Here is a 144,179-nt window from a genome sequence, read left to right on the forward strand (position 1 = left end):
GCCAGAATCTGGATACAAACACATTATTTTTTATTAATTAATTCTTTTCTTACATAATGTTTACATTATTACACACACAGAGACACACATATAATAAACTACATATAGCAAGAAGAACCATGAAACAATTAGGAATGATATAAATGTTACATTCATAGTGATTTGGCTATTTGTATTTGGCAAACTTGAAGAAAACATCTTTTCTATCTTACTGAGTTTAAAATTCTGAAGGTAGATCAACATCTATCATATCTCATCTCTATCTACTTAAAACATCTATTTAGACCTAAAAACATCTTAACCCCTAAACAATTAAGCTTAATTGTAAAACTAAACTATCTGGCCTTCAAGCCCATCAAAAACTTGAGAAGTAACAAAATTAATTAACTGAGTAAATAGGAAGTGCAGGGTAGCAGCTTCCAAAGTGGAAAAAAAAATAACAAAGACAGTTTACTGCCTGAGCACTCACATAAAACTTTCTATAATGTTGGAGCATCATCTTCAGCCTTCTGGCCCAGTATATCTAGCAGACATATTTGTGAAGCAGGAACTATTGAGGTAAACACATTCTTTTGTTTTATTTTGTTTTTCAAGAGAGGGTTTCTTTGTGTAGCCTTGGCTATACTAGACTCACTTTGTAGACCAGGCTGGCCTCGAATTCAGTGATCTGCCTGCCTTTGTCTCTTGAGTGCTGGGATTAAGGGCGTGCATCACCATGCCCGGCTAACACATTCTTACAATATGACAGAAAACTTCATGTCTATTATAATCCTTATTTCTGCAATGGGTCATGTGGCCTTAGCTGGTATTTACAGCTACTATTTTCTTCTTTTCCATTCTGTATGTCTTGAATCTTCAGCAAGCACCTCAGCAGGTCTTGGCACTTTTCCTGAAGACACCCATAGTACATTCCTGAAGGTTGTTATAGTTTTACATTGAATTTAAACATAGAACAGGTATCATGAAGATACATCTATAGGATCTGCACTCCAGACATAAACATTTTTTTGTATTCTTCTCTCAGATATTGCATGTAAATGACAGGTTCCTCTTCCCCCACTGTCTTCTTGTATTACCCTCTCTCCCAGATCCACCTCCCTCTGCCTTCCCTCAGCAGGCCTCCCGGGCACACTTACTGAACACAGCATAACTAGCTATAATAAGACCAGGCACATACCATTACATCAAGGCTGGACAAGGCAACCCAGTAGGAGGAAAAGGTCTCACAAGAAGGCAAAAAAGTCAGAGAGTGCGTCGGCTCCCACTGTTGGGAATCCCACAAGAGCACCAAACTACGTAGCCATATCATATACACAGAAGGCCTGGGTCAGATCCCCTACAGGATCCCTACCCCTTCTGAGCTCCAGTGTGTCCCAGTCAGTTGATTCTGTGGGCCATGCTTTTGTAGTGTCCTCAACTCATCTGGGTCTTCTAATCCTTCCTTCCCCTCCTCATAGGACTCCATGAGAGATGCCTAATATTTGGCTGTGGGATTCTGCATCTGCTTCCATTACTTGCTGGATGAAGTCTTTTTGGTTTCTCTGAAGATGATTACGGTAGTCTTCAGTCCCAGAACACTCTGTAGGCAGGACAAAATGTAGATCGAAGTTTTTGTAGAGGAGTTGTTTTCCCAATATCTCTATTTGAGGTCTTGCCTGACAACAGCAGATTGACAGTGCAGGGTCTGTGTCCCATATTACTACAAGTCTTAGCTAGAGCTACTCTTGGAATTTAATGAGTTTCCATTGCACTAGGTTTCTATCTTGACTCTGAAATGCTCTCCAAGTCCAGCTGTTTCTCCCAGTATTTTCTCCCCCACTCCCCCACCAGCTAATCCTGCCCTTGATTCACTTGTGAAATCTGTTGTATTTCCCTTCCCCAGGAAGATCTGTGCACAGCCCTGCTTAAGCCCTCCTTGTTACTTACCTTCTCTGGGTCTATGGATTGTAGCATGATTATCTTTTACATTAAAGCTAATATCCATTTATAAGTGAGTACATACCATGTTTGTGTTTCTGGGTCTGGGTTTCCTTACTCAGGATAATTTTTTTCTAGTTTCATCAATTTGTCTGTGAATTTCATGATGTCATTGAGTTTAACAGCTGAGTTATAATATGTTGTATAAATGTAATTCATTTTCATTTTCTTTATCCATTCTTCAATTGAAGAGCATCTAGGTTGTTTCCAGTTTCTAGTTATAGGGGGGAAAAAGCTTCTATGAACATAGTTGAATACGTGTTCTTGTAGGATGAAGCATCCTTTGAGTATATCCACAGAAGTGGTGTATCTGGGTCTTGAGGCAGATTGATTCCCAGTTTTCTGAAAAACCGCCATATTGATTTCCAAAAGTAGTTGAACAAGTTTATACTCCCAATAGCAGTGGAGGAGTGTTCCCCTTTCTCCACTTCCTCACCAGTATGTGCTGTCACTTGTGCTTTTGATCTTAGCCATTCTGACAGCTGTAAAGATTTTGGAATCTCAGAGTCATTTTGATTTGCATTTCCCTTATGGCTATGGATAGTGTTTCTGGGCCACTTGAGATTCCTCTGTTGAGAATTCTGTTTAGATTATACTCAATTTTAAAAACTGAATTATTAGTTTGTTGTTGTGTAGTTTCTTGAGGTCTTTATATATTTTGGATATTAGCCCCCACTCAGATATAAAGTTGGTGAAGATACTTTTCCATTCTGTGGGCTGCTGTTTAGTCCTTTTCAGTTTCATAAGGTACCATTTATTAATTGTTGAACTTAGTGTCTGACCTATTGGTGTCCTGTTCAGAAAGTTGTCTACTGTGCCTATGTGCTCAAGACTATTCTGCACTTTCTCTTTTATCAGGCTTAGGGTATATTGATGTTTGTTGAGGTCTTCTGCCCACTTGGACTTGAATTTCTGCAGGGTAATAAATAATGGTCTATTTGAACTCTTCTACATGCTAACATCCAGTTAGACCAGCATGATTTGTTGAGGAAACTTTCTTTTTTCCCTTGTATATTTCTGGCTTCTTTATAAAAAATCAGGAGTCGAGAGGTGTGTGAATGTACAATCTCATTTTTTACTTGATCCATTGATCAACCTATGTGTTTTTATGCTAATACCATGTTTTTTTGTTTCTGTTTTTGTTGCTGTTGTTTTCATTACTACAGCTCTGTAGCACAGCTTGAAATCAGGAGTGGGGATACATAAAGCAATTCTTTTATTTACAGGATTGTTTTAGGTATCCAGTTTTTGTTTTGCTTTGTTTTTCCATATGATGTTGGGGATTGCTCTTCAAGGTCCATAAAGAATTGTATTATAATTTTGATGGAGATTATGTTGAATCCATAATTCTTTTGGTAGAATGGGCCTTTTTACTACTGATCCATAAGAACGGGAGATCTTTCCATCTTCTGGTATCTTCTTCAAAGACTTGAAGTTCTTATTACACAAGTCTTTCACTTCCTTGGTTAGACTTACCCCAAGATATTTTATATTATTTGTAGTTGTTTGAAGGGTGTTGTTTCCCTGATTTCTTTCTCAACCTGTTTGTTGTTGTGGAAGGTATTTATCTGCTCTAAAAAGTTCCCTGGCAGAATTTTTGGGGTCTCTTATGTATATTCATATCATCTGGTGATAGTAATACTTTGACTTCTTCCCTTCCAATTTGTACTCCCTTAATCCTTTGGTTGTCTTATTGTCCTAGCTAGAACCTCAAGTACTATACTGAATTGATATGGAGAGACTAAATATCCTTATCTTGTTCCTGATTTTAGCGGAATTGCTTTGAATTTCTCTCCATTTAAAATTGATGCTGACTATGAGCTTGCTGTAAATTGCCTTTATTATGTTTAGTTAAGTCCCTAATCTCTCCAAGACTTTTAACATGAAGTGGAGGCATGGATTTTATCAAGGGGCTTTTCACCATCTAAGGAGATGATCACATAAGCTTCTTTTTTTTCTTTTCAGTTTGTTTACATGGTGTATTACATTGACAGATCTCTCTCTCTCTCTCTCTCTCTCTCTCTCTCTCTCTCTCTCTCTCTCTCTCTCTCTCTCTCTCTCTCTCTCTCTAACATTGACAGATATTTGTATTTTGAACCATCCCTGCATGTCTCAGATGAAGCCTACTTGATCATGGTCAATGATGATTTTGATGTGTTCTTGGATTTGGTTAGTAAGTATTTTATTAGTTTGCATTAATGTTCATGAGGGAGATGGGTCTGTAATTACCTTTCTTTGTTAACACTTTGTGTGATCTGGGTATCAGGATGACTATGGCTGCATAAAATGAATTTGACAATGTTTCTATTTGGGGCAATAATTTGAAAAGTATTGTTATTAGCTCTTCATTGAAAGTCTGGTAGAATTCTGCACTAAAATCATCTGTTCCTCCGCTTCTTTTGGTTGGGAGACTTTTAAGGACTGATTCTATTCCTTTAGGGGTCATAGATCTCTTTACATTGTTTATCTAATCTTGATTTAACTTTGGTAAGTGGTATATATCAAGAAAATTGTCCATTTCTTTTAGATTTTCCAATTTTGTGGAGTATAGGGTTTTGAAGTATGACTAGTGCTTTTTTAAAAATTACCTCATGTTTGTTATGTTCCTCTTTTTGTTTCAGACTTTTTTTTTTTTTTTTTTAATTTATTATGTACCCCTGCAGGCCAGAAGAGGGCATCATATCACATTACAGATGGTTGTGAGCCACCGTATGGTGGCTGGGACTTGAACTCATGACCTCTAGAAGAGCAGACAGTGCTCTTAACCTCTGAGCCATCTCTCCAGCCCCGTTTCAGACTTTCTTAATTTGTATACTGTTTTTTAATTAGTTTAGATAAGGGTTTGTCTGTCTTATTCTTTTTCTCAAAGAATCAACTCTTCATTTATTGATTTTTTTTATTTTGTTTCTATTTTATTGATTTCAGCCTTGAGTTTGATTATTTCCTACCATCCACTCCTCTTAGGTATGTTTGATTCCTTTTGTTCTAAAGATTTCAAGTGTGCTGTTATGTTGCTAGTATGAAATCTCATTAATTTCTTTATGAAGGAACTTAGTGATATGAACTTTCCTCTTAGCACTGCTTTCACTGTGCCCCATAAGTTTGGGTATGTTGTACCCTCCTTTTCATAGAATTCTAGGAAGACTTTAATTTCTTTCTTTATTTCTGCCTTGACCCAGCAGTCATTCAGGAGAGAGTTGCTTAGGTTCTATGAGTTTGTATGCTGGTTTTGTTGTTGTTCTTTGTTTTCTGTTGTTGAATTCTAGCTTTAATCCATGGTGGTTTGATAGGATACAAGGGGTTATTTCAATTTTCTTATATTTGTTGCGAATTGCTTTATGACTGAGTATGTAATCATTTTTGAAGAATGTTCTATAAGGTGCTGAGAAAAAACTGTATTTTTCTATGTTTGAGTAAAATGTTCTATAGTTCCATTTGACTCTGAATATCTGTTATGTCTCTTTTTAGTTTTTTTCTGGATGATCTGGCCATTGGTGAGAGCTGAGTACTGAAGTCTCCCACTATTGATATGAGAGGTTCAAAGTATGATTTAAGTGTTAGTAATACTTCTTTTACCAATGTGTTTACCCTTTTACCCTTGAGTTTGGAGAATAGATGAATTGAAATGTCATCTTGGTCTTTGCAGAGAGTCCCAGATTTCCTAAATGTTTTGTGTCAAGAACTATTTAGACATAACATTTTCCTTGACCACCGTATCAATTTCTGATTCTCTCTTCCATCTCTTATATTCTGTTGGCAGTGTTTGTATCTTTAGCTCCTGTTCACTTACCCAGATGTTCCATTTCCAGAATTTCTTGTTTGTGTTCCTTTATTGCTTCTATTTCCATTTTTTTGATCTTCAACAGCTTCCTTCACCTGTTCCCCCGACCCTTGGTTTCTTGCCATTTATAAGACTGTTTTCTTGTACTTCAGCTGTGTTTGACTCTTCAGGTTTTGCTATGGTAGGATAGCTAGGCTCCAGTGATACATTCTTGGCATGGTTGTTGTTGATTGTGCTCTTACACTAGCATCCAGGCATCTGGGTTTGGGATGATTATATGTCTAGGTGCTGATTTTTGAGTTTATCTTTGTTGTATGGGTTTTTTGTTCCTTGGTTTCTGTTTCCTCTGGTCTTCTAGTCTTTGAGGCCTGAATTTCTGGCAGCCAGTGTGACCTATGATCCAGTGTGGAGTCTCTGTCCAAGCTGTGGGCTAGTTTTCAGGTAGCTAGCTTGGTCTTTGGTGCAGCATGAGGTCTCTGCCCAATTATGATGATAAGGCAGGGATGTGTATTGGGGCCACTGAGTTAGTAAAGGGAGTCTACTGGTGGGTTGTCTATCTGTGTTTCTGAAGTCCAGTGTGCTCACTGGTCCAGCTGCAGAGTCAAGTTCCCCTTTGTTTTTCTGGCTTGCTTGTCCTGTCCCTGTTCTTCAAACAGTTGTGGCCTGCACCAGAAAAGCTGTTCTTCTGACTGGCACAGACTGCACCTGTGTAGCAGAAGTCAGCTAAAGTTATGGCTAACAGCACAACAGTGGGGCTGGCAGTTGGGCAGGAAGCGGGACAATGGAATCTAATGTAGGATCTGGGGAGTGGGGAAGTTCACGGGCAAGCAGGTTAGTCACCTGTTCTTCTGACTGGCACAGGCCACACTTGGTACATTAAACCTCTCTTAAGGCAGCCTGCTGTTCCAGGTTGGTGCGAGCAGTACCCAATAGCCAGGTTTCCCTTCACTTCTCTTGATTTTGTGCGACATTATCTTTCTTACTACCATTTTGGACAAGCAACCCCCTTAGTGATCTGGGTCAATCACTATGAACATTGCCATCCCTTTCTTTGTTGGCTTAAGGACATCAGAAGCCCAAAGTGGACAATGGGGGAAGTCTAAGCTCCCATTTCAGTGAAATGTTTGTTGTGGCTATAGGCAGGGGCACTCCCAGCTCCGGAAGCAAAATTTCTAGGCCAGAAGAATATAAGGTCTCAGGAAGAGGGAACAAACATTTTCTTAGTGTGTGACTAAGGGAAATAGCGAGTAAAGTGATTCCCTTTTTAATCTTTATTCCTGGACCCATGGATTGTGCCTCTGGGAAAAACAGTACTATATAACAGAGACTGACTCAATCTAGTACCAGCCCTACAAGCTGTTACCATCTAATTGGCACTGTAACTGTGTATTCAAAAGGCTAGCCCTGGGCTGGAGAGATGGCTCAGTGGTTAAGAGCACCACCACCTGTCCTTCCAAAGGTCCTGAGTTCAATTCCCGGCAACCACATGGTGGCTCACAACCATCAATAATGTAACCTGATGCCCTCTTCTGGCCTGCAGGTGTACAAGCAGACAACACTGTATGCATAATAATAAATAAATCTTAAAAAAAAAAAAAAAGGCTAGTCCCAAGGAAGCCCTATTTCCAGTTTTCTGAGCTGCCTCTGTCATAGACCTAGGGGAGGGGAATAGGGTGAAAGCAGGAGGGAGGGAGGAATGGAAGGATACAAGTGATGGGATAACAACTGAGTTGTAAACCGAATAAATTAATTAAATAACAAAAAGATTAAAAACAACAACAAAAGACTAGACCCTCTTTCTACTAGCCCAGCTGCTTCAGGATGGTGAGGAACATGGTAAGACCAGTGAATTCCATAATCCTGGGCCTATTGTCTGGCTCTGAAATGAGTTTCTTGGTTTGAATACCATGACAGTGGTTAAGGCATTCTGTAAGCCCATAGATGGCTGTTTTGGCAGAAGCATGACATACATACAGGAAAGGCAAATCCATAGCCAGAATAAGTATTTCCTCCAACAAGAACAAAGTGTTAACCATTCCATGAAGGAAGTGGTGCAGTGTAGCCAACCTGCAACCAGTTCACTGGCTAATCACCCTGGGTATTGTTGCCATATCTGGGACTTAGTGTTCTCTTTTGTTGGCAAATCTGGCACTCAGCAGCAACTATATTCATGTTAGCATTGCTGTTTGGCAGTATATGTTGCCAAGCCCACGAATAGCACCATTTCTGCCACTTTGTCCATGGGCCCACTGGGCAAAGACAGGGATTACTAGGGAAAAGAATCTGACTGTCCATATCTACTTGTTTACCGAACTCCTTCCTCCTCAGCTGAAGTCACCCTTTGAGCATTTACATGGGACACAAGTATCTTAACATCCTTTGCCCATCTGCAGAGATCTATCCACATACTTCTTTCCTAGATGTTTTTTTTTCATCAATTATCCAATTATGCTCTTCCCAAGTCTCTGACTATCCAGCAAATCTATTGACTATGGATATGAATTAATCAACAATCCCACACCTGGCCTTTTCTTCTTCCAAAAATAAAAACAAACAAAAATACCCATGTATGACCATGTGTACTTCCTGAGATTCTGTCCATTGTGAAGATATCCTTTTGAAAGTGTCCTTCAGGATTGTCCCAGAAAAGGTTTGTAATGATGCAGCTTTCCACTTTTGGGTGGTGCCTCTATAACATGCAGAACTATCAGCAAATTATTCCCAGTATTCTCTTCCTCAGTCAACCATCATAGGGTACACACCGTGAAGCTATAGATACATGCTCGGCAGCAGAAGGCGTTGTAATGGTAGAAAACATAGGCATCTGGTTGTGCCTTCAGGACCTGCTCAGGTCCAATCATGGATATATCATTTCCGTTTGATAATGGATTGCTGTAGTGCATGTCCTACTTTTTGACTTAGTGGGTCAGATAATATTTAGCCTCTGATGGGAAACTCAGGTTGCATGGTAACTTTGTGGCTCATTGTCAAACGATCAGTTTCCACTGAGGTCCAATAGTAGGCAACAGCTGTCTCTCAAGGGGAGAATGGTTGTCTGCAAATGATGGTAGAGCCTTGCTCCAAAATCGCAAAGGTCTCTTCTATGATTCACATATAGAGGCTTGCCAAAGGCTCCAAACAACATCCACATCTGCCCCTGACTCAAGTACCATTGGATTTGCTGGATCATATCCAAGTCATAGAGCTCAGTACACAGCAGCCTGGACTTGTTGAAGAAACTTCTCCTGTTCCAGTCTCCACTCAAAGCTAGCAGCTTTCCAAGTTATTTGATAGATGGGTTGGAAAAACACAATCAAGCGAGGAATGTGCTATCGATAGAATCTAAATGAATGCTGTGCTTCTTTCTTGGTGGTGGGAAGGTTCAGGTCCAATAATTTAACCTTCACCTTAGAAGGAATATCTCTACATGTCCCATTTTACTGGACTCCTAAAAATCTCACTGAGGTAGAAGGACCTTAAATTTTGGTTGGATTTATTTCCCATCCTCTGATGTGAATATGTATTAACAAGTCTAAAGGTTTTGCAACCTCCTGCTTATTTAATCAAATCAGCAAAATGAAATCAATATAGTGAACCAATGTAACATTTTGTGGAAGAGACAGATAATCAAGATCCCTTTGAACTAAGCAATGACACAGGGTTGGCTAGTTAATATATCCTTGAGGAAAAACTGTTGGCATACTGCTGCCCTTGCCAATTGAAAGCAAATTGTTTCTGATAGTCTTTATGTACATGTAACAAAAAAGGTATTTGCTAGATCAATAGTTCTACATTATGTGCCAAGAGATGTAAATTTGCTCAAATAAGGACACCACATCTGGTACAGAATGTGCAATTAGTCACTGTCATTCTCCACAAGCCATCTGTCTTCTGGACTAGCCAAATAGGAGAGATAAGGGAGATGTGGTGGGAACTACCTCTCAAGTATCTTCCAAGCCCTCGATGGTGGCACTAATTACTCCAGAGATGTGATACTGCTTTTGACTCTCTATATTCCCTAGCAGAGGCAGCTCTAAAGGCTCCCATTTAACATTTCCAACTATAATAACCCTCATTCCACAGGTCATGGAGCCATTGTGAGAACTTTGCAAATGTCTGAGTATATCTACCCCAATTTTACATGCAGGACTGGGAAAATAACCAGAAGTTGAGGTCAGAGACTCTCAGGATTTTCTGTGTGTTGTACTTTCAACAAAACTCCATGAATCACCTGACTTTCATAAGCACTACTTTAACTGTAGGGACACAATGTTTCTTGGGGTCTCATGGAATCAGTGCAATGCAAAACCAGTAATCTAATAGATCCTGGAAAGTTTGGTTGTTTCCTTTCTCCTGGCATACAGTAACCTTTGTAAAACGCCATAGGTCCCGCTGGGGAAGGACAGAAGAAAGGTAAAGTCCTTTGGAGAACCTGGCTGTCTCTTCATTCAAGGGTTCTTGATCAGCAAACTGGTTCACAGGCCAAAATTCCCTTTTGCCGTGATCCAATGAGACTTTCATTTGTTTGAGAATTTTTCTCCTTATAGGATCAAACAAATTTTTAATGGCCTTCATATGCATTTTCATGCCTGGAAACAGTGCAATTGATTAGACAGTATTAAATAAAGGCCAATATGAGTCACACCATATAAAATTCACTTTGCGTGTGCTACCTCAAAAGGTCTGGATTAAAGGTGTATCACAGTTATGTTCTCTATTAAAGCGATAAAACACCATAAGCAAAAAGTAAGCTGGGGTTAAGCCAAGCAAAAGGGTTTATTTGGCTTATACTTCTACATTGTAGTCCATCACTGAAGAAAGGTAGGAGAGGAACTCAAAAGATGGCAGAAACCTGGAGATAATAACTGACACAGGCCATGGAAGGGTACTGCTTACGTTTTTGATCTCTGTGGCTTGCTCAGCCTGTTTTCTTTTCTTTTTTCTTTTTTGGTTTTTCGAGACAGGGTTTCTCTGTGTAGCCTTGGCTGTCCTGGACTCTCTTTGTAGACCAGGCTGGCCTCGAACTCACAGCGATCCGCCTGCCTCTGCCTCCCAAGTGCTGGGATTAAAGGCGTGCATTTTCTTAAAGACTCCAGGACCACCAGTCCAGGGGTGGCCCCATCTACACTGAGACGCATCCTCCCATATCAAGCAGTAATTAGTAAAATCCTCGACAGGCTTGCCTACCGACCAATCTTAGGAGGCCCTTTTCTCAATTGGAGTTCCCTTTTCTCAGGGGACTCTACCCTGAGTCAAACTGACATACAACTAACTGGCCAGCACAAGTTGTATTTTCCCACCTTAAAAATCTCGATTAATAGTGGGTCTTCCTAGCCTGGTAGTGGCATGCACCTTTAATCCCAGGCAGAGGCAGGCAGATCTCTGATCTGGAGGCCAGTATGGTGTATAGAGCGAGTTCTAGGACATCCAGGATTACACAAAGAAACCCTTTTTTGAAAAGCAAAACAAACAAACAAAAACAAAACAAAAAACAAAAAACCTACCCATTCATCCTAAAAAAGATAAAACCAAAAGGTCTTCCCAGTTCAAATGACGTAGTAATTAAGAAAAAAGTCTCTCGCATGAGTACCCAACTACTTGCCTTTTAGTTAATTCCACATTTAGTCAAGTTGACAATGAAAAATAGCCATCAAAAGTTTTTTAAAAATACATAACGTTTCCTTTATTCTAAGACTTAATGATTCAAGTAAAACACCTAACTAGATAGTAAAGTCTGAGAAAGACTTTAGAAACTGTGACCTGGTGACAACAGAGCTCTTTCCTATGGCTCTGACCAAACTGCTCATAGTTTTTTTTTTCTTTTAAAATTCTCCATGACCACTTTTCTTACATGGGAAAAACAAAGAGAGAAGCTGCAAACATGTCTCACTAGGCCACATTCTCCCACGAGTCAGTGTTTCTTCACACTAATAGACTTGTTTTCCAAAGAACTAGTTGTTTTTAAAAAGACTTTTACTGCACACTACACTAAATAATCTAGTGGCATGAAAATGGCTATCTGCTTTATATATGTACATATGTATGTATGTGTATATATATATTTTATATATATACACATATGTATGTATGTATGTATGTATGAATAGTGGGAGAGATGATTGAGAGCGTTCCTCTGAGATAAACTATTAAAAATGGCCTTACCATTGGGCAGTAGTGGTGCATGCCTTTAATTCCAGCATTCAGGAGGCAGAGGCAAGCAGATTGCTGTGAGTTCGAGGCCAGCCTGGTCTACAAAGAGAGTTCCAGGACATCCAGGGCTACACAGAGAAACCCTGCCTCAATCAAAAACCAAGACCCTAAACCAAACCAAACAAACAAAAAACCAAAAACCAAAATCCAAAAAGAATGGCCTCATTTCACACTGCAGAAGTGCAGTTATGTGTCAGGCTTTTACACTTGCTGAGCACTGCACTTGTAACCAACAGAACAGACATGCAAGTCGAAAAGCAAGCTCTGGAAACCACAAAAAGAGTCTGCTTGCTCCCATGTGGGAAAACAGTAGGCAGTTAGTCACTCACCTAAAGAATAAGAGCTTTGTTTTTCTGGTTAATGTTCTTTTGCAGAGTAGGACGTGGATGACTTCACATACTTCCAAAAACCTCATATACAGGCTCTGCATTGTCCTAGCTGGAGTGCTCCCAGTCCGTATTATGGAAAAAGTTAATTGGATCCTTTAATTCTTCTATATAAAAGGCTCTTTGTGAAAGGTGTTACTCCTAAAGTGCTTGGTAAAAGGAAAGCCCGAGATACTTGTTTCGGTCGGTCACTGAAAGAAAGCCAACTATCAAAACGAAGTGCGCTGCATGCAGTTGTACTCACGTAATGCTGGCACCCCAAAAGCTGGTGCAGGAGGACTGTTGAGTTCAAAGCCAGTGTGGCTCAAGAAGAAAGAATGGTAGTAAACTTAGATGGGACTTCATTGCAAAGCTGTCTTCCAAACACAGCGCCCACTGGGCTGCTGCTTGATGACATTCTCATCACAACTGCAGGGTTACTGATCCAGCTACAGAGCTGTTCACAGTAGTTCAGGGCAGGCTACAGATGTCTGCTCTTCAGGCTTCTCTACCATTTAAAGCCTCTGGCTATTCTGGATCTGGAACATCTCACAAACGCTCCCATGTTAAAGGCTTAGTGCCCAGCTAAGTGTGTTGCAAAAGTAGTTGTGGCTGTATCCTTAAAGGGAATAGTGAGACCCTGGAGTAGTCTGAATGGAAGTGGGTCCCATGAAGGTATGTATGTCCTTGTTGGAGGAAGTGTATCACTGGGGTGGGCTCTGCTCTGATGTTTTAGAAGCTCAAGCCAGGCCCACTGTAACTCTCTTCCTGAGGATCTGGATGTAGAAGTCTAAGCTACCTCTTCAGCACCATGTCTGCCTGTGTACGACCATGTTTCCCATTGTGATAATGAGCAAAACCTCTGAACTATAAGCCAACCCTAATTAAATGCTTTCCTTTATAAGAGTTGCTGTAGGTCATGGTGTCTTTTCACGACAATAAAAGCCCTAAAACAGACTGAGTGCCACTTCAAAACCCCCTTCTAGTGAGCCATTGCTATTTGTACCACACACACTCATACCATGATATTCAAATACAGCACTAGCAATCTTAAAAGCAGCAGATCTACTTGATCAAGGACTAGAACCCCATAGCCACTAGCAAAAATAAAGATTTCCACTTCTTTTTTAATGGCACTAGGAAAACACTATTATCACTGAACTACATCCCAGAGCCAACATTTCCAATTTTTAAATTGAGTCCATCAGGTATTTTGTTGAAGAACTGAAAAGGAGATTCACACATTCAATTACCCCTTTGAGGTAACCAAAAGATCATTAACAAGCTTAATTTTCACAAATTACTGGCCTTTAATACTTAGAATACAAGTCTATATAAAACAAACAGGAGAGAGTAGAGGGAGCCAGCGACAGATACACAGAGGCACAGTGACTGATTATAAAAGCAGTTCTGTAGAAACTAAGCCAAACCATAAGTTGACTTAAGAATCATTTAAAAGAATGTCAAAAATAATAAGAATAATTAATGTCAACTGTATACTTCCAAGTGCAACCATAGAGTAATACACATAGGATGATACTGAATGCTGTTAAAAACTCAAAACAAAGGCTGGACTGATGGCTCTGAGGTTAGGAGCACTCACTCCTCTTCCAAAGGTCCTGAGTTCAATTCCCAGCAACCACATGGTGGCTTACAACCATCTATAGACCTGGTACTCTCTTCTGGCCTGCTGGCGTACATGCAGATAGAACACTATACATAATAAATACATCTTTGGGGGAAAAAACAAAAAACAAACACTCAAAGCAAACCTCTGTAAGTGTCTCATGACAGAGTATGCTCATTTGAAATTGAGAGCTTCACAAGGCCAAGAATCACTCTCATCTGCCAAAAGTTTAGAGCCAAGAGTCCTGGGGAGAAAGTTCTTGGACCCTTTCCTCAGGTAACCAGCTAAACTGCAAGAAGGGGCTGGAACAGTACAAGAGCTGACCTCAACTTAGAAGACCCCCCCAAAAAATGGTTCCAGGATCCATCCCCACAACTCTACATAGAGCCTAAGAAACGCTAAATGGGGTGTTGCCCTGCTTATGATTCTACCCCGACACAGAGCCTGCAGACCCATAGAGGTGCAAAACAGGAAAAAGTCCAGCCCTAGAGACACAGCCTAGGGAAAAGGCAGTGTGGTAAGAAAGTTTACAAGGGGGATCCTCAGCACCCTGTGTCCTGGAAGTTGGGAGGAGCCCAAGAGGGTATGTGAGAGGGTGCTGCGTGCTGATGGACAGATTAAGGTAAACACACAAGTAGGCTCTCCTCAACCAGATCTTTCTGGGTGAGCACTGACTGAGAAAACAATGAGTACTTTAGTCTACTGTGTTTCATATATTTTAATTCCTAATTTTTATTTTATATATAGATAATATAATATAATATAAAATGCTTATAATATCATACATAGAAGCATATGTAGAAGCATATCATAAAAGATTAACTTTTTCCTTTGTTTTTTTCTTTTGTCTTACTAGGCACAATTTTTTATTTTAAGCATTCAATTGATATGTTGTCATTTGTCTCTTAGAAAAAAAAATTCTTCTGTCCATCCTTCTTGTCTCCAAACCTAACATACAGTATTGTCTTGGCTTTTCATACTTCAGTTTAAATACATTCCTCTTACTCATTCTTTATCCCTTCTCATTCCATACTTATTTATGTATAAGAGTATTTCGTTTTCCCCAACCCCAGTACTCTTGTCTTTAGACTTTATAGAAACACTGGGACTGCTGTAAAGCATCGTATTTGTAAGTGCTATCAGCTTTACCTAAATGAAAGCAACACACCAAGACTCACCAAATAAAATGAGCATAGTTTCACTCCAAGGACACACTGAGGCTATGTTGGGTCCACACCCTTTTCAAGTCCTGACATTAAAAGGTTATAACACTGCACAGGTCTGGAAACAGCACCTCACTTTCACATTAGATGTGTCCTCCAAATAAAGTTCAGCAAAGGCTGGGCAATTGTGGCACTTGGGAGGTAGAGGCAGGTAGATCTCTGTGAGTTCCAGGATAGGCAAAGTTACATAGAGAAACTGTATCAAACAAACAAAAGCAAACAACCCCCCCCCAATTCAGCAAAGAAAGCTCAGAGATAAACCATACCATAGATCAACTGAACTTAACGTGTAGATCTAAAAAAGATCCAATAGATAAGAATTACAGTCTTATTAGTAGCACATGACACTTTTTGTAAAACTGAGCACACTGTAGAGCACAGCAAGACAAACGAAAGGAAGGAAAGGAGGGAGGGAAAGAAAAAAAGAAAAGCAAATAATTTTTGCATCTCAGACTATGGTACAACCAGCCTGCACATCAATGACAAAGCTAAGCTCATACAGTATGGAAATACTGAAGACTGAAAAACATACTTTTAGACAGACAGTAAGTCACTAAAGAATCCTGAGAGGAGATTCTAACACACTGAAACAAATGAAAATGAAAACAAAACGTCCCAGATTATCTGGAACACAGCCAGACCGTCTTTAGAGGATAAGTTATAGCTGGAAGTGCTCATATTAATAAATAACTCAATGATGCATCTCAAAGCTCTACAAAAGTAAAAAGACAAGATAATATTGAGCATGAACCAAAAATAATATACATTAGGGTAGAAAGTGATGAAACAGACACTAAAAGAATACAGAGAGTTAACTAAAACAATCAGAAGACCAAACTTTAAAAAAAAATGAGGAAAGAAAAAAGAAAGAAAACTCAACCACCTGAATTAAGGGCATCAAAAGGAGTGAAAACATGCTACAGCAAATGCATAGAGTCTGTTCAGTAAATCCATACAAGACGATTTCCCAAACCTAAAGATAAGCCCATTGAAGTACATAAAAGGAATATAAAACACCAGATTGGTAAATCCAGAGGAAAAAAATTCATGTTTTATAGTTAAAATATTAAAAACAAAGGCTGAAGGGTATTGAAAGCTGTATGAGAGAGTTCAATCAAGTCACTTATAAAGCCAGGAGCATTAGAATGGAACATTTTAAAGCTAGAAGAGCCTGGAAAGATGTGTTCCAAGTCCTGAAAAATCCCGTCTGTCAAACCAGATTAGTATACCCAATAAAACTATCCATTAAATATAGAGGACAAAGAGGCCTTTATACTTACAGATATGCATTAGGGGAACCTTGACCATTAAGCACAAAGGATTGTTCCTTCAAAGGAAGGAACACAAAACCTGTTTTGCACCTGGATGGTTGGAGCAGAGGTACTTTCTAGCCTGGTGATCTCTAATCAGATATAATCTGTATCAAAAGAATAATTTCTCATCAGTCTATGAAACGTTCTCCAAAATTGACTATATATTATGACATAAAACAGGCCTAAAATATATACCAAGCTTCAAATAACATCCTGCTTCCTATTCTGCCACAATGCAGTAGAGCTAGGTATCAATGATAGAAACAACAGACAGTGTACAAGCTTGTGAGCAATAAATAAAATCCCACTGAGTGATAATAGAGTCAAGAAGGAAAGAATGTGCTCATAGGGTATCAAGTCTCTTCTATGAGCATATACAGGGGGAGGAGGTCCCCCTCAGTCACAGTCATAGGGGAGGGGAGTAAGGGGAAACGGGAGGGAGGGAGGAATGGGAGGATACAAGAGATGGGATAACAATTGAGATGTAATATGAATAAATTAATAAAATGTATTAGAAAAAGGAAAGAATAAATTTTAACAAATCCTAAACCTGAATGAGTACATAACATCCCCAAATCTATGGATATAATGAAGACAGTCCTAAGAGGACAGTCCATAGCACTAACTGCCTATAAAAAGAAAGGAAGGAAGGGAGGAAGGAAGGAAGGAAGGAAAGAAGGAAGGAAGGAAGAAAAGGAAGGAAAGAAGGAAGAAAAGAAAGAAAAAAACTAAAAGATCTGAAATAAATAAGTTCTGAATCACATGAAGGCCAGGGAAAAGCAATAAACAGCTTGTAGTAGATAGGAAGTAGATAGGAAGAGACCATCAAATTCAGCCCTGAAAATTAATAAAATAGAAAGGAATAAAACAAAACAAGGAATCAACTTAATAAAGAACTGGTTCTTTGAAAAAGCTGACAAGCCTTTAGCCAATTCAACCAAAAGAAAGAAAAAAGAATCCAAATTAATAAAAAGAGACATTATAATAGATATCAAGAAAATTCAGAGAATCATAAGAAAAAATTTTAAACCTTTATTCCACCATACTGGAAAGCCTTAAGGAAACTGATGATTTTCTAGATATACATCACTCATTAAAGCTAAATCAAAACGAAACAAATAACTTAAATGGAACTATAATATCCAATGAGATAAAAAAAATCCTCCAACTCAAAACAGCGTAATACCAGATGGATGGATTCAACACAAAACTGTAACAGACCTTCAAATGAATTCATACAAATACTCCTCAAATTATTCCACAAAATATAAAATTAAAAAACATCTCTTAATTTATTTTTACAAAGCTAATATCACCCTCATACCAAAAACAAATACCCCATCCCATTTGATAAATATGAATGCGCAATTTCTCATTAAACCACTGCAAACTGAATAAAGAACACATCACAAAGATTACCCACCACGATCAAGTCAGCTTCATCCCAAAGATATAGGGATGGTTCAATGTACATACATAAATAAATGTAGTCTACCACATAAATAGGAAGAAATGTAATCTACTACATAAATATACCGATGAACAAAAAACTAGTGATTTTTGACAAAATCCAACATACTTTAATGAGAAAAGTCGTAGAGAATCTAGGACTACAGGGGACATATCTTAACCTTAGAAAGGCAATATACAGCAAACCCACAGGCAACATCATCTCGAATGGAGGCAACAAAAACAACAATATAAAGCTCACATCCACGCCCACACTCCTCCATCCTATTCAATATAATACAGGTAGTCTTAGGAATATAAAACAAGTGAAGGAGATAAAGGGGCTGTAAATATGAAAATAGTCTGATAGAGGAGAAAGTAGGGAAGGTGCTTGTGCTTTTAGGCACAGGAAAAGACTTTCTGAATAGGATCCTGGTAGAACATTAACACTAATAAGTAAGTGGAACCTCATGAAGCTAAAACACTTCTGCACCACAAAGCACACCATCATTTGAGGGAAGACAGACTAGAGAATGGGGAAAAACAAACTTTACAAGCTTTACATCAGATGTTTGTACTTAGACTATACAAAGAACTCAAAACAGTAAACGTCAAGAACAAAACTCAACAACATATGTGGCATGAACCTGAACAGAATGTTCTAAAAAATGAACTACAAATGGCTGAGCAACATCATTTTTAATACTCAATATTCTTAGGCATCAGGGAAATGCAAATTAAAACTACTTTGAGATTTCACTTAGAGTGGAAGCAGAATGGCTATGATGGGGGAAAAAAGGCAACGAAATACTGATGTAGATATGGAGAAAGAGGAGTGCTAATTTACTGCTGGTGGGCTGCTGGGAGTACAAATTGGTATACCATTAGGGAAATCAGAGTGGAGAACATGCAAATACTAGAAACAGATATCCACAGGATACAGCTCTTCCACTCTTGGGACACAAACCCAAAGTACTCTGTAGCCAACCATAGACATGTCTGCTCATCAATGTTCATAGCTGCTTTTCTCACAATAGCCAGGAAATGGAAATAACCTACATGCTCATCACCTGATGGATACAAACAAGGAAGTCTGTTTACACAGAGGAATTTTATTCAGTGGGTTTTTTTAAAAAAAACCACAAAGTTATGAAATTTGCAGGTAAATTTATAAAAGGTGGAAACAGTCATTCTGAGTAAGGTAACCCAGACCCAGAAAGACAAACACTTCATGTTTTTTTTCTTATTTGTGGATGTTAACTTTGACTCTTCAGATGTGTGTATTTATTTGGAGCACCTATAGATGTTAAGAAATTAGTAGGGGGCAGGCCTTTTAAGGGAAAGTATCTAGAATATGGTTGTATAAAGTGTTGAACTGGAAAAATGAAACATGAATAATTCAATTCACATGGAGGATGGGAGGGCAGGACAGAAGGAAAACAGAAGGATAAATAACACTAAAGACCTTTTGAAAAAATTATGTAAGAACCTACAAAGGTTCTATATGTATGTCCTATATGTATGTAAACACACAACACAGTTAACATGAGTTACACTACAATGGGAAAGACAATGGGCCTATCCTTGCTCCATTTGTGAGACACTAGATCCTGCTATGCACCATCTTGAGCAATAGCTGCAACAGTTTTATCATTTATATTATACAAATGAGAACAAATAACCTGGGTAGTTTTTCAAATTCAGTTCCCAAGCATTTCCCTTTAGGCTGGACACACCGTATTTGTTCCAGTTAATAGACTGGTGAATGGAAGAGATGTAACAGATTCTATTCACTAGATTGGTTCGCTGAAATTCCATCCTTCCCTACTTATAGCTGAAGTGAATTTGTAAACCCATAGCAATACTGCTGGCCTGTGCCTGATTCTGAGCTAGGAGCGAAACAAATACCTGTGTTCTTTCTCCACTATATGGTTGAGTGTCTGGGTGGAAGGAGAGGAAAGGCCCACATATCTACCTTCAATATAGGGAAGGGAGACAGAAACCAGCCTTCACCATAAGGGATTGCTATCTGCTTAATTAGAAGTATTTTATAAACTTTGGAAAAATACTTTTTTTGGTGAAAATTGTTTTAAAGCTATAAAAAGTTCTCGATGACAAATGAAAAGCATAAAGAACAACTGCCAGTGCACAGAATCTAAGAGAACAAGGGCACAGAAACTCCTCAGCTACTGGTAGCTGGCCACTGGCCAGCCATGATCCTCTAGGACATAGTAAAAAACAGCAAGCAGACAAAGCATGAGTTGTGTAGCCTCTTAAAAAGAAAAAAATGCTTGGTACCTTAGTAAGAACCCAGAGTTACAGATGTCACCTAATCAAATTAGTAAAAGCTGGTCCATAAAAATAAGGACAAAAGATTAATGACAGACTGCAATGGCCAGAGCTGCAGGGACAGTCTTAATAAGATGAATAGGGCAAAGCTTGCTGGACTAAGTAAATTAGCATAATAGATCAAGTAAGTACTAATGAGACATAACCATCTGACTTTCCACTTCACTTTTCCAGGGACATGAACTCCAGAGCTTTCCAAACAGCACACATCATAAAACAAAACATAAATCAACAATACATTTCTTGGAATACAAGAGAAAGAATGGAGGTAAGAAAAGGCTGGCCCTTCCTAGGAAAAAGTGATTCTGCTTGTCAGTGAGATACCAGGAAAAGTCAGAACTTTAATTTGTTACCATGAAGAAAAGACATATTTTCTCTCATACACACAATCTAGATTTAACCACATACACAAGCTCACAGTTATGTGATATGAAAGCAGAAGGTTTCTTTGGGGGAAGAAAAAAGGGGAAGAAGACAAGAGGGAAAAATATGTGTGAAAAAAGGATCACTGTTTGGTACATTATCTAAATTTAAAAGAAAAAAAAATGCTAGGAAAGGTGGCACACACTTGTAATCCCAGCCAAGGCAAAAGGATTGCTACCAGCTCAAGATGAGCCTGTGATATAGTGTGACTCATACTAGAAGCAAAATAAAAATCATGACATTTGTTTGTGAGGTTTAATCACAACAGTTTCAGAGAATGAGTATTAAAGTAATTTCAATTTCTTCTATTAAAGTTGTCATTAACTGACAGTTCTAGTTCTGATCCCGAGTCTCTGGTGATCCACAAAGACTTGATGGGATCAGTCCCAACAGAGCAGATGTCCACAGTCAAACATATTTGTGCAAGACTAGTGTACTGATAACTTACCTATGTGTGAACAGACTTTACTCACAAAACCCACATCCATGACACCAAAGTGTGGATTAAACAGAATAAAGGAGGAAGACCACTTACTGGTACTAAAGGCTTTACTGTAATAAACCAAATATATTTACAATTTATACAAATGTTGAATCAACAAAAATACAAAAAGAAAAAAAAAATCACAAGATGCAAACCCAAAAAACAGGTCCATTGGAGACACCTCTGCTCTACAAAGGACTCAATGTGAAGTGAACTGCAAAGAACAGAAAGTTAAGCTCACAGTTGGGCAAGTCAGAATGGACAGGTAGCAGCTTGATCCTCTATCCCACATCCATGGTTTCTGTGTGGTTGTGGTACTTAAAGGTAGACAAGATACTGTCTATTGATAGATTTGTTGCCTCTTCTTTGTAGACTCAAAGCAGTTCTGTGTCAAGGTTTGGAAACAGGTTTCTTCTGTTGGCTTTTGTTGTTGTTGCTTTAAATTATAACTTTTCTATTTCTACAAATTCCAAACATTTGGCCCAATTCAACTGTAAATATGAAGCCATAGTGTTTTCAGTAGATGACCTCATAAACTGTAGCCTTTTTGTCCCCTGAGCCAGTGACTATGTATTTATCATCCACAGAGATGTCACAGCTAAGCACTGATGAAGATTCTTTGGACTGTAAGAAAAAAAAAAAAAAAAGCAGAAAATATGTAATGTGTTCCATTCCTGAGATAACCTCACTATTGTTTCAAAGGCCTCATGGTAGGTACTTCCATACCTGGAATATGCTGGCTCCATACGGTGTCCGCCAGGCATTGAGGAGGTTGTCTTTCCCAGTACTCACAAACCACTTGCCTAGAATTAACAAAGGCAGATGTAATTTATACAATTGGAAATTCCTCTGATGGAACTAATTAAACAAAGCACTGTTCTCTGTATGTGTGTGTGTCTCACACACACACACATGCGCGCACACGCGGACACACACACACACACTCTCTCCAGGAAGCACGTGTGAAGGCCAAAGGGCAGCTTTGTGGAGTTGGCTCTATATTTCCCCCTTGTTGAGACAGAATCTCTATTACTGTTTCTATTGCTCCCCATGAACTTCCAAGGCCAGTCTCCTGTCTCCACCTCTCTGACACTGTAGGAGCACTAGCATTACCAATGTTCCCTATCTCAGCTAGCTTTTAACATGGGCTTGAGTAATAATTAAGTACTTCCCTCCATAGAATGACGTATGTATCCACCAAAGAGAACACTTCTAACACATCAAGTACCATGTCCAAAGTGTTGGTCTATGATCCAAGCAAGTTTTAAATCTAGGCTCCTTGGTATGATCCTGTTTGTTATGAAAGAAGTTGATGGGAAGATTACTGAGAAGATAAACATGTACAAGCCTGTCAACCAGTTCATATCTCTACCATGTGGACTTTTGTACTGGGAATCCAAGCCCCAAGGGCAAGTGGGGGAAGGGCACAGAACAGATAGTCCCTGGGTATTTGCTGGCCATCTTGTATAGCCAAAAGACAAGCAAGAAATCTAGCATCAAAACCAAGATGGTGAGAGGCAGGAGGACACATGAAGAGGACCACTGGTTTCCACACCCACCTGCACTTGTTTGGAATTGTGCATGTCTGTTAGGACAATGAGTTATTCAATACATGGCTCAGCATCATAACCATTTTCAGTCTTATGGAAACAGAGAGCAAAAGAACTAGAAATTGAACTAATGTGAAATGCTCGTGTTATCAGGTGTATATAGCATTTCCAGTTAGTGTCAGCCACATATGCACCCTTATAGCCAATGAATATGAGATCATACAAAGGACAAATACAATCTCCACATAGACTTTCTCTTCTGTTCTCCTTCAAAGAAAAAAAAAATCTTAATGCAGCTAGACTTCCTGACCCTGGTTGCTCTTCACAGTCAATACCTAGTGATTTCCACTGTTGTACCATTCTAAACATCATTACCTTCCACACTTCAGAGCACTAACAATTATTCCCGACCCTACTGCAGAGCAAGTGTGTGCCCAAAGCTTATTTCAGTGCCTGCTGACTTTTCTCAAATTAACAAAGCAGGCTGAGAAAGAGAGTACTCTGCTCTGAGGGGCAATAGAATTACTGCATCCAGCTGCATGGAGAGGTACCCCCCCCCCCTTTGCCCCATACCATCTCTAGCCATATATTTTTTTAAAAGTATTTTCCCATTTAGGCCATTGACAGACTTGCAGGCAAACTCACCACAATAAGCAAATTTTAGGGACAGCACACAGCTCTCATGGAGGTGTAGCTGGTACTTATCCGGCTTGTTCACGTGCAGAACTTCCACATTACTGCTTTCCATGCCCACGGCAAGCCACTCCCCAGTTGGGCAGTATCCCAAGGAGAAGATCTGTTATAAACAGGACAAGATCACTGATGATTTGACTCAATTAAATTAAGGAAATAAAAAGGCTGCAAGGGGGGGGGTAGCAAAATGGGTTTAATAAGCCAGGCTGGGAAGGGGCATGAGAAGCAGCCCTGCCCAGAATCCTCCATTGAACAAAATGGGAGACTAAATGGTTTCAGACATGCTGTGAAATAAGAAATTAAGAATAGCATTGAAAACCGTGGCTAAGAGACACTAACTGAAATATTTATGCAAGAAATACAATGTCAGATGTTATCAAAGGATGTCACCAGTCACGCATTTTGGAAGAGGAGTCTAGCAACAACTAGCTCCATCTAGACCTTCACGGACAACTGAAAGCTCATGGAAAGGGGTGAGCAGGACTCTCAGGGAGAAACCATGAAATATTTTCAAGAAAACTATCTTCCAGGACAATCTACAAGCGTTCCCTGACCACCCCAGGAAATGAGGAGGGAGGCCAGAAGGGAGGTTCTTCTTGAAGATAAAAGCTATAGGACTATATCCCAGCCTATCTGGACTGACTGATGGACTAACTGTCCTCCTTCCCCAAAACAGAAACTTCATCATGCCAGCATAGGAAGACAGCACTTCCTCTTGACCCACAGGTGGTACTCTACCTAACTCCCAGCCCATTTGCCCTTTTTCATTGTACACTCAATAAAATAAAGTAAATAAATGGATGAATGAAAAAAAAAAAAAAGAAGAAGGAAAGAAATACAATGTCTAGGATCTGAAATCCAGAGTTTGGAGTGAGGGTGATAGAGCAACGACTGGCCAGGTGCTGGTGATGGCTTAGGCTAAGCAACGTAACTCTCTGTATTTGATGTGGGCCTGCATAAGTTTGACATTTATGGGCATTTGAAATTTTCTTAAGTTTAAAACTGGTGACCAGTTCTACAGAAGAGTACAACAGGAAATATTAGAAACATAAAACCAACTGCCACCTAACATAAGTGTATGTGACAGTTGAGACAATCTACAATTGTCTGTGAAGAGTTTCAGCAAAGAATTGCTTGGATTTGGTTAGCCTGTAGGCATGCCTGTGAAGCAATGAGGTGGAAAACACACCCCATGTAAGTGTCACCAATCCACAAGATGACCCATGGACTGAATAAAAATGACACAGAGAGTACACAAACATGTGTGTGTGGTACTCCCTTCCTCTCTGCTGTCTGACTATGGATGTAATATGAATAACTGCCCTAAGTTTCTGCCACTATGACTTTCTGACAATGGACTATAACCTGGAATGTTTATCTAAAATAAACCTTTTTCTTCTAAGCTGTTTTATCATGGCATTTTATGGGAGCAACAGAAATGAAATTCAAATAGTATATATAGTCGTTTTCTATGTTTATCCCTTTTATTATTATTACCTGTGAAGGAAGGAAGGAAGGAAGGAAAGAAAGAAAGAAAGAAAAAGAAAGAAAGAAAGAAAGAAAGAAAGAAAGAAAGAAAGAAAGGCCGGCGGGCTGAGTAATAAACAAAAGAACTCTAGCATGAGGAAGACACTAGAAAAGGGCAAACGCTATCATCTTTGCCAAGTAAGTTTAGATCCAGACATGGAGCATCTGACTCCTCCAAAAGTCGCTGGTTTTACATTATTTGAAAGCTCCAGCTAGTGAGGTGGCACACTCCTGTAATATGAATATTCTGTGGTTTTAAACCTGTTATTTAAAATTCGACAATGATCCATAGAACCCTCCTGACTCCACAGCAGGCCAGAGCCAAGTACACACCTGTGAAGTGAAGTCATGCTGCTGCAGCTGCCGCCCTTCTCTCAGGTCCCAGGACCTCACAGTGTTATCCAAACCGCCTGTCCAAAGCTTGGTGCCATCATTAGAAATGTCAATACAGCTGGCTCCATCTGTGTGGCCCTGGAATTGCCTGATAAAACAAACCAGACTGAATAATGATTTCCTGCCAGAGCTCAGGGTAAACACTGTTGTGTTGTTAGTTTTGGACTCACTGTGTGTCATCTCAGTGTCTGTTGGTGTGCAATATCAAACTAACCTTCCCCTGAGGAGCACAGGAAACAGCCCCTGCAGGTTCTGTTTCTTTTTTCAAGATCCAAGGCCTAGAAATGGAATGGCTTTGCAGGCTGCTGCCAGAAGTCAGGTATGCTATGGCCTCTGATAAATAGACCCAGTGAAACTCTTCCCACGTCTGGAAAAGAGTTTAAGTACTAAGAGACAATAAAGATAAACACGTCAAACCCAATTTCCTTAAGGAAAGATAAAGACCATAAAGACCCATCCTTCAGTGACCAAGGCTTGAACCCACAGAAGGAAAAGGCTCATTCCCAGAACACAGTCATTAAGAGGAGAAATGACCAGCAGTGCCCTTCCTGCTAGCACAGCATGAGCTCTCCTGTGTACTCAGCTTTGCCCTTCTGAATCAGAAAGGGCCTTGCATTAGGAAATGTGGACTTCCAAAGACCAAGGGTCGAGCAGGTCTCTTGACCTCAGAGGTTTACACAGAGACAATGAAAGGGGTTGAGGAGGACAGACAATTGCCAGACCCCATCCCCAATGCAAGGCTTTCTTTTTAGGGGACCTTCATGCAGCAGTCAAATGGCATGCAAAATCAACCAGGTGGCAGGGATTTCTAATGCCTGGAAAGGCATGAGGCAACAAGTCAAACCAGCAATGGAGACAGCAACAAGGAAATAGAGGGGCCTGGGTTAGCAGGTAGGGCAAGTACATGCAGGGGTTCTTTCAAACTTGACTCTACATGCTAAGCATGCACTGGCCAGGGCAGATCAGAGAGGTCAGAACCCCTCTTCAGAACCAGGGAAGACCCAGCTTAGGAATTTCAATGCCAAGAAGATCCTTTCTTTCTCCAGGCTCCCCATACCTTATTGCCACAAAGCGCCAAGCTTAGCATTCAAAAGTCCAAGGGAAGGAAAAATCACCATTGCCGCCCTGAATTCTTAGCCAAGATATGAGCCAGAAATCTTTCCCTCAAAACACAATCCCCACTTTAGAGCCTGTCCTTACTAGCCCATTCCTCCCACATGCCTAGTATTCCTGGTGGTTACCCAGTAAAAAACTTCAGCAGTACTAACTAGACTCTCCATGACCCCTCCAAAATGGAGGAGTCCTTGAGGTACCTTTCTTCCTTTTGTCTCTTCAAACAATTGTCACAACCTTTTTCCTTCATCCTGACTTCTTATCACCTTTTAACTCTATGAGTAGTAGTTCTTCATTCCGAACATCTTTCCTTGTACTTTTAGCACTGGATGGGTGTTCCTCGGCCTCCCCCTCCATACACACACATCCTAGAGTGACTGCTAAGGTGTTGACTGTTAAGAATATGCTGTGTCATAGGAGATGCTGGATTCCATGACACAGAGCTACACATGGTCAGTTCAAGCTAGAAGACATATAAAGCATCCCCACACAAATACACACATATACAACTAGGGCTTACTCCAGGGAGACAGCACACAGAAGAATGCCAGTACTGATTACAGGACTGTCTACGCCTGGGGTTCCTCATCTATAAAGTAAAGGACAGAGGCACAGACAGCCTTGATTTAAAATCTCCAAAGCTGAGGTTACAAGTCTCTATCACTACACTTGACTTAAGTGCTTACTCTTGAAAACAGTTTCTGGAACACCTCTAGTTTGTGCACTAAATGGAACCAGGCTAGCTGGGGAGGAGGAGGAAGGATCCAGAATCCAAGCAGAAGCCCATGTGCTCTCAAGTGGAATGACCTTAGTCAGCTATGGAGAAATACAGATATTTTAAAGCTATTTTATGTTTTCAATTAATGGAAGCTCATTTATCTTGAGTCAGTAGATTTCCATTTACACAAACAAGACTCGGGCCAAACTCAAAAATGTTTAGACCGAAGGCCCTTGTATTATCATTTATTCCAAATTATGTTGTCCCTTAACAAAGCGACAATCTCAAAGTATGGGAACATGAAGAAAATAAGGTCTTGGTGACACTCTGGATATGGCAGACAGCATTTCTCACCCACAGCTGTATTGACACTCAACAAACAGCAGCTTCTTAATTGAGGCTTCCCTTAGGAAGGCTCCTGTACTCACCTTACCAGGGTCTGATTATGCAGGTCCCACACTGCGATGTTGCCGTCACTGCAGCAGGAGAAGCAGACCTTGGAGTCTGGGCTGATGGCCAGAGCATAGCAGGCAGGGGCAGAGGATGTCAGCTCCGCCTTGATGCGGGGAGTTGGAGCTGCCAGGTCCCAGATAGACAGAGTACTGGCTTCCCCTCCCACTATGAGAGTACAGCCATCAGGTAGCAATTTACAGGAACGGATGTAGTTATCTCTATTCTGTGAAATAACACAATGTAATCACTGTAGAGCATTGCCAACTGATAATACTGTGTATTACTAAATGCTGTTCTGGTTTTTAACTTCAAGAGAGACATTTCATGGACACTTTGTTCTACAGGAAAGACCAGGGTTCAATTGCCATTGTTTTCTTCCAAAGAGTAAACACACTCATAGGGCTACTCGGCTGTGTTCCTGATTCCCAGCTACATAGACACACCTGGAAACATCTCAGTGGAAGGCAGGTGTGAGTGCACCTCCCTGTGGGAACATCTCAGTGGAGGGCAGGTGTGAGTGCACTTCCCTGTGGGAGCACCACCCCTCACCATCATTTTACTGTGGGATGGTATGCTTTTGTTTTCCTTTTTCCTGACACTGCCCAATGACTACTGAGTACTTCTCTAAGAATTTATTATATTAGCTTTATCAGTATTAACATAGCTATTGCCCTGTGGAACCCTCTTGATCAACAGGCCAAAAGAAACAGATAAAAGAAGGTGACTCCAAAAAAAAAAAAAAAAAAAAAAAAAGGGAGAGAGAGAGAAAGTGACTCCATCAAAGTCAACACAGAGGGGAAAGGGGTGTTATCAGTACAAGTGGGCACTACCACAGCAAAACCACCACACACACACACACACACACACACACACACACACACACACACACACACACACACACACACACCCCTGCAGATGCAAGAGAGAAAGAGAAAGAGAGACAGAGACAAAGACAGAGACCAAGACAGAGGTGGAGGGGGCAGGCAGCTAGGTCTTTATCTGTAAAAGATTTGCCCTTCTGGTTTGAGAATAACATCTTCCAGATGTGTAGGCAGTGCAGCCCAGTTCATAGTCAGCTGAAGAGCAACATTACAGGTCTGCCAATCATAAGGCAATCAGGTATCTTTAGGCTCTAGATGGAGTGCCCTAGTGTTTTAGGAGACAATTCTTTCTGTTCTGGTATTACTGAAGCTATGCTAGAAAGGCAAAACCATCTCTCCCACCTCCTCGACAATACCAAACCTGTTTGAAAAGGTTTTCATGTCACATTAGCAAACATTGATAGTTTAATATTCATCTGAAGTTTACAGGGAAATTTAAAGATGAGTAGATTGTAGGGATCAGAGTTCACATTAACTGCCTTTTTTCTACCTCATGGGAAATCATGTCTACAATGCATGTCTGCGGCACAGAAATCATGTCTAAAATGTAAGCTCCAAACCACTGCAGAACATCTCGCAAAAGAAATTTATCAGTACTGGGATTTAACCAGTTTAGTAGCAGGAATTGAATCCTGCCCAATTTGGGAAGGGGGCAGGGGCTTGAGCAGCTAAAATAGAAAACAGAGGGGCTTCTATCCCCTCCTAAGGGAAGTGAAGCTCAGGCCACCCATGCTCGCTCACCAGACAATCCAGCTGAGAGACGGGGCTCTTGTTGCCAGGGTGGCTGATGTCCCAGACCTTAACGCAGCCCTTGCCACCTGTGTACACGTGCCTTGTGGGGTTGCTGATCGTCACTGCACACACCACCTCCCCATGGTTCAGGGTGTTGATCTGCCGTGCATGTCGGGGGATCCCAGGTCCAATGAGGGCATCAGGGGGAAAGGGGACAGGCTGCATCTGGCCATCAGCAGTAACATGGAAGGAGTATGCTCTACATGAAAAAGAAAAAAAAAAAAAAAACATACTTATCACAGAGAGCCACAGCCTAGAGATAGGGAGAGATGGGGCCTACTTGCCATGGTTTCTCCTTCTGAAATCAAAACAAGTTGAAGTATTTTCTGGTGGAAAACATATAAAGTCTATAGTAAAGCTACTATTTTAAAACGATCTATGACACAAAAAAACTCTAGTTGAAAACAAAAATTGTTTATATAACTTTTACAAAACATTCTCTCATATCTAACCATAAAATGCGCTTCTAAGCTAACATAGCTTTCCACATTCACTATACATGATTTTTTTTTAGTATAATTTAAAACACTTAAGATAAAGCCTTTAAGAACTCTAATCATGGGGCTGGAGAGATGGCTCAGCAGTTACAAGCACTGTCTTCTCTTGCAGAGGTCCTGAGTTCAGTTCCCTGAAACCACACTGTGGCTCACAACCATCTATAATGTAATCTGATGCCCACTTCTGAAATGAAGATGTACATGCAGATAGAGAACTCATACATAAAATAAACCAATCTTTAAAAAAGAGAACTCTAATCACATAGCAAATAATCTTAAAATCAAACAAACAAACAACAGCTTTGGGGAAAGATGTCCAGTTGTTAAGGGTACTGGCTATTCCTGCAGAGAACTTGGGTTCTATTCCCAGCACCCACATGGTGGCTCACAAACATTAGGAACTCTAGTTCTAGGGGACCCAATACCTTCTTTTTGCCTCCATGAATAGACACATATGGTATATTAACATATATGCATAAAATACACATAAACAAAATAAAATTTTAAAACTTTTAAAACATTATTTTAAGCTTTTAGCTCAAACTCCTTTTGCATAACTAAGAAAAATAGAAGAGATTCTTATATCAGCTGACAGTTTTCCTACCCATATTTACTTCACATGCACCACAACCCCAATTTTATCTGATAAAGGCAAAGCAACCAGCTAAAAGAGCATCTTCGCAGATACACATTCGCCAGGGCACCATAAGCTGGACAAGGAGAGGCAGGTACAATTTGCTGAGCACACTTTTAATTTAGGCCTTTACTTGAAAGATGGGTAGGAGAGAGGGGTATCTGAGAGCTTTCGGAAAAATTTTTCTGAGAACCTAAAACTTATCTAAAAATTAAAGTTTCTAATATTTTCAAAAGTAAAGCAAAGGAACTGGGGCAGCTCAGGGTTGAGTCCTACCTAAGATGTGCAAGGGATAAGGCTCAACCACAAGGACAAAAGACGCCTTTCCTTCTCAGTGCCTAAGGAAGCACTCGGACTGGACTCAGGAAGCCCCTCAGACTACAAGCTGACTTTGAAGATGGGAAGAAACTGCAGACAGAGGTAGAAGATGCTGCTGGGCAGACATCTGCCCTGGGTTTACTGACTTTCATAAAAAGCAAGTGGAACTTCCATGTCATTTGTCTGCTGTTTTCTTCCCCAATTTGGTACAAGTGAGCCTGATCTAGTCATGCGTTTTTATCTCTGGCAACAAAATTCAACACTTTCTTTTTTCCTCAAACATATTAAATTATCACTTGACTCCCAAGAGCTGGCACAAAATGGGCATCACAAAACACACAGCAAAGATAATTTAGAGACTGAAAGACATGCAACGTTTCGGCTCCCATCCCAGGCTGGAGAGCCCTGTCTCTCTCCTATCTCAAACCTCAATAGACCTAGGAGTTTAAGTCACTGAGCATAAACAAAGCTTGCAGGATTTTTCCATTGCTGCAACTTCCTTGGGTAAGAATGAATCCTTTCTGGGACCTGTCCTTGACATTTTGACATATGTATACACCATGAATACTAACATAGCTCTTGAACTTTTATTCTGCTAATAACTCAATTTGCGTACAGTAACTTGGCACGAAACTGAAAACTGATACTCAATATCAAGTCTCTATGAGACTGCACTTAAAATGAACATTTATCAGCATGGAAAAAAGAATTTACTATTTCCCTCTATAGACGCATATATCAACATATCTTCCTAAACATTTATTTATGAAGACTTTTGAAGGTTTCTTCCCTTCATCTAAAGGAAAAATCTCACATGTCCATTATCTCCTGAAAAACTGGCTCCAATGTCCATTGGAAAGTGGTTGTTTATCACAAACCATCAACAATTTTTTTTTTTAAATCATAACTCCCACAGTGATGAAGAAGGAACAATGAAGCTTACTCTGGTGTTTTGGTTTTGCTTCTTTCCCCGAATTGTGGAGGACTGAATCCAGGGCCCTGTATTACACATTCTAAGCAATCTCTCTACTCCTGAACTATATTACACATCTCTAGGCCACGCTTTAAAATATTTTAAAAAATATTTTGAGACAGAGTCCTCCTAAGTCATCCATGATAGTATTGAACTTTCCCACTTCATGTTGTGTTTTGTCAATTAGCAAGGGAGGCAGGCATGTGTCATCAGGCCTAATGATCAGGTACTGTACCTCAGTCTGAGCCACAGACTGGGAACCACACCAAATTATTACACACACACACATCCATTTTTTTGTACACACACACACCACACGCACACATTCACATGCCTCAGCCCTTAATTCTTCAATGCTCTAAATCATGCGGGGATTTTTTTTTTTTAATCTTGAAAGACAGTCTGTGTTCTTAGCAGTATATAAATATATGTACATATTACAGTTATTTGGATAGAGGCCCCCCTACTTATTATAGGATAGCTGCAGTTCCAGTCTCATAGTGTGCTTTTGTTGCACTTGGAGACAAAATTACCAAATACAGAGGTTTGAATCTATTATTCCTGTCCTACAAGAATTCTGGACTTCAAGTAACTGGTAAGACAAAATCCAGTACCAAGTTATGTAATGGGTCTGTTCAATTTCTGTTGCTGTGGGGGTGGGGGGAGTCTCTGACTACAAGCAACTCAGGAAAAGAAGGGTTTACTTGGCTTGTAACTTTACATGTTACAACCTGCTACTATGGGGAAGTCAAATGAGGAACCTGAACCATCAAATACACTTAAGAGCAGAGAGAATAATCACATGGATGCAACCTTATTCGCTCACTCTCAGCTAGTTATCTCCTCTTAATACAGTTGAGGATGATCTCCTGCCTAAGGAATGGTGCTCCTCATAATGGCTTGGTGTTCACTCATCAATTAATAATCAAGATAATCTGCCACAGACATGATTACAGGACAACCAGGTCTAGATAATTCCTTATTAAGGCTCTCTTTCCAGGTGATTCAAAGTATCATGAGATCTAGTACACTGAGTTCACTTACCAACACAGTGACCCAAGTACCAGATACAGTAACCAGGGTCCTAATGTGACAAATGAGTATTCAAATGATGCTGAAGAAATGATAAGCAAGTTCACATAAAGTAACACAACCAGATTGCACTATTTTGTAAGAATGGTGGTTCAGGTGGAGAGAATGTACCCATCAAACTCTCTGGCTGCAAGTGCAATGGAAGGCATAGGTAGAGGATGGATTCCCATTATGTGATCAATCAAGATGGGGACCTAGTGCCCTTCTGGCAATCCCATATTTTCAGTGAGAGGCTATTTTATCTTCAATTAGAATCCTGCTGATTGCAGAGTTAAATGTTTTAGGTAAATAAAATATCTGTCCCAAGTGCAGATGGGAGAGCTGTCTGTCTACTAGTCTTTGGGAGACCCATATCCCAGCTGTGTTCTTCTTGCAACAACACAGGAGCCTGTATGCATCACATTGAGGCAATTTAAAATGGATTCAGCACAATGAGAGCTGTGAACACCTACCTGTCCCATGGGAAACCCATATGGCTGCTAATATATCAATTCTAGGGGCCTGAGAGGAAGCAGGAGAGCCCAGTGAGTGGCAGAGCTCAACAAATGAACAAACCAGAACAACACACAGGCAGTGATCTCTCCTCCAGGGCTCCATAGGAAGAAAAACAAGCGGGGGAACAGAGATGGCTGGAATTAGTTATTCAATCACAAAAAAATAACAGGAATTTCCAATACCCCACATCACGACAATGTCAGAGACCCCAGAGGAGACTATCTTCTCTCCTGGCTTAGGAATTTGGAGTAACAATACCAATTAGGATAGTGAATTTGCAAACAGTAAGTGAGTACAATCATTCTTCCTTATCCTCAGAGATACATTTCTGGGCCCCAGGAGGATGCCTAAAACAAAAAATCCTGCCATACTATAGCTGGCTTCCCAACATACAATTTTTGGTGAAGTTAAACTTACGAATCATGAAAAGTAACACAGTAATAATGACACGCAACAAGTATCATTCTAATCATACCACCACCCTTACATTTTGAAGCCATTATTACTAAGACACAAGCACCACATCACACAGACCACAATGTATGATCTTGCCAAGAATGACATCATTTAGGGAGCAGAGGCAGGGGAACCCTGAATTTTAGGATAGGCTACGCAGTACAGTGAGACCATGCCTCCATGTGTAGACCTTCAGTGTACATAGAGCAAAACCAAAAATCAAGAGAGCAATTGACTTCCCATGTGACATGAAGCAAATATATTCAGAATATAGTAAAATATATTCAGAATGCTAGAATCAATATACATACAGTGTACATACAAACAAACCTTCCCCATACAAATAATACCTGTTTATTTATGGCATTGGCCTGAAACTATAGATGTGTGAGGAAGACGTGCTGTTCAAAGATGTAGGTAACGGCAGTGAAAAGCAGTCGAGCTGTATACATGTGAGAAATACACTGCTCTGCACCTGTATTATACCTTTAAAATGGATTAATGTATTTATTCAAGAAAAAGTAGAGGGAAGGTCTCCAAACCAATTCAATCACTCCATTAAGTTCACAACCAGGTTGGGAGCCTAGACTTTTATATTTAATGGACCTGGCAGGGGGCAGTAGCTTGCTAGCTGCATCAAGCATGTATGATCTCACTGACTATCTGGTCTGCAGCCTATGGTGTATCTGTTTCCTGACCCACGGGGCAGAAACAAACAATACAAAGTACACACACAGTCTGGTTCTATTGGTTGGTTGTGAGGATTAAGACAGTACTAGAAGCTACACTGGGTCTCCAGAAAAACAGAGGTGTTGTTAAGCCACCAGAGATACAAAGAGGCTCTACTGAGTATCTACTAGTGGGCAAGTGCAGGCAAGTATCAAGGGATCCAAGAACGGAGGAAAACATAGGAGCAATCAAGCAAGCAAGAGATGACTGAGGAGGTAAGGTCACGAGAGCAAACACAGTCTATAGGTAAACACTTGTACAAATGTCCCTACGCAAGAAGGACACTAGCAGCACACTGTGAGTCAGACACTGACAGATCTGGGATCACTGTAGTACACTAAGCCCATCCCATCAAGAGGCTCCTCTTCACACAGCCTTTTGGCCAAACTCCTACTGATTCATTCACTTCTAATTCTGAAATCAGGAGGTAGAACTGAAGAAGTGAAAAGAAAGCCATTGGATTGAAATCAGGACCTGTTGAGAGCAAAGGGCTTTCATTTATTAGGCACGTGGTGGAGGTGAAGTACTAAAAGGAAAGGTCCTTTCCTCAGGTTCTTCCCAGGGACAGTAAGCTGAATAAGGAAGAATGCACTCTGAGCAAACAGCTGGCTACTGTTGACAAAGTTATGCTGTGTTCTGCAACCAAAGGAAAACTGGTGTTTGCAGCCTTGTCACTGACCTAGAAATAGATCGAACAGCACAGGCAGAACCCAGTAAACAGCAAAGAAGCAGAGACTCTGGAAATGAAGGCCAAGCCACTATTGCCCAAGGATATGGCACTGCTGATGTGAACGTCCTTGTTGTAGTAACAGGTACCAATAGCCTGAGTAGTTCAAAACCTTGCCTAGCTCTCCAACTTCTTTCCAGCTTCTGATGTCCTTCAAGATTTTAAAGCCAACTAGTTTTGTTTCATAGGACACTAAGCTCCTAGCCACTTGAAAGTGCCAGCTGGTCCACAAACCTGTTGGACATCTTTAAGATATTCCACGTTACTTGGAATGCTTCCCTTCTGTTAGAAGAGCACCCCCCAGCCCAAATCAGGTACATATCACCAGGGCCCCATCTACCCTCTCTGCATGCTGGTGGTTCTTCCTCTAAATCTTTCTCTAAATCTTTGCTATAGCATTTATCACACGGGATATCTCTGCCCTTATCTTCCACAGTTCTTTGATGACAACGAAATGCCTTCACCAGTCCATAGGAGAACTGGTGCTTCACCACTGAGTAAGACCAAGTCATCTGCTGCTGCCTGATCACTTACAGAAAAAATAAAAATTAGATGTTGCTAAAAGGAATGTTTCCCAGCCAGACTCAGCATGAGAAGTCCAAGTACCAACATGTTAACCATTTCCAGACATTTAAGTATGCTGGGGCATGACAACACAGCAAGGTTCCCACAAAACATGCCCTAAGGTCTCTGGGAGAAACGTGGCTACTTTAAACTTTATTTCAAAATCCTAGCAAAAGAACCATCTGCTAGAGACAAATGTGAACAAGAAATACATAGGCTATATTTCTATCTCTTAAACTCAAAGTCATTTCTGAAGAGGTGAAGAAGGAGAAGAAAGGGTTTCAAGAAGCATTAACTGTAACTACACAACAAAGAGAAGCTTGGCTTCTCGATAACTGAAGAAACCAGATGACCTGGGAGTTGAAAAGAAGTTGAACTAAAGCCCACAGAGCAAAATCAAAACACAGAATAGACATTGTTTATAGTAGGCAACAGACTTCAAAAGCCAAATATCACTGTGGTGGTTAATATTATGTGTCAACCTGCCCAGGCTAGGAAGCGGCCAGATGGCTGAAAACATTCTAGCTGTGATTGGGAGGTGTGTCTGAAGAAATTAGCATCACACTGGTAGACAGAATAAAATGATCCACCCTCACCAATGTAGCAGGCAACACTGGGTATTGTCCAGCCCACTAAGGGGCCAAAACAGAACAACAACAACAACAAAAAAAAAAACCAAAAAACTGAGAAAGGGTTAATTCCCTCTCTGCTTAGGCTGGCCTGTCACCTGCTACTTACTGCAACATCAGTACCCTTCGTTCTGAGGCCATCAGACTTGGACTAGGACTTCAGCTAAAACTGTTGCATCTTCCACATTCCTCGTGTTTCCTGCCTTCAGACTCAGAACTGCACAGTCAGATTTCCCAGGGTTCCAGCTTTAGGTTTTCAAATCTAAACAAGCTAATATGGAATCCAGGCTAATCATCAGAGAAGGTGGAGGTACTGAACTCCCTCTTGGCTGAAAGCTACTGTAAAACTCAGTTCCTTCCTTAAAGGTAATTTGTCTCCAGTGGCCCTCTTTACTTTTTCCTTTAGGCTCTACACACCAAAAAGAACCTTAAAAGCCTAATAAGCTCTAACAGAATTACGTGCCTAGCTTTCACACACAGAGTAAAAGAACTTGAATTACCCTACAATCTGAAGCCAAACCATAATTAGTCTGAGTTATGACTACCCCAAAGGTAACCATGGGGGTGGGAGCATGGATTTATTTATAGGTAGAGAAGAAGTGCTCTAAGGAAAGACAAACTGCACTTTTAAGTTCTCTATCAAGGATTCTCACAGATTGCTAGAACATTAAACTGGCTGAATATCTATTACATCTTGTCTTAGAGGTTCAAAAATAAACTAAACTTCTAGGATTTTCCCCCCTTACAGACCAACTCTAACTGTGAAGTGCAAAACCCATCTATCTCCCTTCAAAAAGGATGGATCAAAGGAGATATTACAGCATCCTAGGCTCATTCTAGCCTTATTAAATGCAATAAACATGTATACTTATCTCTGTTTGAGGGAAAAGGAAATGTTGGGAACTTTAATTCTACTAGGAGGAAGAGGATAGATTAGAATCCAAGGTGTGTCACAGATCTTACTAAGGGCTACCAAAATGAGAAAGTCTGTGGAAACTTATCTGCAAAGACTCCATGAGCATGGCACTTGAGGACCCATTTGATGGGTGAAAACACTTCCTAGCACTGCTTAATGCCATGCATTGCCAAATTCATACCATCCTGAGGAGGTGGTCTCTGGAGGTGTTAAGAAAGCAAGCTGAACATAAGCCTGAGGAGCAAGCCAGTAAGCAGCATCCCTCGATGATTTCTCCTTCTATACCTGCTCCAGGTTCTTGCCTTGACTTTCCTCAGTGATAAGCTATTGGAAGTGTAAGTCCAATTAAACCCTTCCTTCTTTCCTCCCCAAGCTACTTTTGGCCACAGTGTTCACTACAGCAATGGAAAGCAAACTGGGACACCACCTAAATTACACTTCACCAGCATCTTAGTTTGAGGGATTTTTTCTATCCCATTTCGCAAAAAACCAAGTGCTAACCTTACCACTCTGTACCTGATCACCAAAGTCTAGGAACCAATGCTGAAACAGTTCCAAACAAATCTCCTCTTCCATTCACTTCCCAACAATTCACAGCCACTCAACTCCCTGCCTTGAATCTGAACTTTTTCTCTGGCCATCACTGTATTCTGCACAAAGCCTATGCTTTATTTTCTTGTGAGGAATTTCAACAACATGTAAAAACTTAATACAGTTTATGTGCATTCTGTCAATCTGTCTTGTCAGTTTAGTCCCTAAGATAGTGGTTCTCAACATATGGGTTGCAATCCCTTTTGGGAGTTCAATGACTCTTGCACAGGGTTTGTCTAAGACCATCAGAAAACACAGATATTTACATTATGATTTGTAACAACAGCAAAATTACAGTTATGAAGTAGCAACAAATATAATTTTATAGTTGGGAGTCAACACAGCATGAGGAACTGTATTTAGTGGTGACAGCATTGGGAAGCTTGAGAGCCACTGCCCTAAGACAATGGGGAGACTCTGAAAGGGTAGAGGACAAATGCCTCTTCTCCACCACACATTTCCTAGGCTGTGAGCCTCCATTCAGGTCCCAGTGAAAACTGTGCAAGAGGCACAGGAAGGAAGGACGTGACAGTGCCTGGAAACTGGATGGGCAGATGTGAGAATCTCAAACTGTATACTTTAAGAAAAGACTGAAACAGTGAGTAAAAAGAGGATGACAAGTTAGTAGCATAGTGTGACCTCTGGGGGTAGGAATAAAGAGATAAATTGAAGCTCAAGGGCCTGAAGTTTCATGGTCACAAGTTTCCAATCCTTGGACATATCTGTTCAGAGGTATGATGTTACATGGAGAGATTACCATAACCAACTTGATACAGACATAAACATTCGTACCGCATATATGAATGTCCCTCCAGCCCAAATGAACCTGGAGGTCATTCTCTGCAGGCACTCCTCCATGTGCACATGAGCCTTTAGCTGTCCCTATCCCTGGGTCCCAGTTGACCCATTCCTTCCCACAAAACTTTAGCTTTGTGTATGTGCCTTCCTTAGGAGATTTTTCCCATCTCAATTTTGTTCACGTGTGTTTGCCTGTCATCTACTGCTCTGCATCTACATAACGTAGCACAAGTGGAATTGTGGTTGGCAGTTGTTCTTTTAATGGCCACACTACCAGGATCTCAAGGTAGGCAACACAGGGAGAGCCCTCTTTCTGGAGAGTCCTTTGCAAATACAGGGTATACTGTGAGGCTATGGATAGCTCTCCTACCTCCAGCAGGCCTACACAAACCCTCCTTCAGCTGCTCTTTCTCAGACTTATTTGCATAACCTTTACTCTTTGTTCACTCTATCCAAGACACATTGATTTGTCTCTATTTCTCTTAAGAGGCTCAGATCAGTTCTCGTCAAAGTGTGGTCTGTAAACATTTGCCACTGTCACAAATGAGCCCAGTTGCTAAGAGCTTTACACAGCTAACAGTCATTTCAAGACTACTGACTCTTATAGCAAATAGTACTTAGATTTTGTGTCTTGTCTCCAAATTACTTTTATCCTGTCTCAAATATATCACTCTGTGACTAACTCATCACTATAAATCTGAGCAACCTTGAGGTAATGAATGGTATGTAATAACAGTAATACATTCTCTCATGTAAACTAATGGATTAATATTAGCAATAAGACTATATAACCAGAACTTAGAAATGGGGAAGTTCTGACACTACATTATTAATTAATCCTGTGTTCTTCACAGGCAGCTCACCAAATACATGCTAGTTTTGGCAGCTTAGATCCAGGTATCAATGGACACCTAAGTCTTAATAATTTGCTACTATAGCCTTTGTTTCTATGCACATTATATTCTAAATTATAGGGTTTTTTTCTTGTAGTTGAGACAGGGTTGTGTAATATTGCCCAGGCCTACCTCAAAGTTGCAATCCTCCTGTCTCTGTCTCCTGAGTGCTGGGTCTACAGCATGCACCATTAGGACTGGTGTTAGTACAGCTTCGAACACAAAGAAATACAAGGTACTCACAGGCTAAGGAAGGACTTAGCAATGCCAATTAGAATATTACTAACTTTTGCTTCAAATCATGCATGTGTAGGCCACTTGTAACCATGTGCACATAAACACATGCACTTACAAATTTAAGACATATGGTCTACATTAGGCACACCCTGAGCACCAGCCTTCTATGCCAGTATTGTTGCTCATGTCTCTTCCTACCAGATAGCTACTTGTCCTTCATATTACCCCCAAAATGCACAGATAAAAGGTAAAGACAAGCCATGAGGGTAAGAGGTGGGATAAAGACTAAATAGAAGCCTGAGGCTTATCCTTCAGAACCTCCCATTTGGAAAGTCAATAGTTCCTAATGCCCCCAGACCCATCTCTCTCTCTCTCTCTCTCTCTCTCTCTCTCTCTCTCTCTCTCTCTCTCTCTCTCTCTCTCTCTCTCTCACACACACACACACACACACACACACACACACACAAGGATGGGGCAACACCAACCTGTCACATTCCTCAATTCTGCTTTGTATAAAATTCAAGAAAATCAGTAATTCCTTGAAATTATGCTTCTAATAAGTAACATTGAAAGGGGGTGGGGATTTTGGTTTTTGTTTGTTTGTTTTGTTTTGTTGTTGTTGTTGTTTTGTGAGTCAGAATAAGCAATAGAGTGTTTCAACATTCTGGATGCTTTTACATCCTTTAACTTAAGTCCTTTGCCCATAAGGAAGCTGTGCTTTTGCTAAGTGCTATATGACAAAGTAAAGCACCCATCAAAACTGGGACACTGGTGTCCCATAGGACTGACTGAGCAAATAATTATTCTACCAAAGAAAAAGGTTGTACTGTCCTGGGTGAAGAGATGGCAGTCCAAGCCTCTAAGATTTCAAGGATTCCTGACAGTTCCCCTGTGAACAGCAGGAGTGAAAACTGCCAGCTGTCTTCCAACCACACACCAAGGCAGCAGCTTCCTGCAAAAGGGTCAGGCAGGAGGGTCTAACACCTCCAGCTCTTTCCTCCTCGTGTCATCATCTTCTATAGTTTCTCTTCAAAAGTAAGTAATGCATGAGCTCTCATGCACAGGGAGAAGCCAGAGGCATGACAACTACAAGTTGCCTATTTATAGAAAAGTGTTAATACTCCTTGAAAGTCTCCTTGGAAACATCCAAGCCTATCTTCCCTTGGAAATTCCAGACTGCTGACACTCCCACCTCTGAAACAAACTAAAATCAAGAAACAAAGGTACTTACGGTTTCCCGCCAGGTATTCCTGCCAGGTTGGGGGGAATGGAAGGTACTCTCATATGGGGAGGAGGATCAAAACCGACCTAGAAATAAAAGTAAAGCGTGGAAGACTCAGCTTATGGAAAGTGGACACTGTGGACAATGAGTGCATATAAGAAGTCTATATGCCCCCTAAACAGAGTAATTGGGCACAGCAACAAAAAGAAAAGGCACAATATGGTAACGCAACCACCTCTAAACACCACAAAACACATTTTCTTTTGTGGAAAGCATTTTGTGGAAATGAGGAGTGATCAATTTGTACCCTCCGGGTACCAGCTTCTCAGGATAAACATTTTCCAAGATACTGGCTGTCCTGCCTCACCAAGCAAGTGCAGGGAGGATACTGACAAGTCTAGCACTAATCCCATCGGCTACTTCATTTTTTTTTCTTTTTTTACTTCCTTGGGGGCAGGTCACAGCACTGTGGGATGCTGAATAGCATAAGCTGCTAGCCTCAAGTAGTAATAAGAACACACTCCCTTCCCCACTGTGGTAACCAAAATTGCTACATGCCATTCATCAAGGTCAGCATTTATAGCTTCACATGCCATCCTGTTTGTGCACTATAAAACTAATTAGCCACTTACCACACTAGATTACAAGGGGGCAATCTAGTTAAAGAGATAAAGAAAAAAAAAAAAACCCTGCCCAGAATATATTTCAAGTAACTTATACAAAAGACTGCTGGGAGTTATATTTTACTCTCCTTCCTTGAGTAATTTTACCTTTCAAATGTAGTTCTTTATCTTCTAGGTAAAAAACAGGGACATTTGAGTGACAGAAGATAGTACAACACAAACCACTTCTTTCACATAAGCCAGGGTATTCATTTTAAAGAACATACATGCATGGAAAGAAAAAGCTATGAATTCTCAAATGTTTTTCTTAAGGTGTAGAAAAAGGAAATCCACTCAAAAATTGAAATTATCATTTCAATATTTTCAGATTAAAAAATTTACTTTGGTGAAAGAAAGCTCTATCTGTCCTGGAACCATGCGTTCAAGGACCCTCTAAAGACTGCCATTTTCATCCACAGACACAATGAAACAAAAAGCATTTGCCCTAGTTTATTAATAGTATACTGACCAAGGCTGACAAGAGGAAGGTAAATATGTGGCTTGAACAGTGAGAATCATCTTTGGTGTTTGTTTCCAAGCATGGAGCTGGCTATATCCCCTTCAGGGCAATGATGGCATATATCTTAGACCCAACCACCCAAAATGCAAGCCATTGCCTTTCATCCCAGTCTGTGTACCCAGAAGCCTACTGCCACAGCCCTATACCTTAGGCCCTATACCCTTTAGGTTGCCTACTCCTTGGGGCACACGCAAGCACATGACTTACCATTGGGGAGCGCCCATAGGCCACCACTGCTGCAGCAGCTGCAGCAGCTGCAGCACTCATCTGTGGAGACATGCTGTGGAGACCTGCATAGGCAGCACCGGGGCTGGTCAATTCTCCATTCATGCCTGCATGGGGTACCATGCCAAAGGGAGCAGGGTATGGGCCAGGCACTGCCAGCGGTGTCCTCAGGCCACCTGCTGCAAGAAAACATGCCATGTGTGATGAGACTGATCATTATGTCAAACCTGATCAGTGGCTTCCACTCATTATTTATGATGGGCAGGGCTTCCAGGGAATGGAGATCATCAGCCTCAATATATACACAAGATCCATTTCTTCCCAGAGCTAAATTGTCCTCTAGGACAGAAAGCACAGTCCCCATATTTTCTCATTGGCAAAGCAGCCGCACCAGAAAGCCAGGAAGATTAATTGACATTTTTGCACCCAATTTACAAAGGGAAAGCCAAAGCACAGATACTGCATGTTTACCTGACTTAATCTCAAAAGAAGATTTTCTGGATAAAATCCAAGATTTCTCCTTCAGTCCAAACTTTCCACTCCCTGGTACCAATTCCAAATGAAAACCAAATCCTAGATTTGTGCAAACCAGAGCAGGGCTTTAGCAGGGGCATTCTAGTGCATAGTTCTCCTGGACTCAGGCTGTAAATTTTTTAGCTTGTCCAGTGAGGAAGATCAAAGTTATGAGTGACTCCATGAGCTAGAGTCTCAACAAAAACCCTTCCACCTTCCAGCAAAGAATCACTGATTCCTGAAGATGTATCAAAAACAAACAAAATCAAAACCGCCAACTACAGGCAGCAAAACATATACTTTGGCTATAAAATCTGCCATTTTGGTCAATATTAGCAACATCAGACACACAATGACAAATTTTGGAAAATTATGTTTGGAATAATTATCAGAAACTTTAATGTAATCCCTGGGATTTAAATTAAATTGAAATAAAAGAAAACTGGATGTAAACAGTTGGAGACTACTTGGTGCAGCTGCTGAAACCCAGGACAAACATGCTCGTTACCACGCCTTCTTAGAGACAAGAGGAGAGCAGCTCTGAGAGCTTCACACTCAGCAGCAAACTGCCAGGAGATTAGCAGACAGCACATCAAGCCAGGAGGGGAGAAACAAAGCAGAGCAGGAGAAGGGGTGCTGACCTGCTTGGTTGACAAGGGGCTCCATGGCTGGAGGCTTGCCGAGACCTGGACGGAGGCCTGGAGTAGCACTGGTGCCCGGGGTTGGCATGTCGCTCCGAGGTGTTGGTGTGCTGGATTTCAGAACAGGCGTGTTGGCTTTTTCATGCTGGTATCATTAAACAAATTAAATGAGTATTATTTTTAATCCAAGCCATATTACACAATTTATCACAACAGCAGCTGGGACACTGGGCACCTTCTAGTTACTCCCTAGCCAATTTTCATAAATCCACACAATGTCGACAGCATTAACTTGTGAGCAAGAAATGTTGACCTTTCCTCTTCCTGCCAGATTAAAATGAGAGCTGGAGACACACAGAGCATGATCACACTTCTTTCTCCACAAGTTTTATTTTAGAAAGAATTTTCCATGAAGTTGTGAACTTTGGCTCCATGCCATGTTCAAGCCAAATGATGACCATATAGAAAGTCTTTCCAAGTCACTTGGAAGGGCATGCCTGGCCTCCAAATTTCTGAAGTGGAACCCTTTACCCAGCCTCACCTTTTGGGAATGAATTCAGACTGATGGTGACAGACACTGGAAGAAATTATTTCAGAAGCAACCCAGCATTTCAGAGATAAAGTTCCAGCACTGTCCCACCGTGCTTAAGACACAAGCCTGGAAGGAATTCCTCTTTGGAAGTCAGTGTAGTGATCCCTGCAGCTACCTAGCTAATGCAGATCCACCCGTGCAGACATCACCTGCCAGAGACTTTTACAACTTGAGACATTAACAGAATAAAAAGGCTGTCTGCTTTTAACATCTTGTATTCCTAGACCACACCCAAGTACCACCAGGGAATAGAAAAGAGTGTGGGCCAAAACCCCAGCTCTAGCTTAGGATTTGATAACAAGTTACTGAGGCTCGGCTTTTCTTTACTTGCATAAAGGGATAGCCTTAAGGCCATCACATTGAGGTAATCTCACAATGTAGCACAGACTTGACTTCCAGCTCAAGAGCTTCCTTCGCAGCTGGATCCTCCCAAATACTGCCACTACAGGCATGTTCTACCATCTTCAGTTAAAAAGTTTATTCAGTGAATAAGTGACAACATGAATGGGCTATGATGTATCTCAAGCTTCTTGTGTACATACAAATTCTGATGTGACGTGCCTTAGGTTACCTTATACACAGTAGAGTAACAAAATCAAGATATCTCAAGACAATTATGTGCTAGCCAACTGTTAAGATGCACAGAGCTGAGTCACGAACATATCTGACAGAGAAAAATGATGCACACAGAAGCTTGTGTACCCACTCTAATTGTGATCCAAGAGACAAATGAGGTGAAAGTGAGCAGTGACTAGGACAGCAAGTGTTCCTTTTCAGTACTTGAACCCAGAACCTTTAAGCAGCAGAATCACCAGTTTGCACACTCCAGTGCTCCACAAGGGAAATAGCAGTGTCACCCAGGGAAAGGCAAGCTCCTACCTACCAGGCTCACTTCTTTGGATTTCAGGGAAGAGGAGCTTCCAGAGGAGGCTGTGGATGCCGGGCTGCCTGAAGCATCTTTCTTCAGCAGGCGATTTTTGTCAAGTCCATTTTCCCGGGGTGAATGTGTGGGACTTGCATGTGGAGAAGAAGGGTCCTCAACACACAATAAGAAGTTGACATGTTTTAGCTCAGACTGGACATACTTTCCCATACTCTCAACTAAAGGATGACACTGAAAATCTTTTAGAATTGAGGAGTGTGATGCTCTCTAAATGAGCAAGATGGTATTTATAACACACCCAGGACTCTATAATGAGGAAAAACAATCACATCCAATCACTTCCAATCCAAGTGTATCCTCTAGCCAGATATCCAACATAGAAATTAAAAATGACATAGGAAACAGATTTATCTTTCTGGTGGGCTGGGAATCAAACACAGGTATATTGGTGCCAATGGTAGGTAACACTATCCAACTGAGCTACATACTCAAACCTTATGTAAGGGAAATTATAGTTTCAGTTAGGTTATGACTGCGCCATTCATAAACATCCATTAAATGATATGTGAAGGTGTAAGACATAGACACTGTGACTCGACCCCATTCACTTACAACCACATTTTTCTCAACACTATTCAAGAGAAACCTTGACAAAAAAATTCATGGTTACCTCATTAGAGACATCCACAACTAAGTTGTCATCACTCTTGTCCCCATCACTGTCCTGGAAAAAAAAAAAAAAGAATGTTTAATAAAGGATAAAGATAAGTTTTGAACAGTTCAATATCTTTGACTAGTTCTTGGTAGCAGACAAACTAAACACTCAGAACATGCTTTCAGGTTCCTTTGCAGTCTATAGGCATTTACCACCACCTTTCCCCCTCTTCCTCTAGCCTGGGGTACTCTGAGCGCTAGCAAGAATGTTGCTGTAGCACAAGCCAGTGATCTTGTAGACAAGCTACCTAGTCTCAGTTTGCCCATAAAATGTACATTCTAAGGGTTTGATGGCTGCAATGGTAATATCTATTTTAGAATCTGAGTTCTGTAGACCTTCAAATTAAAATTCAGTCCACTTGATCTCAAAGTAAAGGGCAACATACCGTTGCTTTCACACATATCATGTTGAAGATACACAGCTAGCCAATATGGGGCTCACAGACAATTCTTAACTATAGAGATAAATTTACTTTCACCATTTCCCCATGAGGTCACTAGTTATACCAGAAACAAAAGACCTAATCTCATGTAAAGAATGAACTGTTGGCTGGAGATATAGCTAAGTTCATAGAGTGGACAAAGCCCTAGATTTGATCCCTAGAACTGTGCCGTATCAGGTGTAGTGCTGTAAACCAGTACTCAAGTCATGAAAGTTTAGGTCAAGGTCATACTTGGCTATAAGTTGAAGCCAGCCTGGCTACTACATAAGAGATACTGTCTTTTTTAATTTTTAATTTTTTTAATGGGGAGTGGGTGGCTGAAGAGATTTAGGTGAGTGGCTAAGGTACTTGCATGAGGACTGGAATTCAGATCCCTAGAACTCACAGAAACGCCATACAGGCTCAGAGGGCACCTATAATCTCAGTACTCAGGATACAAGAGACAGGGAATCCCTGGGTATTCTAGGTAGAAGGACTCTGGAGACTTGAAAAGACTTTTGACTCAATAAAACAAGACACTACAGTACTATCAAAGACTCACAATGTCAACTTACTTCAAGCATCCACATGTACATTCCCATGGAAGTTAAAAAAAGATAAGGTTCTTTAGCCTGTGATATTGAGAGATGGAAGGAAAGCAGACGGATGTAGCTGAAGGGCACTGCCTTTACTGTCTCTTCATTGAACTATAAAGTTGACTAATCACAGGAAATTCCAAGGTTACAGTGAGTCTGGTAAGCAATCAGAAAAGCTGCTCAATTTAGGATGTGCTTACTCCCAGATCAAAGTTTGAAAAATACTATTTTCTTAGTGTGGTGGTTTGAATAAGAATGTCCTCCATAGGCTCGGATGTCTGAACACTTGGCTCCTAGTTGCTGGCTGTTGTTCCAAGTATGGTTTTACTGGATAAAGTATGTCACTGGGGTTAGTTTTTGGGGTTTCAGAGCCACACACCACTCCTAGTACAATTTAAAAGTATCATGTAGTTCACCAGCAACATAAATTGGCAGCCACTGCTGAAGAAGGAGCAATACAAATTAAAAATTTACTGAAATATTTTCATTGATAAAAAGTGATAAGGAAAATATATTTTCTCTTAGTGTCAAAGAAAAGCACAAATGTTCTCAGCTGTCAAGAGCAGAAATGGTGACAAACATAAACCAGAACAGCTTAGAAAAACAATTACAAAAATGATCACAGTACAAAGGGTGAAATCGGTAATATACCAAGCAATTTACTACCATTGCACTCCTTTTTAATTTAGAAAAAAAATCTTTCAGTGAAAAATAAACACACGGATACTTATACAGTATTATAATGATTCAAGTAGGATAATTAGTATTCGCTTCTTTTCATTACTTCTGTTTGGGGCCTCAAACTCCTGTCTTATACTTCCTTTATAAACATGTAACAGGCTATGGTAAACAGAACTCATATTACTCTGTTGTAGATCCTGTCACCATCCTATCTAAGTACACTGCAACATTTTCCAGATCCTCAGTTCCAGCACCCTCTTACCCCTCTAAAGAAGTTCTGAGGCCCTTCTGGAAACATAAACCAGAATAATACTGTAAACTTTGTCAAAGAGTTCTGATCTTGGGCTTTGCCTCCTACATATTCCAAAATAATCTCATTACATCACCCCAGTCTCACTTGTATAACAAGACAAGACATTAGTATCAGAAAAGCATAAGGCCAAGATACTGATTCTAGATCCCTCATTGCTGACTTAAGTATACAAGCCCATGGATAAACTAAAACCACAGAACTGGGCATCAGTGAATGACCCACCTTTTGAACACCACAGACTGCATTCTTGGTTGCTAACATTTGCTATTCCAAATGAAAGAAAATATGTGCAGCTCTGGGCAACAAGGGCAAAGGATATTTAAAAGGCTTGGGCAAAACTGGGGAGAACCAATGATTTTTGGTTTTGTGATGTTTATTAAATCATGATATAATCTGTGGACTGATCTAGGACCTCTAGGGAAATGCCAGTTCCAAGAACAGGTTCAGGGTTACAATACAGCATGGCTTTGAAATGTGGTGCTTCTGGAGTGTCACTAACCTATGAGCTCTGGTGAAATACAAGCTCTGGGCAAGTTTCTTTAGCTATGAAGTGGAGATGATACTCAAGTTGGCAGGTTATAGCAAGAACTAACTGAAATAATCTGGGGCAGAGCACAGGGTTCCTGGCACTCATCTGGCACACAAATGTTACTTATTAGCTGAAGGCCTAGGAATGCCAGCAGGAAACAGAAGCCTTGTGTCTAAACTTCCCCACAGAGGTCCAGAATAGTCTCTTCTTCCTTCAAGGCCAATAGGCAAGTAGTCCAAGTCAGTTTGGTTTTTCTTGCTTTGTATTTTTGATGTGTGTGCACATGCACGCATGTGTACTACCATACTGGGGATCAAATCCAAGGCCTGGTCGATGTTAGAAAAGTACTCTACCACAGAACTATCTCTGCAAACATTTTTTGTTGTTGTTGTTTTATTTTGTTGTTTTTGTTTGTGTGCTTTTTTAAAACAAGTTCTCACTATATAGCCCAATTTAGCCTTGACATTGTAATCCTCCTGCTTCAGCCTCTAGATACTGGCGCTATAGACTCATATAATTACCTTGATACTTTCATAGTCCCTTTGTGAGTAACTAAGCCAGAAAAGTATAAGCCCAAATGAAATATAATGTAATACACATCCCTGAAGGAAAAACACCCTCCAGTGCAGGAACTTACCTGCTTTATAATATGAGGTGATACAGAATTATCACACGCTAGCATTATACCTGGATACTTGTTCATAAGGAAAGCAGTAAGTAAACAATTTTGGGAAGCCCTTTATTCACTTACATAGTTATCCTTATCATCCACCTTCCTTTTTTTGATGTCACTGGAAAACTCTGGGCCATTTCTGCGTTTATCTGTGCCTCTTAGGCTGTCTGGGACCAAGAGGGAATTACTCTGCAAGACAAAAAAGTACTAATAAAGCTTTCTTCCCAGGCCTCCTTTGTATGCATGAAAATCCAACCTGGCAGAATGGTTTAGAAACTGGACACACCAACAATCTTGCATCCCTGTTAAGTCATGTCTTAACCCAGTGGTAAACATTTAGACAGAACTTCAAAAGAAACCCAAATTTACATCAAACTGTTTAAGCTCTGGTGTATCCTTGAGGCCTTATTCATTCAAAATGTGCTTCTGTTTAGTGTTGAAAAAGTGGGCACTTGCTGATTGTATGTGGATATGTTTTTACTCCTTTTCACTGCTACTTTTTGGTGAGGAATATGAACAGTGTTTGAGTAATGCCTGATATCCCTTTATTAAGCAGGTATTATAACCAGAAGTCACCATGTGCCACTCTAAAAAGACACCAAAGATGCAGATGGGAGTAATAGTAGTTCCTAAATGGCAAATCACACTTTACACACAACAAAGGACATTTAAATTCTTTTAATTTACTGTTGAAATACCTGTTAGCCAATACCACTGAAATTTAATATCCAAAAGGAAATCTTAGCCAGTTGTGAACCTTCAATAGCAAAAGCAGCTCTTACACAAAAGCAGGACCCGGACTAACCTTACACGCGCGCGCGCACACACACACAGACACACACACAGACACACACACACACAGACACACACACACACACACACACACACACACACACACACACACACACACACACACACACACACACGACATTTTCATTAGCATATGCTGAGCATGAACTGTTGACCAAATGAAAACGGGCATTTTAGATATTTTAGGGTCACATGATGTGACCTGACACCCCTTCAATTCCTATCTCCCCCAGGCTAAAGCAGAACATTTTACAAAAGAACTCTTTTTAGAGCTGGATTAGCATATGCAAGGGGGCAATTTGTTCAGTGATGTGTTACTGGCTTGAACAATGCTGAATGAGCTATGCAGAAATTGGCTTTCACAAGGCACAGATAACCCCAATTTCTTCCAAGATGCTTGAGAGCTAAGGACAGGGGTGGGGGCCAGGGTCAGTGATGATTGTGCTACCTTTCCTGGCCCAAAAAGTACCACAATACCACAGTATGTATCAGAAACAAATGTTTTACGTAGTAGTTTTTAAGACCATGGATTTCCATTCCTCACCAACCAGACATAATCAACCAGGTATTTGGCTCTCCAAACTCACTGGGACAAAACATGGAACCCACTTTGACAGTCTTCCAGCTCTGCCAGCAGGCTACAGATACAAAACAAACCATTGCTTTATGTTATCGATGCTGTGAATTTAATTAAAAAAAAAAAAAAAAAAAAAAAAAAGACAGCAAAGGTGGAGCAGCGAACCTTCTTCATGATACGCCCAGACAGATTAGCTACTACGCTTCACGTCCACCCTCCAGGAAAGACAGCACACCCCTGTGTACAACTACCTCCAGGAGCAGTTCTTCTGACTGCAGTGTTCCAGCCCTATGTTACACAGATAGCAACAATGCTCCATAGCTCCAACTGCTGCCCAAGATAGCCATGGTGTTTCTCCTTTGTTCTTCTGAAACTCAAAGCCAGTTCCTGGGTATTGCTGAATTTCTTGGGACAGCAAAAGTACCATTCTAGTGTTTGCCCAGCTGCTTGCTACTATGGCTGAAGGACAGGACAGCTATCTTGATTGTCATTATGAATCACTGGTACATATTAAGAACTAAACAGTAAAACCAAATTATTGACTGAATGGCCCCTTTGTTCCTTCAAAATGTATGATTTCTGTCACAGAGTATCTACAGTCTACGTTATCTAAAAAGCATTTAAGAGAAGATTGAAAAACAATGAAATTGAAATTTCTTAGTTCCTAAAAATCTTGTAGTGAGCTGGCCAAGCACCTGCCCAGCATGTAAGAGGCTTTCAGTTGACTCTACAGCACTACATACAGGGAAAGAGCCATAATGTATCAAACACAAAAGAGAGCAGATTCATATATGGAAAGAGGCCAAAGCAACTTCAAAAGATATGCTTTTCATTCTGTGTACTACCTGGAACACCAAATGCATGTCCAGGGAGTAGAGATAACTGGACTAAGACAAGGACCACTCTGCCACTTACAGACTCCCTAAACAAGTGATTCTTCTCCCAGGAAGGCAAATTCTAAGCTTGGTTTCAGAAAATAATTGTATTCAAATATATCACTTAAAAAAAACCAAACAATGGCTCTTTAGACTAGTTTTGAACATTCTAATGTAACATACCAAAGCCTGATACTTTCTGGTACTCCTCCCTTACCATCAGTCAGACACAGAGCCTCTTGGTCTACCAGGAAAAACAAATAGTCTACTTTAAAGTGAGCAGACCTTACTGGAAAATATCATGAGATCCCTGTCTCTTAAAAAATTAGGGGGAGGTGGTTAAGAAAGAAGGCTTAGTGGTTAAAATTATTTACTGCTCTTGAAAAAGACCTGGATTCAGTTCTCAGTACCCATATTAGGAGGTTCACAACTTCCTTTAATCATAGTTCCACTGAATCCAACACCCTGGAGCACCTGCACACAAACTGTACACATAAACTCATGAGCACACACACACACACTCAAAGAATAAAATATAAAGAAAATGCAGAACAAGTGATAATAACAGAGAAAAGGGGCTGAGGGTATGGCTCATTGAATAAAATTCTTATTATGTAAAGACAGGGACAATGCATTTAGATCACTGGCAGCCAGTAAGAAAGCAGGTGTGTCTTGTCACCCCAGCAGTGACAGTCAGGCTACAGAGACAAGTAGATCTAAGGGCTCACTGGCCCACCAGTCTCACTGAAACAGCCAGCACAAAGTTCAGTGAAAAACCTTATCTGAAAAACTAAGGTGAGGAGGGACCTAAGAAGATAGTCAAGGTTGACCTCAAGCTGGTTAGGACACTTCCACACACACTACCAAGAAAGATATATTTTCCACCTCTCCACTCATAAATCCTACCACTAATGAGCCAAAACAAACACTGGCCAAGCCCTCAGCAAAGCCACAAGCAATGCAGCCACTCCTATCACACCCGTGGGTGCTGTTCCATACTACATACCTGTGTGCCACAGCACAGAGCTCTTCGCACAGCTCGTACCTTCAAGATTTTAATTTACGGCACAGAACTCATCGAATAGACAGCTGCCAAGCCAAGCCTTAACACAGCATCAGATTTTGACCAACATGAGACCCAGAATCAGCGTTATCACATTGACCGGCAGATTATCGTCCTGAGAATCAGAACCAGCCTTGTCACGTCCTGGCCAAGACACCAGGTTGTCAGCTCACCTTGTAGCTGATAAATGTAAACAGTCTACAGGATTCTCATGCACTGTCAGCACTGGGCAGAATTCTATTACCAACATCTCAAGGACTGGGATTTTCTGGCTGGATATTCAGTTTTTATTTTAAAGATTTGTTAAATAAACAAAGTCATCTCATTTACCTTATGTTTTCTACAGGAACTCAAACTAGGATTTATGCAGCCCATGGGAATATGACAAACATGAACAAATCAAGGGCTAAAAGCAATGTTTACAAAACAAACTAAAATTCTGAAACTACAGCCTTATATGGTGCACACGCTTATGCTCTACAGCCGAGTGAAGTCTCAAGCAGGAGGCTTCTCCGATACCTGAGGAAGAAGACACACATCAACCTGACTTGCTGTCTTTCTCCTGTCTGTAGGGGAAACCACACAGGAAATTACCAGATAAGGGTAAGTGCACAGGTGTGCTACCCAGCACAAAGGGGCTTCCTCCCTCATGACAACCTGGAATTATATGAGAAGAACAAATCTTGGGGCAATTACGCCAGCAGCAAGCAAATGAATATTAAAGATGTGTGCTTTGTAAAGTCACATCTATCTACCTGTACCACCTAGAGAACAGATGTGGCACTCTACAAGAGCAGACCTCCCAGCAATGTAACCTAGGATGCGGGCAGAGTGGTAGATGTCTGGAATTACAGCATTCAGGAAGTTCAAGCAGGTGGTTCAAAGACAACCTGGGGTACATGACTACACACACGCACGCACGCGCACACACGCACGCACGCACACACCCTAAGAAAGCCACTTGTGTGCATTCCATTGAGGTCAGAGTGGTGACACTGTCGTAACAAGGAGCATCACTCATAAAACACACCAGGTTGTGGTCTGTTGTAGTAAATGTGGAAGACTGGGCAGGACAGTCAGCAAAGTATTCAACCTAGGGATAAGAGGAGGTCAACAGTTTCTTAAGGCAGCAATTGAGGATCCAAATGGAATTTTACAACCACACTTCCTTGTAAGAATTTACAGTATAAGCATTGGCTAAACCTCAAGCAAACATGTTATTACTTTATCTTGAGCTGTCACTGAACACTGAGAAACCACGAAATAAGGCGGCAAAGACACGGGTGCTTTGACACGGATAAAAGCAGTCTTCACAGTCTTAATACAAGAAGTTGATTCTCCTTTAGCCACTTACCAGTAGTGACTGCATATATCTACTCAGAAGCCTGAAGTTTACTCTAACAAAATGCCTTGTGAGTGCTCCATTTCTCAAACACCCATCTCTGAAGTCTCCATGCATCTGAGTAACTCGTCTGCTACCAAATGTAAACCCTGTAACAACCCGCACATATGGGAGGGTCCCTCGTGGACACAGCAAGCTGTAGACAGGCTTTCCTAATATCAAGACAGCACAAGTCAAGTGGATTCTCCAGCTGCTATGCTGATTCCCTTGGGAACATTCTCTTCCCTGCAGGACAAGTGTTTGTGTCAGAGGCACAGACTGGAGACTCGAGACACCTCATTTATCCTCAGTTACACTAAGACGGTGGGAACCTAATTTGATAGCGCACTCCACACTGACAATTAACTTCTCGGGGAACATTAAAACAATTAGGTAAGGATTCACCCCATCTCATCTATCCGCTGCCTCTGTCTACACATGATGGCAATTAAGCCATCACCCTACACTGTAGGTTTGTAGCAGTACAAATCGGTCATTCACATTTTCTGCTACTCACTTCAAAAATCTGCGCTTTAACTCATAAGCATAGGAATCATCTCTTGTCAACAGCACAGTAAAAGTATAAAATATATCCACAGGGCACACATATAACCTCTCCAAACTCTACAGCAGGCTCATCTGCCTCAGATACATAAAGGATGTGGGTAGGTTGTACCTGGACCACAGAGGACTGTGCTGCCAAATGCAGGTGGATCTTACAGGAGGTGACACTGAATGTCATGTATAAAATCACATGACTGTCACCATCTCTCACCCACCAAGTGGCCTTCACACTCCCTTTTCATGTAAAGCAAAGAACAAATTCACTTTGGAGCACAACAAATACATAAAAACCTAAATGGCATCACAATTATATCCCCAACTCTTAACCTAGAGACAGGAAGTCAATGTGCCAAGCCTTTCTTCCTGCGGTACTTTGGTGCCTTTCAGTTCCCTACAGCCCAGATATGGCTAAGAATCTCTCATCTGAAATGGAAAATTCCAAAGCTCCTAAACCTAGACTTTTTTAACACTAGCTCTGGACTTTGGAGCATTTCAGTTTTAAGTGGGACTTTTAACCAGTAAGTGTATAAATATTCCCAAATGTAAAACCCAAGTCTTAAGTACTTTTAGAACCAAGCACTTCAGATAAGATACTCAAACTGTGTTTTCCACACATTGACTAAACATTAGATTAGGACCTGAGTCATTTGATTTTCTTTTTTCTTTTTATTTATTTATTTTTACTTTGTGTGCATGTATGTCTGTGTGAGGGCGTCAGATCTTAGAATTACAGACATTTGTGACCTGCCATGTGAGTACTTGGAATTGAACCCATGTCCTCTGGAAAAGCAATCTTAACTCTTAACTGCTAAGCCATCTCTCAGTCCATCCTTATTTGGATTTCTGACAGCACTTAATGTCTACATCTCACCTCAAAAATGCAGATTCTGCATTGGCTGCTGATCGGAATTTCCAGTTAGGAAATATCAATCATCCCAAGGACAAAAGAAAAAAAGAAAAGTGCCACATGCCTGCTCACAAAGCTTTTGAATTATAAGATACAAACTAAAGCCTAAAACAAGCTATGGGGCTAGACAGATGGCTCAGCAGTTAACAACACTGGCTCCTCTTTCAGAATTTAGGTTCATTTCCTAGCACCTACACTGCAGTTTACAATCATCTGCAATGTGAGATCCATTGCCCTATCCAGTCTCTGAGGGCACCAGGCACACATGTGGTGCACAGACATACACAGGAAAAACACCCATACATATAAAAATTAAATTGGAAAAAGAAAACTGGCTGTGGATGGAAGGTACCAGTTTTTACAATCATCACAGTGGGACAGACCTAAATGCTTTCCTGGATGGCACAGGCCTCAGCACTCATCTCATGAAAGAAATGCCACCCCCACCTGTTACATACTGCCACAAGAGGTATGTACCGAGAGACAACTGCTTAAGTTCGGATCATGTTTCCTACCATGCCTGTCAATATTTTACAGGAATCATCTTAATTTTAGCGTATATTTCCAAGCTACCTTTTCACAAATCCAGTCAAAATTTATTTTGCAAATAGTTAGGCAAAAGAGTGTTTGCTATCCTTGTTTACCTGCAACAAAGCTGAATGCGCTATACCGAACAGGCCTGTGTGGTTGGACCAGCTCCATGGATGACACACTGCCACCCAGGCAGATGGACCCTCACATCCACAAATGCATTGCACAACCTATATTTTATATTTAAAAATGTTTTTGTTTTCTGAGTATGTGTATGTAACCACACGGGTAGGAGAATACGCCCACCACAGGATGCATGTAGAGGTCAGAAGACAGCCTGTTGAAGTGACTTCTCTCCTTTCACCACGTGGGTCCAGGGATTGAGCTCAAGTCATGAAGCACCTTTCCCTGTTGAGCCATGTTGCCAGTTCTCCTGCTTGTGTTTTAAAGGGGAAAAGAACCCACACTTACTGGGATTACAGGTGTGCACTTACCACATCGAGACTGTTCTACCATTTCTTTGAAAGACACTATTTGCTGGTCCTCCAATGCCAAGTAGGTGTGTCTAAGTGATACTCCTCTTAGCCAGAATTTAGTTCAAGTCACCCCTAAACACCCAAAATATTTGTATATTATATTATTATTATTATTATTATTATTATTATTATTATTATTATTATTATTATTATTATTATCTCAGCAGTTAAAAACGCTTGCTGCTCTTGGAGAGAATCCAGGTTCAGTTCCTAGGGCCCACATAATGCATACCAACTGTCTGTTCCAATGGATCTATGTCTTCGTCTGGCTTGGTGGGCAAGAGGTGTGCCCACATAAGCATTCATACATTGAATATGACATTTCTTTGGTATTACTTATTTGTTCACTAGTTGTATTTACATACAAAGGTTTATAACCTAAAAAGCAAAACAACAACAAACAGGCCAAGTAAGCTCCTGCCTATAATTCCAACACTTAGGGGGTGGAGGCAGGAATATTGCCACGAATATGAGGTCAGCCTGGATTAGCGTGTTAAGCCCTCATCTCTAATAAAAGGAAGTTGGCTCACAAGATAGAGCTTACTGATAGCACTAATGACCCAAGTTTGACCCTGGAACCCACTTGGTGCAGAGAATGGACTCTCACAAATTGTCTTCTGACCCCTCCATGTGCACCATGGCACACCTGTGCCCACACACATCTGCACACAAATTTAAACAAACAAACCAACCAAAGCAGGCAGATAGGGAATGGATTTTGAAAATTGCAGGTTAAATTTAAAACAAAACAAACAACAAGGAAAGCTCAACAGAACAAGCCCCTCATGGTGATTATATTCTGGCTCATCCACTGGGAATACTCTGTACTTAGTATTTTATTTTTTAGGCTTTTTAAATTAAACCATACTGCCTATACTAAGGTACATTTGTTTTCTAACCTAAAAGCATAAATAAGCAAGCTAAGTAGTACTATCACTGGAAGATAAAGATGAACCACCGACCATGTAACTGCAAGCCACACCCCATTTCCTCTGGATCTGCACGTTTTTGCATTTGATTTAAATAATATGTTTAATATAAAAGTAGAGAAAATAGCAGCAAGGAGTCAGCGTACTCATGGCTCAAGTTGTCTGAGTTTGACCCAAGATTGCCTATCCTCAAAAAAAAAAAAAAAAAAAAAAAAAAAAACACAGAGACTCACAAATCTCTTAGGACAGATTTTCTTCAAAAACGTCAAAAGGCAGCAACTGTGTGACAGACTGAATACACAAGCTTATGATCGAAACCTGGTCAAGTTTCTTTTAAGCCAGCATTAGTGATATTTGCAAATATGAAAACGTAATTCATCCATTAAAAGCCTGTTTTAAAGAAAACATTGCTTTTTTCATTAATATTAAAATAATACAACTGAGTAGCTCTAAATGTTTTTTTTTTGACTTTTATTCTAATCTTGTAAATGTCAAAGTATATCACCAAGAGAAACAAGTCCTTAGGGAGTCTGCAGTAATTTTAATTAAAAAGGAGAAACACTGAGTCAGATCAGTTTGAAACCATCAGGCTGTAGCAACCATCTTCATCTCTCTGGTGAAGGAAGATAGCAGCAAAGAGTCAAGTAAAATCAGATTCAGAACTCCAAGTGTTTTATCACCTGATAGCACTACAATATTTTAGGTACCGAGAGTATACGCATCTTATTATCCACTGGTTTGCATATTCAATTTTACGCCAAGTTGGGAAGCTACTTAATTTTATATAACTGCATCAAAACCTAACTTAGGTAAACAGAACGATTTAACTCCTCTACAGACTAAATTAATGTTTGGCTTCAGTTAGTGTGCTTTCCCCATTGTATCTCACCACCAAGATGATGTAGCTATTAGCAGCAAAAACAATGTATGTACATATATATATATATGTACTCCTAAGCTACTCAATGTATTCACATATATATATATGTACTCCTAAGCTAATCAAAAGCCTTACATGTTAAAAGGACACAAGCTGTCACTTCTTTTACACTATTCAGAAGACTGGTGTATGGCTGCCATTACCCATGTTTCTATGAAGTTTACCAACTCTAATAGATTCAGAAATAATCCACAGCTTTGTAAAATTCAAGAACTGCCTTATATTCCTTTGAGGATGCAACTATAAGGAGAAGCTATTTGAGAGGAAGAAAAGGGAAGGAGAAGGGGAAGGGGGAAGGAAGCGGCCAGTGAATGCGCGCCAAGAAATTCACTAAGTCTGAAAAGGCCATAAAGAAACCTTTTATTTTATATGCTAATTAAAAAAAACTATTTTTAAAGAGAGCATGCAACTGATCCCCTCCTACCACACCCTCATTTCCTCCAATTATAGTACTTGTACATCTTTCTGCCAAAATTATGAGTTAAATGGCCACTGGAAAGATTACACACATATGGGTAAAGCCTCTAGCAGTTTCAGTATGCAAATTTGTTTGTGCCCAAAGCATTTCTGAGTCTTGTGTCAATGGAAACACTTGAGAGCTGTGAAGCTGAAACTGCCTTTTAGCATTTCTGTCACTTGTCCTGTCCTTGACTGACAAAATGCCTTTGCTATGTAGCTACATACTCCTAATATGTAGCTGCCTTACATGTAGAAAGCATTCAATGAGTAAGAGAGGAGAAGAACATTAAATCATAAAAGCCTCATCTCAAAATAAATTCAGATGAAAATCATGCAACACAGTCCTTCACCACTTCTTCTGCTGATTTTCCAGGTATAAAACTAGGGTCTTAAAATGTTGTACTTTAATGAAAGACCATGGAAGAAATGATGACAGTCTATAACAAAACCAAAATACCAAAATATAAATGTTACTTCATAAATCAAAGCCAATTTACTCAAACATATATTCTGCCTGTCAGGTATTTTATTTCCTAGTTAAAGCTTTTGTCTACTTTCTTCCCTTCCTAGAAAAACCCTACACTATCATAATTAAAAACCTAACTATGTCTTCCTTCAGGAATTCCCCATACCTCTAGATGAGTCCCAAACCAAGAACACAACAGTATCCATCTCAAAGAGAATATTCAGAGCAGTACCTATTCTATACAGGTAGTAGTAAGGCATTCTGAACTGCTCAAAGTGTGATCTTTCTAAATTCTTAACAAACCTGTGACTCAGCACCCAGGGCTACACAGTGAGACCCATCTCACAGGAGCCAGGAGGTGGGGGTGGGGGGAAGCATGAATGGCATGAATGAACAAACAGCACTCAGAACAAGCTCCATGATACAGAACTTTCCTTCTATGCATGAGGCCCTGGGAGATGAGGCTTCATATCTCAAAGGCAGAAAGAAAAGGAAGAAGAAAGCCAGGGAAAGACCGATTTAAAATTCAGTGACCCATTTCATTCACTCTTTTTTTTTTTCCTTTCAAATTATGTTTTAAAGATGGTCAAAATATTACTGTGTTCAGAAATGGGGATAAACTGGAAGAATCTGTAGGCTACCCTCATTAAAAAGAGCAGGCTCCAGTTCTGCATCCTTAAAATGTGTCTCCCTGACATTAACTGCCATGTACACAATGTAAGCATTCAGCACATGAAAGGGTAGAAATATTCAGGCTTGTGAAAAGATGAGCTCTATAAACACACAGCCCAGGCTCCAAAGCTCCATGTTTTTAAGAATTTACTACTAGATGTAGTCTTAAGGCTTTAAGATTTTAAGATCAAGTTTACACTTGAACAATAAATATGCAAAGAAAAACAGGTATGAAAAACTAGCAACTAAGATGCATTCACAAAGGAAAACATGGTTTAAGATGGGACTAACAGTAACTCATATATGGGCAGTGGCTACAAGGCTGTTTTTTAGGACAAAAATGAAAATTCTTTTCATCTATATGTAACCTAGACTCCACATATAATGCACATTTTGCAAGCAGGTCTGGGCTGTACCTTGAGGAGTAAGGAATCACAGCAAACAGCTTTACTTCCAAAATAGGCACCTCTCCTCAAAGGCCAGATATATAAAGGAGCAGAGAGGACAAGTCCTCACAAAAATAAAATAAAACAACTTTTGAAAAGAAAAAAGAAACAACCCAGGTGACCATACACGGGGTGTCTGTTTGGTGCTTGTGTTTGAAGAAAGGCAGCTTGGGAAGGCAAGTGAGTCTGTGTTCATGTACAGCAGGCGCTGAGGTACTTACCGTGCCCGGTTCTCTGTCTGCTCCCGAGGTTACCAAGAAACGTACAGACACGCCCGTTCAGACACAGAGGCAAGAACAGAAATAAAAAAGGGGGGAATAATTAGAACACAGGCCCCAGGCAGTTTTAAAAATGGCTTTATTTATATAAGTCATTGCACATTCCTAATACAGTGATTTCCTGAAAATTACAGTATTTTGTAAACATAAGATTTACAGTTTAACCATACACAAAGCCTATTTTTAATTTCTTGACAGAATAAATTACTTTTCTCCAAAAATTAGTCAAGTGCAATTTGCCCAATATTTAATGCATACTAGGATTAAAGCCTACAAAACTAGTAACAGATGCAACTGTCAAGCCTTTCATTTGAACACATTCACTTTCAAATTTAACTTCTTATTTCGCCCCATTTAACAGACATCACTTTCTTTGAAAATTACCCAATTAAGCAGTTAACAGTTCTCCATAATATGGTACAGGCCACTGGCATTAAAAAGGCAGTTACTAAGATGTCAAGATGCCTGCAGGCTAGCAAGATCGGAAAAACCCACAGCTGCCCAAGGCAGACCTTGCCGAGTGGCAGGGTGAACTGAGTGTCAGCGAAAAGCTCTGCGACCGCTCTGGTTATCTCACTGTTTGCTCTCTGTGTGGGGCTGGGGCTTTGCACAGCGAGGCACAGCTCTGCAGCACTGTCTGAGTATGAGAGCAAAGCCTAATCTGGCTTGCCCAGCCTCTCACCTCTGTGGCGCTCGGCATCATGGTGCTTCTTGTCATCTTTTATTGCCAAGTGAGACTGCCCACTCAGAGCACTAGACAGCGCAAGAAGGCTGGCACTGCCGCCAAGGGGCGGGATGCCAGGAGGCTGAAGTCCTGAAGGGTGAGGCGTGAGAGGTACGGGGGGTCCATGGCCATGAGAGAGATGCTGAGCTTGCAACTGCTGCTGCTGTTGGCAGTGGTTGGAGGAGGAGGAAGAGGAAGAGGAAGAGGAAAATGAAGTGGAAGAGAAGTAAAAAAGAGGAGGAACAAAGAGAGGAGGAGGAAGAGGAGAAAGAGAAGGAAGAGGAACAGGACAATCAGGAGGGAGAAAAAGAAAAGGAGGAGGAGGAGGTAGAAGTGATGATAGAGAAACCATCCAGGGGAAAAGCAGAAATAAGAGGTAAGAAAGAACCACAAGTTGGACATAGAGAAGGGAATGGAGACAGAGGTGGGAAAGAGGAAATGAGGTTAGTGATTTCAACTCATCAAAGGCTTTTTTGCCCCTTAGTACTTACCCCCAGCCAATCCCCAAATACAACCCTAGAGTCTACACCTGCCCCTTTTGTTCTAACCAACCAGGACATGAAACTTGGTTACTATGAGTCAAGAACAGCTACTTTAAACAATCCATGTGTGGGTCTCATTTAGATCTACGTGGCCCTGAGGAGCAACTTCAGTGTGTCACGGAATCTAAGCTCTACCCATGTCCTCAACTAACTGCAGTTAATCAGGGTACATGATACATGACAAGCATCCCAGAGTGAAGAAGTCACACTATTTATGACCTGAGTGCATTTCGCCCAACATTAAGATCACAATGATGCCATGGATGGAAGCCTGAACTCAGGAAGCAAGAAGTGCTGGCATTTGAACACGTGCTTTTGTCCTTAACTCACCAAGCCCTCTGAGAACTGTAAGGAAGCAATGACTTCCTCGTTTCTCAGAAGCAACCCAGCTCCACGGTACTGGGGAAGTTGCTGAGGATCACTATGGTGAGGAAAGTGTCGGTAAACCCTGCAGCTGCCCTCCCACTACCCTACACAGGGAGACGATGGGCCTAGGAAGCAGGCTGACCACTGGAAGAAACCTTGCAGTCAACTTCTCTTAGCCATTCCTTTCATCCAAACCTCATTGCTGAAACCCAGACCCATACACCGCTTCTATGTTACAGAACAAAGTGCTGAGACTGAGGGGTTGAAACCTTGAGAAGAGAAGCATTTTCTACTGACTGCAGGAACATAGAGGCCCCAGGAGCCCTATACCTATACTACTGCCCATTTTATAACTACCACCTAATCCATTGCAGAAGTTACAAACCTGTCCATAAGAAACCACACTAGTGCTCTCACGTATTACAGTGAAAGCAAACAAATATGTACGAAATGGCCCTGAGGCATCTATCTGGCTGTGTCTCAGCTGTCCAATATAGAATTCTTTTTTGTTTTTTTTTTAATTTTATTAATTTATTCATATTACATCTCAATGGTTAGATCTGATTTTTGATAAGACAGTAAAAACACTTAAATCTTTATTTCTAAGACATAATGTTAGAACCTTCTTAAGATTCTAATTCCTCTTCATTTCTCAGGACTGAATTGCTTGTTTGTTTATTGCCCTCTCTTGAGTGGGACACAGTGGAACACAGAATTCTTCCCAGCTGATTTTAGTAGCTTCCACCCACACCAGAAATTCATGTCTAATTCCCTTTCAGATGCACTTCCTACCCTCAAAAAGCAACATCTTAGACATTGAAAATCAGTGATTTTTACAGTACATTTTCAACCACTCCCACCACCTCTGAAAAAATCTTTAGGAGTCCACCTTCATTTCAAACTTCCACTCCTCTCTAAGAGAATTAGTTTTAATTAGAGGGGTAAATGGAAAACAGGGGTAAGGTCCAAGCAGACAGCATTAATAACATTCTTGGAATGTATTTATAAATTACTCATTCTCCACTTGAGATCACAACCACAGTTTCTTTACATGTAAAATCACCTTGCTGTCATCTGAAAGACACTAATTCTTGCTCTGTCACCTCCTAAGAGCTCAGCAACAGTGAGACATAAAACCAAAGAAGCTGGCAGCAGCAGCAGCAGCAGCAGCGCGGTACGCTAGGCATGCTCATTAGCACTTAATTAGAATCAAGACACCTGCCATAAGAAATGTGCTTGAAGGAGGATGAAGAACAGGTCTGCCCTACTAGCAATTACTATCATTATGTCGCAAGCACGAGCCACGTCCAGCTTCGGAGAAGCAGTGAAGCAAACACAAGCCTGCCTTGGGTCATTAGGCACAGCACTGATTAGAGGGAAAGCGACTGCACAGAGCGGAACAGACAACCACAGCATGACTGCCCTCCTACCCCTTCACAAACTTGCAAGATAGAGCCACTGGGGAAGCACCTCAGAGACAGGATTTTAGCTGGCAGCATTTTTGTGCTGAGGAACATGTATCTAGGTACCCACACTAGGTACCTCCCTAAAAAAAGAGTCCAAGGTAACTTTCAGAAGGGGAAAAAAACAAAACAAAACTAGAAAGCAGACCATAATACACTACTGAAAGAAGGCTGAGCTTACATAACCATGACCTTTGTCACAGCTATGAAATAGTGATATGTGTTTAAACTGAAGAGTTGGGGTAATGACTATCAGTGGGAATAGACAATAGAAAAACGGGCCCAGAGACCTTCCATTTCTACCTAGTCTTGTTTTCTCCAGGCCCTGCAAAAGTAGCTGTCTGTCACTGAGAGGTATCTGGGGTCAACTATCCTTGGCTCAGGACATTTGAAAGGCTTTTTGCTTTAAACAAAATATTTTATAGATAAAATTATACAATCTTAAACACAGAATATTATGAATTGGTAACACTGAGATACAAAACGACAAGTCACAGAATATAGATGCTTCAGGCTCCAAGAAACCTGAGTGTGCATCTCTCATTCGGCTTCCTGAGCCAAGGAAACTCATTCGTGTTTATTATCCCAGCTAAGGCCACAGCTCACCTACGGGAGAGTGCTTAGACCCGGGCTCACAGCTAAGAGTTATAACACCAGGCTCAGAGCCATGAGTGCTAAAACCCTCTCAGCTTCCTAAAAACAAGGTCGATTTCACATTCACAGAGCAAGGAAGACGGCAGCATCCTCCAAAGACAAGTGTTTTTCTTCCAGAGCAGCCAGAATGAATGCTCTAGAGATGACACAATTCCATGTCCTCAGTCACAAATCCACTTTTACCATGGAGCCCCAGGGCAGTGACAAATACAAGCTTTTTCTCAGACTTCATGAGCACAGCTTCTCTCTGCCCCACTCCTCAGTGCTTGCTCCTATATGCCTGCCCTCTTTCAAGGACTCTTGTAAAAGAGAAGTTCCCACACACAGCATTAGCTTTTCTTCCAAAAGTAGATACTATACTAAAATAAAGCATTTCTTTTAAATAGGGGGCTCCCATGAAAATAAGTTAACTTTGGAGGGGCAGTCCACACATCATTCCACATATTACTACAGGAACATGTTCTCTCCATAAAGTACCTGAGACAATCTGGTATATATCACGCTTTCCCACAGCAAAAAGCAGCAACACCATTTAAAAATGTGTCTTAGGTCAAATACAATACTGGCATGGCCAGACAGCCAAACAATAGTTCTGTCATTTAGAAAAAATGTATGCACCTACCCTCCACAGACCCAAATGTCATCTGTCATTTTTTTTTCAATCTGACAGCAAGAATGGGATAATTCAAACTCCTATCCAGGCAATTGAATTCTTAAAAAAATAAGGACTTTTAAGTTAATGCTTACAGATTTATATCACATAGAGACACAGGAAAAACATTCTGTACAGCTGTCATTTTAAAGTAAAATTTTAAAGCCTGAAGTAGGGCTCAATGATAGAAGGTCGCCTACTGTGTTCAGACCTATTCATTCAATCTCCAGCAGTGCGAACAGATACAAGATGTTTTTGAAGAGCGCTGTTTTCTCAACATAGCACATTCCCCATGCTATCAACAGAGACCAGAAGCTCTCAAACGGAGCAACCTGACAGGGACACCTGGACAAAAGGGAGTCAAATGCTATTAGCCTCTTGTGTCTGGAGGAAGATGATGTCCTGCAATGCACAGTGCAGCTCTCCACCAAACAAAGTTGGGACCAAAATGCCACCTGGTGCTGGAAAAAACTGGTCATGGCTGGACTCTACCCACTAACCCCAAAGGGATCCTGCAAACTGCTATTTAAAACATCAGGATTTCCAATATTCAAGCATTAACTGTCATCAAGATCCAAGTCCCTTGTCACACTTCAAAAAAGCAAAAATCTGAATGCTGTCAAGAAAGCTCAGTGGGTAAAGGCAACTGTAAGCAAACCTGGTGAGCTAAGTTCAACCCTAAGAGTTAATGTAAAGGGGGGGGGGGAGGAAAGAATCAACACTATGTCTTCTGACCTCCACTGGAGCACTGAAGCAGGCACCCCAACACAGACAGACAGACAGACAGACAGACAGACACACACACACACACACACACACACACACACCCCATGCATACAACAGCTGTCTGACAGCCAGGGCACATTTTCAGCACCTGGCAGGCTGGGGCAGGAGAAGACTGATGCCAACGCGGGCTACACAGGAAGACTTGTCTCAAAATACAACAAACAAGAGGCTGGCAATATAGCTTAAATGGATCTCTAGCACCACATAAAACCCGATATGGTGAGGCACACTTGTTATCATAAGATAGCAAGAGAAGACAGAATGGTCAGATATTATATCAAATTTATTCCTCACTAGATAGTGAGTTCTGTGGCAGCCTTGGTTACAAAAATAATTTTTAAAAAGAAAAACCTGCTTTCTAAAGTTGATCTTACTAGCAAATTGAAAATTCAAACAATACAAAAGGGAAGAAAGAAAAGGCTATTGTAAAAGAGGCTACCCTGAAATTTCCACGGAGTGTTCTGATCCCTAAGAGAAAGTCATGTAAAGGGTGAATATGCTCTGACTGAATGAAGTGGGAACAGGCTGAGTGAGAGATGAAAGCAAGCACCAAACCCTGAGTTAATGATCCTGAAAACGCACAAGGAATTAAATAACCTTACACACGTCAAGCAACAGACATGCTATTCGAATCCACACTGTAACAAGCCTGGCTGTGTTGCTGGCATTTGGAACTCTGAAGTGGTGGTGTGGTCACTATCATTTTTGTTCTAAATCACAGGTGTTAACAGAGCCCATAACTACAGAGCTGCCCAGAAAGAACATCAACTATGTAAGGATGCAAAATGTCATGCCACCAGGCACCAAATCCAGAAATTTAACCCATTTTACAAACCCCCCAAAAATGATGTCACCAAATCACACTTAACCCAACTAGACTGAAATCCACTTGGCTGGCATCTTCACGCCTGAATCCTAGCAATATGTATGTAAACATTATTAAGGGAGATAAGCTGTGACAAGTGGCACTGCTGAACTCCACAGAATGTTCTTACCTAGTGTCTAGTTCTCTGTTCTTTAAAACATTCAGTTCCTATCTTGGGGGTCTGGGGAACAGAAGAAAGAAAGAAATTGGTTCACTACATAATCAAGTGGAAAGGTCTGTTTGGCAGTAATGACCTCAAGGCCACCATAGGAGCTGTCTGAAAACCTATTACATGAATGGCGTCGCTCCATAAGAGAGACAAACAGGCGTGACAAACAGAAAGAAGCTGCTGTGAAGAATTCTCTAGCCACTTGAAAACAATAAAGATAAAGTAGCAAAGCACTAAAAGGCCCAGAAAATGACATGTGGATGATCTAAGAAGAGTTCCGTATCTATGCGAGATACTAAGTAGTATTCTATAAAACAAAACAAAACAAAAAACTAACAACAACAACAACAACAAAATCAAACTGACTTAACCAGGAGAAACACGATATACAGAAAGAATGCTTCTCTAGCCGGATGTGGCAGTGGCACACATCTGTAATCCTTGTGTGAGCGCAGACGAAGCAGGTGGGTCTGAGCTGCAGGCCAACCTGGGCTATAAAGTGAGAATGTTTTATGAGGGAAAAAGAAATGGGGGGACTGTGCAGAACAGAGTAGGATTTCCATGCAATGTTGCCTTTGCAAGTTTAATTTTAAAAACCTAGACTATTGGAGTTTAAGAAGGTTTAAGTCTTTGAAACTAGAAGATCCACATTTATTGTACCTGTGTGGTCTTCTCCAAGTAGCAGGATACCCACTCTTCGGGAAAGGCACTTAAGGCTGGATTAAAGATGGGCTTTCCAGGGTTTAGTTGCATAGAGCTCATCCTCTTTAAATTTCACACTACAATCTGACAGCTATAGCTAACGGAGAAGGATAATCCAACAGTTTGCTAATCCTTGAACCAATCATCTCATGGAACAGTGGAGCACTTTTCATATCTACAACTGATTGTTTTAGGCATAAAGTCCCTTCCCTCTTAAGATAAACAGGAATCCCACAGACACAAATATTCCACAGCTATCAAGTGCACAATATTCTAAGCTTCTTTTGTTTTATACAAAGCTGTTTTAAAGTACAGAGAGGTGTAAGCGTGCCAGTGAAGGAGGAATTTACAAATCTACGCAATAACTGAAGCTATCCTGGTCTTCATATAGGTTATGTACATAAAATATAAGTTACATTGTATTCAAATAAATTATAAAGAAAAATAAGTTTCTCCAGATTAGCCCCAAATTTCCTGAGTTGGCGGAGTTTAGATACTGCTGTGGAAAATTGTTTAAATTTTCTTATACAGTCAGCAATGAGGCCACTACCAAAAAAAATCATTTTGTGGATAGGAAAGATAATCTCTACTGTCAACCTTAAAATCACAATGGGAGGGTGCTCTTCTCTTGAGTATGAAAACCAGTCTGTCCTAAAATGTAATCTCCATCTGTCCTCCTGTCTCAACTTTAGAGTATGTCCAGCTAAACGGAAGGCTGAAGGGTTAACCCGTCAGGAACATGCCTGTGCAGTGTATCGCAGCAACAAGCTGGTGAAGAGAACAGCAGCAGTTCTCCACTACTGAGTCTTAAGGCAATGCACTCGGGGCACACCAGAAACTCAGAAAAGGCCACAGGTGGCTTGGCAACCCAGAGAAACCATGCACCCAAGGCCACACCCGAGAGCTTGGGCAACCACATCCACAAATCTACCACAAGCACTCAGAGAAACCTACAGTTCATGAAAGTTGGATCCCATGCTGGGTGAAGGTTTCCAGCCAAGGTGTCAGCCCCTTAAAAGGTATAAAGATATAGGTTATCTACAGATGAGGACACTAAAATGTATCTATCTCCTGCGTATAGACAACAGAAAATTACAGAGCAGGTGGTTAGAAATAAAATACACAACCATGCAATCATTTCCTTTAAATGAGAAAAATGGCACTCAGTTTTTCATACTACATTATTTTCACTCAAAACCCAACTATTTTCCTTCAGCAAAGCCGGAAAGTTTACTAAAAAGCAGAGAACCTAACGGGTGATAGAAACCACCTGCCCTTTTTGTGAAATGTGATTACTTGATGTATGGAGGTGCCATAAGTGATCCGGCCAGAGGTTTCAAATGTATGCATTTCACCACACAGAAGTGTGTGTGTGTGGGGGGGGGGGGATGATTCTATGCAACTTGAGTAGCTTTATAGCACATGGATTTCCACAGTAATTTTTTTGTGATATAACTTGACTGAAAGTAAGTATTTATTTGCACCCCAATCAATTAAGTTTCAATATGTTGAAAGCAGGTTTTAGTTCCAATCTCAAATAGAACATGGCTCACCCTGAGGTCTCTAGTTCCCCCTTTCAGGTAGCTATTAGCCACCTGACTACTAGGACATTACGCTGTGAACAGCTGATTTTATATTCAATTTTTAATAAAAATACAAGTTGAAAAAGAAGTTTAAGAATATTGCTGAGCAATGGTGACACACACTTTTAACAGAGGCAGAGGCAGTGGCAGGTAGATCTCCAGGTTCAAAACCAGCCTGAACTATAGAGTGAGTTCTAGAACACTCAGGGCTACACACACACAGTAACACTGTCTTGGAGAAAGTAAGAAGGGGGGAGGGAATGGCTAGAGAGGTGGCTCAGTATTTTTAAGAGCACTGGCTGTTCTTCCAGAAGGTCTGAGTTCAGTTCTCAGCACCCACAGAGTACAGCAGATTACATCTGTGTGTAATTCCAGTTCCAAGGAATTCCATGCCCTCTTCTGGCCTCCTTGGGCACTGCACACATGTGATAGATACACATGTAAAACACTGATACACACAAAAATAAAAATTTAAGCTGGGGATAGTGGCATACTTTTAATCCCAGCACTCAGGGAGGAAGGGCGTGGGAGGGGCCATTGTGCTTGCTCAGCAGCAAAGGCAGGTGGATGTCTTACGCTACAGGGCAACCTGTTCTACAGAGTGAGTTCCAGGTCAGCCAGGCCTACACAGTTAAACCCTGTGTCAAAAAAAACCAATGTTCCCTTCCCCCAAAAACCACATAAAATAAGTAATAAAGATTTTAAAAAATGTTGCAGTAGAAATCCATATGGCTCTACCTTCAAGAACAAGGCCTCAAATGAATGAGTTTTCTTTCCCACAATGCGCTGTGTTTTCTAACAGTGTCTGTGTATGAAACTAATCGGTCCAATTGGAGCAATCTTTGTACATTATAAAGCCCTTCATTTGATGCAAAAAAAAAAAAAAAAAAAGGCTTTTGAAGAGGGGTGAGAGCTATTCTTATTAGTGACTATAAAGACAGATATCTGAATGAAGTTGGGAAACAATACCGGTTTAGAAAGTGGCAGTGGTAGGTTCTCCTAAGGTCCATAACCTCACCGACCAGAGGTACCTTGGGTTTACAGAATTAGGCATGAATTCTCTCCTATACACTAAGCCTTCAGTCCGCTTAGGTAGGTGTTGGTTACTGCCAAGCTATAAGTGCCAGTATTACACCCCTGGTGTTATCTTGCCAGGCTGGTCACTGTTATGCTTCCTCAGCTTTACAGCTGTGTGACTGGAAGCTGCATCCATAAAATCTCAACCGTATGACTGGCTAACCTAAGACCTGTACATCTCAATGTGAATGGGGAAATCTCACCCGGCTCCACCCTTGGATGGAGAAATAAACACAACTAATGGCTGCTAAAAGTGACAATCCATCTTTTCTAGGAACAACCTCCTTAGTAGGTTAAGTAATCTCAAGTAGTCATCCCTAAGTACGTATGAGCAACATGAAATGAAGTCCACAGTATGTTTACTTTGTGTGTTTGCACGTGTATTAGTGCATTGTATGTGTGTGAGAGAAGATAGGGGAATGGGGTGGTGGGAATTAATTAATTAGTCAGTTAATTAAGGAGGAAATGAATCTGAAAAGGAATAGAGAGAAAGTTTGCTAGAGGAAGAATAGGATGGGATAATGTAAATATATAAGGGGCAATCTGCAGTAAAAATCCTTTTGGCCAGGGAAGGGACTCAGTAGTTAGGGCTTACTTGTAAGCTTAGTGACCTGAGTCTGCCCCCTGAAACACATGTGAACAGTGGAAAGAGAGAGAACCAACATGCACGCGTGTACGTATGCACACAAGCACAAATAAATAAATAAATAAATAAATAAACAAACAAACCAACAAACAAACTTGTGTTTAAATTATTAAAAATCCTTCTTATTGTTACAGCAGAACACATTAGCAGCAAGAGACTTTGAGAAGCAGGATTCAAAAAGCAGTGCTGCAGTTAATATTCTGCCAGTCACCAAATTTGTTATCAAAACTGCTTTTAGCAGGTCAATAAAAGGCCAGGTGTGGTACCTCAGTACACTTAATCATAATACTCAGGAGGTACAGGCATGTGGATTTCTTGTGAGTTCAAGCCTAGCACAATCTACACTGCTAGTTGCAAGTATGCCAGAGATATACAGTAAAACCCTGTCTTTAAAAAGGTAACAAAAATATTTGAGTAGTTTTTCCAACAATTAACTAAGTGAAAAATCTTCCTTAAATTTTAGTACTTTAGATAATGGATGAAGGCAAATAGAAAAGAATTAAACTTCAGTATTTCTCCTAGACTGAAGAACATTTACATGTTGGTGAAAAATTGGTATCACTCACTCAGCAAGGACAGAAAAAAGTAGAACTTTCCCCCTCCTCTAGTGGAAGAGTACTTAGGGCCAAGAAATTAAGCTGACCTCACCAAGAGTCTGGCTTGCTTGACAAGCCCAAGCTGCTTTGCTAAAACAAAATTTCCTTAGCTGAATCAAGCAGACCATAAGGGCCTTGAATGTATCTTAAAGAGAAGGTGAGGGTTTCATCCCATTTGCATTTTAAAGGGTACTCTTTCATGATCTTTCACTCTTAAAATAGATGTCTAAACCTTTTCTTTTCTTAGCCTGAAAGTCAATGAAGATGAAGAGCTTGGCCTCTCCCATTGTTCTCTCCCCTAACCCATCCCAGAACAATACTGACAGCTGCTATCAAACAGGCTGCGTTTTCTCTGCACAGCTGCTGCATGAACAGTCTCCCAGCACTTCCTCCCCTCTGGCCAGACAGGCTGGCACACTGCATGTGCAATGAAGGGCTGGAAAGGTCCACTAAACTGTCAGCCCAATTTTATGCTACTCCAACCTTGCAGGATGTATACAATTCTTCTCAAGCAAAAAACCAAGCATAAGCCACAGCATGAAACTAAAGATAGGGGCTGTTTCTGATCATTGCAAACTTTCAAAGAGCCTGTCATAAATTAATACACTGATCTCACCATTTGGATGATTAAAAAGTGCACACGCTAAAATGCTGAACACACCATGATGCATTAACACTTGGCCCAATTCACTAACCTGAGATGCTATCAAAGCTAATCTGCCTTTATAACCTCACCATATTTCTTAAGCGAAAGCTGTTAATAAAATGTGCAATTTACACACCCTTCTGAAATAAACTATTTTTACTTTCTGATTGTACTCAAAGTAAATCTTAACTATAGATATCTGGCTGGTTAATACATTTTCCTCCTTTTGAAATGCAGGTCCAAGGAAGAATCTCTGGGTCTGGGCAGTGCCTTTGAGAACTCAAAGACCAGCATTTTATTATTGAAAAACTACACATAGCTGGCCAAGTAGTTCACTTGTGGAGTACTTTCTTAATATTTGTGAGGCCCCAGGTTCAATCCCCAGTACAGCCAGAGAAAGACCAGAAAAATTACATGTAAAAATTTAGAGCCCTATCAGAAAACAAACATGTCCCACAAAGTTGAACAGGGCCCTTGAGATCTGCTTTGCATATGTTTTCTTTTAATCAAAACAGGCTTTTCCATCCTCATTCATTTGGTTAAAAAATTCCTTGCTCCAACTACAAGCACAATCACGATTAGTCTCTTCTAATCAAACACGGTACGTGCAAAAATGCCAGTGAATATTTGATTTGATCTCTGAAATAAAGCAATTCATTACACAAGAAAAGGGTAGAGAAGGCAGCAGACAAATGCAGGCATAATTGTGTTTTTTGTTGAATGTGATTAGAGAGCCCACTAAGTAACAGTCAAAAATGTGATACAGAAGGAGAAGAAAGACAGAGCCCAGATCTGGGGTGGGGAAGGAGGGGGAACTGTTTATGCAGAGCTAAGCTGTCAAGTGCAATAAAGCGGCTTGAATAAAATCTAAGCTGAAAATCCACTGAAGCTCCCTGGTTCACGGAGGAAAAAGCTATTAAAAGGAAATGAAGGTCACCCTCCCAGTTTATTTCACCTAATTGACTGCCAATAGCTTACCACAGGCACCCCAACTGCAGATCTGCAATTGAGAAACTGATGAAAGGAGGGTTTTCAAGCTGAGGCTCATTCTTTAATCCTCCTTGGCTCTTGTGTTTTTCCCATCTCCAGTGGGGATGTAATTTTAAACCTTGATAGATTAACTGGTTCCATTGTCTGTCACAGCACTGGACTATGGCACTCTTAATCCCTACAGCAGCATGTCTAATTATCATTACAAAGTGTCTGAGGGAACTATAAAGACCAGCAGGGCATCTTCTCACAAGCAATTAACATAAATTGATAAATGAGTGATTTTGAATCCATTTGAGGAACTCACATATGAATAAAATAAAGTAAGCCCCCCCTATTTCAGCTACTTCTTTCCTTTAATCTAAAAGGGGCAGAGCACATGAGAACCACCTTAAATCCTACAGTGGGTGGGGTTTAACTCCAGCAAAGAAAGAGATGGAATGCTTGTCTCACTAGATCCCTTAATGCAGAACAAATGACTTGTGATTGACAAGAGAAACCAACTTCACCAGCAAGAAGAGATGGCTAAACTCCAGACATGTGAACCCTGAAAGGCCACAGAGCACTAGGGCAGACAATTAACACTCCTTCCCTGGCGAGGGAGCTTTTCATTGGTATGCCACTTTAAAATTCATGAAAGAAGCACAGAAAGAGAAGAATCAAACAACCACAGAGGTTCCAGTACCCTAGAAAGCAAAAGGCAAGAATAATTCAAGAATCTTGTACTGACCTCACTGTGGTGGACCAGTACTTGACAGAAAGAAGGAAGGAAAGTGTTTGGAAGGTGATCTATCTTCTGCCCGGCTAACAACAAGGGTGATTTTAAGTATCACAGGATAAACTTCTTTCTGTCTCCATTCAGAAGAGTTCATTTCTTTCTCTTCTAGTGTTCCTCCCCTCATCGTCCCTGGCCTACTAAGTCCTTTTCCCTACATATCTCCACATACACCCAACCCCCCCTTTCACCCTCCCCTATTAATCAAATAAGTCATCTCTAAGTTACACAAACTTAGTTGTGTGTGTGTTATGCTATCAAACCATAAAGAAATGAAAGCTGGTGATACACACTGTAGGAGGTAGACCTGGTAGGCCACGTACCCCGATGATGGCATTCAACTCTGCCATGGTCACCTGTTTGGCACGTTCGACAGCCTGGGCCACCTGTTGTTGATGCTTTGAAAACAAGGAGAAAAAAATGTGTTAGCAACAGCTAAGAATTTTCCTGTTCATTCTGACAACAAAGACAGAAAGGCAGGTCCTCAAGCACTGTCACTTTACAGAACACAAAGGAAGGACAACGTAATGGAGCTTCCCTTTATTTTTGAAGGGTTTCAGTCACCCCTGAACTCCTGACAGGGTGGTACATATCACAAGAAACACATCAAGCACGGTGACCAGTCTTTAGATACTACAAAGACCAAGACACAGAGGACTCTGCTAGCTTATAGACATTCATAACAATTGAAACACCTGTCTTGATACTTAAAATGTAACCCGTCAGTCTGTGATTTCTCTGATTAAAATATCTAGATGCATCAGCAGTTTTGTTTTGTTTTGTTTTTTTATAAAACTGGAAAGTCTCCATATTATTTATTTCAGCTTTTAGGTGTCTTACACTCCAAGGAGAAAACAAGCTCTGCTTTCAATTTAGAGAATGAAAACTCATCTTGCTCATTCCCCAACTCTACACATAATTAAAATATTGCCAGTTATTTGAGGAGGATAGGACAGTAGCAGCCGAGGTCATGGGAAGCTGGCAGCAAATCAGCAGGAAGCCAGCTCCAGTACTCCCAGCAGCTGGGCCTCCTCTATATCACCACAGGCTTATCTTTATATATTGAAAACGTATTAGTATTCCCCTGTACCCGGAAAGAAGATAATACTTTCAAAGCAAAACTGAAACACAATACTGAGTCGATCTCCAATTGCTCCTATGAAAGACTTCCTTTGAAAAGGTTAAAGTAAACTCAAACCATGTGGTATATCAACGTCTATGACTCTGTGAATCTACATGACATGAATACTCATTTAATCCTTATGATTATTATCTACTCTCTCCATGGAATGAATCTGATATATAAATGAAGTCCCTGCTTTCGTGTAAATTAACCCCAATGCAGTTACATTCAAGTCAGCTCAAGAAAACACAAGAGGAAACCTGAATTATACCAAGCACATATTACTCAAACACATGCACAGCCATGAGTGGTGGCATAGGCCTTAAATCCAAGCACTGGGGAGGTAGGGGCAGACAGGTCTCTGTGAATTTGAGGGCAGCTTGTTCTACCTAATGAGTTCCAGGCCATAGTCTCTCTCTCTCTCACACACACACAAAGGTGGGGGTGGGCACATGTTCTTTATGCTTAATAGTCACTTTGCAGTTTTCAAATAATAATAATAATAATAATGATAATAATAATGATAATAATAATAATAATAATAATAATAATAATAATAATAATAATAATAATTTGGGGTTGAGATATTGAGATATTGTCACCCCTCCAGCAGCCTGTTCTTAGATGCCTTAGACAGAATGACAGGGTGGACACACTTCAGATGTAACAGATGTTCTCTTCACACTTGTTCCTCGTGGTAAAATTAACATCTTAAAACTGGCTAATTTGCAAACAGAGAAGCAGCATAATTGCACTTTAACAGCTGAACATTTTACTTACTTCCTGAGACAGAAATGGGATGACTTGTGCACAAATGGTATTCAATCTCTTGGCGATTTCAGTCTACAAAGACAAAGCCACACACATTTAGAACACCTTCCAGTAAGTTCAGAAAGGTGAAACTGGAGTCTTCAACTCTTATTCCAGGTGACAGAAAATTCTTCCTTAAGCCATGTTACCGATAATTACCTGGAGATAAACAGTAAATACCAGGGCTCCCTATGGAGCAGGCGTAAGTGCAAATTTTACTGGTCACTTAAAAGATAATGATAGGGCTGGAAAAATGACTCTGGTTAAAGGCAGTGGCTGCTCTCCCAGAGGACCCAGGTTCTGCTCCCAACACCCACACAGTTGTTCACAACTAGTTGTAACTCCAGCTCTCATACCTTCTTCTAGCCTCTGTGGGTACCAGGCATACACATGGTGCACAGACACACATGCTGGTAAAATACCATATACATCATTGTTCAATTAAAAAATAAATAAAATCAAGAGTACCTGAGTCAAAAAATATACATGGTTTAGATTACATTGTCATTTCAATCTAAAACTGGTAAGCCCTTAATACTTTCTTGTGGAGGGTATATTATGGGACATGTTGACAGTTAAAGCAAGTTCACTCAAAGTGGAATTCAAAACCATGTCAAGGCAATCTGGCTTTCAAAGACACTTGGAGCAAAATAAAAAGAAGGGGGTATTGGCATCCTCTCCATTGCTTCTGTTCAATATATACTGCTGGTGCAAACATAAATTAGTATAGTCACTACAGAAATGTGGAGATTCTTCAAAATACAAATACGCTATGACCCAGTTATATCAGTCTTCAATAAGTCAATGCACCACATATAATTTCACTATTCACAATTGCCAGAAAGCTGAACCATCCTAGATGTCCATCAACAAATGAGCAGATAGAAGAAAATAGGGTCCTTATACATGATAGAATTTTATGCAACCATAAGGACAAATGAAATGAAATCACAACATCTGCAGGAAAGTGCATGGTGTCTGTGTGTGTATGTGTGTGAGAGAGAGTGGGGGGGGGAATGAACTACAACAGTGCTGAATAACAATAAACTGCTGGAAGTATTATCATCCCAGATTTGAAATTATACTACAGAACAGCAATAATAAAGAAAAGAGACAAGTTGATCAATGGAATAGAACTGAAGATCTCAACCTAACGCCAAAAAAAACCATAAATACACACTGGAGAGAAGCCAGTATCTTAACAAATGGTGATGATCAAATTGGATAGCTGCATATAGAAGAATGAAAAAAGTATTGTCCTATATAAAATGTAACTCCAAATGGATCAAGACCCTGAACACAAGACAGCCTGAATCTGATAAAAGAAAAAGTAGGACCGAGTCTTGAAATTCTTCGCACAGGAAAAGACTGTCTGAACAAGACTCTGACAGTGGAGGCATTAAAAGCAACAATTAATATACAGAACCTCATGAATCGGAAAAGCTTCTGTATAGCAAAGGACACCATCAACTGAACAAAGAGGTATATAGCTTAAAGAATAAAATTCTTTATGAATTATACATATGGCAGAGGTGTAGTGTCTAGAATATACAAAGAACTCAACACACTGAATGTGAAGAAAACAACTCAATTTAAAAATGGAGTATAGAACTACCCAGAAAGTTCTCAAAAGATGAAACACAAATGGCCTAGAAACACATAAAATGTTCAGCCCCCATAGCCATCAGGGGAATGTAAATTAAAACTACTTTGAGATTTCATCATACCCCAGTCTGAATAGCCAAGATTAAGAAAACAAATGACAACAGATGGTGGTGAAGATTTGCAGAAAGAAGAACACTTACTCCTGGGAGTGCAAACTTGTACAGCCACTGTGGAAACCGGTGGGGAAGTTCCTCAGGAAGCTGAGAATAGATCTACCTCAAGATCCACCTATACCACCACCTTAGGGCATATACCTAATGGAACTATGTCTTACTACAGGAACACCTGCTCATCCATGTTCACTGCTGCCAGATTCATAATAGACAGAGAAGGGAAACACCCTCAATGTCCATCAGGTGATGAATGGATAATAAACAATTGCTGTGTGGTACTTTTACACAATGGAATACTATTTATGTCTTTATGTAGGTAAATGGATGTCTCCTGAGTGTTTTCTCTTGCAGGTGTGTATATTTCATTCAGAATAACCACAGAGGTTAGCTAGAAAATGATGAGGGAGGAACAGAGGAGGGAATCTTCAAAGGAAAGGGAAATAGAACACAGAGTCATAAAAGAATAAAGGGAAAACTAGAATAGGATTAAATGGGGAAGGAGGAAAAGGCAGGGTAGAAGATGGAACATGGGGTAATAATTAACACTGAATGTATTTTTTAAAAGCCACATGGAAACCTACATGGTAGAATCTTCCTAAGATATATAAAAGGATAACCAACTAGACATCATATGCTACCAAACCAACAAAAAACAACAACCCAGTACCAAAATGGATTATATCTTTTTAATCTAGCTAAAGGGGTCTGACAAGATCTCCCCAAACATTACATGCTACTACAAAGCTATGAGTTACCCTCCACAACCTGACAGTAATAGCCTATTGCTGAAGATACAACTTACTTATGTCATCAAACACAGAGAAGTGAAACTGGTGTCCATGTAAATGTTCACTCATGCTGACCAGTATAATGTTCAAAGGTACTGTGAACACTGAAAGAGCTGAAAAGTAACCATCAATCTCATTTAGTTACAATCCCAACAACCTAAAATAGGGACTGATCAGTAAAACAGACCCCCTGGTACAATAGTGGCACAAAGTTAATAGGAACAACTATGTTGGATACTTTTTTTTTTTTTTTAAGATTTATTTGTATTATGTATACAGTACTTTGCCTGCATGTATACCTGCCTGCCAGAAGAGGGCATTAGATCTCAGTATAGATAGTTGTGAGCCACCATGTGGTTGCTGGGAATTGAACTCAGGACCTCTGAAAGAACAGACAGTATTCTTAACCTCTGAGGCATCTCTCCAGCCCTATGTTGGATACTTTTATGTTAACTTTAGAAGTTTGAAGTTCCAAAGTTCCAAGAAACTTTGATACTTTTATGTGAACCTTTACATCAACACATTTTGGAAGAGGAAACCTCAACTGGGAAAACTGCCACCAGACTGCCTATGGAAAAGCCAATGGTACATTTTTTTGACTGATGATTGGTTGGGAGGGCTCAGCCTTGGAAGCTTTTGTTCCTGGGTGTTGTAAGAGGCAGACTGAATAAGCCACAAGGAGCAAACCAGTAAGCAGCATTGCTCCATGCACTTTGCATCAGATCCTGCCTTCGGATCCATGGCCAGTTTGAGTTTCTACCCTGACTTCCCTCAGTACTGGACTATGATACAGAGCTGGGAGCTGAAATAAGCCCATTGTTCCCCAGGTTGCTTTTGGTCATGGTGTTTTATCACAGCAAAAGAAACCCTAACCAAGACCTAAACCTCTCTTTTATTGTATTTAAGGACTCTTCCATGTGATGGCACCCAAGTCTGACACTGTTAATGAAGCCAAGTATTTTACTAAATGAATTAAATGAACATAGCAATAACATGAATCCTAACGGCATACTGCTATAGCCATAGACTCGAGCATGAGGAGCTTCTTCTTGCAGTAGTTGGAAATTAACAGAGCGACTCACAACTGAACAATGTGCAAAAAGTGAGAGATCTTGGAGCACTCAGCTCCAAATGAATCATCGTCATTAAATCCCTCCCCTCCAGGCTCAGGGATCTATGTAGAAGAACAGAGTGGGAAGAATCAAATAGCCAAAGTCAGGGAACCACTTCAAGCAAACAGTACCTTCCAGACATAGCAGAATGATGCACATATAAACTCAGACAAACTGACAGCATGCACAAGACCTGAACACATTCAAGCCAGACAAAAAACCAGCACAAAAAGCAGAAGTGAGCACAAAGTCCCAACTTTGACCAAGAATCTATTTTTAAAAATAGCTACTCAGAGAGGGGAATCAGCTTTTTTCAATGGAGAGACACCGAGTACATATCAACCACACTCCAGGGCAGGCCCCATATTCAGTAGTCGGTTAACACCAAATGGACACCATGGTGCTTCTTTGTTTGGTTTTGTGCTTATTTTGTTACTTTTTTCTTTGAAAGACAGAACATAAAGTTAGATGGATAGAGAAGCAAAGAAGATCTAAGAGAAGCTGGGGGAGAGAAAGAATACCAAAATATATTCTTTAAAATTATTTTTAAGAAAAGAAAATTTATAGATTAAAAAACTAGGCTTGTATAAGTTACAATGACCTAAAGTATTTTCGTGCTAAGTAGAGTTGTCACAGGGAATCAGTTTTTAAAATAAAATGGTTTTATTACCTCAGAGACCCTAACTAAAATTCATGATCTCAAAAATGTAATAAACCATGAAACATATTTCTAATAACAGAATTCAGTCTAGAATGTGACAAGTCATGACATGTTGAGTAAATGTGGTACATGTCACCATTTGCTAAGACTTTGTTGACAAGGACCCAGGTCAGCTAAGTACCTGGTGTCCCGAGTAGCTGTATAGCCTAATGTAAATAAAGCAAAGTCCATGCTTAGCTAAAAGAAACAACCAACCAATCTGGAAAGAGCAAAAGAGAAGAGCACAGCAACAGAGGGAAGAAAGGCAGATGAAAGGGGAGGGAGGAAATAAGGTCATCTGCAAAGAAGCCTAACAACAGCCTATTAGCTCATCATTTTCTATCTGTGCTTAATAAATGCTGCCTTTATTACTGAACTAGGCAATAGAAACATCAAGAGGCTGCAGGTGTAGCTCAACTGACAGGATACATTAGGCCCTAGGTTTGATTACTGGGTATAATGGAGAAGTTCAAGGTCTTCTACTACACAGTGATTTCAAGGCCAATCCAAGGTATTTAAGACCAAGAAGAAGAAGAATGAAGAGAGAAGTGGAGGAAAGGATCAAGAGAAGAAAATTACAAAGTGAACAGGCCATGCCTATGACGTAGTACAAAGGAAAATGAAGGAGGAACCCCAGGCACCTTACAATAAACTATATGTAACAGTTGCCTTTTGTCTTCCAACATGATTCCATTTCCGTGAACAGCCAAGCTCTTTGGTTTCATGGGAATGGATACAGATCAACCCAATTCTCCTGACCACCAGTGGAATGGCATTACAGAGCACATTATAGAAGGAATGCACAGGAAGGAGCTACAGTTTGAGGAGGGAACAAACTCCTGACCTTGCTTTAGCCAAGGAGGCAAACCCAGAGCAGCTATGCCAGGTGCAAAACAGCACTCAGTGAGGCGTGTACAGTTCATTTATCACTGTCATTCATCCACTCCAAGCAGGTAACTCAAAGTCATGGCTCTCCCACAAGCATACACACGTGTATTCACATGAGCAGAGAGAAATGACCTATGCAGCAGTCATTACCCACTTTCCGTACATTCATTTGACAACCATTCTGTTCTTTCTCTTTCAAAATACACTAAAAAGTTTTCAGATTGTAGAAGTGATATACATGGAACTAAAGAGATGATTTAGAGGTTAAAAACTCAGCTGCTCTTATTAGAGGTCCAGAGTTCAGTTCCTAGCACCTACATGATGGATCACAACTACCTGTAACTCCGGTTCTCTGGGACCCTATACCCTTTTCTAGTCTCTGTGAACTCCAGACATGAATGTGCTATAAACTCATACATGTTAGCCTAACAATCACACACATAAAATAAATCTTTTTTTTTTTTTTTCCGTAAGTGATAGATGTTTGGCTGAAGATAATGCTTAGACGTAAGGTACTTACTTACTTGCCAGATATGCACATGTAATTGAGGATGATCCCCAACAGGGCAAAATGTGAAAGGTAAAGTTTCACAACTCACTTTGAATATGTAACACATGCACACAGGATAGAGAACACATGGATAGAGAAGCATGACAGAAAGCTAAAACAACACTCAACACATCATCCAGAAACAGTAACCGGTTATGTTAAGTGGGCTTGGGTCACCATCATCCCAGCCTCTCACTTCGCCTACAGAAGCCCAGAGTAAGAGAACACATTTTAATGTTAACAGGTCCCATTCCATATATCCCTGTACTGTAATTTGTTTTCCATCTAAGAAACAATTGCCCAGTCAATAAATATAGACAGTATTGAGTATATCAACATATTCCCCTCTGTGAGCAGTCAGAAGTCTAAATGATGACACCAGAAGGCTTTGATGTTTTATCCAATTACCCAAAATTCCAACTCTGTGCCAAATAATGCTCCACATACGGACTTCTTATGCTTCAGAGTCAGAATTCAACTGTGAAGCATGCTGTCAACCTGTCCAGGAGAAAAACTTTAGGAATGAGAGTGCCTGCCTTCCTGCTCATGTCAGTAATGGATTTTCTGGACATCTTTAAATTCTTACCGATCAAACAGGTTTTCTTCAATCACCCCATTTTTATTTGCATTATTTGGATTCCTTCTGAAGTCCAACAAGTTTCTACGTGTGGATGGATGAACAGATAGGTAGGTAGGTAGGTAGGTAGGTAGGTAGATAGATAGATAGATAGATAGATAGATAGATCGATCGATCGATCTACTGTATTTCTCCTTTCTCCTTTTTCTGTTGGTGTTTATACCCTGTCCTTGTATAGCCATTCTTCTCATAAAATAAGTATAAATACTATCCTTCATTGGTTTGCCTGATGTCCTCCTTTGGTTTCTGTTGCTGAGATAAACACCATGACCAAAATCAGCTAGGAGGCAAAAGGGAATTTATTTCAATGCCAGTAAGAGAAGTCAAGGCAGGAACTCAAAGAACCTGGAGGCAAGAACTGAAGGAGAGACCACGAAGGGAAGTTACTTACTAGTTTGTCCCCTATGGCTTATTCAGCCTGATTTGTATATAATATAGAACCCAGGAGTGGAAGTGTGCAGTGAGCAGAGAATTCCCACATCAAACACTATTCAAGTAAATACCCCCATGGACTTGCCTATAGGCCAATCTGATAGAGGCATTTTTCTCAATAGAGGCATCTTCCCAGATTAACTCCAGATTGTGTCTAGTTGATAAAAAACTAACCAACTCATACGGCCTGCAGCTCATCTATCAACTTTGCCTAATATGAATCTTTATAATGTTTATAATGTTAAGTTACATGGCCAAACTAATGAGTTTTCTTCTGTTGTTTCTGGCTTTTAGGTTAAGGATCAGACCACATTAAGAATATATGAACTGGGCTGGAGAGATGGCTCAGAGGTTAAGAGCACTGGCTCTTCTTCCAAAGGTCCTAAGTTCAATTCCCAGCAACCACATCATGGCTCATAACCATCTAAGATGAGATCTGGTGTCTTGTTCTAGCGGGCAGGCACACATGCAGGCAGAACACTGTATATATATATATAACAAATAATTTTTTAAAAAAAGAGTATATAAACTATTTTTAAGTATTGTTTCTGTCATCAGAAACAAATATCATAGTATAAATTATACTAATTTATGTAGCTGAAATTAACTCTGGTTTACAAAGTCAAAATCCTCATGCTTAATAATAATATTGTTATTACATAAAACTATATCAAGGTAGGCTTGAACATAGCCAAAAGGATCATTAAGAACCTCTCTGAGCTATGTGTGATGGCACCAGACTGTAATTCCATGACACAACAACCTAAAGCAGAAGTTCGGAGTGGGTTATATAGTCTTGTCTCACAAAACAGAAAAGGACCCATTCTGAATAGACTGAATTTATAGTGTAACTTTTAATGACTAAAGAGACTGAGAAGCAAACAGAAGTAGAAAATATAAAAGCAACACACGGTTACACTAGTTGAGACTGAGACAGGAAGACAGAGATCAAAGCTTCAAGTGATGAGGAGCCACCAGCAACTGTACTAGATGTCTTGCAAATTCTAAACAGAATTAGGAGACACTGTCACAGAGAAGGAGGAGGAAATCTATTTCAGCAGAACCCTCCCTTTTCCAGGTCTCTAAACCAACCTTAAACTATGTGACTAGAAAAGCAGGAGAGTTCAATCCAAGTCTCTGCGTCTTCTACTTACAAGATGCTGAGCTGTACAACTCTGCCCACATGTAAGATGTCTACAAGAGTACCATCCTCTTGGCAGTGAGGATGGTACATGCACGTAATAATGCTTTGTGAGTTCTACAAGCAGCATCTCCACTTCCCACATCCACACTTCCTAAAATATTCCCTTTTCTTCTCTTCAAAATATGGATGGCAGTAGTGGAGGGCAGAGTAGATAAAGAAAATAACAATGGTGATGATTCTTAGTATTGTGTTCTGCCTAGATACCAAAGGCACTCTGATAAAATTCTTAATTTAGCATGAATTAACAAGCAGCAATGTTTTGTACCCATGCTTCTATTCTAGGTCTCAATGCTGACAAGCAGGTTATATCAGGTCCTACCTCAGTTAGTATTAAGAGTTTCACAACCTAAGTGCTGAAGACATGGTTTGGTAGTTAAGGATCATTTAGTGCTCTTGCAGCAAACATAGATTTGGTCCCTAGAACACACATGGAAGGTCATAACCTACAACTTCCATTCCAGGAGATCCAATATATTCTCTTATGGTCTTTTGGCACCAGATATATATTACACATATATACATGCACATAAAACCCTCAACTAAAAATAAATCTTTAAAACACAAGTTTTAAACCTTTTGATACCACCTTTCACCTCTCCTGAAAACTAAACAATCCACTGAAACTCTGTGTGTCAACTGTACTTTCCACCTATAGAGGACGTCCCTATTAAAGCTGAAAATATATTTGGTACTGCAAGATTAAAAATGACACTTTAAGGCAGCAACAACCAATCACCATCTCTACAGGTCATTGCCAACTCCACAAAGACCTGTGTGTGTTCTGAGTATATGTGGCATATGTACATAAAAGGCAAGGGCACTGATGTCCAGGCCTGGAGGCTAGTGGAGCATGTTGGTATCCTTGATGCTCCTAATCTGAAGCAAGCTTCGTTGACTAGGTAGGCAGCCAGCATAGCCCAGCAATCATCCTGTCTCTGTTCTCACAAGTACATGAGACTGCATGAGTGTAGGGATCATATTCAGTTCTATATAGTTGTGTTGCAAGTACTCACAGCCATTGAGCCATCTCTCTACTCAGAAAAGCCAAGTCAAACTACCCGAATAATTCTTATTCTCTAGTCAACCTGCACCCAGCAAGGTAGCAGGAGGCAGGGTAAAATTTACCTATCTAGCACAATCATTCATGTTTCTTGTACACATTTGCTCCCTTTACTGATTTACCCTTATGAGAGGTCTTATAACCCAAGAATTTAGATTTACACCTCAGCAAACCAGTATCAGATGTCCCCAAGTTAAGATTCAACTGCCAGATCATAGGTATGCTATCTGTTATTTGTTGGGTTTTTTGTTTGTTTGTTTGTTTAGGTTTTTCAAGACACGGTTTCTCTATGTATCCTTGGCTGTCCTGGACTCGCTTTGTAGACCAGGCTGGCCTTCTGAGTAACAGGAATGTGACTCCTTTATCTCAGCCTTTCATCAAAATCAAGTGAACTAATGTCTAAGTTACAGGTATTCTATTCCAAACTGCTGTAAAAACCCAAGAGGGCTTCCGATCCTTCAAGGCCTCCCTCAAGTCCCCTCAGAAGGTGCCTTTGCTCCTATCAAAACAAGCACATGCTTCTCTGCACTCTTCTAGATCATCACACTCACTGTCATTAGATAAACTAAGTATACATGTTAAAAAGCATATACTTCCTCAATGTAACATGAGAGAGACATGAGGACAGGACTTCCCTGAACATTCAGACACACCATCACTCTCCCAGATCTACTAAAACTGCATTTTGAGTCCACACTCAGTATAGCAAAGTCAAACTTGACTGAAGTACAAAGTTGTATCAGATAAAACTATCAGGAAGAAGCAATATAGTCCTACTCTGTTTACCAAAAAGAATGTAAATAGGATAACAGCCAGTTGTTAGTTGAGTGTGGTGCCACATGCCTCTAATCCTAGCATTTGGGAGCAGTTTCCTTTCATTTATCTTATTTATTTATTTATTCGTTCGTTTGTTTGAGGTGGAGTCTGTGTATACCAGGCTAGCCTCAAACTCAGAAAAATCCAACTGGCTTTGCCTCCCAATACATAAACAATTCAGTATGTAGGAATTCGGGACATAGATGAAAAGCTATCAGCTTTTCATTAAAATCTACCAGCATGCACAAAGCCCTAGCTCTGATCCCTAAGACTAACAAAACAACAATGATGCAGAGGTGAATGCATAGTCTCAAGGAGCTAAAACCCCAAGAAACCTCAAAGCTCAGCAATAGATGCAAACTAGAAGTTTCTGCAGGGCTTTTAAACTGAAGTGTGTCCTTGGGGGAGCTGCACATGACAACTTCAGGACTCTGATTCCTAAAAGCTCAGCATTCTCTTCTCACACTCCTCACACTTTGTCCAATTACAAGGACTAAAGAGCTCACTCCCTGGGGCTCATACAGTTCCCCAATACAGCCAAAGTTAATGCATAATGAGTGGTATTTGAGCTCAAAGCAGGGTAAGGACTGTGCAAGAGTAATTGCCCATGGGTCTCTAGGCAGTCCTGTGGCACTTTGCCCAAAGTCAGTTTAGGGAGGTGAAACTCTACCAGGATTAAATTACAAAGTGAAGGATCCTAAAAAGTAGTGCTTACACTGAAGGCTGCCAAAGTGGTTACTTTTTTCCTTTATTTTATTTTCCCTGAACCAATCTTGAGGCCTAGAGAAAAAAAGTTAAGTGAAGCATTGGTAAGATTTTGTTTTAAATAAGGTGGGCCATCCGGAACTTGATATTATAACTTGAAACCAAATATATATATATATATATATATATATATATATATATATATATATATATATATATACACACACACACACACACACACACACACACACATATATATGTATGTATGTATATATACATACACACACATATACATACATATATATACACATACATATACAAACACACACACACACATTCAGCAGCTATGCTAGCAATCCCTGACATTATATATCCGAGAGAGAGAGAGAGAGAGACAGAGACAGAGACAGAGACAGAGACAGAGACAGAGACAGAGAAAGAAACCCTGAACGCAGTCTGCAGCACACCATAAAATTGAGTGTTGTGGCATATGACTATAAATCCCAACACTTGAGAGGTGAGAGAAGGATGAGGAGTTCAAAGTCATCTACGGCTAACAGAGTGAAGGTGAGTGGAAACTGGGCATCTGTTTGAAAAAAAAAAAACTTTGTATTAAAATCTAATGTGAGTATTGAGGAAAACTGAACTAAAAGCATGGCACTAAAGGCAGTCCACTAATACAGAAGTCATTTTGGGGTTTGTTTTGGGTAGTACTGGGAGCTGACACGATGACCTCACACATGGTAGATGTGTTCCACCACTGAGCTATACCCCTGGGTCCCCAGGACAGCTCGTCTTGGAAAAGAGATAAACAGTACATCAAAAACAGAAAATTACCAAAATCCTAGAACAAAGCTCCCCATGGCTAAAGATTTATGCTAAGGCAATAGTTCAAATTGAAAAGCACTCCATATATTTAAAAAAAAAAAATCACTTCAGAGCTGGTTTCAAAGCACAATGGGGAAAAAAAGGCAGAGAAAGACTTGGTAGTAGTACAACACAGCACAACCAGCCCACATTTTGAAAAACCTAAGATTTACCTCCTGATAAATCAGCTGCTTAATGCAAAATAAATGGCCAAATATACTCCAACCCACAGGCGTGTAAATCATAGCTATAATGATTTTAGAACGGCCAATACATTCACTCGATGACATGTGGGGAATAGAAGCCTTGTGCTAGTGTGTGCACATCTGTGTAGCCAGGCACTGTAAGCTGATATGCTAAAGAAAAAGTGGTTATAATGTATGATCAAAGTATTTGTGATTCCCTCATCCTGTGTCTTTCTGAATACTGCTGTTAATTTACTGTTTCAATTTATTATTTATTATTTATGGAAGGCAAGCGTTGTCAACTCTACACCCAGACAGCAACTCTGCTGGCAATCCCTGATGTTATTTGCATACCTGCCTCTCTATCCATCCTCAAAATAAATATATAAATATCCACATTTTTTTTTTCGAGGCAAAGTTTCCCTATAGTTTTGTCTGTCCTGTAACTCACTCAGTAGAGCAGACTAGCCTTGAACTCATAGAGATCCACCTGTCTCTTCCTCCCGAATATTGGGATTAAAGGTGTGTACCACAAACCCCCAGATTAAACATCAGCACTTAAAGGAAATGATGTACTGACACAGTAAAGGAGGATTAGAAGCCCCATACCCAAAGCTGTTAACTTCAAGCCTTCTTTGAAAAACAATGAAATGGGGTAGACATATAATCCGCATAGGCCTTGTCAACTCCTTAGCTAATAATGGCAGCAAAAGAAGTAGGTCCTGTGACCTATAAAAACAAGGACACTACTGTACTCTGGCCACTCTGACAGAATGGCTCTGCAGGCCAGAATAGGCATGTTATAAGCAACTTTAACTACAAACTACAAGCCTTAAACAAGCAAGCTTCAGCCAGTATCTTCACCACAAAGAACATGGATACAAATATCCATCACTCTTAGCCACCCAAGGAATGCAATCCATAAAAGCATTTCTGGTTCCTGGAGGTAACGCTGACATATCTAAAGTTAGCTCAGGCTACATGTAAAACTGCTCCACAAGGATGTACATAACAATGCAAATCTCACGCAATGCAAGAAAGAACAGCCTTCAGAGTATTTGCCTCTCTGTGGCTTCACATTATAGCCCCTGGTATTAAGAACATGCTCATGAAAAGGTAAGGAAAGTTATCAAAAATTCTAATACACTGAAGTAGACTTCTGCTTAAAATACACTTAATGTCAATAAAACTACTAATGACATCTTGGGGGGGAATCTAAATTAAAAGCATGGGAGATTGATTTTCTTATTGTTTTGCTTCCAGGGATGGAATGCAAGGCCTGGTCCATGTTAAGCACATGCTGTATCCTTAAGCAACAGCCCTTCCATATGGGTTATCTTCAAACTGAGGTGACCGTTGGTGTCTAAGCAGGCTCTCCAAGAGCAGCACCCTTAACTCCAGGGATTCTGCCAAGAGATCTGGACCTGTAAACTTGCAGGTTTTTTCTCACGGTTACCAGGTGCTCCTGAAGTGGTGGGGTCTCAGAGTCACAAAGGGATATACCACCACCAATGGCACAGCATCTGCTGCTTAGCTCCCAGACTGGCCCTGTGGCATCTCTCTAAATTTCAGACCAGTTCCTCTTGGAAATGGACTCAAAGGTTAAAGTAACTAGTCTAAGGTCAAAACAACCTGGGAACATATCCAGAACTCTGTCCAAAGCCTTGCTACAACATACGAGCAGCCTTCTTCACAGTTCCATGAAACAGGACCAAGAACAGAACATAAAACCCAGGGCCCAGAACCGCATCTTTCCCTTGAGTAAAATCTCAGATACTACTCAGATAGCCACCCCATGGCAATGTAAATACCCATTCTTAAAACTTGTAACTAAAACAAAACAAAGAGCATCAAAGAATAAAGCGCTCTGGGTGGGTCAGTAACACTAACTGTGCAGTGACTGTCAGTAACTGTCGGTAACTGTGCAGTCACAGTTACTGCGGAGAATAACGCTTATGTTCCCTCTCCCTGTCACTTGGCAGCCCCTAGACTTGCTAAATTTGAGTCTTTCCAACTGGGCTCAGGCACTCTCTCTTTCACTGCTCATCTTTATACTCAGCCTCTCTGAAAACAAGGAGGGGTTAAGAGAAGAAAAATAGAAAAAAAGAAAAGGGGGGAAGTGCCGGAGGCTGCCTGGGTGGAGATAGCAACACTAATTGCTTCCACTCTCTGGCTCTAGCGGCAGAATGCAGAAAACTGTGCCATCTTCTCTCTTCAGCAGCTCTCAGCAGACGAGCTCAAGTGCCCTTAATTGTTTATATTCTTAATGCAGAGCCTCTTGAACGCATTCATTTTTAATAGCAGGCTTGAGTGTGGGGCTCATCAAAGAATGACAAAGCAACTCTATTCACTGGGTCTCCTTCCTGCAATGATGGTCTTTTGATTTATTTGCAAACGACAAGCTTGTCAGGCCTCACTTGAGGGCTGCCCTAATTTTTCCCCCAAAGAATTTAGTTGCATTTTCTAAGATGAGGTCTGAATCTGTGATGTATTTGTGTAAGTTGCCCCCCTCCCGGCCTTTAGTTCCTTCTAATTAATGATTTAAATGTTTTGACCCAACTGTTGCCAAGCAGAACATTTGGGCTTTAATTTGTCACTTTGGTAAAGCCGCATCATTGACAAAAGCATCACAGCTGTTTCTAGGCTGTAACTGGCTCATTTCTATTATTCAGAAACCCTTGTTACAGGGTTCACAAAGGGCCCGTTCACAGGAAATCATATTGACTTGTTACAGGATGGAGAAACAGACAGCTTCTGGTGCCCTTAAAGCAAAATATCATCTGGGACTCCACAGGCTTCCAAAACATATTCTAGTGTTCAGAGCTGGAAAGAGCACATCTCTCCATAGCCACCCCCAAACACGCCGCACCTTCAACTCTTTTCACAGACCCTCCTCATTTCGCAGCAGAAGAAAAATTAGGTATTTCGTAAAATAGCAAGATAAGGGGGAAGAAAAAGCAATGAATACTAGGACGACGACGTCATCATCATCATCATCATCATCATCCCCAGAAGATTAGAATCACAAAACCAAAACATGACCTGTATGAGCCAATTGAGACAGGACAGGAGTCTGGCTGAAAAGTAGAAGTCACTCCCACAAGGTAGGGGGCACTGCAAGAAGCAATATTCACTTATATTTGGTTGGTACTAACCTCCAGCTAGATATGACCTCTGTTTCGTACTGTCCATTGATTGTGACACAGGAAAGGCTCTTTACCCCTGAGATTTAAATCTTGGTCGTCACTGAAGAAGCAGTTTTGCACATGTGTTTCCTTAACACACTAAAATCTTGGATGCTGGATGCAACCGTGGGCAAGTTTCCTAACTACAAACATGCTATATACAGCTAAATTACCTGAACACACATGGTAGCAGCCGCTACTCTGACAACTACATAAGACCCAAACCAAGGACAACCATGGCCTACCTGAGTGGCTGTACATGTGACATAATCTGTGTTACTTAATTTTAGCTGAAAAGACCCACCTACTGAGCTCTCTTCCCATTTCCCAGGCTGAGCTATCAGCCAGGGACAATCCCTCAGGAAGGAAGGCAGTGGTCCTGGTCTCCCAGGTAGGCGTGTTTACACCTCTTTTCCATCAACATCAGTAAACAGGGAAAGCACCAGAGAATCCAGAACAGCGTCTATAGGGAAGGGACAGGGGAGTTACTTCCATGCTAACACCAGGGTCTAAGGACTACTACTATCTACAGGCAGTCAGTCCAAGGACAGTAGAATGCGCTACAAATTGGGAACCACCACGAACAGATTAACAGTCAAAGTAAAATAAATTCTCAAAAGAATTTTGGGACAAATCTTAAACACTAACAATTTTCAAAGTATGAATCTCCAGAAAAAGTTTCACTCTTGAGACGATGGTTCGCAGAATGACTTGGGTGCACACGCATCTACTGCATACTAATGCAGCTTTGCTTGAGGCAAGCAATCAGGAATTCTATCTGAACTCTAAATTAAGTTACTGTTTTTCTGGGGTGAGGGTGTAAAACACTGAAATGTAACCTGAAGAACGATCATCAAGTCCTCTAAGGTAACAGCAGCCCACCTACTTTTCTGAAGAAAAACTGCACAGAGGAGACAGCATTCTTGGCGACACAGATAAACAAAAGTTACATAGGGATAAGTGTGCTAAAGGAAATGGACAATCCCCAAATGCACAGCTATACCCATTTGTAATTATGAAACACGGTTTTATGTCATCACTGTAAGGTTCATGGAGTGCAACATGAGGTGACAGAAGTGAGAGAAATTTACATCAGGGCCAGACTCAAGTCACAAATTACTTTAAAAGCAGACAAATCAGTGCAGGTGGGTGTTTTCAGAAAAACATTCCAGATATTCTCTCTAACCGTGTGGTTTCCAGGACATGCCAGCCCTTGTTTCCCAGAGCATCAGAAACCAAATTTAACCCACATATTGTGTTTCACTGGTCTGCACTTGTGTGGTTCCCACAGGGCGAGGCTGACTCAATAATGTTGCACTCATTCTGCAGAACAGAATAGACTTCCTGCCATTTAGACTGTGAAACACAGTAATTCACCAGGGAATAAAGGTCAATATTGCACTTTTGGTCATTACTGAATCACTTGAGATCATCTGTGGTTAGGATGAGAGGAAAATCGAAGGCTGTGAGAATGCGGCAAATGGCTCAACCTCAGACCAGTTTTCATCTCCATCTACCTACGAGGCATGTGGGTAAAAGGCCAGCCTGCTGTGGTGCTTCTGGGACTGGGCTTTCAAATCCAAGGCCCAAGCCAGGAACCAGATAAACAATGTAGTAATGAGAGGAATAACCTCTAAATCTCAGGCCAGCGCTTACTCAGGCTCTAGGTCATCAGCTGAAGTTTAGAACAGTTTTCCAGTCTGCAAGTGACACCATGAAGTAGAAATTTTAGTTAATACAAAGAAGTACCTTCAGTGCAGGAGTAAATGCCAAAAGCTCCTCAACTGCGCATGCAGACATATGCATGCGCACACCTCCACCCCCACTGAGAGGCAGCCACAGGATTTCTACTGCATTTGCAAACACATAGGAGCAGAGCAGCTCTGAAAACTCACGTGGCTGCTAAATCAATCTTTCTTTAAAATGTCCAATTAAAGCCACTTCATCTTTAAGGCCTTTAAATCCTTAAATATAAAACATCTTAGGAACCTAGGGCCAATTATCATTTAAACCACAGAATAAATGTTCATGCCCCTTGATTTTATATTAGTTTTTTCCTCCATTGGTTTAGCTGGGCTACTTTTTAAAGATAATGTATCATATGTAAGTTTAGGCCCCCACAGTATATCAATGTCAAACAACATCGTGTCAAGCTAAGATTCAATTCAGGTAAGTGCTACTGCCAAATTTTCTTGTTCCCAGACGGGCTTTAAGATTATTTTATTGCTTAAAATTTAATTTGTTCCAACTCATGTCTCCATGACAACGTTGGCTAACCCTGCAAATCATTTGAGTAATTGGATATCTTATCTTTCTATTGCTCTCAAATCGAATGATTCTGCTAGAATTGTAACAGCCAATCAAATTTACAGTCCTCCTGAGTAATAGACTTGGAAAAGGAGCCACATTCATCTCCCTTGTACAGCCATATTAACCAGTACGGGGCAAACAGCAGAATGCGATCTTCCAACTGCACTCCAGACTATAAACAGTGTCAATATCAATATTCTCACAATGCAAAGTCTACTCAAAAAGTTTTTTCCTGTCTTTGCTTTAATTTGAGAAGCACCTACTGTCACTCACTTCATACAAACTAATGAGTAACGTCAATCTCAACAGTGAAGAAAACTGATAAGAGTAATTCCAGAAGCTGATGAGAAAAACTGACTTATTTTAAATCACTTTTTAGATATTGAACCTGCATTACTTATGGCCAAAACAACACCTCAAAGTATTTTAAAAACATTATTGGTTTTTGGTTTTTTTTTTTTTTTTTATGTTTAAACGTTTAAAACATTACGTAGTAGTGCACACATATAATCCCAGAACTAAGGGAAGCAGAGGCAGGCAGAACTCTGTGAGTTCGAGGCCATCCTGGTCTTCAAAATGAGTCCAAGACAGGCAGGGCTACACAGAGAAACCGTGTCTCAACAAACAAACAAATGAACATACAAAAAAACATTGCCAGTGAACTCAGGGCTTTTAACAGAACTGAGTCTAGTTCCTTGTAAATCAGTCAAGAAATAGAAATGAATACAAGTATAGGAATTTAAAAACATCAGGAAAATTCTAGGTGCCTTGAGAGAAAGGAACAGTCAAAATGCCCTTCATTTACTTCAACAACACCCCAACACTTAACCAGTAAGAAACAAGTTTCTTACTAAGTTTAAAAGTCAGCAGTTCCCCTCTTGAATTTAGCAGTACAATTTTGAACTTTGGTCAGCTAAAAAGTACGGACACTGGATACACTTCAGTGGGCCAATTCTAGTTTTCTCTACAGTTATGTAGACACTGGCTGCAAGGGAACAAATGGCCCAGAAACCTAAGAGAGTCAGCATGCTTACAAATGAGAAAGCTCTGGAACCCCAGCCAACTGGCAGGTCAAAGCAGCTGTCAACAAGTGGTGCTTCTATACAGACAGACAGGAGCTGAGCTACTTCTCAGCTCCCAAGGCCAGGCTTGACTGTGCTGTGCTTTCTTCAGCCCAAGCACTTACCACAGAGCAGACAAAAAAAAAAAAAGTTTCTCTGCATCCCCAAAGCCTCAACTTCCAGCATGTCAGCCAGAAGCAGTGGCCCATTTCTGTAGTCTCAGCTGTCTGGTACACTGAGGCAGGAGGCTTACGAACCGTGGGAATTCATGACTAATTTGGGCAATAACTGAACAAGACTCATGTCAAAATAAAGCCAATAAATATCCAAGCCACTCTCAAAAGCCACACTTTTCTCTGCCCTGAGAGTTTTGCTGGTTTTGTTTTTACTTCTCCAAATATTAACATTTTCACAACAGCTGTCAAGCCAACAACTATCTTAAGACCAGTAATAGATACAGGAAAGTAATTATACATGTCCTCTACACAGCACTTTACAGATTGCAAGGCAAAAAGCAAAACCACATGTAGAAACACCCCATACACAAATACACACACACACACACACACACAGTTTCAAGGCTTGAATCTCTAGTAACTCTACAAAACCCTTTATCACCAGGAGGACAATTTCTTTAGCTTCAGAGTTAGTTTTGTTGCATTAAGAAGAAAAGAATCTAAAACAGACCTACACATCTCTCCTACCATTTATTCTGTTGCAACTCTCTTCTATGAAAATGCACTAACTCTTATTTATTGTTCATCCAGCCCCATGAAAAAAACAAAACAAAACCCACTGTATTTTCCCTAATAGTTATATTAATTGCTTGAGCCACATTACTGGCTGACCTGTATTTATCTTTTTAATTATCTTATATTTCTTAAACAGTGGAGACTGCCAACAATGACTCTTATTTTTGGTTTTTCAAATTTTCCTTTTGAACCTAAAGACAAATGCTTATGATCTAAAGAGGAAATCAATTTTTAAAAAAAGACTTTACAATTACAGAGAGAAAAATGAACTGAATTCATACAGAGAGAAAAGAATGCTGGGATTGAAAAAGAGAAGTATAGATGGTGCAAGACCTGCAAGGCCAAGAGCATGCATGCAGCTTAAAGGGGCTGCTAACAGGTTAGATAACAGCTCTTATCCCTCCCAAATAGCTACCAGTGGGGGAGCTGCTTTGGTCACCCCCTAATTTTACCTGTCTGCATTCCTAGGTATTGAATACATCTCTCGAAGTGATGCAGTAATGCCCACCCACAAGGAAGGGGAAAAATTGAGGGAGCTGATAGAAAGTTCTTGCCAAGTAATTCCCAAGAAGCTCTGCGGCAAAAGTACTCAACAGTCACCCTAATACCAACAGAGCCCACTCCACAATAATGAAACTAAAGAACCTTTGGTAATCAAAATACTAAGAAGGGCGACTATCTGGAACTGGGCATGGTGGCTTACTCCAGGAATCTACGTCTGGGAAGAAGGTAATCTCAAAATCAATTAGCCCAGCTAACATGGTAAAGCTCATCTCAGAAAACTCTTCAGAAGACATAAAAGTAAAAGATGAGAAAAATAATTGTGAATAATGCCACATGCCTATAATCCCAGGAGTTCAACTCCACCCTTCATGGTAAGTGGAGGCTACTAGGGTTCCATGTGCCAAACAACAACAACACAAAACTAACCCCAACAACTGAGTGGAGCAAGCACCTTATCTAGAGCTGCATCCTCCATGGCCATGGCCCATCCTTTCCACCCTTTCCTAAGCCCAGCAATCTTTTTATTTTCACTCATGAAGCCATAGAAGCCTTTCAAATGGCATAAAGGCAGCTGCATTCTGTTCTCCAAATCAATTTCCTCCCCAGACATCAAGTAGATGTTCCTACACGGAGAAAGAACAGCCCTCCCCTTCTAATTCAAAAATCCATACTGCCATTGCCCTTGCAAACTGCTAAACAAGCAGTATCGGCAAGTCACTTGTGTGCTGTAATATATTTACTGCAAAGCCCAATGGTTTACCTCCCTGATGCAGTTTCTCTTGTGTCTGAGCATGTCAATACACCACTGGTCACCACATTTCTAAGTACCTCAGACTCACTATTTGCTCAAAGCATCAGAGGGTGTTGGGAAGGAACAAAAGCTTGGCTCAAGAGTCAACCTGGGGTCTCAGGCCCTAAGCCTTAGGGCAACCACTGTGACCCCCATACAAAGAGTCTAAGAGAAGTTTTGCCCGTGGCACTTCATGTTGTTTTACTACAACTGAAATCCCCCACCTGAGCGTTTTTTTATATACACACAGATTTCAAAATTTGCTTCCTTTTGCAAAAGCATGTCCTGTTCCTGCCTGTTAATAATAAAACTATTTCTCCCTAGCAAACACTGTGGGCAGATTTCCAGGTGCCGTAAAGTTTCATTAAAGGATGAAGGCAAAGTGGCTAGAGGCCTGGTGAGGCAGAGTCTCACATTTCCTTTGTGTAGGGGATGGGGGGGGGGGGGGAGGGTGGGGACAAAAGTGGTCATGTGCATGTGGAATGTGAAGAGGAGACCAGGTTGCTGTTGGGTGTTTTCATCAGTCATTCTTCATCCTATTTTTTAGTCTTGCACTGAACCTAGAACTCACTGAGTGGGCTAAAAAAGACCTCAGGCTATCAGTCTTAGGAGATAAAGCAAGTGGGTAAGGAGTTCAAAGACATCCTTGATGAAATAGTTAACTTTAAGGCCAACCTTGGCTAGGTAAACCCATGTCCACGCCCAACCACACCCCTATACCCCTAAAACCAACAATAGGCAAGTAGCATAAGATGTTTAATTTATAGACCTTAGAGACCATACAGGTGAGTGGGGGAGGGAGGGAGGGAGGGAAGTGTTCATGAGTTTTCACTGTGTATTTCTCTTCTCCTTTTTTACTTTTCGTTGTGAACCTAGCCTTTAACTGCTAAGCCATCCCTCCAGACCTCTCTTTCCTTTTCTGAATATTTAGTTTTTACATAATAAAATGTTTAAGGATGAAAAAACCTTGGAAAATTTTAAAAAGTAAAACAGTGGCTATACACATTATAAAGATTATAACTGAATTTAACCACCAATTCTACTAGCAGCTTACCTATCTGCAAGTTACAATCAACGGTTCACTCAGTTCAGTATGAATTCCAGGCTTCAACAACAAGCTATTTTGTCCTTTTCTAAGTGAAATCTAAATATAGTAGCATAATTAACCTCCTCATTAAGAAGTCTCAGTGGAAAACTAGGAATGGTAGCATAAATCTATAAATAACCCCAGCACTCAAGATGGAGGCAACTACATAGTGAGCTTGCCTCCAGCCTAGGATACATGAGAAAATGGGGAGGAATGGAGAGATACTCAGCAGATAGGTGGTGCATGCCTTTAATCCCAGTATCCAGGAGGCAGAGGCAGGTGGACCCCTGTGAGGTCTGGGACAGCCTGGTCTACAAAGAGTTTCAGGACAGTTAGGGCTGTCAAGGCTGTTATACTGAGAAACCCTGTCTCGAAATACAAAAACAAACAAAAAGTAGTTCTTGAAATCACCCGAGTTCATCAACCATACACACATGAATATGAATAAAAATAAAACAAATCTTTTTTTTAAAAAAACCTTCATGGACTAGTTCAGGCAGCTGAAGCCTAGAAGGCTTGGGGATATTTGAACTATAAATTACTTGTGAGAAGAAAAGGAGCCAGGCATTATAACACTTGTCTTTAAATCCAGAACTCCAGAGGCAGAGGCAGGAGGATCTCTGAGTTTGAAGCCAGCCTGCTCTGCACAGGAAGTTCTAGGCCAAATTTGAGCTACAGAATAAGACCTTGTCTCAAACAAGTTTAAAGAAAGAAAATTAAACATTATCAGTGCTCAAATGAACAGATTTCATTTCAAACACAGGTCAAGTGTAGTGGCACATGCTTTTAATGCCAGCACTTAGGAGGCAGAGGTAGGCTGTGAGTTCAAGGCCAGCTGGTCTACAAAATGAGTCCATGACAACCAAGATAACACAGAGAAATCAAGTCTAGGAAACAGGGGGAGGAAAGGAACGGGAAGCAAAAAATAAAAATAAAAAACCACTGATATGAAATAAGTGGATGACAACCTGCTATGGGCTAACTCTCAGAAGACCTTGAAATTAAAAGACTCTGAAGGAAGCTGTGGGAGGCCATGTGAAGTTTGTGAAAAAGTCCAAAACCATCAGCACAAAGAGAACCATTTGGCTGGATTAAAAGAACGGCAGGACAGAAAATAAAGGCAGAACACAATAATAATGGGGAAACTACTCGGAGGCAGACATAGAAAGTGATGAGTGACAGGCAGAAGGGGAATTAGAAACGTAAGGATACCCACTCCCAAGCCTCAAGCTCCTGTATGAAATGTTCTATAGTGCCAAGTGCGCTAATAAGCCTGAAAAACAGTGCTGTGACACAGCTGGTGTGTATTTACCCAAGAACACACCGGGAAAGCCAACAAGATATACTGATACACTAGCATTTTTAGTTTCATCCCCACATTTAAAATGTCCAATTCACTGTAAATCCATACAATATATTAATGCAGCAGTACAGTATACAGATTGCAAATAGGTAAAAAATGACTCTAGTGGTTTGTGCTCAAATTTCCTAGTGAGCAGGATACACAAGGCATACATTCTAAATACTCTGGATGGATCATAATGCTGCTAAAACCAATCCAGTCAAATACTGCACTCACTCCAGCAAGTGAACAGAACACCATGACTATGTCCCACATTGGCATGTTGATCTCACCTCCTATAAAGGATGATGAGCCCCTAAAGGCATCTGTTACACTGCTTCTTGATGGAGCTGTTTCTACATTTTTTTCTATTTGACAGATGAAAGTTTCATTAATTAAAAAAAAAAAGTCAGAATGTTTTCTCTTTCTGTATTTGTTTTCCTCTATCAAAAATGGCCAGTACTCCATCTTTGTCCTAAACGGCAAAGTACCATAACGCATTGACCCTAAACTTAAGAAAATTATTATTATTATTATTATTATACCTAGTATGAAATTTTGAATGGGAAGGAAGTAAATGCTACATTCTCACAACGGTTCTGTGGTTGCTTCAAAGTAGGTCAAAAGAATAAAACGGCAATTCAAACTTTAAATGATAAAAATTGAAATAATTGTGCTAAATCACAGGTTACTGTACTAACATTTAAAAAAAGACACTGTAGCTGGTAAATTGAGACATTATGAAAATACAATTTTGTATAGTTTTATATAGTACCAGATACAAAATGCAGTAAAAAGTTTATAAACATTCTATCAAACCATGCCCCAGGGGGAAAAACTAGAAAATCTACCTCCTACTTACACACCAACCTACAGGAGCTTCTCAGCACCTCCCAGCACACATACTGCAGCACTCTTTAAAATACCATGTTGGGCTGGGTATGTAAAGGACTCGCCTACCACATGTCAGGCCCTAGATTCCAACTTATATAGTGCAAGGCATGCATGTGCCTGTGGGTCCAGCAGATGTTTTGCTTTTCACATTAAGTAATTTTATGAAAGAGTTCTTTAACACTATTATGAGGGCTACTTTACAGGTATAAACATTCAACTTTGTCAAAAAGACAAATGTTGGTAATTAAAACAGAATTTAAAAAGCACTATATCTGGGGATAAGGATCTACAAACTCAACACTGGGCAGGCTGGAGCTGAAGAATGGAAGTTCAAGGCCAGCCCGGGCTACAGTTAGAGCACTCTCTGTGTCGATGGACAGGTTGACTGGGTCAAAGTCTCCTGGAACGCCTCCTGCTTCCTCTTAGTTAACCCACTTCCAGAAACCACAAGCAGGAAAAGGACAAAGACTCGCCTGTACAGAAATTTGAACTGGCCTATGCACCAATAACTAAGTCTATCTTTAAATACCACTCAGGGTGGTTTATTTACTGAAGAAAGGCTTTTCTGTTTGTGGTTCTTAATAAGCACTATTTGGTAGATCATAAGTACTCTGGTAAAGAACTCCCTTCAGTCTGTACACAGAGTACTGGATCTGTAAGTGTGTGCTGGTGTGGCTCAGGTACTGGGGAACAGACTTTAATTCATTCTCTCTTTCAATTTATAGACATAACCTAGTGCCTCGGAACTTGTTCGTGAGATGCCCAGTCTCTAATTATGTGACCTCTACGTATCCAAAGCAAACCCACAGATCTCAGGGACTCTCCCAGGCAGCCCTGTCATGTGGGAGAAATGACTATGGCGCTGAGAGTTACCCAGGTCCAATTGTACCGGCTTTTGTCTGAGGCCAGCATGGATATAGAGCTCCTATCTAAAAAACAGCATCGGTCACACTGCTCTTGTAGAAGACCATTCCCAGGTCTCAGAATGCACCCAGGGTGGACCACAACCACCTGTAACCCCAGCTGCTGGGGGTCCAACTCCTTTGACCTCCTCCTGAACCTGCACCACACTGTACACACCTGCTCCCACTGTGGAAGCCCCTAACATACACATAACTAAATATACATCTTTTTTTAAACTACTAATTATGATATCCTTTTTTTTCTGACGCCTCCTTAAATCTACACTTTCCCTGTCCCAGTATAGTCCATGGAAATAAACTAGACAAAGGGATGGGGGCGGGGCAGCAGTTAGGTAGTAAGAAACCAGCCCTATTTGCTGATTAAAAAAAAAAAAAATTCACAAGCTAATCTTACACTTCAGACTCTGGGCTTTAAATACACCAGCTTTATCTCATTGAACTTATGCTTGTAAAGGACAAGCCTGGCTCATGAAAACAAAGTTAGGGGCCACTCCAATCTTGATGACAGCTACCCTCTTTGTACTACAAGGTGATTAAAACCTGGTAGAGCTTAAATCTATGCGCTGCCTGGCTGGTCATTTCTGTGCCTGTTGTTGTTGTTGTTATTATTATTTTGGTGCTGGGGCAACAGAAGGGGGATCTCTTAAGATTGCAGGGTGTTAACAGCTCAGTAGGTAGATCAGAAGTCTTGACATGTGTGGTACTCTTGGTTTCCATTCTAAAAAAGATCTTGGGGCCAGTAAGAAGGCTAGGCAGGTAAAAGAGGCATAATTGCACACACATGGGTGTGCATGCACACATACATACACGCAGGCAAAAATAAATAAAAAGAGATGTTTTAGAACTCTCAAGGCAAAAAAAAAAAAAAAAAAATGCAGACAAACAACACACAGCTTAGAATTAGAAGCTGGGGCACACATACTATAATCCCACCACTTGGATGAGGGACCAAAGCCATTCCTCGGCAACAGAATGAAAAGCAGAAACGGGTAAATTTCATAGGCAAATAGGAAATGCCTCTCCTAAGGAATGAGTCCCTCCCAGTTCCACCTGAATAACTCACCAGCATATGCACACACCAAAGAATAATCTGTTTTCTAGTAAAAATTTGAAAGCACACATCAAAATTATGAATGGTAGTGTCACTCCAAAATCCCCTCAGTCTGAGATTGGGCTGCAATACCATATGACTTCACCCAAAGTCAGACCTGAAAAAGATGCCTGTCTTTCCTTTCATTATTAGGCTTAAGTCCTGCCCTCTCCAACAGAAAGCAGTTATAGACCGTGACTGCTTGGCTGCCAGTCTCCAACAAGATTCCTGCCCTATATATTTTGTTCTTGAAAACAATTTTGGATGAGAACAGTACTGCTCAACAGGATCCAACTTTCTACCTTTCAGAGGCCCACAAATGACAAATTACTGAAAACCAGCACTGCTGACTTCCCTGACTTATAGAACATTCATCTAGCCACTAGCTTTTAATTATAAATTGTAAAGTTGACCAACACAGAGAGAGTAAACTGGAAAGACACATAGCAGAAGGGAAGTAGGTCAGGACATGGGTCCAAAAGTGATTTTGCAAATGGCTTCCTGTTTCCCCAGGCAGCCTGAAGGAAACAAGAAGCAGCTCTGGTAACCTTGAATCAAGAACCCCAGCTAAAGCTTTCATGATGCTGAGCCCTGATCTCCAGGTGCTGAGCTTGTATCAAGCTAGAACAAGGCACCTACCCAGTTACTTCGAGATGTTTCAGATAGGAGGCAGACTGCCAATGAAAATGGTGCAATCAAAGGTAAGGAAAACCATTCATAGCCACATCCACCCTTTCAAGAGATGGTCTGATTATGCAATACTGGCTAGCCTCAGACTCAGATTTTCTCAGCCTTACTGCCAAGCTGCTATTACAGGTATTTGCCACCACACCAGGCTTTTATCCTTGGCCCCACTGGCATGCAGGAAAGATACACATTTTATTCCCCCAAAATACTAAGGGACATAGGACACAACCACAGCAACAAAAAATTATAGCTCATACACTGGGGATCAGCTCTTGAACTCACACCACCTTATTTTTTTAATGTAGTTTTTAATACTTCAGTGTTCTCAGCATCTCCTTGCTTTCTCACAAATAGGTGCCACCTCTCTGCTGATCAGAAATAGAATTTACCACCCACACGGAAAGAGACAGACATCAGCAGCCTATTAAAAAGCACCAAGGGAGGAAAATGTCTCAATAAGCTGTCTTTTCTGTAACCAGCCACAGAATGGAGGAAAGAAAGTCATGGGAAGATTTTTATCAGGAAGTGTTGACACAACATAAACATGGACTGTGGGCGCCACACCAAGTAAGGAAACCACAATTATACCACTCTTGATTTGGATGCACTTCCACTCTAAAACTTCCAGACAGAAAAGTCAGTGGTGAGATCTTGACAAAGCCGTTGAAAGCTAGGAAGGGAAAGCAGAAGCCATAACCAGAGACAAAGCTTAACAGCATTCAAGTGCTCTCCGTGCAAAATTTCCCCAGTGCTACCCTTTTTTCAGTGCTACCCTTTCTTTTGTAACAAAGATGTTGTCAGAAATGACAATTTTTTGTGTCCCCTGATGATGCCTTGCTAGCATTTGGTTATAAGCCATAAAGCAGGAATAATTTCAGCCTGTCAGGAGTCTCGCTAATGCCCAGCTTCCCCCTAGAGAGAATTCCTGTCAAATCTAATGAGAGCTCCAAAGGCCCTCTCTACAATATAATGAGCACTTAGGCCATGCTGGTGATCAGGCGGCAAAAAGCATCAATTTGAGCCTGGCTACACCCTGGGGGCCAGACGTCACTAGTTTTAATAAGAATTATGATCACCAACAGCACCGAATGTCTGCTCAAAACTTACTATTAACATGTGACATTCAGAAGGATGGTTTTCAAACGTACAACCACTTTAAACTGAATTACAGCACGGCTCTGCACACTACTCTAGCGAGGGGGGTCTGTCAGCATTTACAATATAAACTAAATTCCAGGGGGCTTAATAATACTCTTGCTATGAAGAATCTGGTGTCTTTAAGCTTCCCACTTGTTTCAAATTACTGGCCAAATTACACACAGTGTATTATTAATGCATGCTGCTATACAAAGAGACAGTATATACCCACAAATGCCCAAGACAATACAGTATAGAACCCAAGAGAAAACTCTGTTCACACCAGGGGTGTCTGGCCCTCCTGGCTTCTTACTCCTCCTCTCTACACAGTACATAAACTGCACACCTCTTTCTGCTTCCCCAGCACCAGCACAGGACCTGGAGGTGCTTGCTGTTCGCTTGCACAGGAGTCTATGGGGTCATTAAATCCTTCCAATTTATGTGTGTAAGAAAAAGCTCAGCGCCCAGAACACTTAATAGAAAAGAGAAAGTGCCCTACTGAGTAACTTAAAAGATGCAAATTAGAACTCCTACACCAAGTTTATTTACATACTTAATTTAAATAGCCACAAACCAAAGATATTCTAGCTGTCATTGGCTTAAAAACCCCAACATAGCACTAACCATAGAAACACAGAAAAACAACCTCACATAGAGAACTTTGCAAATCAGTAAAGCAAACATTTTGTGAAATGCTCATTACATTATCACTGAAAGGCGATGAACTTAGATCTCTGAAACCATGTATCTGAGAACAGATCTAATGTTCATAATTATAAAATCTATGATGAATTAAAAATCAAAGAGTGCAGAGTAACAAAAGCAGGATTCAACTCTGAAATGGACTTGCTTAATGACAATCTTTGAATATAAGGAAGATCTGAAGGCTGAACTAATCAATTTCTCCACCATGCTCCAGCCAGTCACATGCTCTTTAATTTAATGAAACAAGGGTCTGAGATGAAACAGCACATATACATCAAGTAAGAATTGTATTGTCGCACTTTGAAACGTGTCCAACTGTGCAACTTCATCTGATGATAATTTTTTAAGAGGCAATCGATTTCTAAAAGACTTATTGTACCAGCATTTTGATAAAGTGAATGTCAGCATATCTCCAGAACACTTGCACCCTGCCATTAATGCTTTCTTTGGCAGACAATGACTACTCAATTGAGGGTCCTTTGGGCTGAGCAATCATTTAGCTTTTCTTCTCTTATGAGGTCCTTAGTGTCTTGTTCCAGCTCAGTACTCTTTTTATACACTATTATAGTAGCCATAAGTGTGAATTTTATGGGAACTTGCAAACTCAAGTCATTGCTAAAGCTGTCCAGTCACTAATCTTTTCATGCTTTTAAAACCACTAGGACTGAAACACCTTCTAACATGTTCATTGGCCATAAAAGGACTTTTTTTTTTTCACCTCCAAATCTACATCAACTGAGAAATGTTTCAAAAAAACATGTTTGCTGATAAACCACTAATCCGGAGTGTCACTTTACGGAACCCCAAAGCATAAGAGCATTCTAAAGTCATATGCTCTATTAAATCTGATTAAAGAAACTCCCAAGTACCTCTCACTTTCCACATTTTATACCCAAACATATACAAATATTATCTGTTCTAAACTCCGGTAACCACAAGATATCTGAGATCTTTAAAGAATACTATCCATCCATGGAAAAGTAAACTGTCCGCCCACAAACACTCCTAAAGCAGTTCGCCTAGTCTTGTAACCCCAGAGAAGCAATGCTAGGTCAATGTTAACACCACCTCAAAGGGCAGAAAAACAGCCCATGAACACCCTCCCCCTAACATGCAGTAACTGAGGACAAAGCTGGTATGGTAAGAACCTATAAACTGATTTCTCAGCTTAAGACTTAGCTAAAGCTTACCTGTTTATGCATTTCAATGTTTAATCCATATGACATTTCATAGTACTGTAAAGAGAAGAACCAAGCATGTCATTAACTCACATGACTGTAGGAAGGACACACACTATTATGTAAAAAGAAAGAGGTCTTCTCTTCCATACCTACCATCACATAGTGCCTCTGCATTTCTGTCTTTTCACTTGCCAATTTTCTCACACTCCAATTTAAGACTATGAAAACAAAACAGGCAGCTTAAGGTAAACATTATGTCACTTGTTTTAACATCTGCCTCGCATATTTGCACTTCAAGCAAAAACAATTTGGAAAACTCCGAAGCTAGGAAAACATCCTAAAAGCTGTCTTTGTATTCAGTTCTGGAAAAGAAGGTGAACAGCGGGGGAACAGCAACCAACTACTGTTCTTTTTGTTCTTGGGACACATGTCATGTTGTGAGGCCAAGAACAGAAAAAACTATCAAAACAGATTCCTTATCTATCCTCCACTTCCCTTCTCTTGAGAGCACCCAAGTCTGTCCTGCACATAACCTCCATTCCCCAGGGCAGGCAGTCCTCACGTTTGAAAAACTTTACTGGTAAAGTTACTCCTTATAATGACTAGTGCCTTTCAAGACCTTTGGTTTTGAATCCCTGCCAAGCTATGACAAGCAGCTACAGCAATGAAGTGGGCTGAAGTTCTGTCCCAGTTCAGTCAACAGTGTGCAAGTATGCCTCAAGTTCTGGAGATACGATATAAAAGTAGATAAAAGGTCAAAAACCAGAAAGTAAATTCACACCCAGGCCACCAAGCCATAGGCTGGTCCTTTTTCTCAAGCGCGACAATTGCTTAGCTCCCAGGAGTCAAAACCTCACAGTAGGAGAATAAGCAGCCTTTCTGGAATAGTCACTGTAGATGGGGGCTTTGGCAAGAACTTGCACTGAGAGAGCTGTAGAAGAAGGTATCATTACATAAACAACCCAGAACTGAGACGAATGTAAATGTGATTCTACTCCCCAGTCCTATCCAAACACCCCCAGAGTGTGTGTGCCATGAAAATCATCTACATCCTACCGCCTAATCATCCATGATGGGCACAGCTAAACGAATCTAACCTTCCCTAATGGACTTTGTCTCAGACAACCCAATTTTCTAGTATGGCAAACAGCGATTTCAACATGGTTTTGCTTTCCTGAACGCACAATCCGGGGCTGAGCCATTGATTGAACCCAAGTTTCAGTTCAGCCTGTTGCAAGATAAATAAACGAAGCGCAAATATTGACGGTTCTCATGCAACTCCAAAATACACGAAAAGGGACTCCCTGGAACAGCCACAAATGTGCAAAGAGGAAACAATGGGAGGAGGTGGAGACAACAGAAGGGGCGGCCCAGAAAGAGCCAAGAAGGGGGCGGAGGGGGGTTAACATGAATGACAGGGCTTAACTGTGACTCCACACGCCACCACCTGGACACAAGCACTAAGTACAGCAGCCCAAGCAGCCTGGCAGTGAGAAGGGACCCCACCACCACCACCACCACCACCAGGTGACCACCACCCGAGCAGGTCGACACGCACCTGTGATACTGTGCCTGAAGGAACTGGAATTCCTCTTTAATCCGGTCCAGGGACTCCGGGATAGTGAACTTAAAGGGCTGGCCTGCAGCCTGGTGCGGCGTCTGCAGGTAACCAGCAAGGGGGACCAAGGGAGGAGATACGAGGGTGAGGGCGCAAAGCAGAAGAAAAGTCAGAGAAGGAACAGGCGGATGGGACATAAACAAAAAAAATGAAGTTAGAGGTGGCGGAAAACGGAGCCCCAAACTAGAGCCCTCCGTTCACTTTGGGGAAAGCCAGATCTTCCGGGGGCCCTAATTTCTCAGGAGGCTCAGAAGCAAGTCTGCCTCCAGAGTGGACAGTGCGAGACCGACGCTCTGGGGTCACCCGGCCTGGAGGAGGCTGAGAAGGCCCAGGCCAGAGCTTCGCTCTCCAGGCCGCCCCTCCCCACCGGTGCCATAAAGTCCCCGGGAACCGGAGAAGAAATGCCAACTCCCTCTCGGCCCCTAGTCCTGGAATGACCCGGCCGCACCGACTACATGTAAACAGGCAAGAAGACGGGCAAAGCGGGGGTCACCCCAGCCTCGAATAAGCGGGACGTGACTGCCCGACGCCCGTCTAGACATCCAGTAGGAGGGGGCCGGGCAGGGGGAAATGGGGCTTCGTGGGCTCCCGCGCGGGACAAGGTCCCACCAGCGCCGGCGACTCACTGGGTGCCGGCTCTGCGGGAACATCGCTCTGGCAGCAGCCGCGGCTCTGTTCCGGGATAGCTCTATCCTCCGCGCCACTTCCAACTTGAATCCCGCCGAGAAACGTGAAGCAGCGCAGCAGGCCGGCGCGCGGGGCGCTCAGGATGCAAGGCCAGGGCGCGACGGGTGCGGCCCCCGCCCTCAGGGCCACATTGCGGGCGGCTCGGCCCCGCGCCAACGAGTCTGCGCAGCGGGGGCGCCCGGTCCTACGCTGGCCTTCCACCCGGTGCCCCGGGCCGCGCTCCCTTCGGCGGCAATCAAACGCAAGCCGGCAGTGAGTCTCCTCCCTGCGGCGGCGGCGGCGGCTGTGCAGGTAGCGCCTTGGCTAAAACCCACGCAGACAGCCAGCGGCGATGGCCGCGTCTCGGGTTGTGAGGTCACCCGCTCCCACGACGGTGAGCTCCGGGTTCTCGGCGGCTAGGCGACTGGCGTTGCAGGATCTCCAGCGCGGCTCGGAGCTGCTGAGGCAAAACGGGGTCCGTGCAGGGTCGCGCCAGCATGCGCCCTCCGTCTAGTCCGCGACTGGTGCTAGCGGTGCAGCCCCTCGGCCACCCGCCGTGCTTCTAGCCCCGGCATCAGGCGGCCGGGTGCGCTCCGCACTCCAGCGCTCCCGGCGCCTGCCTTTCCCCTCCCCGGCTCTCCGCGAAGGACGAACCAGCTCCAGCCGCCTCAAAGTTCTTTCACGACCCAGAGGCAAACGTCCACGCGGCGACGGAGAGCGCGCTGCCACTCGGCCTCCCTCCGCGGCGGCCCACGTCGAAGGCGAGTCCAGGCTACTGCCCCGGGACGCGGGGTCCCCGCCGCCGCTCCTGCCGCCGCCCGCGCCTCTCGCGCCGCTTACATTAACACGCGGTTTCACACTCGCTAGCAAACCTGCGCCCCGCCCGAGCCGTGCGGCAGGGGCTGCAAGCGCCCAGGCGGCCGCGGACGTGGGCGGAGCCGCGGCTGCTCAGCCAACCGCGTGCGCCGCGCCAACGTGGGGCACTGACGTCTGCCGGCCACAGACCGTGCTGGCCTTCGCTCCGCCCACCTCGCGCGGCCTCTCTCCGCCTGTCTCTCCTCCCACCCGCTTGCGCCCCTCCTCCGCCAGCGCGGCCGGCGCGCTCTGAGTGCCTCGGTGCCCGAGGAGCTGCGGGGCGCCCACGCCAGCCAATGGGGAGCAGCCAGACGCTGAGATTGGCAAGCCGCCTCGGAAGGTCGGTGGGAAGGAGAGCGGCGGGCCGGGCTGTCAATCAAAGTAACGTGGGGCGCGAAGGGGAGCGCGCCGGTGCGCGCTAGCCTAGCCGGAGCGACCTGCGCGTGGGAGGCGAGAAAAGCAGGGGGCTGAAGTTTGCAGAAGCCTGCGGCTCTCTGCTCTGTTCCTTGAAGGAAATCTCAGTCAAAGTGATGGAGACTAACCGCAGGGCTTCTTGTTGGGGGAGGGTATGTGTCTTGGTAACAAGAACAGAATGCGTTTTCCTGTATTGGTTCCCTTTGTGCTACTGTGAAGGTGAGATTCCATTCACAACTTTGTCGGAGCCTTATTCCGCGAGCTGCCGTCCCGGACGCACAAGAAGTGAACTGTGCTTTTCATGGGAAGTGCATGAGCATCGCAGCAGCTGGCATACGCACACCATCGTGGGAAGACTGGACCGCTGCACGGGCTTCGAAAGATTTCGCACCACTTGAAAGGTCGACCTGGCTTCGTTTGGCGGGAAAGATCCCTAAGGAGCTGGCAGTATTAGGCGCGCGTGTCCCACGCGCGAAGGAGATGCTTTTGCGCCCCGCGAGACATCTGGGTTCTGGTCTTGAAATGATTTCAGTGTTTGAATAGGAGGGAAGTGGCCGAACGTTTTTTGGAGAGTGCCTGGAGAGCACTAGTGAGTCTCAAATTTCTGGGAAATGAAAGACAATGGAATAAATCAGCTTTGTGACCTGAATCCTGCCCCTCCCCCTTCCCAGTTGCTTTAGTTGTATTCCTGGCAGAGGCGTGCGAACCACTGAGAGTTGGTAATGAAGCAGTTTGAGGGTCTTGTTTAATGAGGATTGACTTAAGAGGAATTAAAAGTTTTAAATAAAGGAGACATGTTATGGAACTAATGCTGAGTTTCCAGTTTTTTTGTATTTTTCCAGCAGAAACCCTGCAGCATCGCCACACGTGCGCTTTCTTTAACGAGCAGTTCCTGGAGCTTTTAAACTTGAGCCAGGAGTGAAGCTGTTTTAGCTTCCTGGTAGTAACTTCTCGGGTAAGAAGGGCACCTCTTGAACAAGCATTTATCTTTTGTTGAAACCTAGTTAACAAATTTGGGGCTTTAATACCTCCCTCCCCATTATTTTACTTTGTATTGACTTAGCGGAGGGAGCTTATTGAAATAGATGTGAATTTGCTCTTAACAGACTGTTTTCGAATTATTAACGAGACAGGCAATACATTACTGTGTTTTGGGATGTTCTTTTTAAACATGTATGCTACTGATGTGTCCGTAAGTGCATTAATTCTAATATCAGTAATAAATGAAAAGCAAAAGACCGGCATTAGCCAATCTGTAGTCCACAGTGAGCGTTCAAACTGATTCAGTGTAGTTTGAGGTTACTCTTCTTTCATAATATTGGGAACAGGTTTACCTTACACATTTTCATAGTATGCAGAATGAAAAGGAAACCCAGGCCTTTCTTTCTTCTGTTAGATTTGGTGAAGAGTGGGTTGGCACAACGAACGCTTGCCAGACACTGTTTGAACTCCTGTGATCCTGGGTAATGCACATGTTATTTGAAATCATCCTGATTTGATCACTTTCCCACCGCCTGTCCTTACAATCAGCTCCCAGGCTGGGAAGCGAAGCCCTTGGGACTCCACAAGTCTGTACTTGTACCTCCATAAAATGTGCTCCTTGGGGTCCCATCCCCAAGTTTTACCTGTCAGGTGTACCTCCTCTTACAGGAACACACTGATAATTACTTTAAAAGTACTAGGTTAGGGGCAGAAGCAAAAGTGCTCTACTTGTCCTGCTCTCCAAACCAATTCTAACTCTGCTGTCTTTGCTCCCCACTAACTGGAATTCCCTGTTTGTTGTGAGTAAAAACTAGAACTACTCTCCTAACTAATACTTTCTTAGGAGTAGCCTTTGAAGCCAGGCCAGCCTTCTGATTTCTTTAAAACGCAGTTTGCGGGGGCAGGGTGCATGATCATTTTAAAACTGGGAGCCTTTTGGTTGCACATTTAAAGATGACTGAGTTTTGAAGGCGTTTTTTCCATTCAGAGTATCTTCCTTGAGAATAGAAGATGGCTGTGTTTTTCATTTTCAAGGTCCTATCTGCTCTGATTGGCATGCTGTAATAATTCTACTACAAAATTTGTCAAATTGTGTTACAGATAAATGTGTTTAAAACAATCAAAGCTTTAGTCGTATGTTTGAAATGAATAGTATATGTGCAATTAATCACCTGTAGCTTATTTTAAAAAGCATAGTCTCACAAATCCCTTAATTTTGATATTTCACAGTTTTATATATGCTTTTGTTTTTTAAGACAAGGTCTCATTCTGTAGCCCAGCTGACTTAGAATCCACTGTGTAGACCACACTGATTTCGAACTTGAGTGTGTTGCTGTCCTCTTCCCACTGCCTTCCAAGTGTTGGGATTTGGTGCAGACAAGTACTACCATGTCTGCCTTTGGTCTTTTGTTTTGAAAGCTTTTAACAATGTTAAATATACCACCTCCATTGGAAATTATCTTGGAAAAAAAAATAATACCCATTTTATTCCTCGTGGAGAAGCTTGTTGGTGTGTTCATTTTATCTTGATGCATATATAGGTGTATTTTCATTGATTTCTTGCTTATTACAGTTTCTCAACTCAGATAAATAATCATTTGAAATAAATGATGATGACTATTTTGTCTTCTTTTGTTGTTGAGACAGGATCTCATGCTGTCCCAGCTGACCTCAAACTGATTCTCTTGCTTCTACGGTTATGAGAAGTGGTGCCACACAGGATTTGTGCAGGCCAGGCAAGCACTCCACCAGTTTAGCTGCATCCCCAGCCTCGGTTTTGTTTGGGACTATTTATTTGTTTGTTTGTTTATTTAAGATGGGGGGGTCTTGCTTATAAACTTAGCTAGCCTGCAGCTGGCCTTGAATTTGTAACAGTCCTCCCACCTCTGCCTCCAAAATAATGGGCTTATAAACATGAGTCAACATGGTTGAGTTGGGTTGGGTTGGGTTGGGTTTGGAGTATTTTCTTAAACCTAGGAGTAGTGTCCGCAAAAAAATTTTCTCAGCAGTGCTTGTAACATAGCGTTTTGACCCCATTCCTAAAGAGTGGAGGGGAGAAGGCAGAGAAGGAAAAGAAATCAGTAGCAGATCCATGCAGCAGTAAAACCGCAAATAAAATCACATCCAAAGAATCTCTTGTGGTTTCACACAATATGGTAAAATTAGAGATTGCAGGAAACCACCCAAATTAAAGTGGGAGCATTTGAAGAGAAACCAGCAGACATTATGAAAATTACACATTGACTGACCAGTATGCTTTTTACCAACAATTTCTTTGTTAAGATGAAGATCAAAGGGACCTGCATATGTTTTCATTTTGTTCTAAGGAGAAAATTACATCCAGATGTTTAATAGTCATTTGGTTGGTTTTCAGCAATGATTAGATACGTTGGTTCTGTTTGCTTACAAGTGTGGCCGGATCATTAGCTAATGCAAAGAAATGTTTGCTGTGAGTTGCTAATTAGGGCTTTTGGAAACTCTCCATGCTCAAGAACAATTTGTACAGTGGCCAGAAGAACTTGAGGGACTTGGGGAAGTTGTTTTTCCTAGTCTGGCAGGGTGGGCAAAGGCAGACAGCCCCATTCCCTAATCTCCCTGCCTAGGGGGATTGTGATGGATCCCCTAGGACAGGAGAACAAATAAATTAGGAAGAGACCACACAAGCACTTCTAAATACACAGATGAATGTGCTGTTTCTGTAACTACTACTAAGTTGTAAGGGGGAAGGGAACGGCAACCACATCTAAAACGCTAAACATTAACATGTGGAAGATACTTAGTGCTAATGTTATCAAATACACAGCATTTCTAAGTATGCTTTAGAGACAGATGGGAAAGCCCTTTATGATAAATGAGTGTACTTGAATTCATTACTGTAGTACTTATAATTAAAAAGGTCTCTTTTGCAATTTCAATACTTTCTCAGGATAGGAAACTAAACTTGGGGAAACAGGGCCTCGTGAAAGGAGAGGAAAGGAAGTCTGGAAACTAGGATGAGCCTGGAAGGAAATGCAGTGTTTACTTTCACAGTCCAGCCATTTGTTTACCTCATTAAAGTCCCTTGTAAACTTGTAAGAGATTAGCTATTCACTCGGTATTCAAGTAAACTAAGAACTAGAGGTGTTAGCTACACTCTGAAGTTGGAAGCCAGTCAATAGGGCCATTAAAGAGTCGTGTGTGTGTGTGTGTGTGTGTGTGTGTGTGTGTGTGTGTGTGTGTGTGTGTCCCTGTAACATCACAGTCAGCCAGGGACAAACTTTTGTTTATCTTAGTCTGTATTTCAAGAGAAGTATCAAAGCAAAAGTCCATGTGTTTACAAGTAGTCATTACTGCACTAAGATAGAAATGCCACTGGGCTATGCGTTCTTTTGCATATTGCTTCCTTCTAATCCTGTTTACTTCTAATGCACTGGATGGCACATTCCTTCCATTTAGTGTCAAGGAGGACACCTAGCTCAGTTGGTAAGACACTTGTTAGCTTGCAAGAGGCCATGGGTCCAACACCCAGTATATCAACTGGGTGTAGTAACATATGCCTATCATCCTAGCACTTGGGAGACAAGAGGATCAGAAAGTTGAAGGTTATCCTTATGATGTCCAGGGTAGCCTAAGGCTTCTGAGACTCTGTCTGGGGGAAAAAAAAAAAAGTGAAGAATTTTCACACCAATAGAACATATTCAAGATCAGGTTCTTTGAAGGAGTTCAAGAAGATCTTCCCCGTTAGAGTTTCCCCCACCCTACACAGCCACCCAGCAAGGTGCCTTGGAAAAGCAGAGCTAGTATGTGGGAACCTGATCAAATGCTCCTGGAGTTCCAGTCATCTTTAAAGACATCAGTGAACATACTTTTGCTGTTATTGTAATCCACTGTAAAGTTGATCTAAGTTCAGGGTTGCCTTGGACTGGACTGTAGCTGAAGGATGGACATTTGGTAGACAAAAGACAAGTGGTTTGAGGAAGCACTTTGATGTCGCCTCCTAAAATTTGCATAATAAGAGCCCCTTTAAATGACTATACACCACGGAGTTGCTAGGAAATCAACAGATTGAAACACACACACACATTGCAGGTCTTGAAAGCTTTTGTTCTGACAATATTATTTGAATAAAGATTTTTTTTTTTCTGAAAGTAACCAGGTCTTTGAAGCGTTTAAGGCTTAGCTCGATTGATAGGACGTCTCTGGGGTTCTGTCTGTCTGTTTGTTTATTTCTTTGTTTTGAGACCCTGTTGCTCTGTGTGGCCCTAAAGAGAGAAACCCTTGGCTGCCTCAGAGATCCATTTGTCCCTGCCCCCTCAGTACTGGGAACAAAGGTGTGCTGCTGCTGCTGCTGCTGCTGCTGCTGCTGCTGCTGCTGCTGCTGCAGTCATCACCATCACCTTTAATGTTTTGAAGGATAGACACCTTCTGAGAACCGAAATGCACAGTCAGGCCAGGGTAAGTTCAAGGTACTTTCATCTTTCAAAAGGTAAAGTCTTATGCCTAAAAGAAGTCAAATACCTAAACTGAATATTGGAGCATTTCACAAAATAACTATTCTTGTTCTCTTTGCAAAACCAAATGAACTGACTAGGCACTGTGGGCCACACAAGTTAGCAGCCCAGCTATTGGGAAGTGGAGATAAGATAATCAAGATAGCCTAGGCTCCTTACTGAGTCCAGGGCTAGCCAGGGTTATTATGAGACCCTGTCTTAAGCACATTAAAATCTGCTGTGGGATGTATACTGAGTGCTTATCCCCAAATCTCTTTGCCAGTATAAAAAAAAAAATGAAAAGTCAATTTCAAAAGCCAGATGGAACAAAACTAAGAGGATTATATCCTAAAATCAAAGACATCTCAGAAAGATGGCTCATTGGTAATTGCACTTGCTAAGTAAGCCTAACACCCTGAGTTTGATTACTAGAACCCATGAAAAGATGGAAGGTGAACACTGTCTGCTGTAAATTCCACAAGTGTGACCACACACACCTCATATGTATACACATAATAATAAATACAGAAATAAGGGGTTGTTTATTAAGATTGATTTGTTTTTATTTTATGTGTATGAGTGTTTGGCCTTCATGTATATATGTGTACTACATGTGAGCTAGGTGCCTGTAGAAATCAGAAGAAGTGGTAGGGTACCCTAGAAATGGAGTTACAGATGCTTATGAGCCATCATGTAGGTAGTGGCGGCAGATCCCAGATTCCCTAAAAGAACAGTAAATGTTCTTAACCTCTGAGATAAATTTATTCTCAAAGTCTGTTAAGAGTGAGATAAGAAAAGGAAAAAAAAAAGAAAGAAAAGAAATGCAGATTTCTTATATAGAGTCTTGTCCAGCATATACACCTAAAAGCCAAAGAAGACAGAAAACTTGATGTCTGCCAAGTAGCTGGTGCTCTGTAGGTGGCCTCCACAGGCCTGTGATGCCAGCACTCAGGAGGCTAAAACAAGAGAATGACAAGTGTGAGCGCCTGGCAAGATCTTCTCTGGGGCTGGTGGGAGCAGAATATAATGCTTGGTGTAAATCCTATTAGCTCCTGATTGATTACCCGGAACAGGGTTCAGGTAGTTTTGATGTGGCTTGGATATTAGGTAATATAGAACTGTGTCTCTAATGAAAGTGTTGTGATTATATCAATAAGTTGTTATTGTGAAAATTAAATAAAGAATACAAAGGTAGTGTCTCTAGCTACAAACAAATGCTGGGTTCATAGAGAAAACAAAACAAATTTGGCAATAGGCATACTATTACAAATTTTATAGGATGAGTATACAGCTATTCATTTCATTATCCCTTTATCTTCTTTGTGTGTCTAAAGTTGTTCATGATGAAAGAGCCTTTCTAGATGATCCAGCAAGTAAAGACACTTAGAAGCCTACTACCTGAGTTCAATCTCAGCAATCCATCTGAGGAGAGGACCCGCCCACTCCCTGCACCATGTTTTCTCACCTCTAAAGGAGCACAAGTCTCTCTCTCTCTCTCTCACACACACACACACACGCAAAACAAAGTTATTTTCATAAGTCTAAGAAAATAAGTTAATTACCCACCTAGTCTTCTTTCTTTTAAAAAAGTTTTTTTTTTTAATCTACTTTTATTTTCTGTGTAAAGGTGTTTTTCCTGCATACATTTAGATAGAACAAGTGCATTCAGTACCCAAAGAGGCCAGAAAGAACTTCAGATATCCTGGAGTACAGGTGGTTGTGAGCTACCATGTACATGCTGGGGATGGAGCCTGGGTCCTCAGGAAAAACAGATGGGACTCAGTAAGTCTAGTCTCCAGCCCCACACCTATTGTTTTTATGGTAGGTGCCATTTACTTTAGTTTAAAATTTGATTTAATGTCTCTAGAAAAAAATGTATAAGATTTTCTTTAAAATTCTGATCATGGAAAAACTGTCGTTAGTAATAAATTATTTCCTAATGATTTTGCTCCAGCTCATTGAGTGTTTTAATTTTGTTACTCCATTTACTTTTGTTTTTCTGTGATATCCACTAGTTATCAACTAATATAAAACTGATACTTTTAATAGCATCATCTTCATAACACTGAAGAGTATCTTTTGTGAGCTACAATGCTCATAATCACTTAGAAAAACTGTTCATTTTAAAATATCAAGCAAACTGCATTTCAGTGTTGAGGAATAAAGACTCAGACAGACCCTTGACAGACAGACAGACAATGCAAAGAGGCTCTACGTAGAGTCATGTCCTTCTCTAAAACAGACTCCCCCTACACCCTTCCACGGGACTGTCAAACCTCCCACTTGGGGGGCTCTGTGGTAGCAGAGATTCAGCTTCCCTTTACTCATCTGGAATAGCCAGTTGCCTAAAATAATCCACGCCAGCCAGCTCTGAGGGCAACATGCAACTCATCCAACTGGAGATGAAAAGCCCCCACTGTCAAGAAAGTCTGGACCAAGGCTCTGGGTTCCCTTTCCACCTGGTAAGACTGTCTCTTTTATGTGCTTTGGTCTCTCTCTCTCTCTCTCTCTCTCTCTCTCTCTCTCTCTCTCTCTCTCTCTCTCTCTCTCTCTCTCTCTCTCTCTCTCTCTCTCTCTCTCTCTGTGTGTGTGTGTGTGTGTGTGTGTGTGTGTATGAGAGAGAGAGAGAGTATGTAGAATGCTTTTCCTTTCAATAAACCATGGCTGACTGCTGAGACTTTGCTTTTCCTGCCTTTTTATTTTTAACTCAAATGAGAGAAAGCATCCTGATTTCAACTCCTTTTATGAATAGTTTATGTTACCCTTTTATCACTTCAGCCCAGCCATGAAACTTATAAATTATTAGGTAGATTTTGTTGTTTTTTGTTTGTTTGTTTTGGGACAGGGTTTCCCTATGTAGTCTTGACTGTCATGGACTTGCTGCCTCCCTGAGTCCTGGGACTTAGGTGGATTTTTAAATGTTCCTTTAAAACAAATTTTAAAGTGTGTGTGTGTGTATGTGTGTGTGAGAGAGAGAGAAAAAAAGAGAGAGAGAGTACAGATGCCCTCAAAGGCCAGAAGAATCAGTTGTGAAGGGGACAGAGTTACAAGTGGTTGTGAGCACATGACAGAGCTCCTGGAAACTGAAATAATGGAGCTCTGGAATAGCAGCAAGCTCTTAGTTGCTGGGCCTTTTCTCCAGCCTCTCAATATTCTTTTTTTTTTTCTTTCTTTCTTTCTTTTTTTAAAAATTCTGTGTTTCTGTGCACGTTCCTGTGTGTGTAGTCAGCATGTGAGTGCATAGATGCATAGAAGACAAAAGGTGAAGTCAGATGTCTCTCTCCATTTCTCTCCATCTACTTATTTATTTATATTAATTTATAGGAACATTAGTGTTCTGTCTAAACATATGTCTATGATAGGGTGCCAGATCGCCTAGAACTAAAATTGCAGGCAAGTGTGAGCTGCCCTGTGGATACTGGGAATTAAACCAGGGTCCTTTGGAAAAACAACCACTGAACCATCTCTCCAGCCCCCTCCATCTTTATTTTTATTAAATATTTTATTTATTTGTTTTTGTTTCTCTAGACAGAGTTTCTCTGTGTACCTTCAGCTGTGCTGGAACTTATTGTAAAGACCAGGCTAGCCTCAAACTCAGATATGTACCTCCCTCTGCCTCCCTAGTCCTGGGAATAAAGACATTGCAGCACCACTCATGGCTTTTGTTTTGTTCAGTTTTCTTGTTTTTGTTGTGGATGCTGAGTTTTGCTTTTTGTTTTTTTGTTTTGTTTTGTTTTGTTTTGTTTTGAGACAGAAGTTCTCTGTGTTGTGGGGCACAACTTTAATTCCAGAACTGAAGAGGCAGAGGCAGGCAGATCTCTGAGTTCAAGGCTAGCCTAGTCTACAAAATGAATTTATTAAATATTTTAGTTACATGTATTTATTTATTTATTTAGAGAGAGAGAGAGAGAGAGAGAGAGAGAGAGAGAGAGAGAGAGAGAGAGAGAGAGAGAGAGAGAGAAAGCCCACATGGATGCCACATCATCTGTATGGACATCAAAGGATAACTTTCAGAAGTCAGGTCTGTCCTTCCACCATGTTGATTCTGGGGTTGGGTCCTCAGGTTTGGCAGCAAGTGCTTTTTCTTGCTAAGGCTTCTCAGTGAGCTAACCCTGCACCTTACGTTTCGAGGGACGTCTTACTAAACCTGGAACTTGCATATTTCTCCTGAATGTCTAGCTGACAAGCTCCAGGAATCCTGCCTCCCAGCACTGCCTTCTTTATGTGAGTATTAGCAATCTAAACTCAAGGCCTGGGCTTGCAGTGCACTTTACCACTGCAATACATTTTATCAATGATTTAAAGCATAATGCTGATATGCATTATTGTACTATACTCAGCATTAGATATTGATATGGGAATGAAAAATATCACTAAATCTAACAGTTGACACTGTCCTTCTGCACAATCACTGTCTTTTTTTTTTCAGTATCCTAAGAGGGTTGGTTCTATGCCTCTGTGAAGATCCGTTGATGCTCATGTCCTGTATATATGGTGCACAGCCTCTTTTGTACATAAGTCATCTTTAGATTATTCACATCACCTAATGAGATATGAATGTAGTAAAGTCCTACATCACTATTTAACAGATAATGACAAGGTAGAATCTGTAATGTTGAGTACAAATGAAGTTTCCCCCTCACTATTTTCAGTTAGCAGTTGGTTGCCTCTGTTACAGCAGAGCCCAAAGACAAATGAAAGGCCCACTGTGTTTATAACATATTAATGAACAGTTTTCCAGAAAGGCCTTGAAAAGTGATGAGGTGTAATCTGAGAGGAGATAACTAGTATGCCCGATGCATCTGTTTCTTCATGGTAGGAATGTGACTCAGTTGGAAGAGTCCTGACTGGCCTGCACAAAGCCCGGGGTCTGATTTCCAACAATGAACAAACCAAGCATGTTAGTGCACACTTATAATCCCAGGACTTAACATGGAGGCTAGGATCAGAAGTTCAAGGTAGCTGAATTCATCCTTCGCAACATAGGGAAATGAGGCTACCCTGGGCTACGTAAAATTCTGTCTCAAAAGAAAATAGTTTTTTTTTTTAGTTTTGTTTTTCTACTGCATTTATGTTTATTAAAAAGAAAACTTTGTTAGACATTAATAGGCTATAGTCTCTGTGTAAATAGATTCACTCTGTACTTTGCCTTTTCTTTTAGATTTATTTATTTGTCTATATAGCTATTTATTTATATTATGTGTGTTCGTGGGTGTTTTGCCTGTGTTTATGTGTGTATCCACAGAGGTAAAAGGAAGATCCCCTAGAATTCAATTTACAGACAATTGTGACCCATCACAATTGGAGATCAAACCAAGGTCTTCTGGAAGAGCAGCAAGTCCCCTAGACCACTAAGCCATTTCTCCAGTCAATCAATCTACCATAAATAATCAACCTCAACTTCTCTAAAAGACAATATATATGAAAGTACAGGAAAACTACCCCCTTTCTACACACGATGATTCTAGCTAATGATACTAATGATGACATAACATGAGAATGATGAAAAAGCTGTGTTTCACTGTGGCAGTACCAACTCCAAGGGGCTGCTTTTCCATTCTGGTTTCCTCCTTTTACAGGCCCTGCACTTGATGAAAACTGGCAAGCTACAGTTGGCACTTGAAAACATGTTACAAACACTGCCAAGTATTAGAGATATGTTGGTTAATGTAAACAACTTGTCTCAAGGAATAATGCCTGTCTTAAGAAAAGTGCCTTCCAATTAGCAGTTCTGTGAAGACACCATCTCCAAGCTCCAGGGAGTGTTTCACTAAAAGTTATTTCCCTCTGCTGGAGAAAGGGGGTATGCCCTCTTCTTTACACTTTAAATTCCTAAAAACTTTAGAAACATTAATTAAAAGTTAAAGAAATGGTATAGTGATTCATGTGGGCAGAACCTGCACTTACAAGGCAGGAAACAAGAGGCAGGAGAATCCCAAGTGGATCTATGTGAGTTCAAGGTCAACCTGGACTACCTCTCTCAGAAAAACAAATTTTAGAAAGAAAAAGAAAAGAAAGGAAAAGAAAAGAAAAGAAAGTCAGGTTTTTAAAAGGAAAGAAATTCTGACAGGTGCACCATGTAGTTTGAACCATGAGGTTATTGTACTATTAGTAGAAATCATGAGGTGTCGTACCAGAGTTGCCACAAGTTACCAAAGAAATAAGCCTACCAATTTCAGGTTCATAGTCTGGTTTGTAAAAGCATTTAAGAATGGATCAATGGGGGCTGGAGAAATGGCTCAGAGGATAAAACACTAGCTGCTCTTTCCAAGGTCCTGAGTTCCCAGCAACCATATGGTGGTTCACAACCATCTATAACGAGGTCTGGTGCTCTCTTCTGGCATGCAGTTGTACATGCAGACACAATGTTGTATACATAAAAATAAATACATCTTTTTAAAAAATGAATGGATTGATGGAGCCAGAGAGATGACTCAGCAATTAAGAGCACTTGATGATCTTCCAGAACACCTAGTTTCAATTCCCAATGCCAACATGGCAGACAGCTAACAAACAATCATAACTTCTTAGGGCAATACATGTGTCTGGTGCACATACAGTTGCGGCAGAAGAAACACTTGCTACACAAGTGCCTGTCCAACTCAAAGAAGGAGTTGCCTTTCATGAAGAAGCCAGCAGTAATGAAGGCCCAACTTTGAGACACAGTTGTCCTGCTTGAGATGGTGAGCAACATGGTGGGCATGTATAAGAGCAAGACTTCAAATGGGGAAATCAAGCCAGAGAAAATTGGCTACTTCTTGGGTGAGTTCTCCATCACCTACAAGTCCATGATTCATGGCTGGCTTGCCCACTTCACCCTAGCCCCCCACCCCCAAGTAGCCATAACCAAGAAGAACTTGTGTCTAATCCATGGGTTAATTAATTGATTAGTAAGACCCCAGTGTAAGGAAGGTGTAAATCTTGGCATATACCCAGAGGAGTAAAATGAAGAGAGGAGAAAGCCATTTGAGTTAGGCCAGAATGAAGGAGATCCACATGACAGAAAGGGAAGCTTTAAAGAAGAGTAAATCCCCAATTGTCAGGAGAAGTATGCTGAAAAGAGAGAAAGAGAGCAGAAAACTGTATAGGACTTAAGAGTTAGTCTTTGGACAATTCAGTGTTGATGTGCAAATGGGATTTCAGAACTAGTACTGGCTCAGCTTGAGCTAAATGAGTTTTCAAAGCCCAGAAACAGGACTTCTGTAGAGTTAGTGGCTTCTCACAATCAATTCTCAGGAGTCATGGGGACCAACTTGGGACTTTCCTTAGGCAACAGGCACTAGTGGAACTAGCAACGAGAGCCTGGGATCCCTACATGAAGGAGAAGAGGCAGAATGCAAGTGTTGGGCATACGGTCCTCAGGCTGGCCATGAGGGGAGAAGAAGTTGCCAGTATGGGTCTAGTTTACCTCCCTAGAGAGGAGAAGTCCTCAGGATAGTTCAGATTGATAACAAAAGTCTAGTATCTGTTTAGAGAGGGGCCTAAGTATGTACATCAGGGATGAGTGGAGTGGGCAGGATGAGGGGAGTTGGTAGATGAACTCTAGACTTTCTGCCTAGGGATGGCAAGTAAGAGAGATAATTGAAACTGGATGAGGTTAGTAGTATGAGCTTGGCCTCCTTACCTGAGGATTGACCCTAAGGCCTGTGTATGTTTGGCAAGCACCCTACCACTGAGTTACACTCAAGCGTACCACCAATAGTCTAAGTGTTTTCCATGTCTGTATTATCTCCTTTCATCCTTACATAGGATCACACTAAGTACTGTTGAAATGGAGGTTAGAGGAAGCAGGGTCTTTGATGTTAAGTCCAAATTGCTGCTCAGAGACTACCACTCACACATGCAATCGGCAGGAGTGTTTTTATTTCTCAAAATCCTGCATGAGAGGGTAAGCCATTTCACAAAATGGTGATCGTGGATGTCAGCACACAGGCTTTATGGGTAAAGACTTGGGGAAGAGTTAGGTAATTGAAAACCTGATTGGTGGGCAATAAGTGAGTTACATGAATCAGTTTTTGATTGACCCAGGTGGCCAGCAGACCCTACGCTTGAGTCATGAAAGTTTGACCACAAGATGCAATACCAAACCATATAAGGGTGCCAAGCACAAATAGCCAGGCTTAGGATAAGATTTCTCCATGCTTTTGTGGCTCTCTTAGCTGCCTCTTTCTCTGACTGCCTGCCCGTCCAGTGGGAGATTTTTCCTGGAACTGATGACTTTTCAGGGTCAGTCCTAAGTCACCCCTGGTCTTATAATGGAGATCAAGCTCAAAATTGAGTCAAAACTTCTCCTTTCACTTGAGAGCTATGGAGGTTTCTAACCTTTTATGAGTTCAACTCAGAAGTTAGGATGCTAGAGCTCACGGTCACATGAGAGTTCTACTCACTCAGCTGCTCTGGGTTCTTGTCTCATGAATTGGAAGTAAAGATTTGTGGGCAACAAAGAGGGTCAAGTTTTAAAAAGACATTTACTACAAGCTCATAGGTGGAAGCTAAAAAGTCAGCAAGCAAGCAGAGCACCTATGTGGGTCCCAGAGATGGAGTGCCACTAAGCTGCTAATTTATGGTTTTGTTTTTTGGTTTTTTTTTTTTTGGTTTTGGTTTTTGTTTTTGTTTTTGTTTTTGTTTTTTTGGATATATGGCAGAAGCTGGGTTGAGATAAAGAGAGGGAGCCAATCAGTCCAGTTGGCCCATCTACCAGGTATCTGTGCTTCTGCCCAGGTGGAGTTTCATTCACACCCGCACATAAGGCCTCCCAGGCAGCCATAGCTGTGCAAAAGGAAAAGCAACGTCAGTTAGGAGAAAACAGAGGCACTGAACGCTTCTAGAACTAACCCAAGGACAACCCTAGCTATGGCTACAGAGAGCAACCTTGGTCCTTGTCCCTCATATTGCCTGACTGGTTTCTATCTCTTGCTTTAGCTCTATGGTCCTTATCTGAAGGAGTCTGAAGCTCAGCATCCCTGGTGGAAGAACTGTGTTTCTAATCCTAGTACTCCACAGAGCTCACTAACAGACACTGCTCATGGCTAGTACAGCAGTTGTTCTTCCAGTGATTTCTCCATAGTCTGCTGATATAAAACTGTGTGCACACAACACGTGCACATACACTGTGGATTTTGCCCACAAGCTTGTCCAAATTTCACTAGATGTGAAAGTGATACTTTAAGAATTAATTTTCTCACTTAAAGAAATGCTCAGCCTCCTTAGTCATCAGGGAAATGCAAATCAAAACAACTCTGAGATTCCATCTTACACCATCAGAATGGCTAAGATCAAAAATTCAAACGATACTACACGCTGGTAAGGATGTGGAGAGAGAGGAACACTCCTTCATTGCTGGTGGGAATGCAAACTAGTGCAGCCACTTTGGAAATCTATCTGGTGCTATCTCAGAAAAATGGGAATAGGGCTTCCTCAAGACCCAGCTATTCCACTCCTGGGAATATACCCAGAAGATGCTCCAGCACACAACAAGAAAATTTGCTCAACCATGTTCATAGCAGCCTTATTCATAATAGCCAGAACATGGAAACAGCCTAAGTGTCCCTCAGTAGAAGAATGGATAAAGAAACTGTGGTACATTTACACTATGGAATACTACTCAGCTATTAAAAACAAGGAATTCCCAAAATTTGTGGACAAATGGATTGAGCTAGAAATGATCATAATGAGTGAGGTAACCCAGAAGCAGAAAGACTCAAATGGTATATACTCACTTATATCTGCATACTAGCCCAAGGGGCATGTCCCATGAAAGCCTTCACTTACCAGGAAACTGGGACAGAGGGGAGGACATCCTATTGGGACTCTAGATGAGAGAAGCATGGGAGAATAGCAAAGTAGAAGGATCCAGAGGGTCCTAGAACCCTACAAGAAGAACATTATGATAGGCAGATTTGGGCCCAGGGGTCCTGCCCAAACTATGGCACCAGGCGGTAAACTTTAAACCCCTACTGAGATCTAGCCAATGGACAGGACATTCTCCACAGTTGAGTGGAAAGTGAGGTATGACTTTCACATGTACTCTGGTGCCTCACATTTGACCATGTCTCCTGGAGGGGGAGACCTGGTGGCACTCAGAGGAAGGATAGCAGGCTACCAAGAAGAGACTTGATACCCTATGAGCATATACAGGGGGAAGAAGTCCCCCTCAGGCACAGTCATAGGGGAGGGGAGTAAGGGGAAAATGGGAGGGAGGGAAGAATGGGAGGATACAAGGGATGGGAATACCATTGAGATGTAACAAGAATAAATTAATAAAAAAAGGATTAATTTTCTTGAAAACAGAACTAATACTTATCTCTGGGGCTCTGGAGTTATTCGTGATGGTAGAAAAATATTGACACTATCATTTGTATGCTTTCTGACAGTACCCAGTACATATCTTAAACTGTAGTTCAGTTAACAAAATCTTAGAAAACACCTGCAGGTGATGAATTCAAAAGACTTCAAGATAAAATATTAAAAACGGCAATAACATAGCAAAGCAACTATGCTGAGAATTACAATTTGTGAATACTTCAATTAAAGGTAGTGTAGACAACATTGTTTGGGTACATATAACACGTTTAGAAAAGATACCTATCAACTGTGAAAAACTATTTTAAATGTTACCTTGAAACTAGATGTAGCTGCACACACCTCTAATCCCACCACATAGGAGGCAGAGGCAGGTGGATCTTTGTGAGTTCAAGGCCAGCCTTGTCTGCAAAGTGAGTCCAGGACAGCCAAAGCTACATAAAGAGACCTAGCTTCAAAAAACCAACCAGACAAAACAAACAAACAAAAGAGTAAGACTCATGAACATGGGTACCTAAGCATGAGCTGGAAAGGGGCAACATAGACATGCCAGCAAGGACAGAGGACATGTCCTGGCACTTACCATTTCAATAAACTCTTTGTCCAGAAAAAAGTTGGTGGGTCTGGTGAAGCCATGACCCTTGCCCTACCCTCCACTATAGAAACTGTTCTCAGACTCTGCATGGCACATTCTCCTGTATCTACCAGTTATTCTTCCACCAGGTCTCAGGAGATGATAACTCTTAAACCAATCAAAGTTGGCTCTCAACAACTACAACAACAACAACAACAGCAGCTATGTGAAGAAAAGCCCATAAGGCCTCAACCCTACACAACCAATTATAGACAACTGAGGAATGCTGAGAGCAGAAGTAGTATTCCTAGGGAAGATGACAGCAGTCGTTTATCTAATACCCAGGGAATTGGGGCATACTGAGCCCACAATCTACATTAAGGTCTACCTGTCCCTCTTGCAATTATATTCTGTGTTGGACATTCTGCTGTAAAATCATAAAACAGGGCAGTGTACATTTTATGTGTATTGGATTATTACATTGTACCACATAGATAAGTACAATTACCATATTTTAACTCTGAACACTTAGAAACTTAAATAGCTTGGTGTTGGCAGCACATACTGGCAATCCCAGTACTTCAGTAGTTAGTTTTTGTCAACTTGGCACAAACCTAGAGACACCTGGGAATAGGAAATAACCCACTGAGGAATTGCCTTCATAAGATTATCCTGATGTGGCATTTGAGAGGCGTTTTCTCAGTAAGTGACTGATGTGGGATTGATGTGGGATGCCAGCTCTGAGCAGATAGGCCTGGGATCAGCATCAGAAAGGTAGCTGAGCAAGCCAGGGGGAGTGAGCCAGTCCTATTATGGCCTCTGGTTCAGTTCCTGCCTAGGCTTTTCTACACAGTGGACTGTGATTTGTAAGATGAAATAAGCTTTTTCCTCTCCAGGTTGGTTTTGGTGTTTTATCACATCATCAGGAAAGCAAACTGAACAGGAGGCTAAGATAGAAGAATCAAAAGTTTAAAGTCATTTTTTAAAATTTCTTATCATTTATACACATTACATCCCTATTGTAATCCCCTAGCTCTGATATTTTCTTCCCTTTCCCACCCTCCTTCCCTCTTCCACCCTACTCCTCTCCCCTAGACTCTCCTGCCCCACCTCAGCCTCTCAGGTTTCATCTGAATAGCCTGCACTCCTCTGTGTGCCAGCAAGACCACCCTTCCAAGGGACAGTGATCAAATTGCTGGCACCAGAGTTCGTGTCAGAAGTCCCTGCTTCCTCATTCCCCCCACTCCTCTGCCACCTCCCCACCCCCAACGTGGAGAATGACCTTTCCATCAGCTACATCTGAACAGAGGGTCTAGGTTCTTCACATGCAATGTCCTTAGTTGGTGCATCAGTTTGTGCAGGACCCCCTGGGCCAGGCTTGATGGTCTCCTTGCAGAGCTCTTGTCCCCTCCAGGTCCTTCCATCAGCCAACTCTTCCATTTAACTTTCAGTGCTTCGCCCAGAGTCTGCTGTTCAGTTGCATAATTGTGTGGTTTCCTGAGGATACATGAAAAAACATCTCCACTCAGATTAGGCCATGATACCAGGGGATGGCAAGATTGCTCAGTGGGTAAAGGCACTTGCCATCAAGCCTGATGAGTTTGCTTCCCATGACTCACAAGGTAGAGGAACAGATCTGACTCCTGAATGTGGTCCTCTGACCTCCACATGCATGCTTATAAGTAGGCACACAAACACAGATAACTAAATGTAATAAAAAAATTATAAAATTGAATGTGAAAATTGAATAAAGAAATAACTATTCCCAAGTCTGGCTTAGTGAACCAGTGAGCTTACTGCGAGTTTATGGGAGTATGGTTGAGAGGTTACTTACTGGAGCATGGACAGCTCCAAGAGAACTGCATCAGCAATACCTTATCCAGCATGAGTGCTGTATCCTCAAGCTCCCTGCAGGATTCACTGCCATCTCCCAACTGGGGAATCTCCACTTCTCTTTAGTTTTTATTGCTTATACAATCTGGAGACAGGGGTGGAGGGTGGGGCACTAAGTTTCAGAAACTTCCTGAGATGTGTGAGTTGTTTATTTTTACAGAATGCAATTTTTCAGTTTATACAACTAAATGAATGACAGTTCAGAGCCTTAAAGAGAGAGAGAGAGGAAAGACACACACACACACACACACACACACAGAGAGAGAGAGAGAGAGAGAGATGGGGGGGTGGAGAGAGGACATGGCAAATTTAAAATTCTAGATGGGAATAGTAGTACACACATATAATTCTAGCACTCTTGAGATTGAAGCATGAGGACTGAGTGTTCAAGGCCAGCCTTGACCACGTAAGGAAAGGGAGGTGAGCCTTGAGTGTACAGTGAGACTTTTCTCAAGGAAGCCAAAAATAAACAAGTACAATTCTATTCATCACTTTAATTTGGTATACAATTAGTGGAAGATAGAAGTAGGAAAGTCAGTGAGTGTTTAGTTTGGGCAGTAAATCAATTTGGATCATTTTGTTTGAAAGGAATAATTAGATATACTCATGGGTGTAGGGCCATCCACTGAAATATGGCTGACCTAAGTTTAAAACAAAAACAAAGACAAACAAACAAACACACAGACAAAAAAACTGGCTCCCTAAGAAGCCATCAATTATAGTTCCTCAGTTAGGGGTACGGATTCAGGAGCCCCTTTCCACACCATGTTGACTGCCTGGATTTTGTGCTAGTCTAGTGCAAGCAAAGAGAGCGGCTGAAAGTTCATGAGTCCAGTGGTCATCATGTCCAGAAGACACCGTTTTTTTGTTGTGGAACTTTCCACTATTTACGTTGTCCCACATTGTCCCTGAGCCTTGGGAAATGGAGATATGATGTAGCTATCCCCTTTGTTGTTTAAAGCTCCAAAGACACTTATTCTCTGAACTTTGACTAGCTAAGAATTTCAGTGCTACCCATTACTCATTGCACAAAATGACTAATCTAATGAGGTGTGAAAGTTGTAATAATCTCAAATCTATAAGAAATATGAATTTAGAGGGCAGTTTGAAATTATGTTTACTTAGCAAAACAATACTTGTACATTCAACCTTGGAACCTATGAGCTCTCCAGTCACAGATTCTTGGCCAGCTTATAGGACCAGGCATGTATTTCCTCCTGTGGACTGGGTGTTAAATCAAACCAGAAGGCAATTTGTTACCCTGATAACATTTGTGCCACAATTACATCTATGGACATATATTGATACATACATTCTAGCTCAAAGTATCTGCTGATGAGTAAGACAGTTGATGACTCCAAGCCCCAGCAGCCTGCAGAGCACCTTTGCTGGTATAAAAGACAGAGAGCTAGGAAGAAGCTTCCCAGTCAGGACTGACTTGACTTCTCTGTGTCCTGTGGCTATATTGTGTGACATCTTTAGCAGTAAGGCTTACCATCAAGGTCTGGTGAGCAACCAAGAGCAGAGGTAATATCCTGTATTGTTTTATGGTCATCTGGGATACTTCTGACCAGCAAATCAAAAAGAGGTATCCCACACCTGGTAATGTATTTTTCACAACCTATAGCACTAGAGCATGTAGAATAACTCATTAAACTCCTTCATAGAAATTATTTGTGCTAGTCTAGTACAAGCAAAGAGAGCGGCTGAAAGTTCATGAGTCCAGTGGTCCGGTGTCCAGAAGACACCGTTTTTTTTGTTGTGGAACTTTCCACTACTTACGTTGTCCCACATTGTCCCTGAAAGAAAGAAAGAAAGAAAGAAAGAAAGAAAGAAAGAAAGAAAGAAAGAAAGAAAGAAAGAAAACTACAGGTCAATACCTTGATCAGCATATATTAAAAACTACATAATTAAGCACTTGCAAATCAAGTGTTGACATATACCAAAGATTGTCCACCATGACCAGGTTGTCTTTATCTTGGAGATGCAGGGATGATTTAACATTCATAATAAATATAATAAGCCATATAAATGGGTTTAAAGACAAAAATCACATGATCATATTAATAGGTGCAGAAAAAGTATTTTGGAAAATTCAACATGACTCCAAGATAGAAGTCTTAGTGAGTGCAAGACTAGAGGGAACATAGCTCAGCACAATACAAATTACATATGAGAAACCTAGAGTCAATATTACTGGAAATGGACAAAAAATTCAAAGTAATGAGATGAGACTGTCATCTATCCCTAGTTCTTATCGACATTGTACTCGAAGCACTAGTTAGATTAATAAGACAAAAAAAAAAAAAATGAAATTGAAGAGATATAAATAGGAAAAGTAGAACTCAAACTATTTTTTTCATATAACATATTATACATAAGATGTCCCCAATATTCAACCAGAAACATAGATAAATAGTGAAAAATTCCAGCAGTGCAACAGGACAGAGAATCAATTTTAAAACAAAAATCAATAGCTTATCTATTTATCAATAGCAAACACACAGAGAAAGAGAGCATGGACACACTCCCATTTATAACAGCATGAAAGAAAATAAAATATTTAGCAATAAACCTAACTAAAGAGATGGAAGACCTCTATAATGAAAACTTTAAATTGCTGAAGAAAGAGATAAAAGATACTAGATATTTGAAAGACATCCTATACTCAAAGATTTGTATTATTAACATTTTTAATGACCATTCCACCAAAAGCCACTACAGATTGAGTGCAACCCCAATAAAAATCCCCATCTCATCCTTCATAATAATAATAATAATAATAATAATAATAATAATAATAATAATAATAATAACAGAAACCCTATCCAAACATTGATATAGACCAGAAAAGACTCTGGATAGCCAAAAGGATGCTGAGTAAGAAGAGCAACATAGGAGGGATATCCTCCCATTTTTTCAAGATATACGGCCATATTAATAAGAAAAATATGGTATTGGTACAAAAACAGACATATAGAACAATGTAACAAAGTCAAATACCAAAGCATTAGTGAATGTAATTATATCCATCTAATATTTGAAAAAGATACTTTAAAACATAAGTGGGGAAAAGAATGCTTCTTCAACAAATGGTTCTTTGGAAACTGGATGTCCATATGTAGAAGAATGAAAGTAGACACCTACTTATCACTTTGTACAAAAACTAACTACAAATAGGTCAGCAATATAAATGTGGAATCTGAAAGACAGAAAATTCTGGAAAATGGGTAATACCCTGTATGATATAGGCGTAGGAAAGGACTTTCTGAATAGAAATTCATTTGCTCAGGAATTGAGGTCTAAAATTGACAAGTTGGACCTCATAAAACTAAAAAGCTTCTGCACAGCTGAACAATCATCAGTTTATTGATAAGGCAGCCTACAGAAAGGAAGATAATCTTCTAGTTATACATTTGACAGAGAATTAATGCCCAGAAAGTATAGAGAACTCAAACACAAATAATCAAAAACAAAAACAAACAAACAAACACCCAATGACTGATTCAAAAATGGACCTGGAACTTAAACAGAGAATTGTCAAAAGAATGAGTAAAATGACTAGGAAATGGAGAAGGTGGGGTTTTTTTCTCCCTTCACTCCTGAAATAATGACACATATACTCAAAATATTATTTACAAATAGGCCATATAATTGGGCTCTTCTTTGACTAACTCGTAACTTAAAGTAGCCCATTTTACTAATCTACATTCTGCCACATGGCTGGTTACCTGTGCTCAGGTACCATGTGTCCATCTTTCTCACTTCTTGCTAGCTGAATATTGCATGCCGGGCTCTATCCCAGAAATCTTCTGCCTGAGGGATGTTCCACCTCCTATTTTCTGCCTCGGATATAGGCCATCAGATTTATTATTGACCTTTCTTGAATCCATACAATACACAAGAGAATCTTTCTACAAAGAAATAGTGCAAAAAATGTTCATCATCTCTAGGAAATAAAAATCAAAACAACTTTGAGATTTCATTTAACCCCTGTCAGCATGACAAAGACCAATTAAACAACTGACAACAAATACTGGAGGAGATCTGAGGAAAATACCTGCCAAAACCAGGTAAGTAAAAAAGGGACCAATACTTGGGGTGGAGGGGGATGGAGGGTAGGCATAGTAAAGTGGGAGATAGCACGGTACAGGTGATCTCAAAGGGCAAGTGGGGAAAAACAGAAGGCTTAAAATAGGGATAGAGAGATAAATAAGAAGTAAGGAAAAAGAGTGAAGTAATAGTAGAAAATGTGTAGTCAAATGGATGAAACTAGAAAAGATCATCCTGAGCGAGGTAACCCAGACTGAGAAAGATACACATGGTATATACTCACTTATAAGTGAATATTAGCTCAATATAAATGTTCTATAAGAGACTCAACACAGCAAGGGCTCAGGACAGATACTGAGACTCTCAGATGACTCTCTGCAAAGTACTGCCAGTTGTATTGAAAAGTTGAGGGATGACAGGACAGGGAAGAGGTGTCAGGAGCTCCACAAGGAGACTATCAAGGCTGGCCGATCTTGACCCAGGGGAGCCTGCACAAACTGATGCACCAACCAAGTTTATTGCAAACAGTGAAACTAGACTTCTTGTTCAGATGTATCTGATGGACAGCTCATTCTTCATGTGAGGAAGTCGGGGAAGCAGGGGACAGCCTCTGACATGAACTCTGGTGACCCCCATTTGATCAGTCTTGGAAGACTGGCTCTGTGGGAACACAGAGGAAGGGGATGAAGACGATCCAGATAAGACCTGGTAGGCTGTTGTCATATGGTGGGGGAGGAGGACTCCACCTGTCAGAGGTGTAGGGGAGGGGAATAGGGCAGAAGAGGAAGGGCAAGTGGAAACAAGAAGATAAGAGTGAGGGGAATACAATCAGGATATAATGTGAATAAATTATAATAAAAGAAAAAAGAAAAAGAAAAAACTCATGAAGAATCATATTATTATCTATTTGCCTAAAATTACTTATAGTACATATATGCTTATGAATATGTATATATGATATATATGATGTATATGTGAATACATATACAATTCTGAAGAAATGCAATCCTCAGAGTATATGATGAGCAAGTAAGAAATATTTGTTAAGACAAGGATAGTGGCCATTTTAAACTTTCAAATTGGCCAATGTTTTTGTAGCAAAATGCATAATGCTATGCAAAGCTAGAGGAGTGAGCACATTGCCTTTGGGAGAAATATCTTTGGTACAAATTCTTTGATTACTCCTACTTCTCTAAAGCCATTCGGTTCCTAGGAACTTTTTTTTTAATACCTTCAGTGCTAGGTGTATCAAACCGTGGGCCTTGCATATGCTTAGATAGGTTGTCAGAGACACGTTCAGCTTCCTACATACTTTAAAAGGCTTCATGGCAACTTTGGCTTATGGCTACTGCCAGGGCACTTAGAGAAGTGTTATGTCAGTAAGTGTTTCTTCATTTTAAAGTTTGGAATAAAGTTGTTTCATCATTATAGATGTATCTAAAACACAGACCCAGTAGGGCTGTTGTTGAAATCATTCCAATCTATCAGCTCCATGTCAGTTGCTAAAAGTTCCTTGTAAAGAGAGTATGAGAAAGTGACTGTTCCCACAGGCATACCAACAATCTTCCATGGTAAGCCTACCACTTCCCCATTGATTAATAACCAGCAGTGTCTGAGTAACACTTTGAAAGTTAGGCCAGCAAATCTCAGGACGCAACAACAATTACAAACCTGCATTCTCAGACTCTTGGGCAGAAACCAGAATAAAACCTGACTTCACAGATCTATGGAGGGGAATAGCTAAGAAAACAGTGTATTGATTTGTACATCAGAGATTTGAGCATAGAATATTTTTTAATAATGAAATGTGGGTTTGTTATTATTATTATCATTATTATTATTATTATTAATTTTACTATTATCATTATTATTAGGCATGGTCTTCTTACTGTATAACCTTGGCTGGCCTGGAACTTGCAATGTAGATCAGTCTGGCCTTGAACTCACAGAGATTAGCTTATCTCCATCTCCTGAATGCTGACCTTAAAGGCAAGTGCCCATCACACTCCACTAGAGTTTGGAGTGAGGGGATGGGAATTAAATGTTTTAAAAATGTGTATATATCCTGGGATGCTGGTGATACACACCTTTAGTATCAGCACTCAAGAGGCAGAAACTGTGGAATCTCTGTGAGTTTGAGGCCAGTCCGGTCTACAGATTGAATGAATTCTAGGACAGCCAAGGCTACGCAGAGAAACCCTGTCTTGAAAAACCACAAGATAAAATAAAATAAAATAATGTACATACAAAGTGACTGACTTCCTTATGGCATTTTCATATATACTTAGCTTTCAATGATTCACACCTGCCTATTTTATTGTACCCTGTCTCCACTGCAAACTTCCTCCCACAGAATTCCTCTCCCATTGCCGTGTCCAGTGTTCTATTTCTCTTCCCATCCTCTTCACACACACACACACACACACACACACACACACACACACACACACACATATATAATGTAGATGCTAGGTGCCACATATGAAAATATAACTAGCATTTGTTGCAGTTAAAAAATTTATCACAGGTGGGATTCAGAGGGAAACTTGCTGGAGTCAGGTTTTTTTTTTTTTTTTTTTTCCTTCCATTGGTGGCTCCTAAGAATTAAACTCGTATTTTCAGGCTTGGTGACAAGTGCCTTTACTCACTGAGACATCTCAGTGGATTCTTAAAAAAAAAAAAAAAAAAAAAAGTTTTGTTTTCTTTATAATAGCCATTCTGACAGAGATAAAATGGGTTCTCAAAGTAGATTTAACTTGCATTTCCCTGATGGTGAAGGATGTGAAACAGAAAAGCAGTATCTTAATGAGCGCTCACAGTTGGCTCAGACAGCAGCTGACAGCTATCCTTTCTGTATAGCACTCCAGAAAGAAGGCGCCATTGTTTTCCGCATCTGAAGTTAACACTCTTCCCTTTATCCTTTCTTCTAGGCCTTTTAGCATTTGTTTAATCAGAATATTTTAATCCCTAATGTGGTGACTAGATGTAATTTATCACATTAAGCTTCTCCTATTTTCTTCTGCTTACATGACTAACGTTATTGTGTTTTTATTGCGCTTCTACAAACAAGCCTTCCCTTTGTTCCATTGTTTCAGCACTAGGCCAAAAATCAACAAATAAAAGTTTTATCTTTCCAATCCTGAACTCACCCACTTGCCATTCAGTTTGTGTAGGCAGCAAGGAGAGCAGGTTTCTTTGAAAACAACGCAAGGATTCATTTATATGGCCTAAAACTAAGCCTGAAAAGGCCTTGGCCACTCCTTTATTAAAAGTGACTGGCAAAGACTCATCGTGGAAAGGAAAAAGTATATGTTTCCATATAGGGTGAAAGTCTGACTGTGTGCCTGCTACCTAAACTATACTTCTTTCAAAGCACATGGCATATTTTAGATGCAAAGATTCTGAGTAAGGGAAAGTCAGCTTCCAAACCCTGAGCTCCAGAATAACCACACCCAAGCCTAACAGCAGAGAACCAGTCAATACAGCAGATTGTTGTTTTAAAGTTTCACCTATTTGAACTTATCCTGTCAGAAAAGTCCTTTTCTAAAAACACAACGTGATATATTCTTTACTATTCATTCTATTACCATCTTCCTCTCTTCCTTTCTGTCTATCCTTCTTTACTGTTTCTTTTTCAGTGCTAGCACACGCTAGGCAAATCCCATACTACTGAGCTACAGACCCAGGCCAGATATTTTGGAAATTAATCTGCTCCACTTCTCAAGGGTTGACATAGTTTTTTGGGTTTCGTTGTTGTTTGTTTTTGTAGAGTTAGACCTTCAGTATATGCCCAGGTTAGCCTATGATACACAGTCTTTCTTCCTCAGCTTCTGCAGTGCTGGGATTGCAAGAATGTACCATCATATAAACCATCGAGAACTATTAAATGAAAAATACCTCCCTATAAGGCACTGTTACTCAAGCATTGTTAATATGCATCAGAACAACCTAATAAGGTTATTAAAATATAAAAAATGCTAGACTCTACTTTGAGAGTTTCAGATATTTTAAGGCCAAGTGTCAGAGAATTTGGGTTGTTGAAGTTCCAGATGATGCTAATCTGAGTAGACAATGAGATACCCACTGTGGGAATTGCTGATGTAAAAACTCTGTGTGGGGGACTCCAAAGGCCAGAAATATTAGGATGCTTAAGAGACAGAAGTAAGTTATTAAATTAATTAAGTTAACCTCTAAAACAAAAGCAAAACTTAGCAAGTTACCTTCTTTATAGAAAATGGCTATCAGATAAGTTTTGACATTCAGTTCAACCGACTGACTACTCACAGAAACATGTTTGCCATTAATCAAGGGCACTGCTAAGCATGGGAAAGGAACGGTGTTCAGGAAAATGAGGAATAGCCAGTAATTTCTAGAAGCCAAAGAATTACAGATGTGTTCTCATTCAGCATAAGGGGCAGGTTAGAATCAGAGGAATGTAGAGTTCTCAATCCCAGATCAGCCAGTCTTCTCCAAGAAGAGAAACAAATGAAATGCTAACTACAGGTGGAGAGATACTGTGTTGTCTTTGTCAATGTGATGCAAGCTAGAGTCATCTCAGAAGAGAGAAACTGAGAAAATGTCCCCCTTTTGAGAGTCCTGTGGGACATTTCCTTGATTGATCATTTGTGTGGTAGGGCCCAGCATACTATGGGTGTTGCCATCTCTGGATAGGTAACCTGGGGTGTATAAGAAAGCAAAGTGAGCAAGCCATGAAGCAAACGCCAGTAATCAGCCCTCATCCAGGTTCTTGCTTTGCCTTCCCTTCCCCTGATGCTAGACTAAAACCTTTAAGTCAAATAAACTCTTTCCAAAGTTGATATTGGTCATGGTGTTTTAGTGAAGAAATGGAAAGAAAACCAGGACAGAAATTGGTGCCAGATTCTGAGAATATTGCTGTGACAGGCTTGATTATGTTGTATTTGGAAAGATTGTGGATAGTAGACCTTTGTCAGATGGTCAGATACATATATTGGGTGGGCATAAGGCTTTTCTAATCACATGCTCTAGCTCACAAACAAATGAGACAGACTTATAAGATTTATTAATAGGCTTTAAGCACCATAACTGGACAGATATCCATTTATACTAATCTTCTATGCTAGTCTTGCTATTTCTAAGCCACACACCCTGAGTTACTTACCATATTGGTCCTGCCTAGGTTGTTTCTCCTGCATCAGATCATTGATTCTTGCCCTGTCTTTTTTTTTTTTTTTTTTTTTTTTTTCTTTTTCCTTCTTTTACCTTCCTGTGGGACAGAAGATTCACCTACAGTTCTCTTTTTACCAGATGTAGGCTGTTCTGCTTTTTTATTAACCAATGAGATAATTGGAGAGCAATGTTTACACAACATTAATCAATGCAGATGACAATGCCCTTGTCTGGACTGTAACCAGATCTTGGGGCCCAGAATTCAGCATTTGAATAAACAGAGAACCGGACCAATCCCCAACAGTTAAATATTTGCATAAAAGTTTTGCAAGGTGGATTTAGATAAAAACATTTGAATTTCTGGTCATAAGCACAAGGTTTATATTAGTTTACAGAAAATACTCATAATATCTTTCTGGAGGGACTACATCTTGACTGGAACTACTTAGATGTGCATGTACTTGGCCTATATTTAGACTTTGATCTCAGGCTTAATAGGAGTTCTGTGTGGGACAGATTGAAATTCTGGATCAATTGGCATCAGAAGCTTTCTACAATGCTATCCAAGAAGCTGTCCAATTCTGATGGGTAGCAACAACAGAGGCGTCTAGGGCTGGATCAAGGAGGATGCAGGATGTCAGTGTCCAGCATACTGAGAGGAATGAATCCAGTCAGGTCTACTCTACTGTCATTGCCTGGTTCTTTTGTTCTGAAAACATAATTTCTCACAAGCATTATACAGCTCTAACATTATAATTGTATGAGTTGTGTGGGATGTACAGAGCAATTAAGGCTTATTCTCTGCTCATTGTATGAGCAGAAGTAAGACATCTATAAATCTTCCTTCATGCCATACTAAGAATGGCCTCTGATGACTAAAGACGTTGAGCATTGCTTTAAGTGTTTCTTAGACATTCAATACTTCTCTGTTGAGAATTCTGTTTAGTTCTGAACCCCATTTCTTAATTGTGTTATTAGGTTTGGTGATGTTTAATTTCTTGAATTCTTTATATATTTTGGATATTAGACCTTTGTCAGATGTAAGGTTGGTGAAGATCTTTTCCCAGTCTGTAGGCTGTTACTTTGTTCTTTAGACAGTGTCTTCTGCCTTACAGAAGCTTCTCAGCCTCATGAGGTCCCATTTATTGATTGTTGACATTAAGGCCTGGGCTGTTGGTGTTCTGTTCAGGAAGTGTCTCCTGTGCCAATGAGTTCCCGGCTCTTCCCCACTTTTTCTTCTAATTGATTTAGTGTCTCTGGTTTTATGTTGAGGTCTTTAATCAATTTGGACTTGAGTTTTGTGCATGGTGATAAATATGGATATAATTGCATTTTTCTATACTGTGAACCACTTTGGACATCTATCTGGTGCGATCTCAGAAAACTGGGAATAGGGCTTCCTCAAGACCCAGATATTCCACTTGTGGGAATACATCCAGAAGATGCTCCACCACACAACAAGGACATATGCTCAACCATGTTAATAGTGGCCTTATTAATAATAGCCAGAACCTGGAAATGACATAAATGGTCCTCAGTCCAAGAATAGATAAAGAAATTGTGGTAAATTTACACTCTACTCAGCTATAAAAAACATGGAAATCCCCAAATTTGTGGACAAATGAATGGGACTAGAAATTATCATACTGAGTGAGTTAAGACAGAAGCAGAAAGACTCATGTGGTATATACTTAAAATTGGACACTAGCCCAAGAGGCATGGTCACATGAAAGCCTTCACTTACCAGGAGTTTGGGATAGATGTGAGGACATTCTATTGGGACTCTAGGTGACAGAAGTATGGGAAAATGGGGGAAATAGAAGGATCCAGAGGGTCCTAGAAACCTACAAGAAAAACATCATGACAGGTGGATCTGGGCACAGGGCTTCGGCTCAAACTGCTCCACCAACCAAGGACAATACTTGCAGTAAACATCGAACCCCTTCTTACATCTTGCTAATGGACAAGACATTCTACACGGTTGAGTCGAGAGCAGGGACTGACTCGGATGTGAACTCTGGTGCACCATATTTGACCACTTCCCCATGGTGAGGAGGCCTGGTGGCACTCAGAGAAAGAATAAGCAGGATACCAAGATGAGACTTGATAGCCTGTGACCATATAGTGGGGGAGGAGGTCCCCTTCGATCTCAGACATAGGGGAGGGGAATAGGGTGAAAATGGGAGGGAGGGAGGAAGGGAGGATACAAGGGATGGGATAACAATTGAATAATCTGAATAAATGAATTAAATAAAACAAGAACAAGAACAAAAACAAAAACAAATGGCCTCTAGTAATAAGTCACAGAGAATCTGTGGCCAGCATGAAGCCTCTCTATGCATTTACATTTGTATCTTTGCCAGTCTCAGAGCTATTCCCATGTAGTGAGATTAGCAATATAATTACCTGCTTGTTCTATGGTTTGTATCTCTCAACATTTAGAAACTGGGCCACAAATGTAATCCTTGGCTTGCTTAACCATTTTCCCCAATTTTTTGAGGGCTCCTTCTAAGGTATTATATGCCCCAATTCAGCCTGAAGAAACCTTAAGAGAATGATATCCCATTCCCTCTAAGGGGGTTGGGTAGGTTTCTGTTTGCTCTCTACAAATGCTTATTTTCATCAGGAGGTGGTTATAAGTTATTATTGGTTTTATACGGAGAGGAAACTAGACTGAACTCAGGGTTTCCTTTATCTTTCATCCATAGTCAGAGAGATAGGAGCTGAAAAGAAAGAATGGGGTCTATAGAAATATAGAGGAAGGATAGAACAAAAGGTAGATGTTTGAACCTACTCCTTAACTCAAGGCCTTAATGTTACTCACAAAGAAGGTTATCTCTAAGTCACTGGTATAGAATTTTGTATATTGATGCAAATCATGGTCATGTTAAATAGTCTGATTTAGCACAAGAATATATATCCTAAGTCTAACAGATAAATATGATTCTATAGATACATAAGGTAAAATAACGTCTCCAAAAGCCTCAGAAACCCACAGAATATGACATTTAAAGATATTTTTATTATTCTAAACATTCTTTGACAACAATACAAGTTAACACTCGACAACAGCCAGCAACCTCAAAGAAGATGATGAACATCAAAGAACCTCCTTATGGAGTTGGCTTCAAATGTGGCAACACATTTGGACTAAATGTCCTTGTTTTCTGCCACAGATAGAATTCTGCCTAAAAATGGGCAAGCCTATATGCAGACAAAGTTGACAGCTGAACTCTGCCAAGAAAGGGTAAGCAAATCCTCAATAGTTCCTGCCTCAGGAATAAGTCTGGCAGAGATTATTAGGCTAGAATGCCGAAGATGGAGCTTCAACGTTATAGAGAGTGTTGGGTGACTGACTGTTCAGGCAGTAAACTGCCTCAGTCATTTTTTTATTTTGGAAGCTGCTAACCTGTACTGCGGGTTCACTCAGAAATTTAAGTTTTATTCCTTCTCAAGTCTCTGAGGGAGGTTGAAGACCAGATGGTTTAGTTTTACAATCAAGTTTAGTTGGTTAGGGAATAAGATCGTTTTAGATCAAGATAAAGGATTTAAGTTTATAGAGATGAGATATGAAAGATATGATATTTCATTCAGAAATTTAGGCCCAACAAAATAGGAAAGATGTTTATTTAAAGTTTGACAAATACAAATAGCCAAGTCACTATGAATGTAACATTTATGTAACTCATGATCATCTCATGGTTCTCCCTGCTGTATGTAGTTTGTTTTATTCATGTGCAATAAAATAAATATATATTTTTAAAAAATAGATTTTGACCTCAGTTCAGTACCCTGAAAAGAGACTTGAGGACTTTGTTGGATCTCTTTGTCCCTCTTCCCAATGTTGCCAAAATGAATACATCTACTTTTCTTTTTGAATTTGTTTTTTTTTAATTGGCTTAGGGAGGACATGTGGCCAGACCTGACTAATTTCACAGATTGTCACTCTCTACCCCAAGTTCTATAACAAGTGACAAACTATGAAGGAATAAAGACAAATTTTGGGAGTGTCTGTCACTAGCAGTTAGCTGACTCTATATAGATGAAAGACAGATGTGCCTAGCAGCTGATGTGATCTTTTTAATTCCACAGACACTGTCTTAGTTGCTTCTCTCCTGCCTTGAAGAAACACTATAATCAAGGCATGGTATAGAAAAGAGAGTTTACTGAGGGCTTATAATTTCAGAGGATAAGTACATGACCATCATAAAAGGGAACATGATAGCAGGTAGGTAGGTCCACGTAGCACTAGTACTTGTGAGCTTACATCTTATCCCACAAACATAAGGAAGAGAGCTAACAGGGAGTGGCATTGGCTTTAATAACCTCAAAGCCCACTTCCATGACATACCACCTCCAATAAGGCTACATCTCTTAATCCTTTTCAGATAGTTCCTCCAACTGAGGGACCAAATATACAAATTTATAAGGCACCACTACAGATATATTTCTCTATATCACTTGGTGGCATCTATTTAGTAAAACAGAAAAATTATTTTAGACTTTGTTTTAATTCTTGAGAAAATCTGACCTTGGTATGTTTCTCCTGGAAGAGTTCTGTCTTTCTGTTTGTTTTTAGACTCTTTTGAACACTTTGGGGTTCTTTTTGCACCATCTGGGGAGAAGGTTTGTCATATGGTGACTGAATTTGTCTTTTGGTGTTCTGTTGGACAATATTAGAGTATTATCGTAAAATAGAGAAACACAGCAACCTTGGAAGTGAACCAGAGAAATCTCAACAGCATTGAGAATCTGACTGGTCAGGTGCTTCAGAGAGACATGTATAAACATCCTTTACCTTGAGTTTGCTTTTTTCTCTGCTATGACTTATGCAGAATGGGCTTGTCAGCTCTAGAAAGGAATATGGATTGACTTTGTAATGAGTGTCTTAACGCAACAGACCCATAATGTAACAATAATGCCACTTGTAGGACAAGCCTTGTCAATTTGGAAGCTCTTTTGAGCCAATTTGCTATTCTGCTACATGATTTGGGGCATTGATTATGTCACAGGAACTGTTTGTGGGCTCCCTTGAGCCACTGGGTTCTGTGAAACCATTTGGGACAGTAAAGCAAAAGCCTGGTATCATGAAACAAAGTCCATAAAATACAGAATAGTATGTATTCTGTGCTTGCTTATTATTTTTTGTTTTGACATTTTTGTCTTTTTGTTGTTGTTTGTTTTGTTTTTAATTTAGTTTTGTGTTTTTTATAGACTCACACACAAATGCGTGCGTGCGCGCGCGCACACACACACACACACACACACACACACAGAGAGAGAGAGAGAGAGAGAGAGAGAGAGAGAGAGAGAGAGAGAGAGAGAGAGAGAGAGAGAGAGAGTGTTGGCTGGGTACGGAGGTAAGTAGGAGGATCTGGGAGGAGTTGGGAGAGACTGACCTCACCTCATTTTCAGTAATGTGAGACAATAATTCCCCAAGTGTCCAGTTTGTTCACAGGTCAGGCTGGGCCCTAACAGAATGTGAGGCATTGAGGGCATTCTTGCCCAGTGGTTAGCATATCAAAATCCAGGCTTGAAGTCATCTATTACAGTGCCTAAAACTTCTCACAGACCTTGGGGAACTACTGCTAGGATTTGGAAACAGAAATCTCTGTTTATCATGATAAACTTATGCATGTTAAATACCATATATAGCAGATCTCTGACAAGATTGAAGGTTGACATATTTGAGTTAATCAATCTTTGTCTATCTTTAGTTACCTTCTCTAAACTACACCTAGCAAATATAAGACAGAATGTTATGATCATATTTTATGTTTGATCTTGAAAATGTGTATAGGAGTCTAAATAAAGCTCAATCTTGTAATCAATCACATTCATTCTTAGCATGACTAAAAATACATTTTTAAACATATTAAATGAGTTAATCATTTATAAGATCTTAATTATGAGACTAGGACTTCAGGTTTTATCCTTGTTAAGTTGGAACCTCAAAAATCATAAACATAGTTCATAAAGAGAGTGGGAACCTTTGTCTTTTTATGGTATGGAAGTATGGAGTGCTAACAGTCTCCCATTTGACATAGTTTATAAAAAGTCCATAGCCTATAAAAGTCTAAGGCTATATTAATAGATTAATAACATTATCATATTTGAAAAATAACACCAAACATATTTATAAGGCAGTGACTTTTAAGGGTTTGAGAATGAAGGTAGAGCATAATAACCAAGTTGTAAGATTGTAAACAAATGAAGGTCTCTAGTCTTAATGTATCACAGTTTCTAGGGCTGGCAATATAGTAGAACACTGTAGAACAATTTTAAAATTGTATTTGAATATACTATGTCAAACCCACTGTCTAGGAAGCCTGCACGTGAGCCCAGAGCAGCTGGTGGTGGGAGAAAAACAGCATTTCACCCATACGTCTAAGAACTAGTGAGGACACAGGTAGCTAGACATACATTAGCTTGTTTATCTGAATAGACCTTTATAGCCTTGGAATTTTTTTCCATTATATAACCAGGGTTGAATCATATATATGTAGCATGTTGTAAAAATATAATTTTGAATTTATATAAAAATCCATAGCAATTTAAAATGAGACGTATTGTTTTTTAGTTACTAGTCTTAAAGCATAACCTTGAAAACATAAAACCAGAGACTAGCTAAAACTTAATAATGTAATTAACTACATCATTACAAACTGAAGAGCAGAAGCTTAAAAGGCAGACGTTGCATTTGAAGTTCTGCATGGATTTGAATGGCACTGGCAATTCTCTAAAGAAAAGAAAAAAGAAAAGAAAAGAAAAGAAAGAGATGGCGGTGTAGCCATGACTTTCCCATAACCAAGATGGTGGTTAGTTATATGATTGCCTTCAGTAAAGATGGGGACGAAGCCATGACTCCACCCCTTTATTCCAAACTCCACATGGTGATTAGCCACGTGTATAAACAACTGGCAGCGGCAGAGTTTGAAACTGCTGCCGCTGCTGCAACCAGGGCCAGGGCCCAGTTAGAGCTTCTGCAGTGGCTGCTATCATCAGCATCCACCAAGACCATGCAAGGGTGTGGAGTGGAGTGGGAAGCTGGTAGGCAGGACCTGGAGCCTTAGGTGAAGAGAGCAGCTGCGGGAAGTGGAGGAAAGCTTGAGACAGAGACATGTGGGAAACTCTCTAAATAGAATTTAAGATCAAATTTAGCAAATGGTCCAGGCAGAAGCTTGGGGTGGATGAAGCAGTTGTTGCTGCGGCAATGGTGGAAAGGCAAACGTATTCCGAACTACTCATCGCTACTGCTTGGCTCAGGCAGGGTGGACGCGGCCCTGGGGCACTGGGCTGCCTGTTCATGAGTGGTCAAATTCTGGTTTGGTCTGTAGCAGGGTTATGGATTTGTCTGTAGCCTGCAGTGGGAACAATCATCAGGCTGCGCAAAACCAAGTTTTGTAGCAAGAAAAAGACATAGGAAAGGAAAGTTTTTTTTTTATGTTCTCCCGGTTACTTTTGCAGTGTAATGAGACAACTTAGAAGGTACATGTCTTCGAAAAGCTTGGAGGTCTGAGTTGGGGACTCCGTTCCAGTGCGCATGGGTGAAGAGAGAAATGAATCAGTCACAAGCCTGATACCAGGGCATCCCAGAGATTTTGGGAGACTAGAAATGAGGTGGCATAAGCTGGACAAATGTGTTGTCACACGATTTGCCAGTGGCCAGAGCAGATGCCCAAGTGTCACGATTTCAGCTGGTACCAGGATTTTTGGCATGGGAGAAAGAGGGAAAGAAAACCCTGCCAGTAGGAGAAGGAAGTCCCGGGGAAAGTGTGAGAGTGGAAATTGCTGGATATTGCCCAATATGTTGACCAGGAAGGGAAAATGTACCAGCTAATGTTGAGTGGGGTACCTAACCATCTTTGGACAGAAGGTAACTTTATTGTGGGTGCTGTAGCTGGTAGAAGGGGTTCCGGAGTACCTAGACAGTACTTGGAAGAGGCCTTCTCGGGCAGCTTTCATTAAGAATGAGATGCCACACAGCCTATATGATATAGAGAGATTTATTTGAGGGGAAGAGAGAGAGAGAGAGAGAAAGAGAGAGAGAGAGAGAGAGAGAGAGAGAGAGAGAGAGAGAGAGAGAGAGAGAGACGCCCCTTAGAGAAGGTGTAAAAGAGGTAAGAGAGAGGCGAGGTGGCACATTTGTCCATTTATATCTGATCATCTGGTGCCCA

The 144,179-nt window shown here is 40.9% G+C and overlaps 1 protein-coding gene across 1 annotated transcript; it reads right to left on the bottom strand.

The window, feature by feature from the left end:
* Positions 1 to 21,248: 21,248 nt before the first annotated feature.
* Positions 21,249 to 107,815, bottom strand: LOC127204329 (transducin-like enhancer protein 1). Its single transcript, XM_051163265.1, is given in 22 exon segments — positions 21,249 to 21,825; positions 21,928 to 22,004; positions 23,397 to 23,547; positions 25,305 to 25,452; positions 27,624 to 27,871; positions 29,271 to 29,520; positions 41,102 to 41,178; positions 42,482 to 42,678; positions 42,971 to 43,072; positions 43,654 to 43,798; positions 45,129 to 45,281; positions 45,799 to 45,852; positions 49,135 to 49,245; positions 60,434 to 60,450; positions 61,173 to 61,377; positions 74,050 to 74,124; positions 75,630 to 75,692; positions 105,039 to 105,083; positions 105,183 to 105,227; positions 105,229 to 105,247; positions 106,588 to 106,688; positions 107,274 to 107,815. Coding segments are annotated over 22 exon segments (2,415 nt in total). The 5' UTR covers positions 107,298 to 107,815; the 3' UTR covers positions 21,249 to 21,717.
* Between the last annotated feature and the right edge of the window lie 36,364 nt (positions 107,816 to 144,179).

This window comes from Acomys russatus, chromosome 2 (genome assembly GCF_903995435.1).
Source record: "Acomys russatus chromosome 2, mAcoRus1.1, whole genome shotgun sequence".
Lineage (NCBI taxonomy): Eukaryota > Metazoa > Chordata > Mammalia > Rodentia > Muridae > Acomys > Acomys russatus.